Here is a 144,179-nt window from a genome sequence, read left to right as displayed (position 1 = left end):
AATCAATATGGTTGCATATCATATAATAGGCTTATGACAAAGAATTGGATAAAAAAAAATGACTAGTGGCATTACAAATGAAATCGAATTATCAAATGATGAATGTGAGGATTCTAGGCAAACGCAATACAAACAATAAAACAAAGAAAAATAGATGACGATCTGCTATGTGGTTTTAATCCACCATGTAGGAAGCATATTTTATCGAATTTTTTTTTTTTATTACATTTTCACCCAAAACAAGGCACATTGCCACTTTGATATAGGGGGCTACTATCAGGGACCTAAGTTGCAGGAGTACTATGTAGGGAGTTTAGTAGCAAGATGTCTGTTCACATTACACTTGAACTTCTGCATGTCAGTACACTTGGGGAAGCAAGAAACCGGAAGAGAATTCCAAAGTCCTGCATTTCTGGGGAAGAAACTATTAGAGTAGAAGGCTTTCTTAGATCTAGGGATCTCGACTGTGTAGGGGTGGGACTTTGCTGCTTGTCGGGTTTGTTGGGGGTATTTTCGTCTAGGGAACTTCTAAAAAATAAAAGCCAAGTACGTCCAAGGATGGAATACTGTTGCCATATCTGGGCAGGAGCTGCTAAAAACAGCCTATCCTGCCTTGACAGAGTACAAAATAGACTTCGTGGCTTAGTGGGGGATGCCCTTTTCTCTACTCTGCAACCTCTCTCCCACAGAAGAGACGTTGCGAGCCTATCCTTGTTTTATCGTTATTTCCATTGCAGGTGCTCGTCTGAACTCCAATCTCTGGTCCCCCCTCGCCAATCTTTCACGAAAAACACCCGTCTAGCTGAATCCACTGTGAAAAATTTCCCCCACTCTTTATCTGTGCCTAAATCAAAACGCGGATTCCATGAACAAAGCTTCTTTCTTAGAACTGCACGCCTGTGGAACTCTGTTCCGTCTGCCTGCTTCCCACCGGACTACAACTTGGATGTCTTCAAGTCCAACATTAACAAATTCCTAATGAACCGCCCCCTTAAGTAAACACTTCATCAAATCTCCGCACTAACGTAATGTACTTGCAATAATCCTTATCCCTGAGTGGCTTCCGGGCCTTGATAAGTGGTGATCACTGTGTAAAAAAAAAAAAAAAAAAGCATACATCATTAAAATACTTGTAAAACAGGCAGAGGGATGCAACATTACGTCGGTGGGACAGAGGCTGAAGTTTAGATGACAGTTCGGGACCTATTAGGTTGGCTACTCTCTTTTGAACCCTGTCCAGGAGCAAGAGTCTAGTAGCAGATGCACCAGCCCAAATGTGACCGCAGTACTCCATACATGGGCGAATGGTAACTTTGTAGAGGTACAGGATACTTTCAGGCGTAAGTAACTTTCTAGCACGATAGAGAGAGACCACCTTCTTTGCAGCAGCCTTAGCAATAATCTCGATGTATCTATTCCAACTAATGTTTCCTGTGAACGTTAAGCCAAGGAGCTTGAACGAAGTGCTCTCAGGTAAAGTATCGCTAGCCATAGCTATTGGTGGTTGGTAAGGTTTCATGTAATTATTAAAAGAAACGAGCTTTGTCTTGGCAGCGTTGGACGTTACCATCCATTTATGACCCCATTCCATTACAGACTGAAGGTCTTCCTCTAGGGTCTCCACCATTACCTTATGTGCTCATTAGTTTTTCCCACGTGCCTGCTATAGAGCGTGGTGTCGTCAGCAAATATACCCATCTCAGAGACAATTTTATCAGGCAAGTCATTTATGAATATCAGAAATAACAAAGGTCCAAGAATCAATCCTTGAGGTATACCTGCATTTATATAAAAAATTTTTGGACGTACACCCATCGAGGACAACCTGGATTCTTCTCTCATTTAAGAAGAATCTAATTATGCTAAGCATTCGTCCAGTAATATCATAGGATTTACTTTTCATCAGAAGACCATTGTGCCATACCCTGTCAAAAGCCTTAGATATATCAAGGGCTACTGCCCCGCCCTCTCCTGCCTTATCCAGTGCTTGATAAAAACGTTCAGAGATTACAGTTAAAATATCTGCAGTAGAACGGACTTGCCTAAATCCATATTGATGGTCTGACAGAAGTTTAGCTTGATTAATTAAGGTGGTGGACTAGAGCTTGTTTGATTAAGGACTCAAATATTTTGGCGAAAAGAGGGAAGAGGCTAATTGGACGATAATTTACGAGTTTTTGTAAACTGGTACCACAGAAGCAGTTTTCCAGCAGCCAGGAAAACAAGATTCGTTAAGGCATTTGTTAAAGAGTTTAGAGAGAACAGGAGCGACCTCAGCAGAGCATTTTTTTAATAGCACAGCCGGGATGAGGTCAGGTCCACATGCTTTTGAGGTGTCTAGGTTTTTTATAATATCATGTACTTGGGAAGGCGTGATCTTCAGATCATCTAGCGTAGTTTCTGTCTGCAGAGGAAAATTAAGGAGAGAATGGCTTGCTGGGTCCAAGGTAGAGTTTGAGACAAACTGATGGGCAAGCATGTTAGCTTTCTCAGTTGCTGTGCAAACAACCTCATGATTGTTTGATAGTGGGGATATTGTCGATTGCCCATTATTTACTACATATTCCAAGACATTTCATAGTATCATTGATACAGACTTTCTTAGAGATAGTAAATTAGGTAATCTCTTTAATAAAAATACTATTAAACTATCTTTCTCCACTAACAAAGTCTATATGCACCTATAATATGATATAATAGGATTTTATAAGTTTTATTGACTCGAAGCCTTTATGGCAACTGTTAATATGTGTTTTTTAGGAATATTTGAGAATAGATCGAGGGGGTTATATTTCAGAATTGAGAGGAATATATATATATATATATATATATATATAATTATTACTATAATTATTTTTATTAGCTACAGACACTAGTGGTCCATCCTTTTAAGAATCATCAGTGCAGGGAGTCATGATTACCGCTGATTAGGAGATTTGAACCCAGCTACAAAACCATCTCTGACTCCATTAGCAAGGAACAAATTGCTCAACTAACATTAACCACGGCAACAATATGGTTGAATTTAACATGTATATAAAGTGTTCGAGACAGCCAGGAGTAATCATGTGATTTAACAATTTATATAGGGCAAAACTCGAGTCTTGGACTTCCGGTTCTTTCACTGTCATGGCTCTTGTGGGCTGCGACGTTGTTTGGCTGTGGAATTTATTATATACAATCTCTCACATTCTGAAAATCCTATCATAAGTTGCTCGCTTGGTTAGCATTGCTAGATGTCATCATCCTTTCGAGTTAAAACTCCTACTTGTGAGACATTGACTTGGGGTTATTAGCTGGTTGGATGACGTCCCTTGTTGAGACAAAGTAGGTTCATTTCACAGTTGGATTTCGGCGCGGTTTACTTGATTTGTGTTGGTTATGGAAATTCTTGCGTGCAGGGCGTTTACTCAGTTGGTAGAGTGCTTGCCTTGCATGCAAGAGGCTCGGGTTTCGAATCCTGAGTTCGGATGTGTCTAACTGATGAGCCCAAATAGGGCGAAACTCAAGTCTTGGATTTCCGGTTCTTTGACTGTCATGGCTCTTGTGGGCTGCGACGTTGTTTGGCTGTGGAATTTATTATATATATATATATATATATATATATATATATATATATATATATATTTATTTATTTATTTTATTACATTTTCACCCCAAACAAGGCACAGTGCCACTTTAATGTAGGGGGCTACTATCAGGGGTATAAGTTGCAGGGATACTAGGGAGTTGAGCAGCAAAATGTCTGTTCACATTACACTTGAACTTCTGCATGTCAGTACAGTTGGGGAAGCAGAAACCCGGAGGGTTAATCCTAAGTCTAGTAGCTCTAGGGAAGAAACTATTAGAGTAGAAGGTTTTTCTACATCTAGGGATTTCTACTGTGTAGGGGTGGGACTTTGCTGCTTGTCAGGTTTGTCGAGGGTATTTTGTCGATGAAGCACAAGAGCTTGTAGTTCATCAGAGCATTCAACATTAAAATACTTGTAGAACAGGCAGCCAAAATGTGACAACCATAATCCATACATGGGCGAATTGTATGGTGGCCTTGTAGAGGTATCGGATACTTTCAGGCATAAGTAACTTGCTAGCATGGTAGAGAGAACCCACCTTTTTTGCAGCAACCTTGGATTTCCAACTCACGTTTCCTGTGAACGTTAAGCTGAGGAGTTTAAACGAAGTATTTCTATCTTTAGCACTTGGTCGTTGAGAAGGTTTCTTGTAATTATTAAAGGAAACGAGCTTAGTCTTGGCAGCATTGAACATTACCATCCATTGTTGACCTTATTCCGCTACAGACTGGAGGTCTTCTTCTAGAGTTTCAATTATTGCCTTGGATATGTGTTCATTCGTTTTCCCCTCATGCTTCTTATAGAGCATGGTGTCGAGGGCAAATATACCCATGTTGGGGACAGGATGGTCTGCTGTGTGATAGATGACCCTATCTCCATATGTGTAATGGTGGATGTATTTAATGGTAGAGGAATTGAAACGTATTGGATACGCATAGCATAATCTCTGTGCTCCATTTGCCCAGTCGGAATCAGTTATGCCGGTATGGTTATATGAAGAATGTTTTAAATTGCAAGAAGATTTACAAGTCAAGGAAACTTGGAGGTAAATGATTAGATGGGGGTGAAATTTGGCAGTATTTGGACTACTGGAACATGAGAAGCAGAGAACAAGCTTGCATGACATGAGAAAATGTCTCAAGCATTGATTAAGAGAAAAGTGACGTTAAATAATAAGAATAATAATTAGAAGAAGAAGAAGAAGAAGAAGAAGAAGAAGAAGAAGAAGAAGAAGAAGAAGAAGCAGTAATTTTTCTTGGAGAAAACAACAGAGAAATTAAGAATAAAATATGCGTAATATTGTTGACATCTGAAGATTACAAAAAAAAAAAACTTACCTTTTTGTAGAGGACAATCTAGGATTGTAGCAATAAGTGTAGAAATGTGGAGTAATGGATCGCATCCTATAAGAAAAAATTAAATCCAGTTATGTTTATATTTATTTACTAGATAAAAATTGGTGAAGTTTCTTAGGTTAGTAGATGTAGAACACATAAATTAGCAGGTTCACTTCATAGAGGAAGGCCAAGAAGAAAAGCAGGAAGAAGTGATAAGGATGGAATTGAAAGAAAGAAGGATAACTCAAAACCTAGCCAGAGATAGATTAGTTTGAAAGTCAATTTCTAAAAGCTGTCCAATGCATGCCAGTATAGAAAATGAACATTAAATCAACAATGACATCAGCAATGATGATGATGATTATGACATCGACAATGATGATGATGATGAAAGATGATGGGTTATAATGATGATGATGACGACGATGATGATGATGATTTTGAGTAAACTTCGAATTTTATTTCTGCATTAGACTGTTGAATTTTATATGCTCAGAAATATCCTATTCTGAAATAAATGCAAAGAATGTTTTACTGCTGAAGCGCATATAAATATTAAAACCTTTCTAAAAGAGTTTTAAAAAATCATAGCATGCTCCATCTAGAGAGATTTGCTATGTGATTGAGAACAGAATCTCGAGAAAGTTATTCCTCTGCGTCAACATGTGTGAATTAGCAGCTTGTTGGGATCTGGTTCGAACATGTGACTACAGTTCACATATATTTAAGGAGGGCGAAATTGGTCGGAGTCAGTCGAAGCTGCAAATTGAAATACAAACACTTAGTGGTTCACTGGTCAACTCGTTTGCAAGTTGTTGCTACTCGACATGGACTTCTATTATTGTACCTAACAGAATAAATCTATAGGGTGGGAAATCCTTTACGATTAAGACATTTTTTTCCACGTTAAAAAACGACCCTGGTGTCTAAATCTGTCCCGTGGAGAGGCATTGTGAATAGGTACTATGTTTAATGTAACAAAGTTTTAATATCAAAAAAGTAACTGGAAAAAGTTATTTCTGATTTAATTACAAAATGCCCTGGAAAATGTCACTTCTGATTAATTATAAAATGCCCTGGAAAATGTCCGTTCTGATTTTTGCTTGTTTGTTTACTTGCCTCCCCACAAGAGCGGAATTGGACAAGAGGTCGGTTATAAATTTAGGGGGAAACCAGCTCCCCAAAAGGGGCACTCTGGTCAATAACAAAAATAAAAATTGTATCAGTAATGAAGGATTTTCCTCCATTAACCAAGACCAAAAAAGAGGGGATTTAAGTCACTGGAATGCTGAAACTGATACTACACTCAGAAATTCATGTTGAAGCAATGGTTGCCTAATCCCTAACCGTGTTAATATTTTTATGCATTACTTTCGAAAAGCTGCTAAAACAGTTTATGATTTAAACATTACTTTATTTCAAGTATATTTTAAGCAGTGGGTTACGGAATATGAAGTCAGTCCCGGAAATTACTCAAACCGTTTATGATTTAAACATTACTTTATTTCATGTATATTTTTAACTGTGGGGTGGGGGATATTAAATCAGTCCTGAAAATGGGTGAAACCGTTTACGCAATACACATTACTTTATTTAATGTATATTTTTAACATTGGGGGTGGGAAATATGAAGTCGGTTCCGGAAATGGCTGCAACCATTTATGTTTTGGACATTACTTTATTTAATGTATATTTTTAACAGTAGGATGGGAGATAAGAAGTCGGTCCCGGAAATGGCTGAAAAAGTTTACGATTTATACATTACTTTATTTCATGTATAGCTTCAACAGTGGGTTGGGGATTATAAGTCAGTTTCAGAAATGGCTGAAACAGTTTACTATTTAGACATTTCATTATTTCATGTATATTTTTAGCAGTTGGTTTGGGATATAAAGTCGGTCCCGGAAATGGCTGAAACAGTTTACTATTTAGACATTACATTATTTTATGTATATTTTTAGCAGTGGGTTTGGGATATAAAGGCAGTCCCAGAAATGGCTGAAACAGTTTGCGATTAAAACAAGGTTCAAAAGAGAGTCGCAAATCTGATAGGCCCTGAACTGACATCTAAGCTTCAGCCTGTACCATCGACGAAACGTTGCATCCCTCTGCCTGTTCTACAAGTATTTTAATGGTGAATGCTCTGACAGCACTTGCACCCCCACGAAGTGAACACCCTCGTCAAACCCGACAGGCTACTAAATCCCACCCCCACACTGTAGAGATCCCTAGATGTAAAAGATCTTTCTACTCCAGTAGTTTCTTCCCCAGAACCGCTAGACTTTGGAATTCCATTCCAGGTCCCTGCTTCCCAACTGTACTGATGTGCAGAAGTTCAAGTGCAATGTGAACCGACATCAGTCCCGGGATTGAATGAGATGTGCAAATATATACTACCAGAAAGCGTCGGCCAGTATTGAATGAGCTAGGTGGATATTTTGCTACTAGTATACCCAGCGTCGCCCGGGATCAAATGAGATAGGGGAACAATATATATTAGCAGAATATGCGGCGTCGCTCAGGATTGGATAAAATAGGTGAAACATATATACTATGAGAATACCCAGAATTAATTGATTTGTTTGTAATGAAATAATCAGCCCAGGTAATATATCAAAGTTATTATTTAAGTAAGGGGAAGCGACATAGTGGGTTAAAGTTTGGAAAATTATTGTCAAAATTAGTAACATATCCAAGAATTATGAAAAATGATGAAATGTGAGTTACTTGATTGGTGTGTTTGTAATGATATAATTAGCCCAGACAATATATCAAATATATTATATAAGTAGGAGGGAGAGGCATAATGTAGGTTTTTAATTATAAAAATTATTGTCGAAATTAGTAACATATCCAGGATTATGAACAGCGATTAAATGTGAGTTAATCAGCTGTGTGTTTATAATAAAATAGTCAGTCCAGGAAATATATCAAAGTAATTATGTTAGTAAGAGAGGGCGATAAGGATGGTTTAAATTATGAAAAATAATTGTTGAAATTAGTAACAGATCCAAGAATTATGAAAAATGTAATATGTTATTTAATGCATTAGTGTGTTGGCAATGAAATAATCAGACCAGACAATATATCAAAGTTATTATTTTAGTAAGTGGGGCGATGATGTGGGTTAAAATGATGAAAAATGATTGTCGACATTATTAACATATCCAAGAATTATGAAAAATGACAAAATGTGAGTCAATTGATTGGTGTGTTTGAAATGAAATAATCATCCCAGATAATATATCAAACATATTATTTTAGTAGTGGGGGGGGGGGTTGATAATGTGGGTTAAAATATTAAAAATAATTGTCGAAATGAGTAACATATCCAAGAATGAAGAAAAATGATGAAGTGTGAGTTAATTGATAGTTGTGTTTTTTATGAAATAATCAGCCCAGACAATATATCAAAGTAATTTTTTAGTAAGAGAGGGCGACGAGGGTGGTTTTAATTATAAAAAATTATTGTCGAAATTAGTAACATATCCAAGAATTACGAAAAATGATGAAATGTGATTTAATTGATTGGTGTGTTTATAATAAAATAATCAGCCTAGACAGTATATCAAAGTTATTATATAAATAAAAGGGAAGGAGATAAGGAGGGCTTAAATTATGAAAAATTATTGTCGAAATTAGTAACATATCCAAGAATTATGAAAAAATGATGAAATATTAGATAATTGATTGGTGGGTTTGTAAGGAAATAATCAGCCTAGACAATATATTAAAATTATTATTTAGTATAGAGGGAAGGGCGAAAATGTGGGTTAAAATTATAAAAAATGATTGTCGAAAGTAACATATCCAAGAATTATGAAAAATGATTAAATGTGATTTCATGCATTAGTGTGTTTGTAATAAAACAATAAGCCCAGACAATATTTCAAAGTTATTATTTTATTAAGGAGGGGGCGATAATGTGGGTATAAATTATGAAAAGTGATTGTCAAAATTAGTAACATACCCAAGAATTATGAAAAATGATGAAATGACGGTTAATTGATTTGTGTTTGTAATGAAATGATCAGTCCAGCAAATGTATCAAAGTTATTATTTTAGTAAGATTGGGCGACGACGTTGGTTTAAATTATAAAAAAAATTTTGTCAAAATTAGTAACATATCCAAGAATTACGAAAAATGATGAAATGTGAGTTGATCGATGTGTGTATTTGTAATGAAATAATCAGCCTAGACAATATATCAAAGTTATTATTTTAGCAAGGTGTGCGATATGGTGAGTTTAAATGATGAAAAATTATTGTCAAAATTAGTACCATATCCAAGAATTATTAAAAATGATGATCTGTGAGTTAATTGATAGTTGTGTTTTTTTTTTTTTATAAAATAATCAGCCAATACAATATATCAAATTTAATATTTTAGTAAAGGGAGGGGCGATAATGTGGGTTGAAGTTATGAAAAATTATTGTCGAACATAGTAACATATTCAATAATTATGACAAATGATAAAATGTGAGTTAATTTACCGGTGAGTTTGTAATGAAATAAACAGCCCAGGAAATATATCAAAGTTATTATTTTAGTAAGGGGCGATACAGTTTTAATAAAAAAGTATAATAATATGATTGTGCCTTCATTCATGCTGAACAGAACGCTCACAGCATGCCCAGCAACAATATATTACATATGAAAAATGCTGCTGTGGAATTTCCACAGGTCCCGCTAGTTATCATAATTATTATTAGCAGCAGCAGCACCACCACTTGTCATGTAAACCCTTACGCTTGAAATAAAATATCAACAAGTTTCATCAAAAATTCTTCGGAACGTTCTCCTTTAAAAAACAGAATACAAAAAAGAAAAAAAAATTCCAATAAAATATTTTGAATAAATACGTGAAAACTTGAAACATGAAAAAATTCATAAACTCATGAGCTTCATTCGTCCACACAAAAACATGGATGCAAGTCCAGAATTCAAACTAATTAAAAACACAAATAAAGAAAAATCTTTGTTATACATACCTGTCATGGAACGAAAATGTCATATTCCAAAAATCATGTAAATTGATCAAGTACTTTTTTATTATATAGAAAGTTCCTTTTTTTTTCGACTTTTAACGATTCCAAGTATACTGTTGACATTAAAAGGTTGATTTTAAAATCTCGGTAGTTCGAATCGAGTTGTCTTCTCGTATTAAATATAGCAGATCAAAATACATTGTCTCGCTTCCTCATAAAATTTGATTTTCTTAGTTAAAAAGAAACGAATAAATAAGTAATAATAATAATAATAATAATAATAACTACTCGAATAATTTATGTGATTTTGGGAATATGATGCTTTCGTTCCGTGAAAGGTATGTACACCATAAAGATTTTTTTCTGTATTTTTTTTCAGTACTTGTACAGCTTAATGAAGACATTCAAAAATGAAAATATCGAAAAAAAGGTTATATTGTACGTATCTGTTTTGGAAGTAAGATCTCCGAAAAAAATTTCCCTTAATTTGATCTAGTATTTTTTTTTTTTTTAATTTTTTTTTTTTTTATTTTTTTTTTTACAGCAGAAAAACACATTTTTATGAGAGCGCGTTGAAGTCAGCCATCTTTGAATTTTTTTAACACGCTGCTACGGGGAGATAACTGAATTTAAAGCGCCGACACTTCCTTCTCCCCATCTTTAATATTACCTTTTCTTCCTAAAAATCGAACCTTTTGCTCAGTATCATAACAAATTGTTTTTTCGCTGTAAAAAAAAAAGAAAAAAAAAAGAAAAAGTACTTGAAATTAAGTGAAATGTTTTTCTGAGAACTTCGTTCCATAATGGATACGTACAATATAACCTTTTTATTTTTTTTCGATATTTTCATTTTTTTAATGTCTTGATTAAACTGTACAAGTACCTTTTTTCAATTAGGTTGAATTCTAAACAAGAACCAAAACGTGTACTTACCATCAGCAGCGGTAGCGCTGACAAAGTTAATCCTTGATATCGCAAACCCGATGATAAGGAACCAAATCTTAAAAGACAAAACCCCGGCAGGGAAAGTTTTCATTGTTCTAAGGCGATTTAATTCAATCGAGAATCGCAAAAAAGTCCGTCACTCTGTTTGAATAAAAAAGAAGAAAAGAACAACAACAAAAAGAGAGAAAGAAACATTTTAAGATTAGATAATTTATTTGTGTCGTCTTAATGCTGTTTATTTCGCCTCCAAATATCTGTTATCGAATAAAAAATCGTTTTCTTGGTTTCTTTTTTTTTTTTTTTTTTTTTAACTGACTTCTAATCAGTAATTGACCTATAAATTTCTTAACTTTTTATTTTGAAATAATAATAAAAAAAAAAACCAAACACTTCCTTATCAAAACAGTTCGAGAACATTTTTTGTCCTGATTTCTATTATGAGGAATTCAGCGCTGTTTTACAATTTGTCATTGTGCTGAGGGCGACAATTCTCTTTTACTAAAAGATGCGTTCATTTTTTCATAATTTAGGACGCTCAAACAACTATACTTTTTATTTAATCAAAACATTAAAAAAAACTGCAAAGAATTTTTTAATGTAACAAACTTGATAACATTAATAATACAAAATGTAGTCTTTACGCGGCTATTAAGAGCATCGTGTCTGTTTTCATGATTTACGACGCTAAAACCAACGATATTTTCATTAGACGAAAACATTTAAAAAACAGAAGCTGCGGCAACTTTTGTCTACATCTTTTACGACTACTTTTTTTTTATTATTAAAAAGTAAATGCTATGGAAAGTTTTTTTAAGCATTAATCTTGTGAGATTTTCTCTCACAAGCTTTTTGCCCCTGGCAGACTGGAAGAAAACGAAACAGAAATTACCTTAAGACTTCAACGTAAATTTTATTAAATTAAAAAAGGTTCATGTTGCAAAAGATGCGTCATCTTCAGCTGTCTGCCACTATGGGCGGGTAACGTTCCCGAAGGGAATAATAGTTCGTCTTTGATAAAGGCTGGGTAAAATTCCCACTGACGAAGTAGTGCACAGGTTGGAGTTCAGGTGTCTTCCAGGATGGATACTGCTGGCCGGGCATCCACAAGGAGTCCTTTGAGTCAGCCCAATGGCGAATAAGGCAGGTCAAACCGTAGACCTTAATTTCATCTTGACAGATATCAAATTTTAGCACAAGCATGCAAATATAATTCGCCATACTTAAAGGCGTTGATAGTTGCAATGATAATGTTCTGCTCCACGTTTAGGCATTAAAACGTCTCAAAGCAACAAAGTAATTTTTGCTGCCTCAATTCGAGTGAGAAATCCAGTCCGTCCAACTCTGTGTCTATTTGGATTCTGGCTGAAAAAAAGAATATTGGCGCCAAGAACATCCTTGGCAGTTAGTTATAACAGGCAATTTGATTGGTTAAAATAATTCTGTGGGCGGAGAAACCGTCCAATAAAAAGCTTGCTTATTTCTGCAGAATTTCTTACAGTCTTTAACATCGCGAAAATGTGATGATAGGAAATTATAATTTTTTCTCAAACAAAACTTTTTAATAAAACAAGGATGAAAATATAAAAAAAAGGTTACGGCTTTTTTTTTTTTTTTTTTTTTTTGACTGAACAAAGCTTATAATATTAATAACTCCTTTTAGCATAAATAATAAATCGCAGTTTTGTTTAAGAAAAATTACAATTTCTCTACAACTATCATCGCATTTTCATTTTTTTTTTTTTGTAATGTGTGCAGTCACTCACGCTCGTGCACAAATAAACGAACCTTTATTCATTTCAATTTTCCCCGCGCATTTTGCACACCCACAAAAGATAGGTTTTGTCAGCAACTGCACAATTTCAAATACGCCCACACACTTTTCTCACAACAACAAAAGTAAAATGAGCATATTTTGGCGGACGTAGTTGAAGACAGCATCACGTGATACAAGTAACCAATGAGAAAATTAAAAAGATTGTCTTTTTAACGATTTTCTAAAAGCCAAAATATAAGCAGGAGCAACCGCGTTCTGGAGCCAAACATGCATAAAACGCATCAAACAGTCTTCTATGGAGAGAGTTCAGCTTTTTCCTTTCTTCTCGCTTCGACGACACAACGAGAACATGCCTCTCGTGTTCACAACATCGTCGCTGCCAACACCATGCTACACATGCCACGCGGACACTCCAAAATCACTTATGCACACACGCATTCATTCCACGCATTTTATAAATAACAACAAATCACTTTCTTCACGAATTACTTTCCTCATGGGACTTTTTAAGTAAGGCAAACTTCGCCAGATAAACACAAACTTTAAAATAATCTCATTATTTTCACACAGGAAACTTCAAAACTCATTAATTCCACGAAGGACTTTCACCTAACATTTTAATCATAATGACTTCGAAAAAACTTTCACCGATTGGACCTTTGTTTAGTCACCTTATTGTTTTTGTTAAAAAATAAATGTAGTGCATTTAAATCAGAAGAAGGTGTCATTTTGTTTCATTCCTTTTTTTTATTATTTTGTTTGGGGCAAAGAAATTTAATTTTACTTAAACTTCTTTTCCTCTACAAATGTTAAAAACTAGATGTTGGTGTTATTAATATTATACGCTTTGTTACGTTTTAATAACCGACATAAGTCCATCTCAAATAAACAGAAGTATATAAAAGCTAGAAATAATTGTAAGAGAGTGATAGAGACAGCTAAGACAGATTACTCTGAAACCACCAGAAAACGCATCGAAGCACAGAAATTAGGAACCCGGGATTTTTGGAAAATCTACAACAGCATAGTAAATAATGGACAGTCAACTATTCCCCCACTATCAAACAATCATGAGGTTGCTTGCACGGCAACGGACAAGGCTAATCTGTTTGCCAGTCGGTTTGCCTCAAACTCCACACTGGACCCGGTACACCACTCACTCCCTGATTTTTCTTTGCGAACAGATGTCACACTAGACGATTTGAAAATCACTCCTTCTCAGGTACATGCTATTATAAAAAACCTATACACATCAAAAGCATGTGGACCAGATCTCATCCCGGCTGTGCTATTAAAAAAATGCTCTGCCGAGGTTGCTCCAGTTCTCTCCAAACTTTACAATAAATGCCTCAACGAATCTTGCTTTCCCGACTGCTGGAAAACCGCTTCTGTGGTACTAGTCTTCAAGACTTCTGGTGAAAGAACTGACCCACTAAATTAGCCTCCTCCCGCTTTTCGGCAAAATATTTGAGTCCTTAGTTAATCAAGTCCTAGTCCAGCACCTAACAGCTGCTAAACTCCTGACTGACAAACAATATGGATTCAGGCAAGCCCGTTCAACAGCAGTTTCTGAACATATATACCGTTCATTGGACAAAACAGGGGAGGGGAGAGCGGTAGCCCTTGATATATCTAACGCTTTTGACAGGGTATGGCACGATGGTCTTCTAAGGAAAATTAGATCATGTGGAATCACTGGAAGAATTTATAATGTAATTAAATCCTTCTTAAGTAAGAGAAAAATCCAAGTTGTCCTCGACGGTCGTACATCTAAACAATATGACATAAATGCGGGAGTACATCAGAGGTCTATCCTTGAACCTCTATTATTCCTGATATTCATAAATTACCTCCCTGATAAAATTGTATCGGAGATGGGTATATTTGCCCATGACACCACTCTCTATAACAGATATAAGGGGAAAGCAAATGAAGACATATCCAAGGAAATGGCAGAAACACTAGAGGATGACCTCCAATTTGTAGTGGAATGGGGACAAAAATGGATGGTCACATTCAATGCTGCTAAGACTAAGCTTGTTTCCTTCAATAACTACAAGAAACCTTCTCTACCACCAATAGCAATGGCCAAGAACACATTGCCTGAAAGTACTTCTTTTAAACTCCTCGGCCTAACGTTTACAGGGAATATGAACTGGAATAGATACATTGAGAGCATTGCCAAGGCTGCTGCACGGAAGGTTGGCTCCCTCTACCGTGCTAGAAAAGTACTTATGCCTGAAAGTATCCTGTACCTCTATAAGGCAACCATTCGCCCATGTATGGAGTATTGTTGTCATATCTGGACTGGTGCATCTGCTGCTTGTCTCTCGCTCCTGGACAGGGTTCAAAAGAGAGTCGCCAATCTGATAGGTCCTGAACTGTCATCTAGACTTCAGCCTCTGTCCCATCGACGAGATGTTGCATCCCTCTGCCTGTTCTACAAATACTTTAATGGTGAATGCTCTGACGAACTGCAAACACTTGTACCTCCTCGACGTAACTACCCCCGACAAACCCGACAAGCTAGTAAGTTTCATCCCTTTACAGTAGAGATCCCTAGGTGCAAGAAAGCCTTTTACTCCAATAGTTTCTTCCCCAGAACTGCAGGTCTTTGGAACTCCCTTCTGGGATTCTGCTTTCTCAACTGTACTGATATGCAGAAGTTCAAGTGTAATGTGAACAAACATCTTTCTACTCATCTCCCTTCATAATGTCCCTGCTAATTAAGTCCCTGATAGTAGCCCCCTGCTTCAAAGTGGCACTGTGCCTTGCTTGGGGTGAAAATTGAATAAAAAAGAAATAAATAAAAAAAGTCGCCGTAGCTTTAAAAGTTACATCTTTATTTTATTAGTTTCATTCTTTATATATATTTCTTTTTAGGTTAAAAACTAATTTTTTTCAAACCATAAAATTTACTTTTTAATTAAAAAATGTCGAAAAAAGTTGTATTATTATTTATATATATTTCTTTTTAGGTTAAAGACTAATTTTTTTCAAACCATAAAATTTACTTTTTAATTAAAAAATGTCGAAAAAAGTTGTATTATTATTTATATATATTTCTTTTTAGGTTAAAGACTAATTTTTTTCAAACCATAAAATTTACTTTTTAATTAAAAAATGTCGAAAAAAGTTGTATTAACGTTATCAGCTTTGTTGCATTAAAAATAATTCATTTCTTTTTTTTTTAATGTTTTCATTTAATAAAAAGTATCGTTCGTTTGAGCGTCCTAAATTATGAAATAAACAAATGAACGAATCTCTTAGTAAAAGAAAGTTGTCGCCCTCAGCACAATGACAAATTGTAAAGCAGCGCCCTAATTTTAGTGCCCCCCCCCCATCGGATAAATGTGAATTTTGAAGCTTCCTTAGGAGGTTTGAGTTCTGTTCGACGAACATGGGGAAAGCGGACAAGCTGCTGTTATTAATATCAAAATTAATGGGCAAGGCGTTCGATCTTGTTTCCAACTTAGACATAACTCTTGATAACTACGACCAGGCATTGGCATTTTTAAAAGAGAGATTCCTAAATCCTTCTTTAATTAAAAATCGAATTTTCGAGGAAATTATTCCTCAGCCAGAACGTATTACACTATTAAAGGACCTCCTGGCCTTCCTCAAACGTGTCAAACTGAACTAATGCTAAATGGATGTTATTTGGTACAGACTTCCTTTTGAATAATTCAACATCTGGGGCTATGATAGCCCATATCTTGTTCGCGAAATTTCCAAACAGTGTACGAAGAGAAATAATGAACAGTACAGATGAATGTTTCCCTTCTCTTTCTTCTATAATGTCACATAGTTTCGACATTTTGAAATTTTTTATGCCGACGCCATTAGACGCGACAACGCGGGAAAATAGCACGCCTAAAATGTCAGCTTCTTCTTCAGAATCAAGGTCCAATATGGCAGCTGGTTCCTACTCCAAACTCATTAACATAAAGAAGGGTCAGAACATTAGATAATAATGGCGAAACTAATAAAATTTGTTAAGGACTGTTCCAAATATCAGAGCTTTGACAATAAATTTCAAAGGACCATGGAACTTAAGTGATACGTCCTAAGGTGGCCTATTTTACGGACAATCAAAGATAAAGTATTCCGTGAAAGGAATAAATTAATATACACTGTGGTTTGAATACTGAAAGAGAAGTTTATTTACGTATTTACATAAAGACAAATTAAGTGCGTTAACATTCAAGGGGAAGTCTCTGTTCAAAAGGTTTGGTGAATCCGGTGACTCGATTCCTTATATAGAATGTTCCGCGTTGGTTACCTATCTCCAAAAAACACCTCCCCCCCCCCAAGCCAATTTCTCCTTGGAGAATTTTGCTTAATACCGTTTGTTTTTAGGTCTGGGGCTCAGTCGGTTAACTTTTCTTTTCACCCTTGTACTTTTTCTCCTCAACTCCATTTGAGGGGTGGAGCTGGTGGTGAAACTGGTACTCTCTGACCTGGAGTAGAAGATACTACTCTCGGAGTAGGTCGTGCTATGGGCAGAGAAATGTTAAAAGAGTCATACAATACCTCTAAGGGCAGTTCATTATCTTCTGCCTGTTTGTAGTCATCAGGTCTTAGCTGATTCATATGTCTGCGACAGTCAAATTTACTACTTCTTACCGAATATAAAATGTGTCCAATTGTTTTCATAATCATCTCCTCCTCCCAAAAGCTTTTCCCAGTCTTATAATTCAAGAAGAATATTTTGTCACCAGGTTTGTAGAACCTTGTCAAATGATTTTCTCTCGTTGCTGTTGTCTTGGTTGCATTTGGTAAAATCCTGTCAAATAAGAATCTGATTTTCCATGTGAACGTTAGTTTAGCTGCTGATAAACCGGCATTCGTGTTTGGGTTAGGAGTGATCCTGTATACAGATGTTTTTAGATCATTTTTTAGGTCCTGATATTTTGTTATCTTTTCCCGTTCTGCTCTATTAAGGCCAAAGTCGTTTGAAACTGTGACGTCGATAATGAGTGCAGTCCTTTCGGGCTTGTTCCATATTATTATATCTGGCTTGATGGCCTTGTCTTTTATGTATCTGCCTGCCTGTATGTCTTTGTCGTAGAACACTGTCACTTTTCCATTTGATGTTATTGGTGGTGGTTCATGTTCCCAGATGTTCGACGACCTATCTAGTTGCATCTCCTCCTTTGTTGTGGCGAGCAGTGTAATGACCATCGGCTAGAAGGATCTTGCATCCAGACATTAGGTGGCATCAGTGTCCATGCCTCGGTGTTTCCTTAAAGCTTTTTTGAACGTGTCAACAAATCTCTCTGCGAGTCCGTTTGACCTTTGATGGTATATTGCAGATGTTAAATGTTCAATGGATAGGCCTTGCGGAATTCTTCAAACTCTTTGCTGGTAAATTGGGTGTCGTTGTCACTGACAATAGTTTTAGGTACTTCAAAACGACTGAAGAGACGTCTTAATGCATCTATAGTACTAATCGATGTCAGATGTTTACATTTAAACACTTCCGGCCATTTTGTAAAGCTGTCAACAACCACTAAGAAATAATAATGGACCTGCATAGTCAATGTGTAACCGCATCCATGGTGCATCCGTCTTTGGCCAGGGTTGTATCTGTACAGGCGGTGCCTTTGCTGCTAGCTGACACCCTCGATACTCTCTTACTATTTTTTCAATGTCCCGGCTCATATTAGGCCAATATGTATATCTGTGCATCAAGGTCTTCATTCTGGACATGCCTGGATGACCTCTATGGAATTCTTTTCGCATTCTTTTCTGCAGTATGGTCAGTATGATGACTCTGTGAGCAAATCGAAAATGGCGAAATCTTTCAGTCTTTCTTTGACATGTCATTTAGTTGCACCTGGTTTTTCGTTCTAACAATGAATTCATCTGTTTCTGCTGCCTTGTTGATGTTGCCCAGAGTCACTGGTAACTCTCGAATCGTGTTGCACAGTCCGGAGAGTTCTTTTTCCTCTCTCAATGCAGCTATCACTGAGACTTCTAAAGGTTCTGCACACTTTCAAATCAATCTGGATAGTCCATCTGCATGTCCGATATTTTTGGATGAAATGTACTCCATTTTAAAATTATAATTCAACAGAATTATGCTTCATCGTTGAAGTTTGGTTTGAATACTGAAAGAAAAGTTTATTTATGTATTTACATAGAAACAAATAAAGCGTGTTAACGTTCAGGGAGAAGTCTTTGTTCAAAAGGTTCAGTGAATCCAGTGACTCGGTTCCTTATGTAGAATGTTCCGGGTTGGTTATCTATCACCACATAACATTAAGTTGTGTACCAAGTGTCTTGGTGGGCACTCTGAAATTAATTAATTAAAATCTCAATGAGGGTAAAGGGCCACACTGTCTACTTCTGCTGCCTGTTAGATACGGGCAGTCATAGGTCATTCTTTTCACAGGCAGTTTTAAACCAATTAAGTCCTGGGGGAAAATTAAATCCAGGGACGATTGAGATGCCAGTAAACACTCTTATGGAGGTCTAATTCTTTGAAACTTCAGGAACTTGAACTCCCTTAAATTTGGTTTTCAAAGACCCTTTCTATTTTCTGCTTTATTTGCTAACGACCTGAAACTGAATTTCCTCGTGGACAGGTTTGACGAAATCATGTCAAAATTGACTAATGAGGATTTTTGTCTTTGTCCAGGATACATGGAATTGAATGGAATAATGGGTTGTGACCGTGATTCCTTACTTCCAGTTTATAGCAATGTCCATGACAGTTTATAGCAATGTCCATGACAGTTTATAGCAATGTCTATGACAGTTTATAGCAATGTCCGTGACAGTTTAAAGCAATGTCTATGACAGTTTATAGCAATGTCCGTGACAGTTTATAGCAATGTCCGTGACAGTTTATAGCAATGTCCGTGACAGTTTATAGCAATGTCCATGACAGTTTATAGCAATGTCCATGACAGTTTATAGCAATGTCCATGACAGTTTATAGCAATGTCCGTGAGAGTTTATAGCAATGTCCATGACAGTTTATAGCAATGTCCGTGACAGTTTATAGCAATGTCCGTGACAGTTTATAGCAATGTCCATGACAGTTTATAGCAATGTCCGTGACAGTTTATAGCAATGTCCATGACAGTTTATAGCAATGTCCGTGACAGTTTATAGCAATGTCCGTGACAGTTTATAGCAATGTCCATGACAGTTTATAGCAATGTCCATGACAGTTTATAGCAATGTCCATGACAGTTTATAGCAATGTCCGTGACAGTTTATAGCAATGTTTATGACAGGTTATTAAGTGATAGGTATAAGCTATAGACGATAATGTCAAAACTAAAGTTGGGATTCTATTTCAGATCTCGAGTGTATACGACCCATTGTCCTTACTTCTTCCTGTTACTATTCAGGGGAAGATTCTTGTCAGTCAATTATGGAAAAACAATTTATCATGGGATCAGCAGATTCCTGAACATTTTCTTACCTTGTGGCAAATGCATGCCAAAGAATTAAATAATTCATGGGACTTTGAGTTCCCTAGATGTGTGTTACTGGAGGACTCTTCCGTTCAAATCATTTGTTTCTGTGATGCATCTAAGCATGCCTACAGATCTTCATTATATGCAAAACAAGGGACTCAATGTTCCTTGATGTTCGCAAAAGCTAAAGTGGAAATCACTCCCTACCTTGGAATTGATGGCTATATATCTGGCTCTTAAAGTTATTCCTCAGATATTGGAGGTTCTAAAGCCTATCAATATTTATGCCCTTTTCCTTGTGTCAGATACACAAGTATCCCTGTTGTGGGTTTTAAACAGGAAGGATTCAAAAAAATATTTTTGTGGAAAATTGTATATCGAATAAATTCAAATTTCGTGCTGTTTTAATTCTAATTTCCTGAGCTACTGATGTTCATCTATTCATGTGTTTCTTGCTAAAATGGTCGCCTTCACAATTTAAAAAAAAAAAAAGAGGGGGATAATAATTAATGATTGTCTCAGTTTGGGGGGAATTCTCGTACACGCATGTGCAATAGTTATATTTTCATTAATTGACAATTAAAAATCCAATTACTAATTCTAATTGACGGTCTTGTTAATTTAAAAATGAAAATAATAATTTCTTGCTAATTTGTGGGAGAAAAAATTTGTTTTTTTCTCGTTAACAGTATTTCTCATCCCTTCATTCCCTTTTCCTCCTACGTGAAGTTGCAAAGAAGCATTATGGCGACGCCATTAAACTCAAAGAAGGCAGGAACGTTGCCTGCCAAAACCTCATCTCTTTCAAAACCTAAAACCAATATGGCGATCGGTTCTAACCTCAAATCTATTGATAATAAAAAGGGCTCAGGCCTCTTTAAAAATTTCACTGGTAATAGTGAGAATAATATTGTTCAGATAACGCATCTCATCAAATCTTGAAATGAGCATTTGCTGTCAATTGATTTAAGAAAAAGTTACTTCCTTTCTTATTGTTAAACAAACTAGATTTATTGTATATAAATTCATTTAACGGCAGACACAGATATTCAAATTCAATAATGAGAATTAACTGTATTAAAGTTAAGTCCCTCGGAACAGCCATTGTTACCTGTCACTTATTGACAGTTTTAAATTATCTCATATTCTAATAAGAAAAAAAGTAATGCATAATCATTAATTTTTTTCCTTGGCAGTGTGTGAAAAATTCTACAATTATAAGAAAGCCCCTCATTGGCTGATTTGGCCACCTACTGTCTTTGTTTAGACCAATCAGACTGGTCAAGATTTTAACTGGCAAGCGATGAGCTTGGCAGGCATTTGACTGCCTTTTCTTTTTTCTAACAGTCGTAGAAGAAAGATGGAACTCAACTCACTCTGGATATGATGCTTTAAGGTGCCTCTACCCTTCGCCTCCCTCCTTGAGAATTTAGTTTAAAGCTTAAATGTTTAGCTAAGTTATTATTATATATGTCTCCCAGAGACATTTTAAGGTCAGAATTATCGACCTGAGTTTTTTCTTTTTTTTTATTTTTTTTATTACATTTTCACCCCAAAAAAGGCGCATTGCCACTTTGTTGTAAGGGGCTACAATCAGGGACATAGGCATCAGGGGTACTGTGTAGGGAGTTGGGCAGCAAGATGTCGGTTCATGTTGCACTTGAACTTCTGCATGTCAGTACAGTTGAGGAAGCAGGGACCCGGAAGGGAATTCCAAAGTCTAGCTGTTCCGGGGAAGAAACTACTGGAGTAGAAGGCTCTCTTACATCTAGGGATCTCTACTGTGAAGGGGTGGGATTTAGCTGCCTGTCGGGTTTGTCGGGGGTATTTACGTTGAGGGGGCACCAGTGCTTGCAGTTCATCAGAGCATTCACCGTTAAAGTACTTGTAGAACAGGCAGAGGGATGCTACATTTCGTCGATGGGACAGAGGTTAAAGTTTAGATGACAGTTCAGGACCTATCAGATTGGTGACTCTCTTTTGAACCTTGTCAAGGAGCGAGAGACTAGTAGCAGATGCACTAGCCCAAATATGACAACAATACTCCATACATGGGCGAATGGTAGCCTTATAGAGGTACAGGATATTTTCGAGCATTAGTATCTTTCTAGCACGGTAGAGAGAACCTACCTTCTTCGCAGCGGTCCTGGTGATACTCTCAATGTAATTGTTCCAACTCATGTTTCCTGTGAGCGTTACGCTGAGGAGTTTAAAAGATATACTTTCAGATAAAGAGTCATTGGCCATTGCTATTGGTGGTAGAGAATGTTTCTTTTAATTATTGAAGGAAACAAGTTTAGTCTTGGCAGCATTGAATGTGACCATCCATTTATGTCCCCATTCCACTACAGATCGGAGGTTATGCTCTAGTGTTTCTGCCATTTCCTTAGATATGTGTTCATTTGTTTTCCTGTCGTGTCTGTTATAGAGCGTGGTGTCGTCAACATATATACCCATCTCACAGGCAATTTTGTCAGGGAGGTCATTTATGAATATTAGGAATAACAGCGGTCCAAAGATAGACCCCTGAGGCACTCCCACATTTATATCATATTGTTTAAATGTACAACCGTCGAGGACAACCTGGATTTTTCTCTAATCTAAGAAGGATTTAATTATGTTATGTATTCTTCCAGTGATACTGTATGATCTGATTTTCATGAGAAGACTTTCATGCCATACCCTGTCTAAAGCCTTAGATATATCTAGAGCTACCACTCTACCCTCCCCCACTTTGTCCAGTGAATGGTATATACGTTCTGAGATTACAGTTAGAATGTCTTTTTTTTTTTTTACACAGAGATCACCACTTATCAAGGCCCGGAAGCCACTCAGGGATAAGGGTTATTGCAAGTACATTACGTTAGTGAGGAGATTTGATGAAGTGTTTACTTAAGGGGGCGGTTCATTAGGAATTTGTTAACATTAGACTTGAAGACATCCAAGTTGTAGTCCGGAGGGAAGCAGGCAGACGGAACAGAGTTCCACAGGAGTGCAGTTCTAAGAAAGAAGCTTTGTTCATAAAATCCGCGTTTTGATTTAGGCACAGATATAGAGTGGGGGAAATTTTTCACAGTGGATTCAGCTAGACGGGTGTTTTTCGTGAAAGATTGGCAAGGGGGGGGACCAGGGATTGGAGTTCAGACGAGCACCTGCCATGAAAATAACGATAAAACAAGGATAGGCTCGCAATGTCTCTTCTGTGGGAGAGGGGTTGCAGGGTAGAGAAAAGGGCATCCCCCACTAAACCACGAAGTCTATTTTGTACTCTGTCAAGGCATGATAGGCTGTTTTTGGCAGCTCCTGCCCAGATATGGCAACAGTATTCCATCCTTGGCCGTACTTGGCTTTTATATAGATAGAGAATTGCATCAGTAGTGAGATATCTTCTGGAGCGGTAGAAGGATCCCACCATCTTTCCAGCGACCTTGGCAACAGACTTGATGTACGTGTTCCATTTCAGATCAGGAGTAACGGTCAAACCCAGAAGCTTGTCAAAACACGGGGCCTCAACCAGGCGAGAGCCATCCATCACAATTGATGCCAGATGGGGATCAGAGCGTTGATGATGTAAGGATAGGAGTTTGGTTTTGGATGCATTAAAGGTAACTAGCCACATCTTCCCCCACTGAACCACGCGCTCGAGATCAGAGGAGAGAGAATCCGAGAGAACTTCGTCATTTACAGCCTTTGATGTGTTGCCGTAGATGGTCGTGTCATCAGCATAGATGTCAACGAATGATTTAAGTATGTGTTTAGGGAGGTCATTGATGTAGATCAGGAAGAGAGTTGGGCCGAGGATTGACCCCTGAGGGACTCCAGCATTTATATTGCAGGCCTCCGATTTTTGACCATCTACCACTACTCTTATGAGCCTATCGGAGAGAAATGATTTAATGATTGAGAAAACATTTCCAGTTATACCGTAGCTGGAAATCTTGTGAAGTAGACCCTTATGCCATACTTTGTCGAAGGCCTTTGATATGTCAAGAGCAATTGCCCTAACGGGCTTGCCTAAATCCATATTGTTGGTCAGTCAGAAGTTTAGGATCTGTAAGATGGTGGACTAGAGCTTGGTTAATTATGGTCTCAAATATTTTGGTGAAAAGCAGGAGGAGGCTAATGGAGCGATAATTTTCGCCAGAATTCTTGAAAATTGGTACTACAGAAGCAGTTTTCCAGCAGGCAGGAAAGCAAGATTCATTAAGGCATTTGTTGTAAAGTTTAGAGAGAACTGGAGCTACTTCGGCAGAGCACTTTTTTAATACCACAGCGGGGATGAGATCAGGTCCACATGCTTTTGCAGTGTCAAGAGTTCTTATAAAAGCATGCGTCTGAGAAGGGGTGATTTTCAGATCGTCTAGTGTGGGATCTGTCCGCAAAGCAAAGTCAGAGAGTGGGTGGTTGGCAGGGTCTAGTGTGGAGTTGGAGGCAAACCGACTGGCAAGCATGTTAGCCTTCTCAGTTGCAACCTCATGATTGTTGGTTAGTAGGGGATTGTTTTGCCCATTATTTACTACACTGTGGTAGATTTTCCAGAAGTCGCGGGTTCCTAATTTCTGTACTTCGATGCGTTTTTTGGTGGTTTCAGTAAATTCTCTCTTAGCTGTCGCTATTTCTTTCTTACAGTTACTTCTAGCTTCTATATACTTCTACCTGTTTGAACTGGACTTATGTCGGTTAAATCTGCGGTACGTATGCTGCCTTTGTGCAATCGCAGCTGCACAAGTAGAAGTAAACCATTGGGGAGAGTGGGGCTTGCTATAAAATTTGCGTGTGGGAACATGTGCTTCAATTGCCATTTTGAACCATTCAGTTGCCTCATTTGCGCAATGTTAACCAGGAAGTGAAAAGATATTTTGCCATGAAGTGTCCCTGATGAGATCCCTGGTGGCTTCCCAGTCAGCCTTTTTATAATATCTCGTTGTTTTGAGCAGTGGCTCTTCGGTTTTGACTCTAAAGTTTAGGACTATTTCAACCATTACCACTGCATGATCAGCGTTCCCAAGTGGCCTGTGGGCATTAATTACACAGTCATCGGGAACTGTGGTCAGAAACAGATCTAGAAGTGATGCGTGTTGTTCTTGCTGGTCTGGGAAACGGTTTGAAAACGTAAGCATCTGTGATAGGGAATGAGATATACAGAAGTTATGTGTTGTGATACCAGCTGCGTCTGTGTAGGTAGAAAATCCAAGCCAGTTGTTGTGGTGGACATTGAAGTCACCAAATACATGCACTTGTGCGCTAGTGTCGAGGGAAAGTGCTGTATCTATGCTGTCAGAGACTTTGTTTATTAGGGTACAGTCCTGGGTCGAGGGAGAGCGGTAGAGAAAATAAAAGTAGCTAATGTTATGTTGCATGTTAAGTCTAAAGCACATAAAGGCTTGATCGTCCGATTCTAGTTTTGTTTTTCTAGTCAAGAAGAGGGTGTTAAAAAAAAAAAAAAAAAAAAATCCAATTAAGGAATAATATATATATAAGAGGAGGGTGTTTCGAATATAGACTATATATTAGCTAATATTGTGTTGCATGTTTAGTCTAAAGCACATAAAGGCTTGATCATCTGTTTCTAGGTTTGTTTCTCTAGTCAAGGGAAGGGTATTACGAATGTAAACTCCAAGTCCGTGCATATGTCTGTCAGAGTCCTTACGCAGAGTGGCAGATATCCAGGCATGTTAAAGTAGTTAGAGGGGATGGAGGAGTGTAGGTTAGTCTCACTTAGTGCTAAGATATCCGGGGTGTTTGTTATGAGAAATGCTTCAACATCATTTAAATTAGTTCTAAGCCCACGGATGTTCATAAATGCAAGCCTCAAGGGAGAAGGCAGGTTGGTTTTGTTTGAGTTTAGGCCTGGTTTTAGCGTAATTTTTTTATTGTACTGCCATCATTTTTTTTTAAGAGTTTCAGTTTAGGTAAGGGGTGCTGAACAAGTGGTTATGCAGAATACCAGACATGCAACACAAGCAAATCCATCAGTTGTCCATCCATCTAGTACGATTGTGGCCTTGGGATAGCCCACTGGGGATGAGTGCAGGGTCCCTTTCCATGCGCGACATGTCACTACAAAGAACCCAATATTATACAACTGTTGATGGAGCAGCCACTCTAAGCACTACCAAAGAGTTAGGGCACGTGTACTACCAGTCGGGAACAGCAGCCAGGAACTGTCTATCCGGTACCCTCAACTCATCAGACGATGGTCAACCCAATCTGCTTGCACTGACATTATGGCATTCAAGCACTCCCAAGTGCCCAGTTTAAGAGATGGGATGTGTCGGGAGTGGGGAAAACGGCGTTTATTGCCCTAGTCAGGAAACAAGATCGACCACTGAGTGTTTCTGTTGACTCCCTGTGATTCGACCTCTATGCCTGGCTAATAGGCAAAGAAGTGGTATGGAAGCCGGGTGATATACAGTGCCTATCTTCACCTTAAGCAGTTTAGGTTTGTAGACCGGTAATTTGTTTGAATCACCAGCTCTAGGAAGGTTGTCCTCCAAGACTGGAGAGGCCTTCCTCCCCTTAGGTTTAGCTTCAGAGTTTTCCTTCACCTAGACGGATGACCTGGAAAGATCTATGGGTCCATCAGAACCAAGGGGGTTTTCCCCACGCCTGGGTCCTAATCCAGGTATTTCTACGACCCCCGCTTTGGTAGTTAATGTTACTGAGTTAATTTATAAAGGTTATATATCTACTGAAAAATTATAGTCCTCAAAGTGATTATGGGACATTGCTATTTCATTTCATTGTTACTGGAGGAGGAGGTGAGTAAGAGTTCATGCAGTTGAAGCAACTAAATTTGCTGGAAAGAGTTAACGTGGTTTAATGGTCTTTCCTTTAGCTTTATATAAAAAATTCTTCCTTTATTATTTAATGTTGGCTTAGGAATAGGATAAGGCGTTACAGAATGGCATAATATTACGAATTACTAGAAAGAAATTGTACAAGCTCTGGATATTTTAGATGGCAGGAGGGTTAAGTTGTATATTCAATAGATACAAGTAACGCCAATTTTTATATGAAGTACATTATAGTACAGGTATAATTGGGAGTAAATTATATGCTATGTCGTATACAGTATGTATAGTACAGTAAATAGATATATGGACATATTTCCAGTAGATGTGAATATATGGAAGTTGTAGGTTTTGAGTATGTTTCCATTTCTAAAGAAGATATCTTCAGCTTTTGTTTAAAAAAAAAATCATGAAGTTGTATTTTGCATTATAGAGTATCGGTTCAGTTTTTGTATTTAACATTGCAAAGCTAAGAAAGAGACAGCTATTGCTATGTAATACAAGCAGCTGTAAATCTAAGTACAGACTGTATTTAGTAAGTATCTACCTGGATAAGAATAAACTAATGCATGCCTTAGAGGTAGAAATGTATAGATGTTTAGTGATCATTACTTCCAATCGGTCAGCATGAGGAGGTTAAGGGCTGAAAGCTAAGGACCCCCATCCAAGTCGGGTGTATTGTATAAGTGTTAGTGGCAGCTTGGGGCGTAGAGCAGATTGTTAGTTTTCAGGAGAGGATTAAACTTACAGAATACAGAAGAATTAATTATTAGAATTTTGAGTGCCAAGTAAAGTTTAGTTAGAGAAGAAAAAAACAAAAACTTTTTTTTTAAATTTAACATGCAAATCAGGCATAGGCAGTCGTCTTGGAGGCAAAGTACATATTGGGTATACATAGGAATCCAGCAGAGGTGCTTGTACAGTAATGAGAAAAACTATTAGTATATAGCGCGTCGGGATTAATTAAATGCAGTCAGTTTGGTGAAGCTCAAAGCATTGTGTATCTATTCAGTAATAGTCCTAGTGACGTAGCTAATGTCACTGTGCATTTTAGTTTCAAATATAATTGGAAGTAAGACTAACTATATTCGATGGTTTGATTAGCTAGCAAGGAAGCAACATTTTCAATACAATTATAGTAGTAGTAGATATTAAGTATATTACTTAAATAAAATCCTAACTTCATCTCGAGTAAGAGAGAATAATTCCCGTTTTTTTATCGCTAGTTTACTTGAATATAGCATGAGTGAGCAGTGTTTTGCCTGGGTGAATAGTCGTCGGGAAGGGGACGAATTTTATGTTAGAAAGTTTGCAAGACAAGAAAAATAAAGACAAATAAATAAACATAAATAAAACAAGAAAAACAGTTTTAAACAAGGCAACATGAAATACATTTGTTAGATGAATTTTAAAATTAGTACTTAACGTCCGTTTTTGGCACAGTGGTTCGGCGTCAGTTTTTGTTTGGCCGAATAGGAATATGGCCATGTCTTGTTGGAGAGGAAGGGAATTTCTATTTCCGGATGTTTTGTGCACGTGTGCCTCCTTCAAATGACCATTCCTTATGAATGTGATGTTGACTCTAGTTGAGAATTGAATCTTTCATCAGACAACATTATACCAACCCTTTCTAGTGGCTGTAATTAATCCAATCTTCAAATAGTGCTGAATCCATATTCCGGTTCCTGCTGAAGGTAAAGAACTTTTTGAGGTGTTACCAGTTCTATTCAGAGGCAAAATAGGCATTTCCTTTTTTGCAACGAAGAACGAATTAAATTTGTGCCGAATTTTAGAAGTACGCGTTGTTGTTGTTGTTGTTGTTGTTGTTGTTGTTAATTTTTTGCCAATGTCTTGGAACAAAAAAATGGTAATATCTCACAATAACTTTATCTGTACTATTATATTAGAGGAACTTCGTCTTTGTGTCTTTGTGTCGGTATGTCTGTGAATTCGTTCCCTATAGACTCGAAAACGACTTGGGTGATTTTTATGAAATTTCACATGAAGGTACTTTATATGTGCCTGACAGTGTTCTTAGATAGGTTTTGTGTCTGAATGTCTTTGATAATTATCGACAATCGATAACCGAAATAATCCAATGAAAGAAGGAACGGGCGATTTTGATCAAAGTTAACACCTTACACAACCTAACATCCCAAGTGGATTTGAGAAGTTTTTTTACCACACAAGCACGAAAGGCCCAACATATAAAATCAATAGCAGATTCTTTGATATAAAAAGGTTGCATTCGAAATGAATGTTTCTGTTTAAAGCAATATGTTCTTTGGTACAATAAGGGTTCGTTTGAAATGTTTCTATTTAGAACACAGTTGAAGCATGATATTCGAGTTTTGCATTTTAAACTTTAATACATACTATTATATATAAAAATAATTTTATAAAATCAATAGTAGGTTCTCTACAGTGCAATGCAAACTACAATATATTGTGGACTTAATCACTGCGAGAGGTATATGAAGCTTGTTCAGATGCACCATGAGGGGTCCCAAATTAGAGCAGGCAATCAATCAATTTGATTGAAAAATGGGTGATTTCATCGATTTCGATGAGGAAAAAATATGGGAGTGTAAACATTCGTTGATCATCATTCAATCCCGGGCAACGTCGGATCACCCTGCTAGTAATGAATATTTTCTCTATGTAACAAAATGCTTTAATGTTGAACGAGTCGACATGGCTATTCTCCACCCTATAATAAAAACCAATGCACAATCAAGCATATTAACTTATTCAAGCCATTACTTGTTGTTTATGTCATGACGACCCATAGGAAATAGACGGTGTTAGTCAATTTGGTGCCCCCCCCCCCAATTACGTTCCACGATTTCTTGTTTGTTTAGTTCATTTTCGCATGAATTTTTGATAAAAAATATTGCTTTAAATGTAATAAATAAGAATATAATTATGTTTATTTCCGTGAAATTTTTATATGTTGCATTTATTATTTAATATTTCTGTGAAAATGTGTTGGTGAATATACATATTTTTAAAATATGTAAAAAAAAAAAACATTCATTTGATAGAAAAAATATATGCGAAAAGATTCATAAAAATAAATAAATATTTTTATTTGAAAATAAAAATCAGTTTACGGATATCCTTATTTATTATATTTAAAAACGATATCATCATGAAACCAACAATAAATCGTAAAACGTAATTTGGCAGGGTCACCAAATTGACTAACCCTAACACCGTCTATCTTCTATGACGTATGGTGACGTAAACAACTGGCAATGTTAATATTTGCGATCGCCAAACAATATGTTTTTTTGTTTTTTGTTTTTTTACATAGGCATCACCACATTATCAAGGCCCAGAGGCCACTCAAGGATAAGGGTTAAAGAGTATACAGTAGAAATTGGACAATATAGTAATCATTAGTAATGAAAATTTGGTAAATTTGATAACTTATATGGAACGGCTCATCAAGAACTTATTTACTTTAGACTTGAACACAACCATATTGTAGTCAGCCGGAAAGCAGGAAAACGGAAGACAATTCCACAGGCGTGCAGTTCTAAGAAAGAAGCTTTGATCATGGAATCTACGTTTAGGTTTAGGCACAGATAAAGAGTGGGGGAAATTATTGATAGTGTTTACAGCTAGATGAGTGTTTCTTGTGAAAGTTTGGCGAGGGGGGACCATAGATTGAAGCTCAGTCGAACACTTTCCATGAAAATAACGATACATCAGAGACAAACTCGCAACATCTCTTCTGTGAGATAGAGGTTGCAAGGAGGAGAAAAGGACATCTCCTACGAGGCTACGAAGTCTATTTTGAACTCTATCAAGGCAAGACAATCCTTTCTAGCAGCTCCTGCCCAGATGTGGCAACAGTATTCCATCCTTGGACGTACCTGGCTCTTATATAGATAGAGAATAGCATCAGCAGTGAGATATTTACCGGATCGATAGAAAGATCCCACCATTTTTCCAGCGGCCTTGGCAACAGATTTGATGTACGTGTTCCATTTAAGATCAGGAGTAATGGTCAAGCCCAGAAGCTTGTCAAAACTTGAGGCCTCCTGAAGACAAGAGCCATTCATTTCAATTGATGCCAAATGTGGATTAGAATGTTGATGATGTAAAGAGAGAAGCTTGGTTTTAGATGCATTAAAAGTAACCAGCCACTCCTTTCCCCATTGTACTACGTGCTCAAGATCAGAGGAGAGAGAATTGGAGAGAACTTGGTCGTTTACTGTCTTAGATGTGCTACCATAAATGGTAGTGTCGTCAGCATAAATGTCTACAAATGATGTAAGGATGTGATTTGGAAGATCATTAATGTCGATCAGGAAAAGAGTTGGGCCCAGGATGAACCCCTGAGGGACACCGGCATTAATACTGTGAGCTTCTGATTTTTGCCCCTCAACTACTACTCTTATGAACCTATCAGAAAGAAATGATTTAATAATTGAGAAGACTTTTCCAGCTATACCATAGCTAGCGATCTTATGAAGTAAACCTTTATGCCATACCCTATCAAAGGCTTTAGATATGTCAAGAGCAATTGCCCTAGAAAGATTGCCACCGTCGAGAGATTTGCTAAAACAATATGTATTTATTAGTATTTAAATATATATATATATATCCATCCAGTCATATAAAAGTTAGTGAGTAAACAAGTGCCACACGAAACCACTTCAAATGTTAGGGGGAAGGGAGAAAGCAAAAAATCAGCTTGATACAGCCCACCCCCACAAGTTTTATTGTTTTGGGAAAGACATCATTTACTCTATTTTCATAATGAGACATTTTCTACCTTTTTTTCGTCATTATTTCTATACTGATTAATATTTTTTCTTTCATTTTGAAAATTTTTTCCAGTCGAGACGTTTTCTCTCTTTATTTTTCTTTCCTTTTTTAACTTTACTGATTAAGACGTTCTTTTATATGAATATGAATGCTAATGTGAACACTAGTGAAGCAGACTTTTTCCACAGTATGGGTACATTCTCATATATATATATATATATATATATTTATCAGAATTTTTTGTGGGGTACAAAATGTATATATTGCGATTACACTGCATGCCTGAATTATATGCCAATCGATTTTTTTGTTCTAACCCCAATAGATTTTAATAAAAATTAGTGAAACTTGGCACGTTATATGACAACGCTAGCACATGCGCATATCTAAATTTCTAAGCTAATCTGTGCAATCATAAACAAACGACAGCTAATTTTGTTGATTTGCAGCGTGTTTAAGCGTGCCAAACTTATATGCAGATTATTACCAAAGTTTCAAATATGGTGAAGTGTTGATGAAAAATTATTTTAGAAAATAGTTAATTTGAGAACAACAATAATACGAAGGAAACATCTTTAATATGGTTAATTGCCATTTTTATTAACAAGAGAAAAAAGCTTTTGGTCCATTGAAGATGTCAAATTTTCGATTTCATCTGATGAAATTTCTTTGGCAGCAGTCAGAACAGCATTCCAGGACTCATTCTTGGAGGTGTACTGTCTTCCTCTGGAGTAAATGTCCCTTTTCAAGATGCTCCATAGATTTTCGATGGGATTTAAATATGGAGAACAGGTTGGTCATTGCATTATTTTCCCATGTCTGTCAAAAGCACTCTCCACCAAATATTCAGTGGTTATCTTTGTAGCATGAATATCATCTTTTTTCGGAATGATAAATTTTTCTTCTTGTAGCAGAGTTCAACGTGTTCCTTGAAGAAATCAATATAGAATTTGGCAGTCATTTTCACCCTATCTACAATTCTGAATGATCATACCAGCTCATTACTAATGATTGCAGTTTAAAACATCACACCACCACCTTCTTGTTGACGCCTGATCCAGTGGGGACGGGGACCCTCATTATGTTACCATCCTCTCCTCCACTCATCAGGTACATCAAGGGTTGCTCAACACAAAAACAAAACAGTTTCGAAATTTACCTTCATGTGACCTCTTGCCTACTCCATCCACTTTTTTATGGATATCCTTTAATGGGGGAGAGGAACCTCTGGTTTTCCACATTTTTCAACCGTCCTCAGTATACATCGAGTTGATTTGGGCATAACAGAAACGCCAGTGTTTTCAAAAACGTTTTTGCTAGTTTCAATAGAGTTATGTCGGACTTATCCCTTGATCCTACTCATAGCTCGATGTGACACACAGGTGCATTCTTATGAATTAAAAAAAATTTTTTAATTACATTTTCACCCCAAACAAGGCACATTGCCACTTAGATGTAGGAAGCTACTATCAGCGACCTAAGTTGTAGGGGTACTATGTAAGGAGTTTAGCAGCAAGGTGTCTGTTCACATTGCACTTGAACTTCTGCATGTCATTACAGTTTGGGAAGCAGGAAACCGGAAGAGAATTTCAAAGTCTTGCAGTTCTGGAGAAGAAGCTATTAGAATAAAAGGCTTTCTTACAGCTATGGATCTCAACTGTGTAGAGGTGAGACTTTGCTGCTTGTCAGGTTTGTCGGGAGTATTTTCAAAGGGTTACAAGCGCTTTTAGTTCGTCAGAGGATCCATCATTAAAATACTTGTAAAACAGGCAGAGGGATGCAACATTTCGTCAGTGGGACAGGGGCTGAAGTTTAGATGACAGTTCAGGACCTATTAGGTTGGCGACTCTCTTTTGGACCCTGTCCAGGTGTGAGAGACTAGTAGCAGATGCACCAGCCCAAATGTGACAACAGTACTCCATACATGGGCGAATAGTGGCTTTGTAGAGCTACAGGATACTTTTAGGCGTAAGTAACTTTCTAGCATGATAGGGAGAGCCTTAGCAATGATCTCGATTTATCTATTCCAACTCATGTTTCTTGTGAACATTAATCCAAGGAGCTTGGACGAAGTACTCTCAGGTAAAGTATCTCTAGCCATAGCTATTGGTGGTTGGTAAGGTTTCATGTAATTATTAAAGGAAACGAGCTTTGTCTTGGCAACGTTGAACGTTACCATCCATTTTTATCCCCATTCCATTATCAGAATGTCCGTTACAAAGGTTAGAGTTAGTAAGAAATTTTTTTAATTGTATGATGATCACGATCCAATTCTTTGGCTGTTTCTAAGGTAGATTTCTTATTAGGAATCTTTTGGACAATTTCAGATTTCAAAGCTTAACTCAAAGCACCTTTACGTCCCATCTTGCATATAAAGTTGGCTGAAACAGGCTGCAAGCCATCAAAATGGCTGCCGTTTGTTAACTATTGAGCAGATTTACTTGGCATTTTAAATCTGTGCATATGTAAGTGTTGCCACTTAACATGCTAAGTTTCACTAATTTTTATTAATAAATATCAGAGTTAGAATAAAATATATAATAATAATTCTGGCATGCAGTGTAGCCCATTGACTTAGAATGAGTGATATATGCTATATGTACTTGTTGAACTGTAGTTAAATTTGGGCTCATTTTTTGCAGTAAATACCAATCTCTGTTAATGTTTAATTGTGATTTGAATGGAAATTATAATAGTTAGTTCGTTGTACAGCAAGAATCTATACAAAATTCAGCTCAGTAATTTCTAAAAAAACGTCTAATCTACATCAATTCTTTACTATGCACCCAACGGATACCATAATACTGAGTTCGTTACACCTTATAACAAAGCACGCTGCAAGTCACCAAAATGGCTGCCGTTTCTTTACTTAGAAATATATGTCTGTGCATGTGTTAGTGTTGCCATATAATGTTCCAAGTTTCACTAATTCTTATTAAAAATTATCGACGTTAGAACAAAAGAAATCGATTTGCATATAATCCTGCCATGCAATGTATGAAGGGAAGACATGTTTTGATATCAATGATTAAAAGTATGAAAAAAAATGGGAGATTAGCTGACCGCTTTCGCCCTCACTCTTCTAGAGCCGGATCAATGGATTTTTTTAAAGCAAGAGAAACCCATGAGGGGAAATATATGTTTAAAATAAAGTGGTGTTATAGTATATCACTGGGGAGAGAAAACAAAAGCAAAAAACACAGGGAGACACAATATCTAAAATAAAGCTGCATGTGATCTATGTACAATGATAGAATCACATTCAAACCTAAGAGACATTCCTTCTGTTTACAAAGAGCAGGTCTCTTCAAACGAACGTGAATAATCTCCAAAATCTTCAGATCAAAGTTCGAATGAGCATGACTCAAAATGGTAAATGAGTCAATGTTGACGTTAGTAGCAAATGTTTTTAAGCAAATGATTATCTTATTGAAGACCTGGATGTGTTACTAAACTTTTGTTCAAAAGCAAAACTGGATGAAGAAGTGTAAAAGATCACGAATACATTATCGAATAATGGATATCCTCTCGATGTGATTAGGTCAGTCATTAAATGAATTTTTCCAATACAGTGGTTGTCCAATTTATATTCGTTTACCGCGTTTAGGGTCAGCAAGTGAGAAATTCGCCCAAACGAATAAGCTCAACAGTAGAAATGCTATTTTGCTTCCAACGTACATATTCTCTATGAAACCGTTAATGGCATCCTTAGGAAAAGACGTTCTACTCCTCCACCATAACAATAATGTAATTTATAAATTTAAATGTAGTTGCAGTGCCGACTATGTAGATTGAACGACATTAAGATTGGATTACAGAATCAGGAATGATACCTACCTACCAATGGACGTTCTTAGTAACCCATCCGGGTCTTTAATAGTTGATCGCTTAAAAACCTGTTAAGCATTGTTAAATAATTATTCTTTTTTTGTGATAGGTGCTCTGCAGAAAATTTTATGTACCGCCATGTAAAAATAAAACTTGGGAACCACTGCACTAGATATTAGGCTACAAAAAGAATATACGAACAACCATCATCATCATCATCATTATCATCATCGTCGTCGTTGTTATCATCATCATTATAATCATCGTCATCACGACAATTATTTTTATTTCATAAATGTTATGGTGTGATAAAGATTTATCCTGTTTCTTCCCTATGGCCTCTTCTAGATAAAAGAGCTTATGATGAAGTTTCAAAGCAGTAACATATTATTCTTTTTCGCCCAAAACAAGACATATTGCTACTTGGAATGTAAGGGGCTATTATTTGGGATCATGTTTAACAGGGCACTGTGGGGAGTTGAGTAGCGAGATGTCTGTTCATATTACATTTAAACTTCTGTAGATTAGTACAATGCTATAAGGAAAACAGAAAAGGGGACTGGAGTAGAAAAATATATTAAAAAGCACATACAAAAGTGTCTAGGCAATAAACAAGTTCTAAATCTATACTTTGCATTAATGTCTTGTCTTCCGGTATTTATTGTCTATAGATCAGTTCATTCATATTTATTGTCTGTAGATCACTTCATTCATAGGTAATTCCACCACAACACCTCCCAAGTTGATTACTCCGAAAGGTGTATCAAACCATTGGCGACATCATTGAAGAAGGATGGACGGTATGGGGTGTAGGTTTAATCTTTGGCAAAAAGTAGAAACTGGAACACGATCCACACGGCAGCAGCACAGAATGCTGTGAAGACAATCGTTGTCAAAGATTTCCAGTTTGTGCAAATTTGTCTAACTCATGAGCCACATGCAATAGGGAAGGATCACCTGGTAGATGCATCCCTTCATGTCTGAATGTATTTCCCGTCAAGACCACAAAGATCAGTTGAGGTGGAAGGATGCAGACTGTGCTACTCCTATCTACCGTCCAATCTCATCTGCTGCTTGTATTAAAGCCAAGATAGACAAAAGAATCCACATTATCAAGGTGAATTCCGTCCAGATGAGAACAGTCCGAATAATCCATCATTTTGTTTTATTCATTATTGGCCCTTCAAAACCATAGGTACTCATTTACTCACTGACTCATTTACTCATTAATGCATTAACACACTAACTCATTAACTCATTAACACATTAACTCATTAACTCATTAACGCATTAACTCATTAACTCATTACTTCTAACCATAAAACACACTGGTTCTCGTTAGATCACCAAAGTTAAGCAACGTTGAGCCTGGAATTCCAGGTATTGTATGTCGGAGAACATAAACACCTCCCTGCAAGAGTTTCAAAAACCTAACGTCGTCATCTATCCTAACAGGATAGATAACATGCGATTGGGGACCGCTTGTGAATTTCATGATCCCATGGAACTTCCTCCTTTGGAGGAAGCTGGTTAAATTATATAGGGTTAATGCCGTTTCTATTTTTTTAACCATAAAATGATAAACATTGTTAGGCTTTTTTTTGAACATAAAAAAAAACTTTAAAAATGATTAATGAATTTTACAAAAATCAATTCAACAGCAAAAGTCAACTAAAATAGAAATTTGTAAAATTTTATTTTTTTTGCAGACTGTCATCCTCATCTATTTTTATAGTTGTTGTTTTATGACGTTTCGGCCAACTATTCCTCTGGCTTTCGTCAGGTGATTAACAGCAACAGGATAGAAATATGGAATCTCATAACTGTATCCTCAGTAATTACTGCCTTCCATAGTTGTTGTTTCTCCATGTTTTGGCCAAATAATCCTCTGACCAGCTTTGGGTAGGATTGAAACTACTATTTTCAGATAATACTCACCTGGAACTGTAGAAATTCAACATCCCTATCTACTGTGCTACGTGTCCCGTCATTGAATATCCAGTCCGCAAATAAATAAAATACAATACACAAATGATTCATTTCATAGAATTCCAATAATTAAATGATATATATCAAAAAATCATTGTAAAATGTGATAGATGTGGAGAGCTTTCTACTCTGGTCACGAATAGGCTCCTATATGGTTGTCTATTTTAAAAAACTGATTACATATAATGATAGAAGATGTATCGAGACACAGGAATGGGTATGTTGATCCTGCAGAATAGTGGTTCATTAAAATTGTGGGGTCTGCGTTCGCGCCTGGTCCACAAAGTATGGAAATAAAAAATTTTGAAATTAAAAAAAACGTTTACAAGTGTTTTTGATATAGATGTACATAAGAATACTTTGATAAGTATGTTTTAACTTAAATAGGGATGGTATAATAAAATTGTGGGGTCTGCGTTCGTGCATGCCTCCATAAAATGGAAATAGGCACAAACTTTAATAAAGACTTTTCATATCTATCTATATACTTTGATAATTATGTTTCAGTTTGAAGAAATATGGTATAATAAAATTATGGGGTGTTCGTTCGCGCCTGACCTCCATAGAATGGAAATTTGTCACAAAGTTTAACAAGGTTTTTTAATATAGATCCACAGAATATTGTGATAAGTGTTTCAGTGTGAACAGGTATGGTATAATAAATTATGGGTTTTATCTATTTTATTTTTACTTTCATCATATTTTGCGTTGGTTTTGATACCCCCAAATTCGAAGCTATTTCTTTACAACCCTTTCTTTTCATAACCTATTATACTTTCATAAATCAGAGTCCATTTTCTGTAGGTTGTTTTTGAACCCAGTCAATGACGGGTACTTTTGCTAATATATATATATATACATATAATGAGTAAATGGTAAAAAAACTGAAAAAAGTGTTCAATACTACTGTAGAGCAAAATATGTTTTTATTACCGTTTTTTTTTTGTCTGCTTAGTTACTTATGTTTTCACTACCAAAATCCAATTAACGATCCAATAGTTTCTTCAGCATTGGCAGAGTCTGCCAAGTTTGAAGAAACTATTGGATCGTTAATTGGATTCTGCTAGTGGAAACATATGTAACTAAGTAGACCAAAAAACGGTAATAAACACACACACACACACACACACGCACACACACACATATATGAACACAAGTAGAAGCATAAAAGAATATTATACGATATCAAATAGAACAAAACTACTTAAGTAGCTAAGAACAATCATATGTGCCCTTCGCCACCCCCTAAAAATAAGCATTAATTGTGGCTACAGAAAATAGTCATGAAGAACCAGAAAGGATGGAAAGATCAAGCATGAAAGAGCACCATTCAGATCTCCACTGAACGGCATGGAGAAAGCTGGAAGAAGTTAATTGCCACTCAATTTTCAGAGAAAATCAACGACTGCTATTAGCGAATATGTTTTGTTTTAGAGAGAACCAAAGTTTTAAAAAGAAATCTCTATGAATAAAACAGTAGCTGTATGTTGATGTGTGTGTCTGTATGACTCTGTGAAAATATTCAACCAATAAACTGAAATTGACACGAAATAGTTATCATGCACTAAACATGCTTTATAACAAGTAAAATTTTGTTTGGATGGATGAATAACGCGTACAGAAATATATCGGCAAGTTGAAGTGCAAAATGTTCATTTCAATTTGATGACATATTTTTATTAGTTTTATGCATGAGCAAATTCAATCCTAGCTTGATGTGGTTTAATTTTAAATCTTTCTTATCTATTTGTAGATAGCTCAAACGGTAGAGAATGCAGCTGGAGTGCTAAATGTTTTGGTTTCGATTCAAGCTGATGGCACACAAGTCATTTTTTTTTAACTTTTGAAATCAATATTATATATATATATATATATATATATATATATATATATATATATATTTTGTGTACAGAAAGTTGTTAGTTGAGACAGGTCATTGGTACCGTCGGTTTCAAGCCCGATAATAAGGCCCGTTTAAGGTATCCTTATCAAGCTCTCTTCAGCCAATATTCGTCTATCTTATAACCGGAAGTGTGAAGTATATATACCTCGCGAATCCACGTTCAAATCTCGTTTTGTTTAATCCCCCCCCTTTTTTTTTTTTTTTTTTTTAATCTATCTATATCTATATATATATATATATATATATATATATATATATATATATATATTCAAGCAGACATTATTGAATACAACGGATATGCTTTGCTTTATGATTCTTTTTGTTATTTTTTCGATTTTCCGTATAATTTTTTAAATATCAAAATCGAAAATATTGATGAAAGTTCTCTTGTTATCACGAGCGCTTTCGATTCAACTGAGAATCATCTTCAGGTGTTGATGAGGTGAAAGTGGGTAGGAGCGAAAATGGAAATTAAAAAAGTGAAAAATAAAATATACAATAAATTGTATCGATTGATGGAAGGTTAAAAATATATAAAAAGTCAATTAAAAGTCGGCTAAAATCTAAGTCGAGTATTAAAATCAACGAGTACATGACGCGCTACGCCAGATATTTCATAGAGAATTTGCTTTGTTGTAATAAATACGAAATCTGCATGAATTAAAATATATTTAAGTGTATTTTATGACCTGGCAAGGCCGGGCCCCCACCCCCACCATGCTAATTTTGAAATAAACTGCAAAAAGTTTCATAAATAGATTCTCTCACTCAAAAAAAATATATATAATGGCACCAGTCTATAATAATACCACAGAAAATGATCATAGATAACAGAGGAACTGACGAGGGAGAGCACTAACCAAACCTCCACTGGAAAGGCGCAGAGAGTATTGGGACTTTGAGAATGCTTTTTGCTACTCAAATTCTGGAGAAGACACATGGTCGGTGCAAGCGAGAAATCAATGGTAAACGGCTGTTGCGATATTGTAAAATGATTTGATATGGTTATCAAGAAGAAGTGGAGAGTGTTGGAAATCTGGGGGAGACTTGTCGTCACTCAGACTCCAGGGAACACCATGTGTTTATTGTCAGTAAGCAATCATTGATGATAAATAGTGTGAAAATTCCTAGTAATTATTCATACTATTTTGAATTCTTCGGACTACTGTTCTCATTTTGTTACGTTCACATTTCAGTCGATGGAATTTCCCAGGTACTGTTCTCGGCTTTGGTCTTTGGGTTTATTTTTGCAACGTTTTGGCCACAAGGACTCGTGGCTTAATGGATAAAGTACTAAGTAAAATTCGGTTCAAGGTGAGATTCTTGTCGAGGTTGAAGGTTTGATCCTCAGTGCAAGCAATGCTGGGAATACAATTGTGAATTATTTAAGACTTCTGCTTTCTCGTGGCTGGTGCTGCAAGGTGCATGCTACCCTTATGGATTGGATGGGGTTTTGCGTGGATTCCCAAGTTTGAAATAGTGCATCTTGGAAGCTCAGACGTTGCATCAGTCAAAGTATTGTGAAAATAAGATGAGAATAGTAGTCCGAAAAATACAAATAACACGAATAACCAATCCTCATCTCAAAAATCCCTAGTGATTAACCAATAATAATAATAATAACTAGTGGGACCTGTGGAAATTCCACAGCGGTATCTTTCATATGTGTTATATTGCTGCTGGGCATTCTGTGGACGTTCACTACAAATGGACACCTCGCAATATTATTGTAGCCCTTTTGTTAAACCTGTAAAAGTATTTATCTAAGTAATTTGGTTAATGTAATGTCAGAATATATCTGGTTGTTACGATTTATCTCCAATATCATTATAGAAGTTTGTGACATATTTCTATTGTATGGAGGCCTGGCGTGCATGAAAACTCTACGATATCATTATACTATCTTTAAACAGAACATATACTACCCTTGGATCCTAGCCAGAAGTCCAAGAAGATATATTCTAGTTTCATGTACGTCTCAAAAGCGACATCATTTTTTTTTTTTTTTTTTTTACATTGCATCCTCGATGATCGGGAGATCCTATTTATTAAATAATAATAATAATAATAATAATAATAATAATAATAATAATAATAATAATACTTACTCCATATGCGAATATTTTCATCATCGGAAAGCATTGGTAATGACTAAAGTTCACAAAACAGATGAAAATAAATAAATTTGCGACAAAAATGAAAAAGACAAAATTCTGTCTTCATTTTCTTTTGTGTCGATTGATGAAAGACAACTGGTCTTGGTTTTTGTATTGCTCTTTTCGTGCGATGAGAAAGTTAATCCGCTTTCCATCTGGTCCAAATTCTTTCAAAATCTTGAAGGAAGACTCAACAGAAAACCGCGGTAAATCTCGAATATTTATCCCATGAAGTTTGTATCATTTAGCCAGAGAGAGAGAAATGGGTGAAAGAAAGGAAAAGAGAGAGAGAGAGAGAGAGAGAGAGAGAGAGAGAGGGGTGATGTCAAGTATCATGTTACAATTACCGTGGGTCAGTTTTCCGTGCTTTACTTCCTGGCTAACAACACAAGTAATAACAATACACTTTTCCATCCAAAAATTTTTCATATTTGAAAAGGGAAAGGAACTTAGAGAGAGGAGGGGAGGTGAGAATTGGGGAAGAGAAGAAGAGATGCTGTGTTTATCAAGAGGGGGCAAGGTTAGGAGTAGGGTTAGGGTTAGGTGGTGGAATCAAGCAAACCGACGTTATATGACAAGTGATTGAGGAAAAGGAAGAGGTTACCAAGGAAGCGCATGGAAAACAAACGGACCACGCAGAAAAGCAATAAACTAAAAAGTATAAAAAAGCAACTGACAACATCAAGTGGAACCGGTTATTTGATGACGATATTTCCACCCCCACCCCCCCCCATTATTATTTTTTCTTTTTTTCTTTTTCTTTCTGGTCTGTCTGTTTGTCGTACCGAAAATCAATGCTTATCCATAATTTGATAGTAAGTAAGCAGAGTGGTCAAGTGGTCAATGCCGTGCAGCCCTTTTAACGATGATTATAGGCGTTTGTTGCCTTTTAGGTCCAGATGTGATAATCCTTATCAGGTATTTTCTCCTTCAAACATTAGCTAGAACATATTCATACATTAAAGAGGAGACAATGATCATTTAATCTAAACATATATTTTATTTAAAAAAAGAGGGGTTGACTTCTCTTTACTTCTCTTTCCCCCATAAAATAATTATCTTCTTGCTTACCCCTACAATTCTAAAAAAAAAAAAAAAGAAAAAAAAAAAAAAAGGCCCATCTGATTGATCTTGGCGATTCTTCTTAACCAATCAACAGACATCCTATTTGTCGGGCTGATTATAAAACGTCCTTATTTCTTCTCTTTCTGAATACAAAGCCGTCCATTTTAACAAGTAAGGAAACCTTTATTCCTTAATTTGAATGTGACTACCTAAATCTCAACATTCTGAGGACCGTAAAAGAACTTTATAGTTGAACTTCTAAAGCCGCAAATATAATCACTTTTGCCAGGACTTTTCTTTATTATTGTTTAATTTAATAATTCAATACATATATTATCCTTATCTAAGTCGTGTGTGTCTTCTGTAGTTCTTTCGGCATTTTTCAATTTTGGCAAGTGAGAATTGAAGCACTACATTGCCAAAACATTTCAAACCTGTTCTGATATTACACGTCAGAGTTTGTCCTCAGTCACTGAAGGGAAAATCTACCTAAACTGAAGCAATTCTTATTTTTCTCCCAACACAAAGTGCCTTTTTTGGTGAACTGGATATTCTCCACATTAAAAACCGAAATTGTTTTTAACTTTTTTTTTTTACATTTTCACCCCAAACAAGGGCACATTACCACTTTGATGTAGGGGGCTACTATTAGGGACACAGGCTACAGGGGTACTAGGTGGGGAGTTAAGCAGCAAGATGTGGGGAAGCAAATAAATAAGAACATATATTTGTTATTGCCTTTGCGATGGATCTTTTTTTTTTTTTACTCTTTTTTCCCTCCTTGTTTGGCTAGGAGCAAAGTGTATTATCTGTTCTACAATTTTTTACCCTCGATCAATGAAAGAGGAATCTGGTTAACTGGCATAAACTGTATGGCTTTAGGAAATTAACTTCCAAACTAACCTATCTCTGGTTAGGTCTTTATTTGTCCTTTTTCCCCTCAGATCCATTTTTATCGCGTCATTCCAAGTTTTCTTTCCCCTTCCTCTGCAACATACACATGCTATCTTAACTGTTCTACACCTACTAACCTTTAAAACTCTTATTCATTATCTTTCAATGTGACCATACCATCGAAGTCTACTCTTCTATACATATCTCCCTAAACTTACACAATTTTTATTTTTGTCCCAATACAAAGTTCCTCTTTTTGATGAGCTGGATATTCCACACATTAGCAACATAAAAAGAACGCTGTACTCATTGGGAGACAAGTAAATGGGAACATACATTCACTATCAACTCATCTATTTTCCTTAACTCTGAGTTGTTTTAGTGGAACAGTATCATATTAGGTTGTTCAGAATATGGTTGTGTCTGACGATCATCCCCACACCTTATCAAGCAGAATCTTACATTACATTTTTTTCTTCACTTTTAAAATTTAACTTCAACTCTTTCTACTTCAAATTATCCTAACCCTAAGGTAATCGTCAAAGCTGCTGTGAGGAAGGTGGGCTCTCTCTATAGTGCTAAAAGGTTACTCATACCTGAAAGTATCCTGTACCGCTACAAAGCCACTATTCACCAATGCATGGAGTATTGTTGTCACATCTGGATTGGTGCATCTGCAACTAGTCTCTCGCTCCTAGATAGGGTTAAAAAAAGAGTCACCAATCTAATAGGTCCCGCACTGTCAACCAAACTCCAAACTGTCCCATTGTCGAAATGTGGCATCTCTATGCCTGCTTTACAAAAATGGTAAGTGCTCGGACGAACTCAAAGCACTAGTACCTCCTCAACGTAAATACTCCCGACAAACCAAACAAGCAGCAAAATCCCATCTTTACACTGTAAAGATCCCTAGACACTGAAAAGCCTTCTTCCCTTCAACTGCTAAACTTTGGAATTCCATCCCAAGCCACTGCTTCTCAGACTGTACTGACATGCAGAAGTTTAAGTGTAATGTGAACAAACATCTTGCTGCCCAACTCCCTACACAGTATATCGGCAAATTTAGTCCCTATTAGTAGCACCTTACAACTTAGTGACACTATACTTTGTTTGGGGTGAATAAACAGTAAAAAAAAAGTAGATGGGACAAGTGAAACTCTGACTAAACAGCAAGTCATAACATCTTGCATTTGGAAATCATCATCATCAACAACACCACCACCATTTTACATGATGGCTTTAAAAAATTGACTTTCAAACTAATCTATTTCTCTGGTTAGGTCATTATCCCTCTTTGCCTCTGTAGAATGTTTTTGACTTGTGATGGGGGTATGAGACAAATGGATTCGCTAATCTGTGCTAAACAACCAATGATAACATCCCAAAATTATTATAAAAATTGTCGAATTTTGGATTCAATCAGTTCCCCGTTTACTAGGTCACGGACCGCATTTGATTCTTGGTCGCCATCTTGGTTACTGATCTGAACTACACCGCCATCTTTGTTCAACACAATGTCTCAAAACTTAACAGCCTCGGATCCATTTTTATCGCTTCATTCCAAGTTTTCCTTGACCTTCCTCTGCAGCATGAACCTGCTACCTCAACCCCTAAAACTTGATCCATTCTTTCAATGTGACCATACCATCGAAGTCTACTCTTCTATACACATCTTCCTCTACTGTCCAGATTTTGAAATATATTAGTTGATTTAACATAAAAAGTTACTTTGTTAGATATTCAAAGTCAGACTAATAGCAATCTGTCTGATATATCAATATTTGAGTTAGAGTAGCCTATTTTTTCGGGTTTTCTTGCCGGACTACTGTTTTTATATTGAATGTCATTTTTACAACGTTTCAGTTGGTGTAACTTCCAACCTTCTTGTCGAACTCAGGAATCTTTCTGTCAAAGTTGGGAATCTTTTTTTTTTTTTTACATAGAAGTCACCACTTATCAAGACCTAGAGGTTACTCGAGGATAAGGGTTATTGAGTGTACAGTAATCATTTGGATAATATCGTAGTAATCATTAGTAATGGAAACTTGGTAAATTGGATTACTTAAGGGGGTGGTTTATCAAGAATTTGTTTATGTTGGACTTGAAAACAACCAAGTTATAGTCAGCTGGGAAGCAGGCAAAAGGAAGAGAGTTCCACAGGCGTGCAGTTTTTAGAAAGAAGCTTTGTTCATGGAATCTACGTTTTGATTTAGGCACAGATAAAGAGTGGGGAAAATTATTGACAGTGGTTTCAGCTAGACGGGTGTTTTTTGTGAAAGATTGGCAAGGAGGGACCAGAGATTGGAGCTCAGACAAACACTTGCGATGGAAATAACGGTAAAACAAAGACAGGCTCGCAACGTCTCTTCTGTGGGAGAGAGGTTGCAGAGAAGAGAAAAGGGCATCCTCCACTAAGCTACAAAATCGATTTTGTACTCTGTCAAGACAGGATAAGCTGCTTCTAGCAGTTCCTGCCCAGATATGGCAATAGTACTCCATCCTTGGACGTACTCGGCTTTTATATAGATAGAGAATTGCATCAGCAGTGATATCTGCACAGAATTATGAACGAGACTCTTTATTTTATGTTCATATCATTTGGATTCTTCAGGCTACTGTTCTCATCTTAAATGTTATTTTCAAAATGTTTCAGTTGATGTAATTTCCAATTTTCTTTAGATGTATCTTGTCAAACTCAGGAATCTGCCCAGAATTTCGAATGAAACCCTTTATTTAATCCATGGAGGTAGCTTGCTCCTGTTCTATCAGCCATGACTGAGTGGAAGTCCTATGTAATTAGAACAGTAGTCCGAAAAATCCAAATGATATGAATAAAATCAGAAACATAATATATTTAATGTAATTAAATATTTATTCTGATTAAGAAGAATGGATACATTTTTCTTTATTTATCGAAACAGATTAAAATGAAGTTTAGGTGTATATATATATATGTATATCTATATCGTAATTATATTATACAAAACCAAACATATTTGTGTATGTGTGTACTTCCATATTAATTATTAATCAATTAGCATCAAACATTAAAACATGTATTTCAAAAATTCATGTTTCAAAAACATTTATTATTCTTCATATTCATAAATGACCCCCCCCCCTGATAAAATTGTCTCCGAGATGGGTATATTTGCTAATGATGTCACATTCTATAACAGACTCGAGATAAAAACAAATGAACACACATCTAAGGAAATGGTTGAAACCTTGGAGGAAGACCTACAGTCTGTAGTGGAATACGGACAGAAGCAGATGGTGACATTAAATGCCATCAAGACTAAGCTTCTTTTCTTTAATAATTACAACCACTGATAGCCATGGTTACTGATAATATCTAAACGCTTTTCATTAAAACTCCTCAGCTTAACATTCATAGGTAATATGAATTGGAACAATTACATCAAAGATATTGCCAAATCTGCTACAAAGAAGGTGGGCTCTCTTTACCATGCTAGAAAATTACTCACACCTGAGAGTATCCTGTATCTCTACAAAGCCACCATTCGCTCATGCATGGAGTGTTGTTGTTACATCTGACCTGGTGCATCTGCCACTAGTTTCTCACTATGCAGGGTTTAAAAAAAGAGTCGCTGACCTAATGGTTCCTGCACTATCAGCCAAACTCTAACCTCTGTCCCATCGCCACAATGCTGCATCCCTGTGGCTGTTTTACAAGTACTTTAATAGAATGTGTCTCAACAAACTCCAAGCACTTGTACCTAACCCAACAAGCAACAAAATCTCACCTCATACACTTTAGAGATCCCTAAATGCCCAAAAGTCTTTTACTCAAATAGTTTCTTACCTTGAACTGTTAGACTTTGGAATTTTCTCCAAACAAAAAGCATTGAAGAATTAGAAAAAAATCGTCTTATTTCGTTTTCTTTGGAGAGGAGTTAGATAAAAACCTGCTTTTCAAATCATCGATACGTTCTTTTGTTTTAAATAGCTAAATTCGCAATGTTTTTTTTGCTTACAAAATTTTGCTTTTGGTTTCACTTCTGGCTGATGACAACCGCTCCGCCACCCCCATTGTTACAAGTTTTCCTTTTTTGCCCCCCCCCCCCCGTCACAATTTTTTTTTCGATCGGACAATACTCCCTTCGCTCCTGTTGTCACAATTTCTTTATGACCGGGCAACGCCAGGCGCCCCCTGAGGGTTTATATATAAAAATGATCTTGTCTATCTGTCTGTGTGCAGAATGGTCTCTATCAAACTACTCTGTCAATTTTTAGTTTACAGACTTGAAATTTGATGTGTAGGGGATTTGGACCTGAAGAACAAATTCGATTTGATCTTTAGCTAGTAAAAATAGCTACCAAGGGGTCAAAACTGAAAAAAATTAGAAATTGGCAGGCATAAGTCGACTAAACATGTTGCTTCTAAATGATTGGATTTAGGTTATATGCCAACAGATTAGGCTGGAGAGCAATATGTTTTGATTTTGATTTAAGTTAATGGTACATGAGTCATAATTTTTTTACTTTTGAAATCACTTCTATATATTGAGTACAATATAATAGTCAATACAATACAATAATAAATACGAAATCTGCATAAATTAAAATATCATATTTAAGCGTATTTTACGACCGGGTAATGCCAAATGGCCTGGTAATATTGAATAAAGTATGGAAGATCGAAAGTCAAGCATATTTTAAATTTATGTATTCATATTTTTTTTAAATAGTGTTGGTATTCGAGAGGATGTTCCTAGCAAACGCCATTAAAAAGTGTCAATACTTAGGATGAGTCATTTCTACTAAATTGGTTGTTTTTATCTCAAATAATCTGTAAGAATTTAGCAAACGTCCATGCATACTCAGAAATTGTAACATTGTAACTCATCATTGTCTTCATCATCATCATCGTCGTCATCATTATCACCTTCATCATCATTGTCTTCATCATCATCATCGTCGTCATTATTATCATCATTATCATCGTCATCACAGTCGTCATTGTTGTCGTAATCATCATCGTTGTTGTCATTATTATCATCATTATCGTCATTACCATTGGTCCAACGTCCGTTTTACATGCTGTTATGAAGAAGTTTGAAAGTTACACCAGCCAAACGTTGTGAAAATAACACTCAACATGGGACCAATTCAAATGATACGTAGTACATTGATCTTCCGTTTTTTTTTTTTTTCATCTGTGTGCTTCTATATGTCTCACTTCGAATAGCTATCTCTACCGAAGTGTCAATTATTTCTCTTTCATTTTTTATCACTTGACCTCAATGGTTCTATATGTACTGACCCTGGAAGTCTCATCCATTTCTTCAATGGGGTCATATCATAGAAAACTCTTATTCTCTGTTATTCAATATATAAACACTGACAACAAGTGCAGGTTCTGCCACACAGAAGTAGAGAGTGTGAGTCACCTGATATCCAACTGTAAGATTCTACTAGGGTACCACTACTATATGATGTAAAACAATGGAGTGTGTAAACATCTCCACTCGACGATCTGTGAAATGTTGAATATCGAATGCAGCTGCAAGTCCTCGGAACATATACCAGAAAGAACAGTTGGAAATAAACCATAAACCCTCCACTATGACTATGAGAATGGAACACAAAGCCATAAAACCTGACATATTGATATAGGATAAGAAGAAAGAAGCAACCTTTGTAGAAGTTAGTGTCCCCCAATGATGCTGGTCAAACATAGCTGAGAGAGAAAAGATAACGAAATACCGTCTTATATACAACATGAAAAGAAACTGGAATCTTGGGAAGATTTCTATCATTCTAGTAATCATAGGAGCAACTTGACTCATGAAAAAGAATTTCAAAAACTATCTTGCAAACATACCAGGTGAACTAAGTGCAAGAGAGATTTAAACAATTACACTTAAAGGTACTGTCACATTAACACCATATCATTCTCATATCATTCTTATATCATTTCTCTCCATGCAACGCATGTCCATAACCCTTATTGGCCAGGTTTCACTTCCATACCTCATTAAACTGTGTACACATACTTGATAGTTTTTGTGTCAATATATTTATCAAGCTTTCCAAAATAGATTACAAAATGACGCTTAGGCAACCAAGGAATACAAATTAATCCAGTTGCCCGGATAAACATAAACCACTTGTAATATAGGAACTTAAGTGCCGCCAGCACTAAAACACTCAGGCAATGGCCTTGTGGGGTTGAGTATTGTTTTAGATGGCAACTTTTTATCAGTCTAATACTAGGGGTTTCCAAAAGTAATGCCTCCTATTTTTTATTCTGCCGAAATGGATCAAAAGGGGTTGCAAATTGCATTGTTATGATAACTGAATGTATGCATTAATGACCTGACAGCTTCATCACTCTGTTGAAGATATTGACGGTGTGAGAAGAAGGCGACTCTTGTCAAGGATGTATGTTAGAAGCAGAGATGTGTCATAGAATTTCTAGCAAAAGTGCATTGAAAATGGTGGTGACTATGTAGAAAAATAAATTATGGAGCACCAAAGATCACTCGTTTTAATGGTACCACTTCCGTCTTCGTAGCTCTTCAACTTTTTGAGTTTAACTCTGGTTTCATAAAATTACATATCTGTATGTATAGGATACACTCCTAAACTAAGTAACCGATCACTATGAATTTTGGAATCCTGTTGCTAGGCGTAAGGGATTCAAATGCTGGCTATATTTTATTTAATTCAGTTTTACGCAAAAGGGGTAAAATAGCGATAGAAGCAATCCATGAAAATTCAGATCTGATTTTTGTGGAATCTGAAAAATAGGTATTAGACATCAATTAATAAATATTCCCCAACTTCTAGTTTCTTTAAAATATTTCAATGGGTTTTATTAGAGAGAGGGTAATATTGGTACGATCTTTCATGTGAAACTTTCAAATATTTCAGATTTAATTTGATTCATAGTCTTTAGACATCAATTAAGCAAGTGCAATACCAGAGCCACACTTTAATAATATATCGCCTCACCAGCAACAGACACTCATTTTTATGCTCATCCAATTAAAAGGTTCAGTTTATTTACTAGACAAGCAGACAATTGTTTCAACCTTTTACCGATATTTTTATATATACAGAATGGAACAATAAAATTGCTGCCCTAGAAAAAACGACACGATTCCATTTCCATTTGATGAAAACCGATTTTCTCTTTTTTATTGCAGACCATCTACTAGTTGGCCAGTTGTGCACAAATCCCAAGAGCGATGGGAGCTTTCTATCATGTCTGAAAGTGACACAATGTTCAACATGTGAGATCGGAGATACGCTGCTGTACAACTCATGCTCTCTACCGATCCAAGTTATGACAACAGGACCATTGCCAGCACCCTCAAAATGTAAATCCGGACACTTGAGAGCACAGCTCAGCACATCAGACGACCCTTTCCAGCCATGGTTATGGTCTTTGATGTGGTTTCAAGTGAGAGCCACATCATGCCACCTTACATTTTCAAAGTTAACTTGAAAGTCAACACCAAAATGTACTTGAATGTGCATCACCACCACCACCACCACCACCATTATCAGTTTAACATCTTCCAGCATGCTGACATGTGTTCGACAGATTTTAGAAAATAACTTACAAACTAACCTATTTCTGGCCAGGTCTTTATTTATCCCTTTTTCTCTAAAATCCATCATCATTTCTTTCCATGTTTTCCTTGACTTTCCCCTGCCAACTGACTCTGCTATCTCAACTGTTCTACATCTACTGACCCATTCTTTTGACATTCTTTTTAACACCTGTTTTACATGTTGGAATGTGTTGAACGAAAAAGTGGTTGGAGAAATTGAATAGATAATAAAGAAGGAGGTTGAGAGGAGAGCACAGGGGAAAGGTAGCAAGAGTAGAGACAGGGAGTAGATAGAAAAGGGAAAGAGAGAATAAAAATGGGCGAGAAAGATGAAGATGAAGAAAAATAAAAGATGAAAACTTGTTTATAAACTTCTGTTATCATAAGACGTATTGACGCATTGTTTCCAAACACTTGACAATAAAACTCGGCATTGGTCCACCCTCAACATCTGCCAATACAAGTCAGCACATGATATCATATTCGCATAGTTTTTCAATAAGAATGATTATTATTCATAAGCTGCATCCATTCAATCTGTACGTTTAGCAACGAAACTGGTTACCCTTCTATTATTTCAATATTTCCTTGTATTTGATTTTATTATGCATGCATAAAATTTATAATTATTGCCGCCCCTTTAAAATAAAATTCTTAGAGTTGAGCACTATCTGAGAAATTGAAAAAAAAAAGTCAGTCATCTGACCTTGTGTGCGAGATTGTGACTTCCTGTTAATTGATCACTCTAAGATCGTCTCTATTAAACGTTTTAAGATTCATTAATGTTAAAATTTCCCTCGATTCCATAGTGGTGAACGGTGGCCCTGGGGTATGTTCCTTGCTAATGGACCTACAGGTGGCTTTGGGGCAGGGTTCGAATACTTTGATCAGTGTTGATCATCATCTCCTGTACTGATGCGTAAGCATGAAACTCTAGTATTAAAATATTTAGTTATAATATCCATAATATAAAGCTGAACGTCTGTGTGTGTGTCTAGTCACGAATAGGCTCCTATATGGTTGACTATTATAGAAAACTGATCACATATAATGATAGATGCATCGAGACACAGGAATGGGTATGTTTGATCTGGAATTATGATGATTCATTAAAATTGTGGGGTCTGCATACACTCCTGGTCCACAAAGTATGGAAATAAAAAATTTAAAAATTAAAAAAAAAACGTTTACAAGTGTTTTTGATATAGATGTACATAATACTTTGATAAGTATGTTTTAACTTAAATAGGGATGGTATAATAAAATTGTGGGGTCTGCATTTGCGCCTGGCCTCCATAGAATGGAAATAAGCACAAACTTTAATAAAGACTTTTCATATCTCTCTGTGTAAGTATACTTTGATAATTATGTTTCAGTTTGAAGAAATATGCTATAATAAAATTATGAGGTGTTCGTTCATGCATGACCTCCATAGAATGGAAATATGTCACAAAGTTTAACAAGGTTTTTTAATATAGATCCACAGAATATTGTGATAAGTGTTTCAGTGTGAACAGGTATGGTATAATAAATTATGGGTTTTATCTATTTTATTTTTACTTTCATTATATTTTGCTTTGGCTTTGATACCCCCAAATTCGAAGCTATCTTTTACAACCCTTCCTTTTCATAACCTATCACACTTTCATAAACCAGTGTCCATTTTCTGTAGGCTGTTTTTAAACCCAGTCAACGACGGGCACTTTTGCTAGTATATATATATATATATATATATATATATATATATATATATATATATGATGATTGCTATTTCTTGACAGAAGCTTGCCATCTCTTCCTTAAGTGTTACTGAATCCAGCTTTAGTTCTATATGTAAGTTCACAAATGTGCTATAAAAGTTTTCTTCTTGTAAAGGTGATTGTATGATAATATTGTGAATCCTCGAATGCCGTGTCAGTCCACTTTTAGATTTGCAGATTAGACCACACCTATGACAACTTAGCTTGCCAGGTGAACTGTAGAAGCCTACTCATAAAACTGTCGTTCCCATCTTTTTTTCTTTTTTTTTAATTTACTTCCTTTGAAGATTGTAATGCTGAGTATGGGGCAGCCAAACCAGCTGCCAACATTGCCCTGCTTTTTATTGAAACCAACCAAGAGCTCTTATTAGTATCCTTGCTGTTCCCTTAAGTGTAATTGTCTGGATCTCTTTTGCACTTCGTTCACCACGAATATTAGTTAGGTAAGACTTCAGGTTCTTCTTCATAAGCCCTGTGGCACCTATAATAACCGGTATGATTGATATCTCCTTAAGATTCCAGTTTCTTTTCATATCATGAGACCTTGATATTTGGTCCGTGTCTCTCTTTCAGCTCTGTTCAGACTGCCATCATTAGGGACACTCACTTCAATCAATGTTGCTACTCTCTCTGACTTATTCCATATAACTATGTCAGGTTTCACAGCAGAATTTTCAAGGTAGGTGGCTGTAGGGATTACATGGTCGCAATGTATGGTACATAAGTCATTTCCAACTGTTCTTTCAGGTTGATGTTCCCAGGATTTGCTGCTACACAGGATGTTTAATTTTTTACAGATGGTCCAGTGAAGGTACTTACATACTCCATCATACCTCGCTGTATAGTAGCCATCCTCTAAAAGAACCTTGCAATTTGATATCAGATGATTCACACTTTCCAATTCTGTATGGCAGAACCTGCATTTGTTCTCATTACTGATACCTGCCATCTTCTTGAATGCATTGGTCATCAATCCCTGGTCTTGAGCAGCCATTATAACCCTTTCCTGATTGTGGTGGAGGGATCCCTTTTTGAGCCAGTCCAAGGAACCTTGTTTGTCTATGTATTTCTGAGAGAGTTCCCTAAAAAATACTTTGTATACTGATGTTGCTCCCATTTTTTAAGGTTCATCCTTTGGAAGGTCTCGGTATATTTCTGCCGGCTCTTTCTTGCTATTTCTGTGGCTTGTTTGGTGTTTCATCAGCCCTTACCAAAATGATTGGCCAACTGGGTGACTGATGTCATTCTGCTAGCTCTTGTCTCTTGATGTTCATATACTATTGAAAGGGTGTGGTTCTGAGAGCTTCTTAGATACTGAACGTTACTCACAATAGTTGCCCTATGTTGATGACTGATCTCAGAGTCTCAGATCTCCTTCTTCCCTGGGCAAGTACAGTCTTGGTAGACACTGATTTGTATATATTATTTTATGAAGCATTAGTAGCTTCCATGTCTTTACATCTAGCCGGTTGATGCATTTTGCGGCCAGTCAATGATACCAAAGCTGTATGTTATTACTGGCATAGCAAACTGGTTGATGGCAGTAATTTTATTTTTATTGGTGAGCTGTGTTTTGCATATTTTCCTCACCCGGCATACATATTCTTTACTAATCTTCTCTCTCATCTTGGCATGCTGTATGTTCTCGTTTTCCTCAATGCCAAGGTACTTATAAGGCTCGTGCTCTACTAGACCCCATATACCAATGTCTTCATTAAGCTGAATATTTTCTGTGTGGGTCTTCTTCCCAGCTCTGAGTGTAAACTTGGCACATTTATTCCGGCCAAACTTCATTCCGATGTCATTGGAGAATGTGTTTACTACCTGCAGAAGCTGGTGAAGATCCGTATCAGAGCTGACATACAGTTTAAGGTCATCCATGAAGAGCAGATGGTTTACTCTCTTGCTTGGATCTCGATGGCGTCCCTAACTCAAATTATAAGTGCTCGGGTTGTTATTCGAGATCTTGCTGAGTGGGTCTATTGCCATACAGAAGAGTAAGGGAGATAAGCTGTCACTTTGGAATATTCCCCTCTTGATTTTACTTCAGGGATGATGGTCTTTCCTCCATTGTGGTTTAATGATATTGTGGTTTTCCACATCTGAAGGTGAGCCGCCAGTGCTTGTCTAATTATCAGGTGGATCTTGTAACTATGAGTGTGGCATGCTGTCAAATGCCTTCTGATAATCGATTCATGCCATACTCAGGTTTCTTTGCCTCTTCCTACAGTCTTCCAAGATGGTCTTGTTGATCAATAGCTGGTCTTTAGTACCGAGGCATTTTCTTCTGCACCCTGTCTGCTCTTTTTCAAGGTAGGTCCCAGAAGATATGTGTACATATATATCGTCGGCTACCAAACCAGTGAAAAGCTTTGATTGGTGGTCATATATATCGTCGGCTACCAAATCAGTGAAAAGCTTTGATTGGTGGTCATATATATCGTCAGCTACCAGACCAGTGAAAAGCTTTGATTGTGTGATTTCATATGATTAACAAAATCAGCTTTTGACAAAAATTATCTGCCACATATAGTGCACTTCAGTTCCTGTTGCAATTTCTCTGTCATTATATTATTGTCTTGCTTTCTTAAAACGCTTTTAAGACAGCAAGCTCTACACGCCGCTTTTCAAAAATCTTACAACTTTCTCTGATGGTTTTTTCTTCACAGTGATCGATCTTTCGCTTGGGCTTCCCAGTTATGTAGATTGATCTCCCGTATTTTCAGAGAATCCTTATATCTTTACCTTTATATAAATATACTGATTACTGTTTTTTTTAAATAATAAATAAAAAATACGTCCAAATAAAAAATGGGCGACTTTCTAAGAAAAACACCAGATCTCCGAGGCAGAGATGTTAACCTTAATATCGTTTAAAAAACCAACAACAAAACTACATAAACAGATAAACGATAACAACTAAACAGTAAATTGTCTATGGCATCATAGTGTAATGGGTTACGGTGCTGGGCTGAAATACATAAGGTCCGGGGGTTCGAATCCTAACAACAGTCAAGCTACGCTGAAGAGGAGTAGGGCTCCGAAACACGCGTGTCCGTAGATTACGGTTTTTAAAAAAATAATAAATATATATATATATATATATATATATATATATATATATATATATTTATATATATATATATGTGTTCATTTAATTCCTTCTCTAAAGTAGTAACTTTTCATATTAAATATCGGCATGGTTCTTAGCTCTACACAAAGATGCTCCAAAATTGCCTCTACTAAGGACAGGGACTGCGCTATATATTTTTTATCCAGGAATATTAAATATTTGTGTTCAGAGGGTCGATCATTTGGCTTTTATTTGGAATTGATATTTTTGTACCATTTATAATTTTATTTTCAGAAATGCAAACCTTCGTCTTAAAAGTGACAACAGGATTATCACCGAAGAAATTGATGGTCAATAAAAATTCGGATTCAACAAGTTTCGCAGATTAATACCACATAAAATCAATCTTGAAAATTATTTTTTTAATCTTCTCAATAATCGTTTCTTCTTTCTTTTTTTTTTATTTAAATCTTTTCGGTATTTTTATTGCCGAAAGATTAACAAGTTAAGAAAACAAACTTTTAAATCCACAAAAAATGATTTAATAACAAAGATTGTTTTTTGTTCACAGTCTTCCTCTGACACTAAAGAGTTACATTATGTTCTGAGTTGTCAGAAAACAAGAACGAACGTTTGTGGAGTGAATTTACTTGTGGCCAGTCAATTCGTGTCCTTTAAATTCTGCATGTTTAACATTATTGCAAACAACTGTGCTGACCAACGGAAGGTTATTAAAAACAACTGTGACAGAACAACTTAAAATGATATGAGAATGATACTATTGATGTAAAATATGAGTCATAAAGACAGGCTTAGATCTGATGACCTCAGAGGATGATTAAACCTGGACAGTTAATGGAAATGTGTGCAGAGCAGGAGACTTTGTTGGTATAGTCACATTGAAAGAATGAATGAGAGTTTTTGGGTTAGTAGATGTTGAACATGTGTGATAGCAGAATCAGTTAACAAGTGAAGACCATGGAAAACATGAAGAAATGTAACGTGTTTATTACGCTCGAACTGTGTTCGTCAGTACAAACATTTCTCAGACCTTTCCGCCGTCTAGTACAATCCAAAAGCAACAACCAAACAAAAACAAATAAATCTGACTCTACTTTTCATCAGCAAAAGGCATTTATTACTGTTACTTTGCAAACAATGCCTACTTCTTGTTTTTTTTAACTGGTTATTTCGCCTGCCATGAAATTAACAAAACCCTGCGGTCTCAACACCAGCTTAAAAGTCTCTTGCCACCACTGTGTTTTTCTTTTTCTCTTTTTGATCACAAACCGGTCATACCCGGCCATTTCCATCTTTCATTTTACACATCTATTATTTTCGACGCACACTTTGCTTCTCCAAATGCTGTCCTTTTTTCTTTTTTGTTCTGATGCAAGCTTACACACACACTTGCTAATTTGCATATGTGCTCAAACGGCTGCTGCTGCTAATACATTCGCTAGCCATCTATCTGTCAGCTGCTGCTGCTATTTTCACATGCTCTCAGACATGCTCTGTTACAGAAAGAGGGATAAATAAAGACTTAGGCAGAAATAAATAAGCTTGGAAGTTAATTTCTAAAAGCTGACCAATACATGCCAATATATAAAACGATGATGATGATGATCGACCAAAGATGTTAATAGTGGTGGTGGTGATAACAATGATGATGAAGATTATGGTGAACCAAAGATGATGATGATGACCCAAAGATAATGATGATGATGAACTAAAGATGTTTTGTACTCATATAACCCTCTTCTTTTCTTGTTGTTCTCCACCGACACCACTTATGTAAAATACATATATTACACACTTATATTTTCATTTTTACTGCTAAACTATAAGTGCAACACACTTTAATGCAGCAACTATCATCATCAACAAAACATTTATAAGCAATAAAAAGTATTCGAGACAGGATCTGTATAGCCTAACAGTAAAACACCTGGCTACAGTTGCTGTGGTTCAAGTTTCGAATCCTGCCATATTCAGCCAGTCAGTAAGAGTGAAAATACGTTTGTAGATCACTATTTTATACATGCATACATGCATACATGTACGTATATATGTCGCTAAAAATAAGGGGAAACAAAATGTATGTAAAGAAGGTAGTTTTCTCTCGGGCACTCTTAGTTTTAATGCAACTATTATCACCTATAACTACAAACATACACAAATAAATATATATAAGAAAATGATATAAAAATATATGCTAATAGATTTATTCATTTATTCAATAAGAGTGATACATCAATCAGGGATATATATATATATATATATATATATATTTTATTATTTTTTAAAACAGTAATCTACGGACACGCTATGATGCCATAGACAATTTACTGTTTAGTTTTTATCGTTTATCTGTTTATGCAGTTTTTGTTAAATGATATTAAGGTTAATGTCTCCGCCTCGCAGATCCGGTGTTTTTCTTAGAAAGTCTCCCATTTTTTATTTGGACATATTTTTTATTTATTTATTTATTATTTTTAAAAACAGTAATCTACGGACACGCGTGTTTCGGAGTCCTACTCCTCTTCAGCGTAGCTTGACTGTTGTTAGGATTCGAACACCGGACCTTATATATTTCAGTCCAGTATATATATATATATATATATATATATATATATATATATATATATATATATTAGACATTAAGAGTAGATTATAGATAGATATATAAATACCTGTTCACATACAGAATTAGATAGAATCGAGAAGTTGCTCGATTCTATCTAATTCTGGGTTCTAGCTTTATCGTGAAAGGTGTATGTGAATATATATATATATATATATATATATATATATATATATATATATATATTAAAAATCCCTATTTATCTTCCTTTGATAAAAAATTAGTTTAAAGTTGCGCCCCCTTGAAAGGCTGGTATTTTCGAATTTTTATCCAATATTTTCAAATTTAAATTGATCTGTTATTCACATATTTTTTCTGATCAACATTAAACATGAATCGTTTTATATTTTGTGATTTTTTTGTAGAAATGCATCCTATTATTTGTTCCATTATACAACTTAAAATAAACATTACCTTGAAACATGTGTAAAAAAACTTCAATACGTTTATGCATACTCATTATTTAGAATATGATTTGAAAATAATATCTATTGTAAAAATGCATATACACATGCCCATATATAGTAAGTTTGAAAATATATATGGCAATTAAGCTAAAGAGCATTTTCTGCAGTTCATCCTCATGAGGATTCGTCAGGCTATTGCATGGAACCGATGGATGATACTTCATGCTTTTATGTATTCCTGTGGTATGAGGTTTGCTAGTTAGTCAATTAGATTTACTGTTATTCACACACTCATTTATCGTAGCCAATGGGTGCATGGTTATCAGGCAAAGCTTCACTTGACTTGTAATTCACCTCTTTCTTTGTTCTTTTTGGCAGGAATCGGTTTCTCTTTTCTTTGTGTCTGGAAGTGACCTAGTTTCAAAGTTTTCCACCTATAATTTTATTCTATAATAGTTTATGTTTTTGCTTATTCATATATTATTATTATTATTATTATTATTATTATTATTTTTGTTTTTATTTATATTTTTCTAAGGTAAAATTTATTTTGTGTATACATAAGTTTGCTATTTCACTCCTGCAGTTTAATAAATTTTGGAGTCCTTTAAAATTTTAAATAACTAATTTTTCATTCAAATATAGTCTGCATGGGTCATCTAAGTGTCTAGTTTGTGATATTATTTTCAACCCGACTATAAGTGAGCGTTCACTTTCCTTGAGCTCCCAGTAGTGGTTTGCTAATCCTGTTTTTATTCAGGTTTTTGTTTTTTGTTTGTTTTTGAAGGTCATTATTGGAGGTTTTATTTCTAATAGGATTTTATGATCATATTTTTTGTCCTTTGTATTATTTTTCTGTTGTTTTTATCATTTTTTCTTTACTGTTCCCATTTAATATTTTATTATTATGTTTTAATTATCATCTCTAAATTCTCACAGCAGCCGTAGGACAGTTTTAGTTTTCTTTTTATTAAAGATTTTGTGTAAGAGGTTAGTAATGGGGAAATATTTTTGGATGAGATTTAGGAATTTGGAGCCGAGTTTGGTTTTTACGATTTGGTTATGAGGTGGTGTGTACCAAATTATATTTCTTTTCCATTTTTATTTAGTCTTAAACTATTGGTATTCTGTTGTTTGTATTCGATTTCAATATTATTGTATGCACTATTTTTTAGAGCTGTGTTGTAGATGTTGCTTCATTTCTTAAATACATTTTCATCACTAGAATTTTTGCTAAGCCTACTCTTGATGGAGTTAGGAATCTGGATAGTTAATATATTGGATTAGCATTATCTTTTAAATATGGGTCGTAAAATATATGGCTTTTGTTTAAGTTTAGAATGATGTCTAAGTTAGTTATTTTTATGCTAGCTGCTACTTCTACTTTTAGACTTAACTTTTTCATTTCCATGCATATTATTTTTCTGAAGTTTTCCACCTATATAGGCTGATATCAGTATTATCGAATATATTAGGTTGATGCAAAAGTTTTTGCGCATGTGCAGCACATGTGTGTCCCTTTGTGTAACTTGCTTAATGTTTGTTCATTTTAACTGTTTTGGTTGTGAAATGTAATAATGGTTTCAATTTTTCTCAAACTCAGACAACGACGTGCGTGTATTTCTGAAAAAATATCACAAATGCATAATGATTCATCAATATTTCTGATAAGAAAATGTTTGAGATAAAAACGTCACTAGGCAATGAAGTGGCTCACACTGACCCGGAAGTTGATAAGAAAGAACAAATCAAAATAAATGAGATCAAAACTTAACGACTGTAGTTTCATGTCATAAAACCTTCTTTTTTTTTTTTTACAAAGGAGTCATCTCTTATCAAGGCTCGGAGGTCACTCAAGGATAAGGGTTAGCATGTACGGTAGTCAATCGGACAATATCGTAGTAATTGTTAGTAGTGGAAATTTGGTAAATTGGATTACTTAAGGAGATAGCTTGTGAAGAACTTGTTTACATTGGACTTGAAGATGACCAAATTGTAGTCAGCTAGAAAGCAGGTAAACGGAAGAGAGTTCCACAGGCGTGCAGTTTTAAGAAAGCAGCTTTGTTCATGGAATCTATGTTTAATTTTAGACACAGATAAAGAGTGGGGGAAATTATTGATAGTGGTTTCAACTAGACGAGTGTTTTTTGTGAAAGTTTGACAGGGGGAGGGAACCAAAAATTGGAGCTTAGATGAGCAGTTGCCATGAAAATAACGAAAATAACGATAGAGCAGAGACATTATTTGGATTCATCGGACTAACACGAATAACCAACCCTCATCTCAAAAATTCAGAAACGTCAAAGGAGCTTGCAACATCTCTTCTGTGAGAAAGAGGTTGCAGGGAAGAGAAAAGAGCATCCCCCACTAGGCTACGAAGTCTATTTTGAACTATGTCTAGGCAGTATAAGTCCTTTCTAGCAACTCCTGCCCAGATGTGGCAACAGTACTCCATCCTTAAACATACCTTGCTTTTATATAGGTAGAGAATTGCATCAGCAGTGAAGTATCAATTGGATCGGTAGAAAGATCCCACCATTTTTTCATTTTATTTTTAAAACTTATTTTAACCCTCAACCAGTTAAGGTTGCATTCCTGGATCTTTTGTTCTATTGTTCTACTAACCCATTCCAAATTCCGAATCTATAGCATATTTATTTCTAATGTTCTATTATCTAACATTTTTAACTTTTAATAATAATAATTGATTTTCCTATATCGACTATTAGCAAGGCCACCCGATATTGCCCCGGCATAATCTAATAGAGTTTACAACCAGTAAAAGAAGTGTCAATGAGTTTTGCAACAGTTCACGACAATTAGGGACATTTTATGGACAGTCTTGGGTTTGTAATAGTTGTTTACAGTTTGCAGTTGGACACAATCGAACACAGACCATGGCTTGGACCAGATCGAGAGAGCCTTAGCAAATTGAAATGAGCTAACATCAAATTTGAAATTCTGTGTAGATTCCTGAGTTTGGCAGAAAGATATCCCGAGTTCAATATGATAAATCTGAAGAAGGTTAGAGGTTACAGGCAAAATAGTCTGAATATTCCAAATTATCAATCCTCATTTAAAAAAATTCAGAAATCAAAAAATCTTGTCATGTGCTTTGAAATACTTGATCATTGGTCACTTTTCTATTTAACCATAGCATTTTTCCCCTTCTTTTTTTCATAATTTTTAGATAAAGTGAAAAACAAAATTTTTTTTTTATCAATCAAAGTTTAAGATTTTTTTTAGGCGTTCACTTGATAAGATATCTATTTTTATGCCACTCATTGGTGACATGATTTTTTTTATGTTTTTAGTAAGTGCAACTGCGATCAGGAGTTAAATCCTCAGAAAGTGCTCTAAAATTCTACACTAACTTTCTAATTATTTATCAGAAATTAATTTGCTTTTTTCATATAACTTAGCAGACCTGACATTGCCCAGGATCGAATGATGATCAACAAATGTTTCATGCTACCATATTTTTATTGTAATTGAAATCAGTGAAATCTATTGGGGAGGAAAATTATTCACCCCCCCCCCCGTAGTTACTTAGTCCAGATTGCACTATAGATAATCTACTGTTGATTTTATAAAATATATTTATATTGCAGTGAAACTGAAGAACAAAATAAAAAAATAGAATGAACAAAAGAAAAAAAACTTACCTAAGGATTTGGAACTGGCCGGAAGTCAAGGCTAGAAACATGAACATGCTCAGATATTACAATTTATAGTCTCTGTCACAAGTTCTATATGCAAATTTACCAGCTTAGTCAGGTGTAAATATTGATTGGTTTTAGCAGTTAGGCGGTTTGGTTTCTTTTCTTACTTTTTAAGTGTAAAGTGGAAAAAGAGTGATCACCACTTATTTTATAAAATTATTATATATATAACAGCTTGAATTAAGGTTTAAAATGCAAAAGTCAAGTATCATGGTTCAATTGTGCTCTAAGCAGAAACATTCATTTTGAACACGCCCCTGTCATATTAAAAAAACCTACAGTTGATTTTATGTCTGGCCTTACTGCTTGTGCGGTGATAATGGATTGAATTTAAGTTTAAAATGAAAAGTCAAGTATCATGGTTCAGTTGTTCTTTAAACAGAAACATTTCGAATGCATGCCTGTCATATCAAAGAACCTACTGTTGATTTTATGTTGGGCTTTTCGGCTTGTAGGGTAAGTAAACTTCTCAAATGCACTTGTGATGTTGTGTAAGGTATTAACTTTGGTCAAAATCGCTTGTTCCTTCATCAGATTATTTCGATTATTGATACTCATTGAAGACATTCCGATACAAAACCTATCTAAGAACACTGTCAGGCACATAAAGTACCTTCATATGAAATTTCATAAAAATCGTCCCAGCCGTTTTCGAGTTCATAGGGAACGAACTCACATAAAGTTCTTTTTATATAATAGTAGAGATGATTAGATGCTCGACTGAGCTTCAATCTAATTCCTTCCTGTAAAAAATTCACAGCAAGAACTCGTCTTATTACCACCACTGCTTTTCTTTCTCCATCTGTATAGCTAAAATCAAACAAAACTTCCACTTTTTTGTAGTTTTTATTTCAAAACGTTTCCATTGTGACAAAAATTTTGGATCATTGGGTTGTCTTGTTTGTTGGGTCAGGAAGCAGTCAGTGTGTCTGGGTTAGGGTTTTGGCATGAGTTGAGGAGATTTCACATGACACTTCAGTTTTATTTGGGCAGTGGCGGAGGAGGGGACCACTCTAAAAACAAGTTAAGTAGATAAGTGTTTCAAGTGGCCATTAATTATTGAATTGCCCTTGAAATCCCTTTGGAGGGAGGGTTATCTTGATAACCGATTTCTTTATTGTGTCTTATACAGTTGGCCTTTGGGAAAACTATCCCAGGAGTGATGGTAAAAGGTAGAGACCTAACAGGAGTCGGGGTGAAGGCACTGAGACCCTCCCACTTGAGTGATGGTAAAAGGTACAGATTGAGAGAGAGAGAGATAGAGAGGAAGAAAGACAAATCCCCAAATAGAAGGGGGACATAAATTAGAAGTTACAAAGATAATAAAAAAAATTTGGGGGGGGGGCAGTTTGAGGAGTTTGTTGGGGAGTTCATTGAGGAGCTCATTGGAAAGTTGAATATTTGAGATCCTGAACTTCAGGCATGTGTTTTGCGTTTGGTGGTCTGGGTGAAAAAGTTAATTCCAACCATTATAATCCTGCACCCAGAAGTCAGTCTGATTCCGCAAGTTTAGAAAAGCCCCAAGTTCATGTTTTTCTATGAGACTATACATGTAACAGGTTTGAATAACTTTTGAATAATTATTGGTTACTAAAAAGACTGCCTTTGTGATTTTTTTGTTAGTTGTCTGCGGTTGTGAAATGAATTCTTCTCCAGACCGATATTCAAGCTGCAGCCAAGGAGAGCAACACATTTGTAAGCGGACCTCATCCTCAATGTCCAACAACAGGCGACCAGCCAAAGCACCCTTTGAAGACTTGAAAGATTCAGATGCAAAGTTATTGAATTTATTTGAAGATTTATCATTTTATTTTTAAAAACGTAGCCCCGAGTTGTCAGGAGTAGGGATTACCTTAAGGTGCATCTCAACTCTGCTCTCAGCGACATGCGATGCAGCCCATAGGGTTATACTATCTGTGAAACACAATACCATAAGACTGCTTCCCTGCTGATTATAACATATCTTCATGTCAACTATCAACAAATATTTGTCTAGCCATCTTCATTTCACCCACCATTTTCAATCCTCTCATAATGTTCTTCATCATTAATATTAAAATTATTCCCATTCAAGGCAACTTGAAAATGTCCTTCTCTTGGAAACATGCAGTCATTTCTATCAGGTTACATGGTACAAAACCAATTCTTCACCTTATATCTAACTAGCAGGGCCTCCCGGCGTTGCTCAGGACCATATAAAATACTGAGAAAAATGAAGTTGATTTTGAACATATCTGTTATTCTTAGGATAAAGGAATTTTTTATGCCTATGTAGAACTTGCTCCCATACTTACGAAACTGTTTAAACGTTGCCTTAAGGAGAAGTGCTTTCCAACACCCTGGAAAACCTCATCAGTATGCCCTGTATTTAAGAATTCAGGGGATAAGTCATCTCCCTCTCAGTACAGACCAATAAGTCTCCTGTGTGTCATGAGTAAGTTGCTGGAATCCATATTAAATAGAGAAATAGTCAACCACCTCAGCAGAAATAACCTTCTTAGTGATACGCAATATGGTTTCCGTTCTGCAAGATCTACCGCAGATGTGCTAACAGTTATATCTCATAGGATTAGTGAATCTCTTGACAAAGGCTTCCTTTCCAGGGCAATTGCTCTTGACATATCAAAGGCCTTCGACAAGGTATGGCATAAAGGCCTACTTCACAAGATCGCCAGCTACGGTATAACTGGAAATATTCTCTCTATCATTAAACCATTTCTCTCTGATAGGCTCATAAGAGTAGTGGTTGATGGACAAAAATCAGAGGCCTGCAGTATTAATGCTGGAGTCCCTTCAAGGGTCCATCCTGAGCCCAACTCTCTTCCTGATCTACATCAATGATCTCCCTAAACACATAATTAAATCATTCATTGACATCTATGCTGATGAAACGACCATCTACAGCAGCACATCAAAGGCTGTAAATGACAAAGTTCACTCTGATTCTCTCTCCTCTGATCTCGAGCGCGTGGTTCAGTGGTTACCTTTAATGCATCTAAAACCAAACTCCTATCTTTACATCATCAACGCTCTGATCCCCATCTTGCATCAATTGTGATGAATGGCTCTTGTCTAGGAGAAACCCCATGTTTTTACAAGCTTCTGGGCTTGACCTTCACTCCCGATCTGAAATGGAACACGTACATCAAGTCTGTTGCCAAGGTCGCTGGAAAGATGGTGGGATCCTTCTACCACTCCAGAAGATATCTCACTACTGATGCAATTCTCTATCTATATAAAAGCCAAGTACGTCCAAGGATGGAATACTGCTGCCATATCTGGGCAGGAGCTGCTAAAAACAGTCTATCCTGCCTTGACAGAGTACAAAATAGACTTCGTGGCTTAGTGGGGGATGCCCTTTTCTCTTCTCTGCAACCTTTCTCACAGAAGAGACGTTGCAAGCCTATCTTTGTTTTATCATTATTTCCATGGCAGGTGCTTGTCTGAACTCCAATCTCTGGTCACCCCTCGCCAATCTTTTACAAAAAACACCCGTCTAGCTGAATCCACTGTCAAAAACTTTCCCCACTCTTTATCTATGCCTAAATCAAAACGTAGATTCCATGAACAACGCTTCTTTCTTAGAACTGGACGCCTGTGGAGCTCTGTTCCATCTGCTTGCTTCCCTCCTGACTACAACTTGGATGTCTTCAAGTCCAACGTAAACAAATTCCTGATGAACCGCCCCCTTAAGTAGACACTCTAAATATCCACACTAACGTACTGTACTTACAATAACCCTTATCCCTGAGTGGCTTCCGGGCCTTGATAAGTGGTGACCACCTTGTAAAAAAAAAATTTGGTATCTTGAGCAAAATAATATTTTACCTACCCTAGGACGGGGATTATACAACATATGTATGAAATGATAATACCTTTCCTAGGACAAAAAATTTGCAGCACATATATAGAAAAAAAAAATCCTTTCCTAGGACGAGTAATGTACAACACATATTTAAAATGATTTACATAATTTTCTGTTGTGCTAACTTTTCTGTATACCATAGGTAAGAGTCTGCCTGCTTTTACATCAGTGCTATAGTGAAGAAGCACCTTATTTCTTATATAGATGTCATACTTCTCGAATATATTACATGATATTTGGTTTCGATAATTTATGTACGTCACAGATAAGATTTTCTTTTTTATATGAGTACTATACTGTACAAGTACCTTATTTCTAATTTAAAAATGAAAGAACTTGATATTTTTAAGTTATTTTCTGTTGTGTTAAAATTTCTGTACGTCAGGGATATGATTTTGTTTGTTTTTCCATCTGGATAATATAGTGAAGAAACCCCTTATTTCTCATTTAAAAGTCATACTACCTGGATATATGACATGATTTTCGGTTTTAATAACTTATCTACATCACAGATAGGATTTTCTTTGTTTTTTCATGAGTACATTATTGCACAAGTAACTTATTTCTTGGGTAGGATACTGTACAAGTACCTTATTTCTAATATAAAGATGAAACTGAATCTGGCTATTCTATTGCTCCTAGAAAACATTCACAGAAAGAACTCGTCTTACTATGAACTCGTATCATAGATGAAAATCCACTGATAAGGATCAGTCAAAGAAAGATTAAATCAAAGACGCAAAGTTAAAAGAATATATATTATTCCAATCTACATGATGATAGAAAATAAAAAAATCTTTCAAGAGAGAATTCACAAAAGTTAGTAAACCTCCAGAATAGTTAACACATGAGAATTGGCAAACCAAAGAAAAGATATAATTTAGTACTTATCCAGCACCTGACCCAATTTTGTGTCAGCATCTTCAGGTAGATTACAGTAAGCAATCAGAAGATGGTGATGCGATTAACCAATCAGTTGTCAGCAGACAAGTATCAATGAAATCGTGAAAGTCATTGCAACAAGAATTTTTTTTTTAATCTATATATATAAAAGTGAAAATGTGTGTATGTATGTATGTTCGCTTTTTCTGTATGTCTGCGAAAGGATTTTTTTCGGCGGTTTCTTGAGGCCGTCACTCATTTTTAAAACTTTTTATATCACGTCGAAATCATAATATCTACGAGTTATGAACAGGCGTCACCTGTCTATTTAATTTGCCCAACTTTGAAACGTTAAATATTCAACATTTTGGGATCGCCACATATTGCTTTCATTTTTCAGTATAAAAAAGCGAAACTCGATTCAAATCCTTGGCCCAGTGGTCTCTAGAAAGCGATGTAACGTTTGGTCAATGTTGGCTTACCGTCGTCATATCAGACGGGTGCTTTTATTTTGAGACAAGACACTCCTCTAATAAATGGAGGAGCTGTTTTTCCCCAAAGTTAGGTAAAAACAAACAAACTGGGTTATTGACCTCATTAAAAACTGTCCCGCAGAAAATGTTAACTGCTGAATAGCTATTGCTCACGTCGTCGTAACGCTCACACAAAATATTAACTCTACGACTTCCGTGCAGTCACCTGTCAATTCTCTTCTTACTTAAATTCAAACAGCTTTCAGTAACTCATTCTGGCTGGCCGAGTTTTTTTTTCACATTTTATTTTCCAACTTCGCCTCAGGGCTTCGGGTTCGGTCCTACCAACTTACCAAAACTTTTTCTTGTAAAAAATACTTTTCAAGAAAGTGAAAAAAAAATTTGTTTTCTTTCACATTTGTTTCCATGTTTTTGTTGTTACAAAAAAGATTTGAAAACTTGTCTTTAAAAATAACTTTCCTGAAAAAGAAATGTTTTTTTTTGTTTTTCATATAATTAAATTTACAGTAACTATTTTCTTGTTTGTATAATTTTCTTTTCAATGGTAATCTATGAGTCAGCCTTTTCCAACTGCCAATGTAACTATACCAAAAAATGTCAACACAAATTTGGATCAGGTTTTGAATAAGCACTTATAATTTATATAAAATACATAAAAATGAAATCCTCTATTGAACGCACCTAGTTATAATGTTGGAAACAATTTTCAAGTTTTTTGTTTAATGGTAAAAAATCTTAAAAATCATTTTCACACGAGAAAAGTAAATGGGGTCAATAGAGAATTTTATTCTAATGCATTATATATAAATTGTATTGTTTTGTTTTGTGAACGCAATCTTTTTTAATCAAAAATGTATATCGCACTTGACGTAAAAGTTTATTTTTTAATCTTTACACCTTAAAAATGATTATTATTGATTAAAAATGACAGCAGTTTTATTTAATATTTTCAACTTTAAAAACCCACGCCCATTCGCATGGCATCTTATTAAATGGAATGTCTGGCAAGTCTATTTTCAATCCAATCACGGACATTTGAGTAATATGAAAAGTACCAGAGTAACCCAACAAACTAACTCTGGTGTTAGACGTCGACTGAACAGATCCAAGGCACAGCATGTGGTTGGTTGGCCATTGTAGAGTAATCGCATACAATGTTGTTTGGTTGTTGGAAATTTTGCTAGTATACCTGCAACAAACAAAATATAAAATTTGCATCAAAATTAGCAAAACCGAAAACTATCTATAACTATCCCAATTAAAGGAAATTGGATATTGATGCAACAAAAAAAATGATATTGAACTTTCATTCAAAAGTGCGTGCTAAATCCTGTAATGGAAGTTCTTGGTATTCGGCAGGTAAAAAGATTCAACACATATTGTAATAAATCCAAGGAAACTGGTAACAATCCAATATATACATATTTCCACGGTTTTTCTTTAGTTTGATCGGATATCCAGCAAATCTTTGATTATATCAATCCGGTAAAAATGTTTTTCATATATCAGTTTCAAAATTCAGTTCAAGTTTTGAGGAGATGTATAAACATTGAAAACTCATGGGTTAAGGAAATATATTTTACTATACTGTATTCTTTGTCTTGCATACAATAAAATCTCTATATTTGAAATTGAACTTTTTCAAATCACAAATTTTAAATTCCTAAATTATGATTTATTTGCTCTATCTAGTACATTCAGCGATTTTATTTAGCTGGGATCGTCTTATATAAAATATTACATCCAATGATATTTTGTAAGACCGATAATCACTGGATTTGCACACCAGTAGATTTATTGTATTTCATTATTCTGAATATTGAAAAAGTGTATTCTGCTCATTCTGCTTCATTATCATTGGCAGAAGATGTAGAAAATGTAGAATCCAATTCTTAGTGTTTTCCATTTCATTCTTTTGAAATTTAAATGTGAATCTTAGATCTAGGAAAGTAGACACACACAAGTTTTTATCATTTAGATAGGATGAAAATATTGTTTTCATTGATTCACTGAATTGTTCAACAGTGATAAGACGGAATCCACTAATGTCAGAAATATCAGAATTAGATACTATGTAGAATTAGGTACTATGTAGGGATTTGGGCAGCAAGATGTCGGTTCACGTTACACTTGAACTTCTGCATGTCAGTACAGTTGGGGAAGCAGGGGTCTGGAATGGAATTCCAGAATCTAGCGGTTCTGGGGAAGAAACTATTGGAGTAAAACGATCTTTATTAATTTTGGGATTTAGTTGCCTGTCGGGTTTGTCGAGGGTGTCTAAGTCGTGGGGGCACAAGCGTCTGCAGTTTGCCGAAGCATTCACCATTAAAATACTTGTAGAACAAGCAGAGGGATGCAACATTCCGTCGATGGCACAGAGGTTAAAGCTTAGATGCCAGTTCAGGACCTATAAGATTGGCAACTCTCTTTTGAACCTTGTCTAGGAGCGAGAGACTAGTAGCAGATGCACCAGCCCAAATGTGACAGCAATACTCCATACATGGGCGAATGGTGGCCTTATAGAGGTACAGGATACTTTCACTTTGATTTTCTTGACTCTCAGCAAACCTTGAAACAGTGTATTCTGCTGATTCTGCTTCATTATCATCAGTAGAAAGTAAAATCCAATTTTTAATGGTGTTTTCCATGTCATCTTTTAATTTAAATTTAAATCTTGAATCTAGGAAAGTAGACACACACAAGTTTTTATCATTTAGATAGGATGAAAATATTGTTTTCATTGATTCACTGAATTATTCAACAGTGGTAAGACGGAATCCACTAATGTCAAAAATATCAGAATTATATTGGATAGTTTTTGACAGAAATAAACTCAAAGCTAAAATTGTAGGCGTTATCATTAATATGGTTGATGTTCTGTGACTTGCTTCTTTGGTGATTTCTTCAAATGGATTTAGTTTTTTTGAACAAGTCCCCAATGGTAAGTTGTTAAGATAGGAATTTTTCTAGCGTCGCAAGTTCATGTATGAAAAAAAAAAAAAAAAATGACGCATTTCTTATTAAAAAATTCCGGTTTGTGCAAATCATTCTGTTTCACATATATGCCATGAAAAAGTCTATTCTTATTAATGTTTACCAGATAAAAAATATTCTGTTATTCTGAAAAACAGCTAAGTTCGTTTGCTTATTTTAAAACTGGTAAACATTAATCAGAAAGGACTTTTTATGGACATTGAACATAAAGCAGAACGGTGCGCACAAATGAGAAATAAATCATTTGTAAACAATCACAGCATTAACTTAAAGCCAATAAAAAAATAAAATAAGGAATAACGATAGTACTTATGCAAAGAACTTTTTGGAAACCCATTTCTTAACATGTGGAGGAGAGGGTGTTTCCTAACAATTTAATAAACAATTTAATAAACAATTTAATAAACAATTCAATAACCAATTCATTAAACAATTCAATAAACGATTTAATAAACAATTGATTTGTGTCACAAGTATTGAAGAAGGACACCTGAAGTTTTGTTTCTATATGTGTTTGACTGTGGAAGGGGTTGAGGAAACCACCTCAAATGGACGAATGTGATCAGTGCCAAGCAAAGAATTCAACAGAATCACAAAAAAATACCAATTGTATAAAGAACTCTATTGCCATGATTAACAAACTGAAAAATACTACATAAAATTATTACATTTTCTTGAAGGTACTATTTTTTTTTTTTTTTTTTTTTTTTTTTTTACATTTTCACCCCAAAACAAGGCATATTGCCACTTTGTTGTAGGGGGCTACTATCAGGGGCATGGGCATCAGGGGTACTGTGTAGGGAGTTGAGCAGCAAGATGTCAGTTCACGTTGCACTTGAACTTCTGCATGTCAGTACAGTTGGGGAAGCAGGGACCCGGCAGGGAATTCCAAAGTTTAGCTGTCCTGGGGAAGAAACTATTGGAGTAGAAGGCTCTATTACATCTAGGGATCTCTACTGTGAAGGGGTGGGATTTAGCTGCTTGTCGGGTTTGTCGGGGGTATTTACGTCGAGGGGGCACAAGTGCATCAGTTCGTCAGAGCATTCACCGTTAAAGTACTTGTAGAACAGGCAGAAGGATGCAACATTTCGTCGATGGGACAGGGGCTGAAGTTCAGATGACAGTTCAGGACCTATCAGATTGGTGACCCTCTTTTGAACCTTGTCTAGGAGCGAGAGACTAGTGGTAGATGCACCAGCCCACATATGACAACAATACTCCATACATGGGCGAATGGTAGCCTTATAGAGGTACAGGATACTTTCAGACGTTAGTAGCTTTCTAGCACGGTAGAGAGAACCTACCTTCTTCGCAGCGGTCCTGGCAATACTCTCGATGTAATTGTTTCCTGAGAGCGTTAGGCCGAGGAGTTTAAAGGATGTACTTTCAGATAAAGAGTCATTGGTCATTGCTATTGGTGGTAGAGAAGGTTTCTTGTAATTATTGAAGGAGACGAGTTTTGTCTTGGCAGTATTGAATGTGACCATCCATTTTTATCCCCATTCCACTACAGATTGGAGGTCATCCTCTAGTGCTTCTGCCATTTCTTTAGATATGTGTTCATTTGTTTTCCTGTTGTGTCTGTTATAGAGTGTGGTATCGTCAGCATATATACCCATCTCACAGGCAATTTTGTCAGGGAGGTCATTTATGAATATTAGGAATAACAGAGGTCCCAGGATAGACCCCTGAGGCACTCCCGCATTTATATCGTATTGTTTAGATGTACGATCGTCGAAGACAACCTGAACTTTTCTCTTATCTAAGAAGGATTATGTCATGTATTCTTCCAGTGATACCACATGATCTAATTTTCCTGAGAAGATCTTCATGCCATACCCTGTCAAAAGCCTTAGATATATCTAGAGGTACCGCTCTACCCTTCTCCGCTTTGTCCAGTGACTGGTATATACGTTCAGAGATTACAGTTAAAATGTCTGCTGTGGAACGGGCTTGTCTAAATCCATATTGTTGGTCAGTCAGAAGTTTAGCATCTGTAAGGTGATGGACTAGAGCTTGGTTAATGTCTCAAATATTTTAGTGAAAAGTGAGAGGAGGTTAATGGGGCGATAATTTAATGGGTCAGTTCTTTCACCAGAATTCTTGAAAACTGGTACTACAGAAGCAGTTTTCAAGCAGGCAGGAAAGCAAGATTCATTAAGGCATTTGTTGTAAAGTTTGGAGAGAACTGCAGCTACTTCGGCGGAGCACTTTTTTAATAGCACAGCCGGGATGAGATCAGGTCCACATGCTTTTGCAGTGTCAAGATTTCTTATGATAGCATGCACCTGAGAAGGGGTGATTTTCAGATCGTCTAGTGTGGTGTCTGTCCACAAAGGAAAGTCAGGGAGGGGGTGGTTGGCAGGGTCCAGTGTGGAGTTGGAGGCAAACCGACTGGAAAGCATGTTAGCCTTCTCAGTTGCAGAGCAAGCAACCTCATGATTGTTGGATAGTGGGGGGATTGTTGATTGCCCATTATTTACTACACTGTTATAGATTTTCCAGAAGTCGCGGGTCCCTAATTTCTATGCTTCGATGCGTGTTTTGGTGGTTTCAGTAAATTCTCTCTTAGCTGTCACTATTTCTTTCTTACAGTTACTTCTGGCTTCTATATACTTCTGCCTGTTTGAACTGGACTTATGTCGGTTAAATCTGCAGTACGCATGCTGCCTTTGCATGATGGCGGCTGCACAAGTAGAAGTAAACCATTGGGGAGAGTGGGGCTGGCTATAAAATTTCCGTATGGGAACATGTGCTTCAATTGCTGTTTTGAACCATTCAGTGGTCTCATTTGCACATTGTTCAGCAGGAAGTGAAAATATATTTTGCCATGGGGCGATCCTGATCAGATCACTGATGGCTTCCCAGTCAGCCATTTTATAATATCTCGTTGTTTTGAACAGTGACTCTTCAGTTTTGGGTCTAGAGTTTAGGGCTATTTCAACTATTACCACTGCATGATCGGCGTTCCCAAGTGGGCTGTGGACATTAGTTACACAGTCATTTAAGAAATACATAGTGTAAAGAGCTGACATTATGTATTGATTAGGTATGCAAAATTCCAGAGCTTTTAATAGCTTTTTGTGATATATCATTTTGGAATTAGTATATGTTTATGACATTGGATACTGAAATTGACAGTGAAAAGTAAATGTAGAATCCAATTCTAAATATGTTTTCTATGCCAATCTTTTAAAATTTATATTTGAATCATGGGTTTAGGAAAGTAGACATTTTTTATCATTTAGATAGGATGAAAATTTTGTTTCCATTGATAACCTGAATTGTTCAACAATGGTAAAATGGAAATATCATAATTTGATCGGACAGCTTTTGACAGAAATAACCCCAGAGCTAAATTTGTATTATCATTAATATAGTTGATATTCTGTAACTTGCTTCTTTGGTGATTTCTTCAAATGGACTCAGTAACTGGATATTTTTTCAAACAAGTCCTCATTGATATTTTATCAACAGCACACATTACAAGACCTTTTCATTGTTCTTGATTTATTTTCAGGATATAATACCACATAATATGTTGAATTCCACCATGTGATCACATCTTAATGAGTTTGTTTTTCCAAATTAAGCTGATCCTGTATTTCAGTTAATTTGCTAATTGCTAATAGAAAGCGTTTAAAGTGAGAAACTGTATTTCTGTTAAATGATGTAATGGTTGTCTTCACAGCCTGAGTTACAATGTATGATAGTTATTCTAAATCACATTCTCTGACATTAGCAACCATATTTGTACTGAATCCTGCAAGACTAAGAAAATTTTATTGAAGATTTTATACTCATCCAAAACATTATGCAATTCTTCACTTATTATTGCACCTGTGTGTGCACCAGAAAATGGAACCACTCTAAGCACAACTCTGCACTGTTCAAAGTCATTTGAAAAGCCAATGACCTGTCAAACTCAGAAAAGGAGCATTATCTGTTGTAGCTATCTAAATGTCTGTAGTTCATGAAATGTTGCTAATTTCAGCAAAAAACAGTTGTTTTGTAAATATATATAAAATTATTTTGCAGTGCAGTACGTTTTTGATGGAATACTGTAATTTGAACAAAGTTTTGCAACAAACCTATTAAATCCAATGTCAGATATTACAGTATATGGTTAAATATCAACAGCAATCATTTTTCTTATCAGATAATAAATGTCTTGTGACCTGTGATTATAGATTTTCACTGGCAAGCAAAAGAGTGAGTTAAGTCCTTACCAATATAATTAATATTAGTATCATTTATGACAACAAAATTTGCTAATAAATCAGCATTAGAAATCTATTAATCGACCGATTTTATAATCGGTAAATCCGTAATATATATATATATATATATATATATATATATATATATATGCCTATTATAGATCTTCAAAATATGTAATATTTGATTTAAAGAGGCTAACAAGAATAAAAACTGATTATTGCAAAGACAGGAGATGCCTATTTACCTTAATCTTGAAAAAAAAAAAAAAAAAACAAGGCCGTAGGCAGAAGGAAAACAATAAGCAGGAAGAGAGTTTTACAACCTTGTAATTCTTGGAAAGAAGCTGCTGGAAAAGCTAATTAATAAAAAGCACTAACATCAGAAGGATTCCAGCACAGTCAAACATACAATGAAGGCTACAACAAATCATGTGAAGAAGATGTTGATTGAGGAAAGCAAAGCAACACAACAAAAAAGAATGCAAGTTAGTTATTATATATGACTAGTCTAGGTGTCCGGCGTTGCCGGCTTTTTGGAGGTGTGTGTTGAGCAAAAAAAAAGTGGCAGTAGGCAGGCAGGCTTGAACCTGTACCGCGAAGGAGGAAAAGAATGTGGGGAAAAAAAAAGTGACGTCTTTGCCGTTGCGTCCATCGCCAAACCGAAAGTGGTGAAGGTATTAATTAAGGCTAGTCAATCGAAAAGAGGGGATGACTTTTGAAAATATTTGCAAAAAATATGACCCCTCCTTGTAAAAAAATACCCAGTTGAGGGTGAAGGAATTAATGTTTTTAGCCAATTCTTCGATATTTGTTGTCCGAAGGGTTGAGCTTCAAAATGATCCCGTAAAAATCCATCGCCTCTGCCGAAAGTTTTAAGTAGACATATAAACATACATACATACATTTAAACAGACAGGTGAGATTTATATTAGATTAAATATTTGAAAAGAATCTGACAATATGCGTAAAAACAAGAAAACCAAATTTTAAGATAGTTTCCAGGTTTCTTCTTCATTCAACAAGACTAGCAAACACATGGTACAACTGATGTCGTGAATATAAATACATCCTCAAAAGAATATGATTGGTTAACAGGAGATTACCAGCTACAACCATGAACACCTATTCAGTAAGACAACTTGCTAGATTATTTCTCAAATGAGTTGGCCAGTTGACCACTCAGCTATTTTGAATAAATATATCTTTTCTATGAGACATATTATGCAGGATTAAATTTTCTCTGTAGAAATCTTTGTTTTTGCCATTCTCGGCTTTTCTTTCAAAGTCCTTATCAAATGAAGATGAAACGTTGAAATTATTTTGAAATTTCTCATGTTTTTCATTTTCCACCTGACAAGATTTGAACAAAATAAAGTGCAAAACTATTTTGATACGAACCAAACATCTTTTGTGTAGGAATCGTTTTGATGCGTCCAGGGTTTGGTGGAATAAATGGCTTCTCCGTTGACCTTTAGCCACTTGCCCATCTGTCGTAAACGTTCTTCAAATAGGGGATCAATCCGACCATCATGTGTTGGGCCAATATTCATTAACAGGTTGCCCCCACAGCTGAAAAGGAAACATTAAAAAAAACCTAGAATATTACACAATGCAATTAATCAATTAAAATAAATAGAATTATCAGTGATTATTCACATCTTTAAAGGAAGATTATCTTCGACATTTCACATTGTGAGACCTGGTAACTTTGCGTGTTTGTAAGCAACATGTGTTACAACAAGATCATGAGGCCTGGTAATAAGGGTTAGCATGTTTGCAATCAATATGTCTTACTACAAAATTAAGTTTCCATGTTGAAACTGATATGATTTCTATCTCATATTGAACATTCTCATTTCACAGGTAAAAATCACATATATACACTGGCATTCAGTATTTACTGAGGCTTTTTTCCAACTTGAATCTCAATACGTTTTTGCTATTTACATAATCTGAATATATTTTGCATGAAATTTAGATTATGTAATTTTTCAAAAAGTTTGGGTTTATATTTGGCAACCTCGTGACTCTTACTTCCTTATTTTGTCTTTTAATCCTCACAGTCCATGAGCGATGTTTCTGACAAAGGGGGAAGAATTGCTGTTTATTGAAGAAGAATCTGTCCATCTAGCACTTATTGTTGGCTAGTTTTTGAGCTCCTTACGTCGAGTGGTTTAATACCTTGTCTGGAGTGATTTCCACTTAAAAAAGAAGCTATCAATTAAAATTGATATAAATAATGTTTAAAAATAAAAATAAAAAATGTTTTTAAAAGTAAAATATAAAAAATATTTTTAAAAGCAAAATATAAAAAATATTTAAAATAAAATATAAAATAATATCTTTAAAAATAAAATATAAAATGATATTTTTAAAATTAAACACAAAAACAAAAAAAAGATGTTTTTAAATCCATTCAATACTCCAATTTCAAGATGAAAATGTTGTTTCAAACATATGTGACAGCTACTAACATTTTAAAAAATAAAATATAAAATGATAAAGCTACTTTAAACGATTATTTCAAACATATGCTATAGTAGTAATTGTCTGTATTCCATACAGTATTCCATATCTCTACAAAGCCACCATTTATCCATGTATTGTTGCCACGTCTAGGCTGGTACATCTACCACTAATCTCTTCTCTTAGACATTCCACATAAAAAAGAGATTTTAATTTTTTTTTTTTTCTTTTTCTTTAATTTTCTTTCTTTGAAGATTGTAATGCTGGGTATGGGGCAGCCAAACCAGCTGCCAACATTGCCTTGCTTTTTATTGAAACCAACCGAGAGCTCTTTTTAGTATCCTCGTTGTTCCCTTAAGTGCAATTGTCTGGATCTCTTTTGCACTTGATTCACCAGGAATATTAGTTAGGTAGGACTTTAGGTTCTTCTTCATAAGCCCTGTGGCCCCTATAATAACTGGTATGATTGATATCTCTCTAAGATTCCAGTTTCTTTTCATATCATACATGAGACCTTGGTATTTAGTCTAGGTCTGGCAGTGTCTAACAAGGCCAACCTATTCCTGTGTTTGTTTTACAAGTACTTTCACAGAATGTGCAGTAACAACCTTATTGCACTTGTACCCTCTCTACATCAATATCCTAGACCAGCAGCAAAATCCCACCCCTTCACCGCATAGGTCTCTAAATGATGAAAAACTTTCTACTCTAACCGTGTTTTTCTTCAAACCACTTGCCTTTGAAATTATCAGCTTCCTGTTTCAACGACTGTATTAACATGCAGAAAAATTTAAATGTAATGTGAACAAATATTTTGCTGCATAATTCCTCACTTATGATACCCCTTTAAATTTGGCCCACACTTTATATTTATTCTATTTCATATTTAAGCATGTCACTGTGAAACACCAAAGCAAAATGCTATTTCATGCTTATAAGAAACATTTCCAACTGTTACGCTGTGTAATACGAATATGTTCCATAACAACGTACATGTTTAATAGTAAGGTTTTATATTTTATCTGTATATTCGTGTACGTGTAATTGCGTGTATGTATATACGTTGTATCATTTAGTTGATCATCTAGTGTGGATATTTTAACATTTATGCAACAGTTCTAACAGGAAACGATTGATGTGATCGTATCGAAATAGTTGTAAACAAACAGTTCTTTTTAACAGGTGTAAATTACACAACATATACCTGAATTATTTATGAACATTTATTTTCATGATTTCAGCTGACATCTTCAAAGATTACAATGTTTTTACATCTTGGCTGCCTGAGGAAACACCACTCCCTGCGTCATGGAGAGTCCAACTCCCTTTGAATTGTCCGTTCTCTCTAATGTCCAGCTAACGACTGATTAGAATCTACATCTCATTACGTGTCTCAGACCAACAGCTGATGTAACCTCGATCTAGTCTAGTTCATGCAAACCAAAATTTATGTTTACATCTATTTTCACATTTCTTTGTAGCGATATTATAGCGATATTATTATTTGCTGTCAATTAACTACCCCCGACAAACCCGACAAGCTACTAAGTCTCATCCCTTTACAGTAGAGATCCCTAGGTGCAAGAAAGCCTTTTACTCCAATAGTTTCTTCCCCAGAACTGCGGGTCTTTGGAACTCCCTTCCGGGATTCTGCTTTCCCAACTGCAACGGTATGCAGAAGTTCAAGTGTAATGTCAACAAACATCTTTCTACTCATCTCCCTTCATAATGACCCCGCTAATTAAGTCCCTGATAGTAGCCCCCTGCTTCAAAGTGGCACTGTGCCTTGTTTGGGGTGAAAATTGAATAAAAAAAAAAAATAAAAAAATAAAAAATATCATTTTTTTCCCAATCTAATTGTTTATTTTTCTAATCACAATAATCGATCCAGCGACTCGCCGTTGCTCGAATCAATTAATAATGATGTTTTGACCCTTGGCCCTGCTTGCCACAGTTAACACAGATACAATGCTATGATCACAGACAAAGGGTCACATTACACTCCTTTCACCCTTATTTTCAAAAATGTACGGCATACATTTTCCTATATGCCCTATTCTGTTTTTTTTTCATTAGTGCAATCTCTAGATTTCTTCCTCACCGACTAATGAAAAAGGTCAAGCTCCATCCATAAAAAATAAAATTCCCACCCCCACTTTTTTTTCAGCCATTTACTAACTCTCCTAATTTTATTCAGACCGAAATAACCCCCCCACCCTGATCTTCATGGCATATCTCATTCTAAATACCATTCTTACACCCCACCAGGGTAAGAAAAATCAATTTCTATTTCTTAAAAAAAATTCCAACTCAGTCCTTTGTAATCGACTGATCTTATGCCCCTTCCTTGGTGTAGGTTACTCCTTCTACAACTGAAGACACCCTTGTCTATTTGTGCCATAATCCATAAAGGCCTCTTTTGTCTGTCCACATCAACAATATCTCGTTGACTAAATTACTGACTCTTTATTTCCTTGGGTGTTAATATTTTTAGCCTTACACGCGTCCTTGAATATTTTTTAATTCCCCAATAGGGTATTCTTTACTTACTTAGCTATTACGTATTGGTGATATATCTTTCACCTTCTACTTATCCTGAGTGATTTGCAACATAATGGCGACACCTGTCATTGCCCCTTCTGCCCTTTATACCATGTCAGGGAGCATTTCATTTGTTCCCTGAAGTTGATTATCAACTAGATCTGCCTACGCGGAACAGAATATTTTCCGTTCTGCTATGTCGGAAAAACTTTTTACCAATGTCAGTAACCGTGACTGCCTTCAAGACATAGCTTTGTGGAAAACATTGAATTTCCACACATGAAGCACTCAAATTTGCTCCACGTTGATTCTGGTTACGGCACCAAATCAACGTTTATGTTGTGTTGTTTTGTGTGTGTGTGTGGGGGGGGGTCATATTGGGACATGTATAATGGGACTCATAATGCACGAATAACGATGGTAATGACAATAGTGAAGGGGACTTCATATATAACAGTTCTTATAACACAGAATAATAATGACATTTATATATATTGCATCATGACGATGACTGTGACGATTCTTGAGGACTTCATATTAATACGGACTGGGAGATATGATGCAACAGTTCTTAACACATATAGAGGGGAGGAGATATGATGAAGAAGGCGCATTACTTGTAAGGGGGTTACACAAAAGTTTGTTTATAGATGAATATACAAAACACATTTACCTTTTCGGTTGTAAAGACGACACGAGACAACACAGTTACAAAATATAGATGATTTCTTTATTCCTCAACCAGCCGATCAGTGATGTCAGGAATTCAAGCCTTTTCGACTACATGGTCTATTCTTCTCCCTTCGCCTCTAAGGAGCTCCCAGTCTCCAATTGACTATCACTGTGTGTGATCTGCTCTGATTATCTGATCCTCTCTAACTCCGATTCATATATTGAGAAATCTTCTTTGTTTATGACATCAGAAGTGTGGTTCCCAACGTGACTAACTTTCACGTGGATTCACATATGTCTGTCCAAACACACTTTTGGCAACAAAGAATTCCCAATTCTAATTGTTTAATATCTAACCTATTTTTAAACAATATTTTTTTTTACTCGCATTGTCCATTCTTTTAATTGACATATTTAATATCCAGTTATTTTAAAAGAATGGACAATTGCTTTTTTCCGACATAAATAATATTTAACTATTTCTAAAATAATTAACAATGGACTGCATTCCTAGGATTTCAATTATCCACTTGCCTACAGGGTTCGATTCTAGACTTTTCCTTATATTATTTTCACTTATCTAGTCTGACTTCTTACTTACATGAGAAAGGGACAGCCCTTCTCATGTAACACAAGCATTAATTGCTATAAGCCCAACATTCAATATCATATGTGTGTGTATGTGTAACCTTGTCTACCAAAGGAATGGTCCTTATTAAACTCCTCTGTCAATTTTTGGTCTACAGACATAAAACTTGATATATAAGGAATTTGGACTTGTGGTACATATATGATTTGGTTTTTAGCTGATAAAAATAGCTGCTAAGGAGTCAAATTTAAAAAAAAATTGGAATTTGGCAGTCATAAGCCAATTTAAAGTGCTCTTCTATGTATGCACAAATGTACATTTATATCATTTACAACATTATGGTTTTAGTTTTTATATGTGTAAAGACAGTACAGATGTTAGCGAATGAGTCTGGAGAGCTAAACGTTTTTGTTCATGACACCTTTTGAAATCTCACTACTATGTACTAGGTTGAATGATGGCATTACAAATATGCATGCATTACGTAATAGCTATTGGTTCATGTTTTAATTTTTAGCCTTGCAGCAAACATGTCTTCATAGCTAAGACATTAAACGTCAAAGGAAAAAGTAAATCGTAAACTAAACGTTTTGGTTTCAATTCTTGGTGGTGGCGAATGCGTCATTGTCTTTTTTGAATTTTTTAAATCATTACTATAGTAATTGGACCCAATATAATATAATAATAAATACAAAATATGCATTAATCAAAATACCATATTTAAGCATATTTTTCGACTCGCAATGCCAGGCGGCCTGCTAGTATATCTATAAAAGTGAAAATGTGTGTGTGTATTTGTGTGAGGACACTTCTCAACCTATATACTCAACAAATTTTTGATCTACAGACTTGAAATTTGGTATATAGGGTATTCACATATGTGAAAAACTTTTTAATTGATTTTCATCCAGAAAAAAGGGCTGGTAAAAGATCAAAATTGAAACATTGGTACATGAAGGTCATCAGATTTTTATGTTTGTCAACTATTTCACAGGGTTTGGAAATACTTTTTAAAGATCGTGTCAAGCTAGTCTAATGGTTATCGTACTTGACTCACTGTCTTTAGGTTTGGGTTTTGATCTCAGTTTAGGTATTTGTTTTTTACTTCCAAAAAGTGAACCGTTTTGAAAAAAATAATACTCGCATGCACATGTCTCAGTTTCTGTTTTGTTTTGCTTTTTTTTACTTCACTGCTTTCAAAGGAATTTAATGTTACATTTAATATTGGATATATCTTCTAGTAATTTATAATAGCCAATGCCACCATAATAATAAATATGAAATCGGCATAAATTAAATTATCATATTTAAGCGTATTTTACAAGTGGCTTGCTAATATCTCTAAAAAGCCACCATTTGCATATGCATGGAATACTGGTGCTACATCTGGGCTAGTGCCTCAACCACTAGTTTATCTCACTTGGATATGATGCAAAAAAGAAACTCTAACCTAACAGGTCCTGCACTGTCAACCAAACTTCATCCCCTGTCTCATCACCGTAATATTGCATTCTTTTGCTTGTTTTACAAGTATTTCCACAGAATGCACTCCGATGAATTTACTGGACTTGTACCCCCGAAACATAAATACATTAGACCAGCAACAAAATCCCACCCCTTCACTGTATAAGTCCCTAGATGATAAACAGTGAAAATATTCAATGTAAGCGTCTGTTTGTTAACATGAGAGGGAGGAAATTGAATTTACCTAACAGTTTCAGCCAACAAGCCAACAAGACTTTTGATACTGTAGTAATCACTGTACTTGGCTTCACGCCTGTAACCCCACGATAATTTGTCGATCGTCATCGCATTTTCCCATTTGTGTTTCACCAATTTACCTGGACAAAAACAAAACAAAATTCAAAATAAAAACATATTTGACTTTCAAACTGCGGCACATAGTATCTAAATAAGGATGTGTTTTTCTTATTAAAAAAGGAAAAGAACAAAATCCAATGTAACCTGATAGTGATTTGTAGTTCACTAATCAGTTAAGAACAGACTAGTAAATCTTGCCATTTTTATAGGCTAGCATTTTTTTTTAATGGAAATGGCACCAGACAAAACATGAAGCCATCTTATAGTGGTTTTGTTTAATGGCATATCAATCATTTTGGGGTTATTTGATGCCAAATCCAATAATTTTGGAAAATAATTTTATGATTCAAGTTCTTTATATATTTGAATATCTATTCATGGTGTTTGGTTTGGTTGTTTTGTTTTATGGCATATCAACCCTCTTGGGGTTATTTAATGCTGAATCCAGCACCAGTTATTATTTCATCTTCTGCACAGACAACAAATTTAACATTTTTGACTAATTGCAAAACAAGAGTAGTAATTGAACCTCAAGGGGGTCAATTCTTTGACTTTTATTTTTCCTGATATTCATAAATTCTGATAAAATTTTATCCAAGATGGGTATATTTATATTAGCTGATGACACCACACTCTATAGTAAATATGAGGGTAAAACAATGTACACATATGCAAGGAAATGGCAAGAACCTTAGAAAATGACCTTCAGTATATAATGGAATGGGGCCATAAGTGGATGATAACATTTACTGCTACTAAGATTAAGCTTCTTTCCTATTCGTAATATTTGAATTCTTCATATTACTGTTCTTATTTTGAGTATTATTTTCACAATTTCGAATGGAACCCTTTATTTAATCCATGGAATGTTAAATTTGTTTTAGAAAGGCAGTGTATGAATAAGCGCTAGAAAGATTATTGCGTTTCTTTTTTTGTTTGGTCAATTAGACGAAAACGTACCTGGATTATAACGATCTTGGCAGGTGTAAAAATCTCCATGGTGACACATGATTCCAGAGCCCCACCTGTCATTAACCACAACTGTATCTTTGACTGGGCTAAAATAGAGGTTTGGAAAAAATAAAATTATTTAAATAGAAATTGAAATAAATTTTATTTCGTTTTGGTGATTAAAATGGGTTTGAAAAGAAAGCTTAAATGTTACAATATTTTTTATCTATATATTAATGTATTGATCAAATTATGCTGATTTCTTATGTCACATTCCATAAAGCAGATAAATTGGTCAAGTAATGCTGACTGCTTATTTGTCATACTTCAAAAATCACGTAAACTGAACAAGTAATGCTGAGTGTTTCTTTGTCAGATCCTAAAAATCACATACATTGTTATACAATACCTGTTGAAAGTATGTTAAATTGTTTCATATATGGGTTGTTTTTTTTTGTTCTTTTTACAAGGTAGTCACCACTTATCAAGGCCTGGAAGCCACTCGGGGATAAGGGTTATTGCGTGTACAGTAATCAATGGGATAGTATCATAGTAATCGTTAGTATTGGAGATTTGATAAAGTGTCTTACTTAAGGGGGCGGTTCATCAGGAATGTGTTTATGTTGGAATTGAAGACATCCAGGTTGTAGTCAGGTGGGAAACATGTATTTACATTATCTGTCCGAGGGTAGGTACAATTATTTTAAATATGTCTTGTACATTACTCGTCCTAGGGAAAGTTAAATTATTTCATATATGTGCTGTAAATTACCTGTCCTAGGGAAAGTTAAATTATTTCATATATGTGCTGTAAATTACCTGTCCTAGGGAAAGTACAATTATTTCATACATTTTTTTGTGTAATATCCGTCCTAGAGGAGGTAAAATATTCTATTGCTCACGATAGCAAACGATATATAGACATCAAAAATTCTTCTATCATAAAATAATAGGTATGTTCAAAAGAAACTTCATTTTTCTCACTGTTTTATATGGTCCCGCGCAACACCAGGTAGCCCTGCTAGTCTATATATATATATATATAAAAGGCAAATGCGCCGCGCACATTTTTGTATGTCTTGAAAAGGCTTTTTTCTATCAATTGTCCCGGAGGGGGGGGGTACTATTGCTTAGAAGTGTTTATATATCCCTAGATCATAATATGTACGATTTGTGAACGCGCGTTGCGTCTAGATTTATTTACGTCGATTTTTACAAAATTCTTGCTATTTCAGCCTGTCTTGTGTTCGTTCAGCTTTTTTGTATAAAACCAAAACTAATTCAAAGCTAAGGCACTGTTCCGGGCAATCGCACCGGAAAACATCCAGAAGCAATCAGCTTTGATCTATGTGGGGCCAAACTCCTTATATCAGACAATTCCTATTCAATTTGGACAATCCCCTTTTTATGGGGAGCTAGTTTTCCCCTCCCCAACATCTTGGGGAAACAACCAGCCAAAGTTGGGTAAACAAACCCAAAAGCTGCCCCGCAGTAAAAGTTAATTCTGCTACTTCTATTTGACCTCATTAATGAAGTCAAAAAGAAGGAGCGGAATTAACTTTTATTGCGGGCACGTGTCAATTCTGTTTTTAATACTTTTAAATAAATTCAAACGTGTTTCAGCTACTTTTTATTGCTGGCCGAGCGGGTAACGTGTCAGGTTTTTTGCTAACTTTATCTAAAGGTTGTGAGTTCAATCGTGGTGTGAGATGTCTTTTTTTCTTTTTTTTTTCGATTTTTAAAGGTTTAATATTGAAACAGGGTTATTCAAGCTATTTTTCACATTCTGTTTTTGTTTTTTCCATCACATTCGCATTTTCTTTTTTTGTTTTTCCGATTTTAAGAAATTTTAACATCGTTCATTTGCCTCACGTTATTTTTTTTATTTTTTTCGATTTTTTTAAAGTTTAAAATTTTTTTTATAATATTTAAACAGGGTGATTACTTCGCTTCGTGGGGAATCGTATGTTCATGACAAGATGGCTTCTACGCATACGTAAATTGACGTCGGAACTTGAATTAGTTTAAATATTTAAAAAAATGATTCAATTCTGTCGACGTCCTCTTAACTCAGTTGATTAAAGCGTGGCCTCAATATCTAAAGGTTGTAAGTTCAAATCGTGATGTGAGATGTCTTTCTTTTTTTCGATTTTAAAAGTTTTAATATTGAAACACAGTTATTTATGCCATTTTTCATATTCCCTGTTTTTTTTTTTTGCTTTTATTTTTCAGATTTTATTAAGAAGTTGTTGGGGGTTTTTTTTCTCCATCACATTCGCGTTTTCTTTTTTTGTTTTTGCGATTCGTTTGTCTTTTTTTGTTTTTGTTTTACGATTTTTTAAAGAAGTTTTAACATTGTTTTTTTTTATAATTTTTAAACAGGGTCATTACTTTGTTTATTCTTTTGTTTTGATTTACCCACTGCCCCGCCTGAGCACACACACCTCTAAACACCCGGGCAACGCCGGGTACCGCTGCTAGTCTATAATATAAATCTCACCTGTCTGTTTAAATGTACGTATGTATGTATATCTCGCAAAAACTTTCGACAGAGGCGACGGATTTTCAGGAGATCAGTATCGTTTTGAAGCCGGACGACAAATATCGAAAAAATGTCCAAAAACATTAATTCCTTCATGTTCAACTGGGCATTTTTCTACAGGGAGGGTCGCTTTTTTCGCTGAGAGTTTTTGCAAGTCATTCAACCCCTGCGCCCACGACGCCGTGATGTCACAACAACGGTAGGAACATCAGTAGTTTTTTTTTTTTTTTCACCTTTTTTTCCTCTGGCGCGTTATAGTTTCGAGCCTGCTTACTACTCCTATATATTTTTTTTCGTTCAACGCACACCTCCAAACACTTGGGCAACACCAGGCACTTAGGCTAGTCTATATAAAAGCGACAATGTGTGTATGTATGTTTGTATGTATGTATGTGTGTTTGTGTGTCCGCTAAAAACTTTCGACAGACAGAACAAGTCTATTATATAAATCTCAAACATCAGTTTGTTTGTGTTTGTATGTCTGCTAAAATCTTTCATTAGCTGCATCGGACCGGGTCAAAATCAGTACCATCTGGAAGAGTGATGCCTCGGACGCATAATATGTGAAAAGTAGAAAAAAATATTAATTCTGTGGTAGTCAACAGGACCATTTCTTGCGAGGGAAGGGTCACTTTTCGTGTTGCAATTTTCAAACATACATACATACATACATTTTCGCTTTTATATTTATAAAAGCGTTTATTTATGTAAAGTATTCGTCCAGTAATACCATAGAATCTGATTTTCGTGACAAGACCATCGTGCCATACCCTGTCAAACTGACGGGCAAGCATGTTAGCTTTCTCGGTTGCTGTGCAAACAACTTCATGATTGTTGGATGGTGGGGGAATTGTTGATCGCCCATTATTTACTACACTATTGTAGATTTTCCAGAAATCACAAGTTCCTAATTTCTGCACTTCAATGTGTTTTCTGGCGGTTTCGGTATATTTTCTCTTAGCTGTCGCTACTTCTTTCTTACAATTACTTCTAACTTCTATAAACTTTTGTCTGTTTGTACTGGACTTATGCCAGATAAATCTGCGGTATGCATATTGCCTCTGAGCAAGTAGAAGTAAACCATTGGGGAGATTGCTATAGAACTTGTGTGGCAACGTGTTTTAATTGCTGTTTTGAACCATTCAGTGGTCTCATTTGTGCACTATTCCGCAGGAAAAGAAAGATATTTCCCTACGGAGCATCTCTGATGTGATGTCTAATATTCTTATAATGTGAAATTTAAATATTTTGATTGATTTAAAAAATTTTTATATAATTTATTTGTATATATTACTGTGACATATATTTGGTGAGTTTCTAGCAGTATTTTGTATAATTTTTTAGTTTTAACTCATTTTTCCAAATTTCACGAATTTAAGGATCAGCTCGCCACCATTACTCCTGTTCATATCTATCGACAAACACTGTATGATTTTCGAACCGATTAAACAGTAGAGGAGTAACTTATCTTGCATTTGATAACATTTATTTGTTATACTTTTTCAACTTTGATCACTTTTTAGTACCTCTGTGGATTGTAATGCAAACCTAATTTTTTTAATTATTTTGCCAAATTACTCAACCTGATTAATAAATGCAATTTTTGGGTTGTCATCATTATAACTTTTTATGTTTCATATTTTTTTTGTTAAGTCTTCGTACCTCTTGCCACATTCTGGTTGTAATTAAATACTTATAGATGTACGAAACAAAATGAAAAATGAACAAAATGAATAGATATCAAGTTTTGCTTTGTTTTGTTTCTGTAAAAAAAAAAAAAATCAAAATAAATTAATAGATAGGTAACCTTTAAGTCATTATTGTGAAATGGCAGGCAAAAATTGGTTCGGAAGCAGTAAATAATTCCCCTATGAGCAAGGAAATTATTTACAATACGGCAAATGCCTACCTTCCTATCTCTGGCTGTCCAACTGCCGCTTTAAATTAGGGAAAAAAAAAATTTCAGTTAACTAGTATGGAAAGCACAGCTGGCTACGCCCTTACATCCGATAATATTGATGAGATTTTGTTTGAATTTTTCTTGGACCAATGAAAAGAAACTCTAAGAAACTGAAAGTAGAACAGCAGCAGCAAGGAGTTGACGTGACTAAGACACAAACTGACAACCTGGGTGTGCCAAGTTCGAATCGAGTTCGTTCCACAGAAATACTTTCACTTAGGGATGTTGGCAACCTTCACATGGTACCTCACGTAAATACAGAATGTATTTCTAGAAAGAATTCTAACTGGAAAAATATCAAGGAAACAAATGCCAACAATAACCATCTGATTCATTCAAAATGAATGCTCAATAAGAGCAACAGCAGCAATAACATCAGTCATTTATACGACCATGCATGCATAGCACGCTACACACATATGCACACATAATCGTCTTTGAGCATAATCTTTTGCAGGGCATTAATAGTTATAATATACCAACACCCACATAATTACTACCCCGCCCCCGACACACACACATACACACAATCTTAGTCTCTAACCTAGAATGTGGATCACTTACCTGGGGGAGATGGAAAGGAATACCTTACCTCAACAATATCTTTCAACCAGGTGATATCCGCACCTAACCAAAACCCTTGCAAATGGGTTCCTAACTAATAAAAAGCAGGTCAAGAATGCAAGAATACAAAACCATTGTTCAATTACCTCTCATTGTAAAGCCAAGCTAAGAATTCTGTAGAATTCCAGTAAGTATCAGGTGCCTCCCAGTCACCATCGGACCAAATAACTTGTGGTTCATAAGAATTTACGAGGTCATACAGTTCTGGCATTGCTTTACTCTGCAAGGAAAAAGAAAAAGATTTCAAATGAAGAAAAATGTTCTGAATTCTACTTCAGAGTAATGGTGCAATGATTAACTGGAATCAGAAAAATCAGAACTCTTCAGGTTATCGGGAAAATTTGTGTCTATTTTCCAATGCCAAAAACAAATCTTTTTTTTGGGGGGGGGGGGTTAAAACTTAATTTTTCATTGCTGATAGGAATGATAAATATTTATTGATTTTAAACTACCAGTAAAACTAAAAACTAAAGATCCCTCCACGTCCCAGTCTGTTTTTGTGTTTACAAAAATATATGGCCATATTACATCTTTACGACACTCCAAAAATTAACAAAAACAACTCTAGAGCTAAGTACTTAGAAATTGTAAAAGAATCGGAATCAATAATTGTATTGGAATCATGAATTTAAATCGGAATCAGAAAAAATATTGGAATTGTCCCATCCCTTGTTCAGAGTGAACAATTTCATGTGTCCCTTGATCAAACTATGTTTCGTTAAGCAAACACTATCAAATTTAAATATGAGCTCAGCTTCTGAAAGATGGTTTTATAATCCAAACCTCAGCTGACGTACAAAAGTATTGACAGAATCACAACATAATATACTCAAGTCTTTGTACAGAAATGACTGTCCATTAAAAGTGCATAAAAACTCCAAATGTTCAATTCTTGTTCAGAATTCACCCTATATTACAAAATGAAAATAAAGAAAACCTTCTATGCTGAATGTACTCGTGACAAAACGAAAATATCATATTCCAAAATTCATGTAAACTGATCAAGTAGGTTTTTTTTAAATAAGAAAATAAAATTTTATGAGTACCTAAGGAGTAAATTAAAAAAACAAAAAAACCAAGGGAGGTAACTCAGCAATAATTCATATGTACTAGATTTATGTTGTAATGCCTATGAATTCCCATTAATCGTTTAAAACTTTTTTTTTATTGACATCTATAGATAACAAGTGTAAAGATCAGACCTCCCTCAGTTAAGGTGTGACACGAGGAAGACCGTGGTATCTTCCCAGTTACAGGTCATATCTTGGTCAAATGGGACCAATACAACATAAGAGGTGATCAGCCATACCAACATAACATAAAACGTTATATGACAGCAGGTCACTAATTACACACAAAGGTAGTTCTAGGTGGTCTGGTTCAAACACCCACAAAAGACTAACAGTGTAGTCTCAGCCACCTCTACGATGAACATGTTGATGTGACACTGTGGGCTGGATACTGAATGTGGTAGTTTGACAACTCTCTTTCTCATTGGCTGTTCGATGAAAAGAGATCACTCCAATATGGTTTTCCGTGTCTGAAATTAACTCACAAGTAATAACAATGAATAACTGATGTGGACTCTGGGCTTAGTTTTCGTCATAAAGATTAATTATTACAAGAAGAAAAAAATCTAATTATATACAGTTTATCAATGTGAAAAATGAAATAAAAATATCAATTATTTTTTCTTCTTTCTGGCAGTACTTGACAGTCACTCAATGATCAGTCAGTGAACGAGTGTTATCATGTGGGGTGAGGTGGTGGACAGTACAAACAGACTCCTCAAAAACTCCAAAAAACTAATTTTTCTGCTCTGCAACCCCTTATAAATCGAGGAGGTGGCATAAGTTGGAACAGACCTGGTTTTCTCATCCAGTCAATCCTTGTCCCACACATCATAATCTGGCTCGTCCTCATTGGATAATTAGCCACCTCCCCCATACACACCAACTAGGTAACTTTCTGTTGGTAACAAAATTTCCCATCAACAATTTCTCACAGAACGGTTGCAATACTGTTTAATGTTCTCGAATTTGTTTATACTTTTAGTAAGGAAATGTATTTCATATTAGGGACCAAGCCGGGTCACCCGGCAATTCCCCAAGATTCCCACTTAAATAAAAGTTTAAAATTCAGCTCTCATTAATAAATTCAGCTCTAATTAATTGGGGCAATTTTCGACCATAGCTCTAATTCAGCTCTCCTTAGCTGCCTGAAGCATACAAGTTACTCTGATAGGGACCAGATTTGTAGGGGACAACCAAAGTGAGGAGTTGAGCAGGCAGACGTTTATGCACATTAAATTTAAATATATAGGTATGCTTGAAGAAACAGGAAAAAGGGAATTCTAAAAGCAAGCAGAACAAGGAAAAAAGTTTGGTCTAAATGTAACAGTCATTAATATCTATGGACCCAACACATTGTAGGCTCTATTGCAAGGAGCATAAGAAGAAAGAAATTCAAGTCACTGTTTCAGGTTTTAACAAAAGACCTTTATTCCTCATTCTTCGGTCACACATGACTTCTCGTCTCAGCTATGACGTCACCCATGTGTATCTAATGTGATCGTTAATTTGCGCACACATACTTCTTTTTATAATCTTTTTTTTTCTTGCAGTGATGTCACCTCGCACACAGCTCGGTCATTTGCATACAGTTACCATACGTGCATTTAAGCTCTATTATACAAAGGGTTGATATTAGTAATGCTGCGTGCCTTCAAATCAGTCCATACACACTCAAGCCATGTCGTCCTCGCTCACCCACACTTCCTCATAGCTGAGGTATAAAAGCATTATGAAGTCAATGTAAGAAATGACACGCTGAATCATTTGAGACGTTGAGTGTGCAGAGCAGCTAAAATAGAGGACCAGTATAGTAAATACGGCACACTGATACACTGGTTCTCGCCAGATCACCAAAGTTAAGCAACAATGAGCCGGGCCAGTACCAAATGGGTGATTATTTCTAAGTGCTAGGCACTGTATGTACCGCACTAGGTCATAGAAATTTCCAGGTTGGTATCTGGGGGTGCATTTTTTTTTTTTTTAAATTTTTTTTTTTATTACATTTTCACCCCAAACAAGGCACATTGCCACTTTGGTGTAGGGGGCTACTATCAGGGGCATCAACTACTGGGGTACTATGTAGGGATTTGGGCAGCAAGATGTCGGTTCATGTTACACTTGAACTTCTGCACGTCAGTACTGTTGGGGAAGCAGGGACCTGGAATGGAATTCCAAAGTCTAGCGGTTCTGGGGAAGAAACTATTGGAGTAGAAAGATCTTTTACATCTAGGAATCTCTACAGTGTGGGGGTGGGATTTAGCAGCCTGTCGGGTTTGTCGAGGGTGCTCACATCGTGGGCGCACAAATGATTGCAGTTCATCAGAGCATTCACAATTAAAATACTTGTAGAACAGGCAAAGAGATACAACATTTCGTCGATGGGACAGAGGCTGAAGCTTAGATGCCAGTTCAGGGCCTATCAGGTTTGCGACTCTCTTTTGAACCTTGTCAAGGAGCTAGAGACTAGTAGCAGATGCACCAGCCCAAATGTGACAGCAATACTCCATACATGGGCGAATGGTGGCCTTATAGAGGTACAGGATACTTTCGGGTGTTAGTAGTTGTCTAGCACGGTAGAGAGAGCCCACCTTTCTTGCAGCAGCCCTGGCAATGCCTTCAATGTAATTGTTCCAACTCATGTTTCCTGTGAACATTAGGCCAAGGAGTTTGAAAGATGTACTCTCAGATGGGAGTGGGGGTACTCCCAAATCAAGATGGAAAGCAACAGGAAACTACCGGCTTTACTTGACTTTCTGAGATTACCATGGCTCTACAACATGGAGAACTGTGGTTGCAGACACTGTCAAATTAGCAGGGCCGCTGCATGCATGCATAGTAAAGGGATGAGATTTTACTACAAGTAGAAGTTTATTTTTTACTAGGCCACTCAAGGATAAAGATTAATGAGTGTCGTGTAGACTGTGGACAACATTGCAATGATTGATACTGATGGACCTTGGGTTTGATTATTTAAGGGGATGACTCAACAAGAACTTATTTACATGAGATTTGAAAACGACCCTGTTATAGTCAGCTGGAAAAGCAGTTCCACTCTATTGCGTACCACAGGCAAACAGTTCTAGGAAAGAAACTTTGATCATGAAATTTTTGTTTTCTTTTAGGCACTAATCTATAATACAAATCTCACTTGTTTAAATGTATGTATGTATGTTTGTATGTCTGCCTAAAACTTTCGACAGAGGTGACGGATTTTCATGAGATCGGTATCATTTTGAAGCTCAACCTTTCGGACGACAAATATTGAAAAATTGGCTAAAAACATTAATTCCTTCACCCTCAATTGGGCACTTTTCTACAAGACGGGGTCACTTTTTTTACCGATATTTTCGAAAGTCATCCCCTCTTTTCGATTGACTAGCCTTAATTTAAACATTTGTCACTTCCGGTTTGGCAATGGGTGCAACAGCAAAGATGTCACTTTTTTTTTTCACATTCTTTTCCTCCTTCGTGGTACGAGTTTGAGTCTGCCTGCCTACTATTACTTCTTTTTTTGGTTTTTTTTTTTCAAACACACACCTACAAACACCCGGGCAACGCCGGGCACCCCCACTAGTAGAGAGTAAAGGAAATTATTAACAGTTATTGTAGCCAGACGAATATTTGTTGCAAATGTTTTACGGGTTAGTTGGTGAGGTTTTTTTTCAATGAAGGGATACAAATGAAGTTAATTGGAGCACATTCTCTGTAAATACTTGTTAAACAAGCATAGAGATACAACACTGTGGTGATGCAACAGGGGTTTGGTCTCCGCAGACAGTGCAGCCTTGTACAAAAATTAGATTCCATCAAAAGTTTTGAGTGATTTTGTAACTTTCCCTCTAGTGATCTCCCCTTACTTTTGATTCCCTTCTTCATTTGTCTTTTTTTATTTTTTTTTTTTTTTATTAATGCATTTTCCTTTGATTTTTTTAATTCAAACAGTTTTACTCATAAGAAATCTTTTCATGACCTCTTTGCGTAAAATTATTTGCGGCTGAAATAATAAAGTGAAAATAATGGTTTTAGAATTTGTTGTTCTTGTCCAAAATTCACCCATATATTCAAAAACAAAAATAAAGAAAACTCTGTACGATGTACATAACCATGAAATATGAAAATATCACGTCCCAAAAAAATCATGTAAATTCATCAAGTATTTATATTTTTATAAAGAAGATCATTTTCATATGATTATAATAGAGCGCATATAAATACATATGAAAATAGCAGCAGCAGCCGAAGGATGGATGGCAAGGCGATTGTAATAGCAGCAGGAGTAGCGTTTGAACGCATATACAAATTGGTAAGCATGCTCGGGCTGCAATGTTACATGAGTAATGTGAATTCATAGGCATTACAACATAAATCTTGCAAGTTTTTAATTATTGTCGAGTTACCTCCTTCATTTTTTGAGATTGTTTTCAAAATGGCAGATCAATACTCATAAAATTTGATTTTCTTATAAAAGAGAAGACTACTTGGTAAATTCTCATAATTTTTGAAATATGATGTGTATTATATATGTATATGTACATCATATAAAAATTTTAATATGGAGGAGGAGGATTCTGGAGAAGAACTGAATTTGTTTATGCTTACCTTAACAAATTTCTGTGTTTTAAATTTATTTTTTTTATCTTGAAGGTATAGAGGATGGAACCATTCAAATAGGGAATGATACAGGCCAAAACGAAGAGATGTGTTCTTTTTAATGGCGTTTGCAAGTTCACCTGCAAGAAAACATGAACAAAAAAAAAATTATTAAAGAACCAGAAAAATCATGCACAAAATAATTACAATTCGTTAATGAATTTTAAATAGAAACCTAAATAAATTTTCTCATTTAGAAATAATTTTCAATACAATGTGAAGATTTTTTTACCATATAATCATCATTTATGAAAGCCTGGAGGTCACTCAAGGATAAGGGTTAATAGGTTTCAGGCGGGACAACACTGTGATGATCAGTGATGGTGGAAATTGGATGGTGATTTGCTTTAGATTACTCATGATTGTCGTAAATGTCTATTTTTTCAAATTACTTCATAAATATCTCCATTATTGTGGAATAAAACCTAAATTAACCAATTAGGTCTCACTGTCCTATAAATAAGACACCAAATAATTTATTTTTAAAATCTATAAGATTATATATAATAGTACTTCTTACTGCATAATTACTATGAAGCACAGCCTACTAATATGTATGGTTGAATATATCAGATGAGAGGTCACTTTTCTAAGGTTATTAGGTGCTTATACAGTATCAGAACAAAATTTTGTAGTTGATAAATGGAGTTTTCAGATTAAAAAAAAACAATGATTTCTACTGATTTTTTTGTCAATTCTAATAAATTACGGTGCTGGTCTCATGTAGGGTGCTCAGATTTTAGCCGCATTTTCACATTGCGAAAGACTAGCTCTGCTAGAAACCTGTGGCCGGTGTTATACAAAAATAATCCCCTTTTACGGGCAGACAAATTTCTGTTTGTGTTGAATTATAATTAAAAACTAAATAATTACTTTTTACAATTTATGCAAGTTTTTATTCACATTATTTGAAACCTGAAATTCATTTTTTTTTTCTGAAAAAGGAAAAAAAAACATATCTTTGTTCACTCGTAAAATTAAAAACAAGTTTTTTTCTTAAGTTGCAACTTATCAAGGATAAAACGCACTTAAGGATAAGGTTTTTTTGTCATACGTCGATGTCGGAATACACTTAGATGAGTTCATGTGGCGTCAACAATATGGGCGAATGGAGACCGATGCCTTTGAAAATATTTTCAAATAAATTGGCAAGTTTTACAAACATTACTTGATATATTTAAAAAGAAAAAACTAAAACCAAAACCATGTACATTGAGTCTAATAAAAGAAGCTTCTTATGTTTTTATATAAGTCTTTGAATTACCAAAAATGTTGATTTGTATTTTTTTTTCAGGCACAAATTTTACACATGTGACATGCAGTAACATTAATTATTTGTTATTGAAAAAATTCTTTGAACTGCTTTATTAACAAAATTCTTTATTTTGTTGCATCATTTACTTGAACTCCTCATTAACTCTTATCCTTGAGTGAGTTTTATCCTTGATAACTAGACTCATTAGGAAAAAAACTGAAACTCATCCCTCATTAAAGTGTGTTTTATCTTTAATAAGTTGCAAATTATTAGAAGAAAAAAAAGTAATTTTATTTTCACGAGTAAACAACGTTTTAGTTGTTTTTGTTTTGTTTTAGGAAAAAAAAAACCCTTATCCTCGGGTGTGTTTTTTCCTTGAAAAGTTATTACTTAAGAAAAAAAAACTTATTCAGAAAAGACTCACGTTTTTAATTTTGCAAGTGAATAGAGTGCGTCTTTCTGTATAAGTTTTTAATTTTTTCCTTTACAGAAAAAAAAAAAAAAAAAAAACGAAGTGAATTTCAAGTTTTCAAAAAATATGAATAAAAACTTGTTGAAACTGTAAAAAGTAATCATTAAATTAGGGGGATATTTTTGAACAGGAGAATATTATTGTGCGACACTGGCCACAGGTTTCTAACAGAGGTAGTCTTTTGCGATACGAAAATGTGGCTAAAATCTGAGTACCTTACACAAGACCAGCATCTAAATAACAATGTTAGCTTCCAAATTAGGCAGTCGAAATTACCTGAATATTACGAATTATTAAAAAATACAACTTTAATCATGTTAGCAGGTAAAAAATTGCGACCATCTTGTTTTTATAAAATAAATTGAAATGGAAAATTACCTCCCTTTTGGACTCTCCTGTGTCTTACATAAGCAAATATGATCGTTTTCTTCAAATTCTATTTTTTATTTTCTTTAATAAATAATTTTCTACCTTACCGATTTTCGTAATTTTTAGATATAATCATCTTAAAAATATGAGGAATATGTAGATACCATTGTTTTCATGTGAAATACACTATTACGATTTCTGAAATTTCGTTTTGAGAGTGTAGAATCGCCGATTATTTTTTCTATTACAAAAACTGATGTAAGCTGGGGCCACATAGAACATTGAAAATTTGAAAAGGAAGTAACTCCAAAGTCGTTTTATTAACTCTTGAAATAATGAGTAATAAACGTCTATTTAAATATTTGATAGATTGAATGACACAACAGCATTAACCTATTAAGTCCCACTGTCCAATGAATAGGACACCAAATAAGTTCTTTTTAAAGTCTATTAGATAATATATAATAGTACTCCTTACTGCATAATTACTCTCAAAACTGGTATAAAATCATCTTTATTCATCAACTTCTCTCTGAGAGTTGTTAATGGTTGAGACATTATGTTGAACAAAGATGGCGGTGGTGAAGCAATGCAGTCCTGATACTGAGTGTAAAGTAATTACCAGTAACAAACATGGCGGCGAAGAATCAAATGCAGTTTGTGATGTAGACAACGGCGAACTAGTTGAATCCAAAATTCGACAATTTTTATAGTAACTTTGGAAGCTTTTCATTAGTGGGTTATTATAACTTAAGGATATAAAAACGATCATCAAAATCATTAGTATCATACCCCCATTAAGAGTCAAAAACATTTAACACACACCCTTTTTTGACATAATGGAAAAATCCTTTCAGATTCGATTTGGTTTGACTTGGGAAAAGGAAAAAAAAAAAAAATGAAATAAATAAAAATAAATAAATAAAATAAAACTTTTTTTGTTTTGGGGAATTTGTCTTTAATCTCATTGGTCGAAAAAAAATTATTAATATATTACTATAATGTATGTAAAAAGTAGCCATTTTTTTTTTTGTAAATCACATTAAATTTTTTATTTTTGATACATATAAAAATAAACACTTTTCAAATATATATATATATATACACATACAAATCCTATTCAAATATATATATATATATATATATATATATATATATATATATATATATATATATATATGTACACACACAACTTGCACAAATATACATTTGTTTTTTTTAATTGATAAATTTGGTTAATAAGATAGAAATGGCCGCAGTTTAACGTCGTGCCTGAGACAATTTATAATTTTTTTTTATTTTTTATTTTTTTTTTTGTGATTTCGACTGTTCATGCTTCTCTTTTTGGGTTTCTAAAAAGAGATTCATAATCAGATTCCAAAAGGTTCGGCTATAAAATGTTTTAATTTTATCCTTTTTATAGGTTTAGTGAAAATGTCGGCTATATTATTCTCAGACGTCACATAAGAGCAATAGATTTTTTACTTCCCTTATGAAATGATCTGATATTGATCTGATATCCATATGCTTCGACCTTTGATGAATCATAGAATTATTTGGTAATAAGATACTATTCTGGTTGTCACAATGAATTAGTATAGGTTTTTTACTTAGATCTGGTTTTAAAATAGATTTTAGAAGGGTGTTCAGAAAAATTGCCTCCTGCGTGGAATGGGTGAGGGTCACAAATTCTGCTTCACAAGTAGAAAGGGCAACAATTTGTTTTTTAGTTTTCCAAGAGATCATAGGTCCAGTCTTTGACAGTCTAAAACAATACCCCGTTATACTTTTTCTATCCTCAGTTACCCCAATCTGAATCTGAAAATCCTTCTAAATTTACAGGATATGTAGACTTTTTGAATATTAAAGATTGTTCCTTGGTTCCTTTTAGATAACGAATGATTTGTTTTGCATGATTAAGGTTCTTAATTGTCTGTCTCAATAAGTTCTGAAATAGCTTTGTTACAGTGTAACATATATCAGGCCTAGTTGTGGTCATCAAATAGATGAGGGTTCCAATCATTTCTTTGTATAATCGATTGTCTATTAATTTTGTTTAGGTCTCTATATTTTTATTTATATCCATCTTAATGGGAGTTGTAGACAGTTTGCAATCTTGTATTCCGAACTTGAGCAGAATTTTTTCAATGTACCATGATTGGTTCATAGAGTTAGTTTCATTTTCACAGGTAAATTTTATACTGAGGAACCCTGACAATTGTCCCAGATCGGCCATTTTAAATTTTTTATTTAATTTATTTTGAACATCTTTTAAAGTGTTGTTACAGTTTGAGGTGAGCAATATATCGTCAACCCAAAAAACCAAAATCAACAATTTATTACCTACATTTTTGGTATACATGCACGCATCTACAGAACGTTGTTTGAATTCTTGCTTTATTACATAATTATGGAACGTTAAATTCCAATTGTGAGCACTTTATCTTAGTCCATATAACAATTTATTCAGTTTCCACATGAAATTTTTATTTTTCATTTTAACCCCTCTGGAGGGTAAATATAGGTTTCACAGTTAATCGGAGCATTTAAATAAGCATTTTTTACATTCATTTGATGGATTTTTAAATTGTATTGAGCAGCAAATTGTAATAAAATTCTAATTGTCGTTAAATTTGTCATTGGTGAAAATGTTGCAAAATATTCCACTCCAAAAATTTGTGAAAAACCTTTTGCAACAACTCTTGCTTTAAAAGTTTCACTGCCAGAAGCTGTGATATTTTCGGAAAAAAAAACCAGCGTGAAGAAATTATATTCTTATCTTTTGGGTTTGCCACTATTTCATATGTGTCATTTTTCAGATAAAGCTTTCAATTCGGATATCGTAGCTTTTTTCCATTCTTGGTGATTTTCTGAATTAATCGCCTCATTATAACTTTCTGATGCGCTTTTCAACGAGTAACGGTAATCCACTGCATACTCTTGTATCTTTTCAATTTTTAAGAAGTCTGGCCTTTTTCACCCCTTATCGAGTATCGACATGTCTGTTTAATATTTTTGTCAGTAGTTCTACTGCAATTGTTGTCATTATTAATATTTTCATTGTGATCAATTGAGATGCTAGGTAATATTTCCTCACATTTTTAATCCACTGGATCGCCATTTTTTAAATTTAATGTATCATTGAATTTTACACATCTAACCCTTTTTATGGCATTTTGGGCTGGAAAGTAGATTAAATATGCTGGACTGTTTTTATCGTAACCTACGAAAATACCTTTTTTGCTTTTATTATTTAGTTTACTGGTGGTTTCTATAAATGCAAAACAATCTGAACCAAATATATGCATTCGGTTCATTTTGGGTTTTACACCGCAAAAAACTTCATATTCTAAACACAACAGAATGCTAAAGAATCCCAGAGTTTGCAAGCAACCATCATTACAATGGGCACACACACACACACACATTTCAACTGCACAAAAATTAATACATTCCCATAAATGTTGAAATTTGTGCAAAGCAGCAATGAACACACACAAATATGAATCTATAACAACTTAATACAAAGGTCAAATTTTAATTTTGGTGTTTTAAAGATTTGATGACCTCAGAAAAAGATTAAATCTAAACCGTATATGGAAATGTGTGCAGAACAGGAAATCACGTTGAAAGAATAACTTCTTGGGTTAGTAGATGTAGAACAGTTGAAGTAGCAGAGTCAATTGGCAGGTTAAAATCAAAGAAAACATGGGAAGAAGTGATAGGAATGGATTTAAGAGAAAGGGATAAATAAAGACCTGCCTAGAGATAAGTTAGTTTGGAAGTCAATTTCTAAAAGTGGGTGAACTCATGTCAACATGTAAAGCAGGCATTAAATCAAATACGCTGTTGGTGATGGTCATTTCATGTTATCTTTCACCAGGCTGAATGATTGATCCCAGCACTCCCCCCACTTGATGAGTTCAGCTTTCAGTGATCTATAATAACGGACATCAAAAGAGAAAGGATTGTCTAAGACAGTAAATCGATTACCTAAACTTGAGGAATTGGTAAATAGTAAAAAACAAAATTTAGACGTACAATGAAATCCGCCTTTAGAAAGAGAGATTCTATAAGGTTTCATTCAAAATGATTGGTATTTGTACATCATAATTGGATATCAATAACATACATTTTAAGAAAAAACGCAAAAAAAGAAAAAGAAAAAAAAAAAATCGCTATTATGTACTGACATGTCGAAACTAATACAGGAGTCGTACAGATTTTCAATGTCCCTTTTCAAGGCCTTCTCAACAATAAATTCAAGGTTTCAAAACAAAATTTGGAGTGTTTTATAATCCAGTTCTAGAAGTGTAAGCCATGTTTCCAATGGTTCGTTGTTCTAAACAAGTCTTGAGAGGTGACAGGTTTGCAGTAGACAGAACAGTTTCCGATGGTTCGTTGTTCTAAATGTAACGTAATCCCCCATTGAGGAGCGTTAGAACTACGCTGAGGTAGCTTTGTATTCCCGGGTGACGCCAGATAACCCAAGGATTTAAGATAGAGAAGATAAATATATATATTTTATTTCATGTCAAAATAGATATTGTTTGAAACCAGAGAAATATATTTTTACTGCTAAAAGTTGATGACAGGAAATTTCACTTATAACATTGTCTGGCCTTAAATGAACTCAAGGTCGGATGTCAGAATTGACATCTGACCTTGGATATTGTGAGAATGAGTAATTCAGATTTCAGGTATGGGAATCGTACCCACGCAAAACCCTAAAGCTTTCGATTTTGTGGCGAAATCTTATTGGCTGGGAGGATTTCCACCCCATCCACATGCCTTACTATATATACGACTGTCGTGCGAAAATTAGAGAGTTAGAGTAGAGTTGGGAGTTGAAGTAGATTGCTTGTTGAATCCGACAAGAGACGTGACCCCTCCACCTTCCTCATCCAATCGTCTGTCGCTGTCTGTGAAGAGATTTGAGACTGTGAAAAGAACTTGCAGAAACTGAGTGATAATTGTAAAAACTTGTACATAATTTTGCGAAATTAAGCTTCTGTAGATAGACTACATAAGTTTGTTTTTCTTCCTACCTGCTGCTTCGATATTCACTTTCAGCATACCAGATTTCATGTAACAACCTCAGAGGAGACTAGATGATACGAGCCAAGATTTCTAGAGAAATAAGAGTCCTAACCACCTTCTGGCTTGAGGGGTTACATAAATAAGTCTTAAGATGTGACTGGTTTGCAGTAGACAGAACAGTTTCAGATGGTTCGTTGTTACACACAAGTCCTGAGAGGTGACTGGTTTGCAGTAGACAGTTCCACAGAGCAAAATATTCTTACAGTGTCGAGACAGAAAAAACATGCAAAATTGCTACAGAAAAGGTTTAATATTTATGGAGCAATTCTGTTTTCTGATTGGTTGGTAGCAGAACGTGAATTAATTCGATTCGTCAGTTCCTAGCAGCATCGTTTATAAATAGAATCTTCTGACTGTGTGGGATCATACCCCATTATATGTCCAAAATATTGCAACACCAAAAACAGAAAAAGAAAAAAAAAATGCTATTATGTACTGACATGTCGAAACTAATACAAGGGCCGTACAGATTTTCAACACTAAATTCAAGGTTTCAAAACAAAATTTGTAGTGTTTTATAATCCAGTGATTCAAAAACATTGCTAAAAAATCAAATATGCAACAAATAAATGTTACCATTGAAAGTTACCTTGCAATTTACCATCATTTTTTTGGTGTTTTTAAGTAGTTTTAAATGCTTTTGATTTCAGCTCAAATATTAACTTTCTTTACGGCTTTTAAATTTTCAACCAAGATTTCCACTGTCTTGTCCATTTTTTCCATCCGTCCAGCCTCATCTTAGAGTATCACAAATTTTTTTTTCTTTTTTTTTTAAGGGGGGGGGGTCATCATAGGAGAATCCTGTCTGCTGAAGAAAAGATTTTTTTATGGGAAGGGGGTCATTTTAATTTATAGCGGCTGCATTGCCCCTCCCGCCCCAATTATAAATAAAAACAAAAAGAGTGAGATTTTTTCGATTTTATTTTTAATATTTTGGCACAAATTTTTACTGGACATAACAAATACAATTTTCAAGGCCTTCCAAGACATTTTCCTTATTTTCAAAATGATAATAGAAATAAGGCCTTTTAAAGGCAAAAGTCAAAATTTAAATCTAAAAACTGCAAAAAAACTGAAAAAAAAAAAAAAAAAAAAAAAAGAAACAAAAGAAAACGATCAAGTAGAAAAATAATTACACACAAAAAATAAAATTTATCAAACAATATAGTTTTATAGGTTTCTTCTATTGCAGCCATAAAAAACTGACTTATCTCCCCTGTTTTCTAATAACTGCCATGCCATGATTTCAAATTAGAAAATGGCAGATCAATAATAACGATGTCTTTTTTTTGTAAAAAATAGTTCTAGCAAATCGTCTACTTGATCAATTTTTTTTATAATTTTTGAATTTTTTACTAATTTCAATATGACATGTCACTATATAATAGTGTTTTTACTTAAAATACATTTTTTATATTCAATTGTAATGCATAAGCACTAAGTGATCAATGTTGTTACTTTCAAAGAGTAATTAAGTTTATTTCTGAAAATTCGTTCTACCACAGATTTGCTTACTTATTTAGCATGTATATTTATCGTAGAAGTCAGAAAGAGCATGACGATATTGAATTTAGTAGCCAGTGTCCAGCTGTTTGATCAGTTGAGCTCAAACTAAATGGATCAAGAGCCAGATAGATGTTATATAAGCATCCTGCGATGTTCTATTATGCTTAGATTGGCAAGTCCACTCTCTGGGTTCAGATTGGTTGCTTGTCTACAAGTGGATATTCTAGTATATATATATATTGCTTTATTCAAGCAAGATTTCTTTTTTCTATCAACTGAATGCAAGCTGCAGCCCTTACGCCCATAAGAATTATTTTGATTCTATAGATGACAACTTTTATAAATTTACAAAGACAATCCCAAAAATTAACCTTATAACTCTTGTACAGTTGTCTCCCTTTTTTTTCTTTTTTTACTTAGAAGTCACCACTTATCAAGGCCTGAAGATCACTCGAGGATAAAGGTTAATGAATGTAAGGTGGTAATGGATCTCCTTGCGTAGTGGAACCTTATTTGCACAAGCACGACTAAAAATTGCAAAAACCAGTTTTATACACACACATAACCTCAACAAAAAAACCTTAAAACTTTTCTTGAAAAAAAAGAAAAAATCATTAAAAACTTAAACTTCTCCAAAGAATAAAATGTTTTCCTTAAAATTCTCTTGAAAAAAAAAATAAATAAATAAAAAAATGCTTGAAACTTTTTTTTTAAAAAAATATTTACTCATGAAACTTACAGTAATTTATTGTTTTGTTTATTTTATTGTTTTTCTCTTATCTCTCTGATAAATGCTATGTTTCCTAACGTTTTTTTAGATTTGATTGGCGCTCGGTATATTCTGGCAGTTTATGTCAGGTGTCGATCAAGCATAAACGGACATTTACGGAAATTCAGTTCTTAATATGCAATGGATTATAGTGAAATGATGACTTATTAAGAATTCACTTACCAACAAGATCTCGGTGGGGACCAACATCCATAGAATTCCAGTTCCAAGACACTTTGGATGGCCAATTTGTATAACCTTCATGATGTTTGCTCGTTAGTACAATGTACCTAAAAGACAAAAACAAACCAATTACAGATTCAAATAAAACAATGGTCAATGGTAATGACAACCTTTCTGAAGCAGAAAATAGTTCTTGTTCAGAAATGTCCCTATATTAAAAAACAAAAATAAAGAAAAAATCTGTATGATGTATGTACCGTGAAGAAATAAAAATATTATATTCCGAAAATAATGCAAATTGATCAAGTAGCTTTATTTTTAAATAATAAAATCAATTTTTATGAGTAACTGAAAAGTGTCTGTCTTTTCTACTATTTTGAAGGTGATATAAAAATAACTTAATTCAAACTTGCAAGATTTATATTGTAATGCCAACAAATTCCCATTAATTTCTTTAAAATGATTTTTTTATAAGAATAAAACTAGTTGAGCAATTTACATGATTTTTGGAATATGATATTTTCTTTTAATTACAGGTACATTATACAGATTTTTCTTTTTTTTTTCTATTTCTTTAATATAGGTTGAATTCTGGACAAGAACCTAGAAAACTTTGAACTCGGTCAGAGAATTCTCATTTAAATTTTGAAAAAATTTGAATGGATGTCACCAACACAACTTTGATCAATTCAAAGAATTATGAAATTATCAGCCATGGATTAAAAGAAAATATTGGTTCATGAACGTAGATGGTTTGTGACTCAAAGTGATACATGATAATTGTTTAACTGGCTTACCTACGACATGTTTATAATACTGAAACATCTTTGTTTAACATTTTGTTTTCATTTCTGTATCGTTTTTCATCAAAAGCTTCCTTATATTTTTTTCGTTCACATTTTTAGGGTGTTATCTCTTTGTAAAGGTGACTATTTAGTTTCAACTAAGAGTATAATAAAACGTGTTGTGTCATAGATTGGATCACGCCGAAGACTGCTGGACAGCATCAATGACAGAAAATTGTGATTTTTGGGGCATGTGGCCAGAACAGACGGCCTAACAAAAAATCTGCTCTTTGGTACAACCCTTAGCAAAAGAGGAGATGGAAGACCAAAAACAAGAATGTCAAACAACATAAAGGACATCGCGGACATTAGCATACTGAGTTGTTTAGAATAGTGCAAAACTGGAGTCAACGGCAACAATTTGTGAAGAGTACTATGGCTAGTCAGTAATGACCATACCATCAAAGAGAGAGAGAGGTCCTTGAGCAACGTTGAGCCTGGTCAGCACTAAAATGTGATTATTTGGGAATTCCAAGTGCTGTATGTGCTTTCTGCTTATCTTGGCATTGTTTCCAGTTGTCTTGGAGTTTTTCTTGCCACTGAACTCAAGCAGTGCAAATTCAGGAGAGGTGTGTTTAGGGATTGGTCAACTCTTGCTTCACAATTACACGTGCAGCTACCCCTACAGAGAATATCCATTGAGACTGAATGGAGGCAATGATGGATGATGAATGGGGTTAGGTGATTCAAGTTACCTAAAAAATATCTATATGTCTGTTTTTAATAAAATTTGGATTATTCAAACTAATGTTCTCAACTTATTCTCACAACATTTCAGTCAATCTCATCTCGAACCTTCCTCAGGTACATCTTGCCAAACTTGAGAATCTTTTTGTGGAACTCTAAAATCTGTATGAAATTTCGAACGGAATCCTTTATTTGATCCATTGAGGTCGAATGCTCTTATTCCGTCAACCTAGAAGAGTGTCACTCAGAACTGAATTTTACTTAGTATTTCTAATCAACACTCTTCTAAGAATACAAATGCGAATTACTTAAGACTTTTACCTGTCATGGCTGACGGAACGATGGATTAAATAAAGAGTTCTGTTCAAAATTCTGTGGAAAAGAATTCAACAAAATAATCTCAAAGGTCGGTGGTTACATCAGACAAAATATTGTGTGAATCACACTTAATAGAAGTCCGAATAATCAAAATTATCATCTGAAAAATTAAGAAACATAATAAAATTAATACTTTATATTAACATTCATTTATTAACTAGAGGGTGGAATGATAAAATTGTCGCCCTAGAAAAGACAAAACGATTCCATTTCCATTTGATTAAAACCAGTTTTCTTTTTTGTTGCAGACCATCTACTAGTTGTCAAGTTGTGTACAAATCCAAAGAGTGATAGGAGTCTTCTATAATGTCTGAAAGTGACACAATGTTCAACAAGTGAGATCAGAGATGTGCCACTGTACAACTCATGCTCTCTACCAATCCAAGTTATGACAACAGGACCATTGCCAGCACCTTCAAAATGCATTGCTGAATTGCCACGAATAACAGGGACATGCCCAGGGTGATAAAAACCAAGTTTCCGACCATGGTTATGGTCATTAGTGTGGTTTCAAATGAGGACCCCATCATGCCACCTCACATCTTTGAAGTCGGCTTGAAAATCAACACTAAAGTGTACTTGGATTTGCTGAAGAGTGTGGAGATCCCTTGGGGTAATCAGGTGGCCGCTGGCAGTCCCTGGGTGTGGCAGCAGGACTCGGCACAGGCCCACAAGTCCAAAGAGACCCAGGCTTGGCTTTAGAAGGAGTGCTATGACTTTATACCCTTCTGTCATTGCTCTCCTCCGACCTGAACCCGCTGAACAACTTCATTTGGTCATATGTCGAGAACATCACCAACATGACCTCCTACAACACCAAAGCCAGCCTGATTGTCGCCATCCACTACGTATATACTAAACTCCCGCCGGTGCTTGTGGAAAAGGCATGCTCCCAGTTCTGGATCCATATCAAGGCGGTGATTGAGGCTGTCAGCTCTACTACATAATCAACTTACCTGAATTGAATTTTTCAATAAAAGTTTTAAAATAAAGCTGTAGTGTTGTTTTCTTTATTATTCCAATAATAATAAATACTGAAAAAATCATTTACATTTGATAATTCTGATTTTGGTGAATTTTTTTCAAGTGAGTGGTATTCATTGTTTTTTAGTTGAAGAACAAATTATTTTCACTATAAGATTAAAATCAAGTTTTCAAAATGAGAAGAGAGCTGAATCAGTAGCTCTTGCACATACAAAGTGCTCAATATCCTTTTAGACAGTGTTTTATAACAATACATAATGAAGTGCTGAGCTTAGCCACTTGTATTATTTATACAAGATCAGTCTGAAAAGTAACAAGATTCGGTGTGCTGTGTGAGCTATGGCAAAAGAGATAAACAGATGAGTTTATCATCTAACATGATTTTACACTGACCGTATATAACTTATAACCTAAGTTTTTTTTTTGGGGGGGGGGGGAGGGGGTTGCGCATAATTTTATTTACACTTTTTCTGTTTCAGGTTATTCATCTATTAATAACTTTTATCAAGATCTAATATTTTTATATATTTTTTTAATACAGTGTTAAAATACAAAATATTTTCACTATGATTGCCCGTCCATATGTTGCTTAAGCAGATCCCCGGGAGTGAGGTCAAACAATGAATTTGGCCATGTGGTCAAGTGATGGCAAGCAAAAAAGTTGGTCACAAGTCGATGCAGGGCCCACAAGGTGTTTAAACTGAAATTGAAAATGCAAGTTTATGAAGCCAACACAATGCAGATTTTTTTTAAAAAAAAACAAGTTTTTACATTTATTTATTTAAAATCAACATTTTTTTGGCAAGCTTACACGTGACCACATTTTAACATTGAATAACACCACATGGTTTTGTTATTTGAGTGACAACATGCCACAGAAAAAGAGAAAAAAGAAAAAACACAAACCGTTTCTATTCTGATAAAGGCACTATGCTCACGAGAAAATTTTGATTGTAAACAAATATTTGCTTATCTTTTAAAAATCTGCCTTAGTCCACATTACATTTTAGTCTATATAAAACTGTAGAGAACCTACTGTTGATTTAAAAAAAATTATTTTTATATATAATGGTTTGAATTAAAGTTTAAAATGCAAAAGTTAAGTATCATGGTTCAATTGTGCTGTAAACAGAAGCATTCATTTCAAATGCACCTCTGTCTTATCAAGGAACCTAATGTTGATTTTACATGCTGAATGCTTCAGCTTGTGCGGTGATATAACTTAAATGCACTTGTGATATTAGGCTGTATAAGGGTGTTAACTTTCGTCAAAATCAGACTGTTCCTTCTTTAATCTGATTTTTTCGATTATCAATTTCAATACTTATCAGTGACATTCTGATAAAAAAAACCTTTCTAAGAACACTCCCAGACACAAATTACATTTGTGTGAAATTTAAAAAAAAAATAATCGGCCCAGCTTTTTCAGAATCCATAGGCAACAAACTAACACTAAACTCAGAATTTTACTTTTTATTTCTTACCTTACCGACTACTTCATAAAACAAAACAAGACGAAGAAGCAACAACGACGCAAATGAATAAAAACAGTATCACTTGATTGGAACAATTCACCAGATTTGACTCCGTACAACTTTTTCTCTTCCCCAAAAACAAGGGTCTTGGTGTGGAGATGGGGTGAATATAAGGTCTGTCACAAAAGAATGAGAAAATGCACAAGACTCAATGAGGATTATTTTAAAGAGGAATGAGTATATGTGTGTGCAGTAATCCCCCCAAAAAAAAACTGATTTGAAATGGAACACGTACATCAAATCTGTTGCCAAGGCCGCTGGAAAAATGGTGGGATCCTTCTATTGATCCAGTAGATATCTCACTGCTGATGCAATTCTCTATCTATATAAGAGCCAGGTACATCCAAGGATGGAGTACTGTTGCCATATCTGGGCAGGAGCTACTAGAAAGGACTTGTCCTGCCTTAAGTTCAAAATAGACTTTGTAGCCTTGTAGATGTCCTTTCTCTCTTCCCTGCAACCTCTATCTCACAGAAGAGATGTTGCGAGTTTGTCTCTGCTTTATCATTATTTTCATGGCAACTGCTCGACTGAGCTCCAATCTACAGTCCCCCCTCACCAAACTTTCACAAGAAACACTCGTCTAGCTGAAAGCACTATCAATAATTCCCCTACTCTTTATCTGTGCCTAAACCGAAACGTAGATTCCATGAACAAAGTTTCTTTCCTAGAAGTGCACGCCTGTGGAACTATCTTCCGTTTTCCTGCTTTCCAGCTGACTATAATCTGATTGTCTTCAAGTCCAACGTGAATAAGTTCTTGATGAGCTGTTCCTCTTAAGTTAACAAATTTACCGAATTTCCATAACTAACGATTACTATATTGTCCAAGTGACACTCTTAACCCTTATCCTCAAGTGGTCTCTGAGCCTTGATAAGTGGTGATGCCTATGTAAAAAAAAAAAAAACCCGCTATCATCATCATGTGGTTTGGGAAATTGAGTATGTATGCAGAATACACACACCATGCTATTTTTTATATTTTCAAACTAAATTAAGTTTTATGGTATCTTTTGTTTGTTGGTTGTTGAAAGTACAAAATACTTTTAACAAAAATAAAGTCCTCCGATTTCCCAAATTAAGAACTAGCTTCTAAATAATAACACTATTATTTCAGCACGGTCTGTATTCTACAAAAGTACTGGAAATTGACATGTTTATAAAATGAAATATGGAAGATGAATTGAAAGTTTGCAGAAAATTTTCAGAGTTAAAAAAATACAACACTCCTGAGCAACGCCGAGTAAGTATAGTAGTATAAAGAAACAAACATAGATGAATATCTCAAATTCAAAGTCTAATTTTATTATAACAATGGTTGTAATGATCACTGATCTGTTTTTTAATCTATTCAAGGTAAAAGTACAGTTGTTTTGGGGGAGGAAGGAAAGGAGGAAGAATGATTACAAATTTCTGTCAAAATGTGACATTTTTTGTTTAGATCTTCACCATTATTTTTTTAATCCATTTAATTTAAAGCAATGATATTCTGTATCGGCATGGCTAACGTAGGCTACATACACTGCTCAAAAAATTTAGGGGAACACTTCGAAAACACATCAGATCTAAACAGGGAAAAATGATCTTGATTATCTTTCCTGATAATAAGTAGGTGATGAATTAGTCACAAACAAATAATTTAATAAAAATGAACCCTATAGAGGGAAGAAATCAAAGACACTCAAAAAATAAAAGTGAAAAAATGATGCAGCATACTGATCCATTTTGTCAAATGTTATTGTAGAAATTCAAAATGATTCTTAGTAGTTTGTGCTTATAAACATGCCTGGCAACGTTTGAGCATGCTCCTAATGAGATGACCTAGGGGATCTTCTCACAGATCTAGACCAGGGTATTACTGAGCTCCTGGGCAGTCTGAGGAGTAACCTGGTGGTACGAGATGGACCTAAACAAAGTCTCAGAAGTGTTCTATTGGATTTAGGTCAGGTAAATGTGGGGGCCAGTCAATGGTATCAATTCCTTTATTCTCCAGGAACTGTTTGCATAGTCTAGCCACATGAAGTTGAACATTGTCGTGAACCAGGGGAAACCCAGGTCCCACTGCACCAGTATAGGTTCTGACAATTGGTTCAAGGATTTCATCTAGATACCTAATAGCACAGGGAGGTCATTTTGTAGGGCTTTGGCAGTGCTCATTCTGTTTCTTTTTGCACAAATGCACAGGTACTGATCCTGCTGCAGGTTTAAGGATCTTTTATGACCCTGTTCAGTTATCCTGGAGTAACTGTCCCCTAGAATCTCCTCCATGCTCTTGAGACTGTGATGAGAGACATAATAAACCTTCTCGCATCGGCACAAATTAATGTGCCATCTTGAAACAGTTGATGATTTTACAAAAACAAAAATAGAACAAAAAAACAAAGACAGGAGATGTCTGGCCTTAATCTTGCAAGACAATAGGTAGGAGGAAAACAGTCAGCAAAAAGAGTTTCAAAAGCCTACAGCTGTTAGAAATAAGCTTCTGGAATATGAAACTGTTTTACAGTGTGATATCAAAACAACAAATTGATGGAGACGATTAGATCAACGAGTCAAACGAGCTGAAACAGGGAATAGATCAAACAATTCCAATAAACACATGCCAAAATAGTATTCATAAAAAAGACTGAGATTAGCAACAGCATGTCTGTAAGAGAAACGTTGCAGAGAAGAAAGGGTAGAACCAATAAAATTACAGATACCTTATCAAGAACCCTCCACAGTAGATTTGTAGAGATAAAGAATAGCCTCAGGTGTTAGAAAGTGTTTGGAGCATTAGAGGAAACCAACTTCACGAAAAGCAGAAGGGACATCTAATATATGTACTTCAAGAAAGAAAGACAAGAAATTTCAGGATCAATTTCTCCTCAAGAGCAGAGTTATCCGTGAGAATCTCAGGAAGAAAAAGAAAAGGGGTATGTTTGAAAGACAAGTGATTCATGTTTCAAATTACTAATTTTTATTCAAACTTGGATAGACCGATTAGAAATCAGTTAAGTATATAAACAGTAAGTTTGTTTGCGATGAACATGATGTCATCTTCCCAGACATTACCTCCTCCTTCAGATTCAGTAAAGGGGTGACTTCCTAATCTTCCTTAAAAAGGAAGACTAGTTTATCTTTCTAAATTTTTAAGATGAGGATTGGCTATTCATATTATTTGTATTCATCGGACTACTGTTCTCATCTTGAGTGTGATTTTCACAACGTTTCGGTTGATGTAACCTCGGACCTTCTTCAGGTGTATCTTGTTGCACTCGAGAATGTTTCTGTCGGGCTTAGGAATTTGGACAGAATTTCAAATGGAACCTTTTATTTGCTTCACAGGGGTAACATGCTCTTGTTACGTTATCCATGACTGGATAGAGGTCCTAAGCAATTTGCAATTGTATTTTTCAGTCGCCCACACTGAGAATTGAACCTTCAACCTTCAGGAGCATATCACTTTTACAATTTTTTTTTCTAAGTACTCTAATCACTGCACCACAGCAAGGACCGATGGTGCAGTGGTTAGAACACTTGGAAAAATAAATTGTGAAAATGACACTCAAGATGAGAACAGCAGTCCGATGTGTCCAAATAATATGAAAACTAGTTCATCACTAATCACCCGAGATGCCACAGACATCCTGGCTGGGGAATGCCAACAGGTTTTATCACTGCTTTTTTTTGTATTCATCTAGAGTTCCTCTTTGTGGGGAGCTGAATTTTTCATATGAAATCGATCTTGTGCCATTCTTGTGAGATGTCAAGTACATACACAAATTGAATCAGAATAATGTGACACACAACCAATAGTGAAGTTCACGCAGTAAAAGGACAAACCTATCAGTCAATCAAAATACTCTTTGGTATTTTTATTTTAAACTTGTGTGTGTGTGTGTGTGTGTGTGTTATTGCTACTTTTAGCTTTCTTTTCATGTTATTGTCACATGGAACGTAAGGGCTACTATTTGAGATTATGCCTAACAGGGGACTGTAAGGAATTGAACAGTGTGATGTCTGTTCACATGAGGTTTAAACTTCTGCAGGTTAGTACATTCAGGAAAGCAGAAAGAGAATTCCAAAGTCTACGAGCCCATTAAAATAGAAAGCACCTAGAGACCTTAACAGTGAAGAGGTGAGATTTTGTTGCTTGTTGGGTTAGTCAGGATTATGTACACTGAGAAGGCACAAGCACTATGAGTTTATCAGAGCACATTCCATTAAAGTACTTGTAAAACAGACAGGGATGCAACATTGAGGTGATGGGACAGAAGTTGGTGTTTGGCCATAGTGTGGTAGTTATTAAATTTGAGATTCTTGTTTAGACTGTGTATAATAGGGAGATAATAATGGTGGATGCGGCAATAATATTTCGTGCATGGGTGAATTGTGGCTTTGTAAACATATAGGAGGGGGAGTAATTTTCTAGTACAGTAGAGAGAGCTCACCTTCTTTGCAGCAACCTTGGCAATGTCCACAACATATTTGTTCCAATTTTTGTGGGGTTTTTTTCATCTAAAATCAAAAGAAACAGATACCCTACACTTTGTAGTCAGTATGACTGGTATCTTTCCATTTCTCGCACTATTTTTCTCTGTAACCTAGTATACATTTTTAAACCTAAATAACGAAGCTCCCCAGAGATAGACTTTAATACTACTTGGTGCACTGTCTATTTAATATTTCACAAATTCCACATTCGTTGACTAAAGGAATAGAAAGGTTAGAAATTCCTCTTTGCATCCTATCCAAGAGGGAGAGGCCAATGGTTGCAGCACCACTGCAGATGTGAAAACATTCAATGCACAAACAAATGGTGGCTTTAGAGATTCAACGTCTCTGTCCACAGAATTCGGCAGACCTGAACAAGAATCATCCCCCCACCCCCAAGAACGGCTTTTGGAATAAACACACTCAACCTCCTCATGTTAAGAATGGCTTTTGAAATAACCGTCCCCCCCTAACCTCCCCCATGTTAAGAACAACTTTCGGTTTTTTTTGCAATTTTTTCAGAGAATTATTATTGATTGGACACTAATATATGGTGGGGAGAGGGGAGAGGTGATATGCATTCAGCTCTGCCAAGAATTCCAAGATACCAAGAGAGAAATGGATAATAAGACCTTTTACCATTGAACTGTCAGAAATCAAAGATGCCAGACCAGTAAAAGATTAACTGATTGATCTTTAATCTTCTGCTACTTTTAGAGAAGAATTTGTTCATTTTTGGATAAAACTCACAAATTTATTCCCACAACTTAGTGTGCCTTCCAAGTGTTTGTTCTTTTTGTCACTACGTGCTTATGTGAATCAGGATTCTCAAGTTTAGTAACAATAATAAAGACAAAAGCCAGAAACTGCCTGAAAGCTGTTGATGATATGAGACTGGCATTGTCAGAAACAGCTCGTCGCATAAACAAACGGACTCAATGGCAATGTGCACTAGAGAACCAACTAAAGACTTACCTTTAAAAAGTCGATTTTTTTAGGAATATTCAGGTCTATATTCTGCATTGCTTTCACTGGTCAACATGTTTTTGTGTGCGCATTCAAATTTTGTGCCCTTAGATTGATAAATGAAAAATTCTTTATGTAAAAGAGGTGTATGTGTTGAATGGTTCCAATATGGGGGATCGATTTATTGTATTAGAAACTGTGAACACACATAAGTATACCAAAGAGTTTTCCTGTTAATTTAAAAATTGTAAACGTCGGGTGATGAAACTTAACCTAAAAATAATCAGAAAAGAGCAAATTTCAAGCGAAATTTAAAAAAAAAAAAAAAAAGGCCAAACTGCTTAAAAAAAGGCTAAATTCGCGAAATTTGGCTTAAAAATGTCAAGTAGTTCTAAAATGGGTGATCGATTTACTAGAACGTTGCATTAGAAACTGAGCACTAGGTATCTCCACGGTCCATTGACCTTCAACATCTTTTTTGTTTAGGCCGCCTATACAGTTTGGTGGTCGGCCGTGATTGGTTAATTTTGAATGAGTCAAGTGAATTGCTTGGCACACTTTTTGTATCATGCTTTTATTTTTCAGTCCAAGCAGGAACTCGACAAGAGATGGACTCCAATTCAGCAGCTACCACACGTGAAGGGAGCTATGTCAATTTCTTCATGTTGTATCACCAAACTGCTGGTGAAAAAAGGATCACATCTCTACAAGCAGAGACACTTTTATATTGCTGAAATTATTCTAATTACAGGATGACATTCATGAACATTTCTTCATGTTTTATTTACCAAATATTGGATCTTATCTCGATTCAACTAGAGTCCCAAGTGACTTGCATTATGCCTAATTATAAGTGCCAACATTCCCGCCAAGTCCACCATGATTATACATGGATCCTTTTGAGGAACAAAGAACTAACACTCCGACAATAGGAGTTCATACTACCGGCTCCATGCATATGGAGGCAAAACTGGCCACCATTTTGCAAAAAGACAATACTAGAACCAATAAACTTTCATTGTTGTTACATTTGAATAAATTTTGAGTTTGAAAGATATGGCTTTTGTATTTGTGGATTCTTTTGCCTCTGCAGAGAGTAAATTGGGATGTGAGAATTAAATTTCTTACAAAACGTCACCATTGTACACATTAATAGTGACGTCATAATTTCATGTCAATTTCTATGGATGGGAATTCGCGTTATAATTGTTAATGAAAATAACGTTTTTTGCTATGCATAAAAAAACAATACAAGATTTACCGTTTGTAAAACAAATACATTTTTATTAACGAACTACACAAACGTGAGTTAATAAATTAATTTTAACGTCTTGTGTTGACAATTATGTATCTAAAGATAATGCTGCTAACAGGCCTCCATACTTTTTTGAAAAAAGGCGCAAAACAAAGATCACCCTCTATCAATTTGAATAAGAGTACTCATGCACTTATTGATCCGTGCTGAAATAATAACGTTATTATTTAAAAAGCCATTCTTAAGATGGGGAAGGGAGGGTGTTTTGTACTTATTCTGTACTTTAACCTTACAATTGAATAAAAAAACATATCATAAAACTTTAATTAAACTTGGAAATACGATTTAAAAAATAGTGCGGATCAGTAAGTGCATTAGCACCTGAATAATAAAATCAAAACAAATTTTTTTTAGGCTAATTTTGGATTTTTTTTTTTTTTTTTACATGGAGGTCACCACTTATCAAGGCCCGGAAGCCACTCAGGGATAAGGGTTATTGCAAGTACATTACGTTAGTGTGGAGATTTGATGAAGTGTTTACTTAAGGGGGTGGTTCATCAGGAATTTGTTAACGTTGGACTTGAAGACATCCAAGTTGTAGTCAGGTGTGAAGCAGGCAGACGGAACAGAGTTCCACAGGCGTGGAGTTCTAAGAAAGAAGCTTTGTTCATGGAATCTACGTTTTGATTTAGGCACAGATAAAGAGTGGGGGAAATTTTTCACAGTGGATTCAGCTAGACGGGTATTTTTATTGTCACAGTACAGTAGTCTTATAAACCTGTTATTAAAAAATCTGTTTAAACTTCATGTCGCATAATATTTGAATTTAATATCTTTTAAAACTTTTTAAAAATAATTATTTTTTAGAATTCTATTTTTTTTTTTTTTGTTGTTGTTGTTGCAGTATATATATAAACTACTTTTAATTATTTGATCTTTTCAGCTTTAAAAAATGTTGGAATTTTATCGACCTACATTTCTTTAGTTTCCGGACCATGAAATATGGGGGGGGGGGTAGAAACACGGCTATATCTCGGTGGCCGTGGTAGAACACCTAAAAAAATGAATTTTAAAGCATTAGTGCGTCTAAGGCTTCAAAAACGTCACTATATAGGAACGTTGTTTTTAAAGCGTCGATAATGTAAACACGATTTTTGTCTCGCATTTCATTATTTTTGTATGCTGTAAAAATTTAAAATATAAATATATATTAGCAGCTTATTTGAAGCTGCTTCTTTTAAATGGTAATAAAAAGTTAGGATGATAATATTAAATTACAGTTACATCGTGTTAGTGTTACAAGAGGGAGGTTAAAACTGTGGCGCACGTTGGAGGCACCTGAGCACCTTTACAAATATTTAAATATTGCCCTTTTTTTAGTAATAGTGCAGTAGTGCACACTTATTGATCCGTGCTGAAATAATAACGTTATTATTTAAAAAGCCATTCTTAACATGAGGGGGGGGTGTTTTGTAACTATTCTATACTTTAACCTTACAATCGAATACAAAAAACATATAAAACTTTAATTAAACTTGGAAATAAAATTTTAAAAAATAGCGCGGATCAGTAAGTGCACGAGCACCCTTTTTTATAATCTGGTAGATTAGTGTCCATTCGATAGTAATCCGCTGAAAAAATTGAAAAAAAGACGAAAAAAAAAATAGGGGGGGGGGCTTGTACATGTGAACAAATCTCTGTCCCCTCTCCGCTATTAGTACCGATTTATGTATTTACCTTTTGCATTGCAAAGTATTTAGGATTCAGAGCTGAGGGGGCAACTACTTTTCTTTTTTTTTTTAAGTCGGTTAACAATAAAAACTTTTGGTACTTGTACAATTTAGTCAAGACATTAAAAAAATCAAATTATCGAAAAAAAAGGTTATATTGTACGTATGTTATGGACTGAAGATCTCTGAAGAAAATTTCATTTAATTTGATCAAGTATTTTCTTTTTTTTTTTACAGCGGAAAAACATGTTTTTATGAGAGCGCGTTGAAGACAGACATTTTGGATTTTGTTTAAATTTTTTGTTTGAATTTTATAAACGCCACGGGAGATAACTCCAGTTAAAACGCAGACACTCCCTCCCCATCTTTAATTCTTTTCTTCCTAAAAATCGAACCTTTTGCTCGGTATCATAACAAATTGTTTTGTTTTTTTTTTTTTTGTTTTTTTCGCTGTAAAAAAAAAAAACAAAAAAAAACGATTTGATGAAATTAAGTAATTTTTTTTTCGGAGAACTTCGTTCCATAACGAATACGTGCAATATAACCTTTTTTTCGATATTTTCATTTTTTAATGTCTGGACTACCAGTACCAAACTTTTGAACAAATAAAAATAAAGAAAAAAGACAGAAACGGTAAAATAAACAATAAAAATAAAACAAATAACCTAAGTTTTTTTTTTTTTTTTTTTTTTTACCTGGCCCCAGAAGCCTGAAATATGTCAGCCCAGTGTTCAGGGTCGTAGAATTCGGTTGTAAACATTGGGCCAAATTCTGGGTACGTGAAACCCGGATCGAAATTTTGGGCCATAAATTTGACACAGTCCGAATCGTTTTTGCCACGCCAGTCCCACCAAAACCATTCGGATCGAAAACTCGGCACCGAAAACACACCCCAGTGGATAAAAATGCCGATTTTGGCTTCATCATACCACTTTGGAATTGCTCGAGTGTCTAAAGAATTCCAGTTTGGCTGAAAGTGACCCAAAGAAACTGTAATTACAGAAATTAGGAAATAAAAGGAGAAGTAAACCGCCATTGTTATTTTTCACTAACTAACACGTGACTTACGGTGTAGAGTGTAGACCGTATCACCTGATAGTAACCATTTCTATAAGGGCACTTTCTATAGGGGCAAAACTTCATAAATTATTGTTTCGCATATTTACTACCCGTATTATGTTACCATTGTATTTAATTTGCTACATTTTAAATATACGGTCCTTTAGCATAAATCAATCGAATAAATACTATACGCATAAGGGTATCAATTTCCGTATGTTTATAGAATCACACCTGTCTTAAAACTGGTTAGAGTTAGGATTAGTACGTCCAAAGATGGAGTACTGCTGCCATATTTGGGCAGGAGCTGCTAAAAACAGCCTATCCTGCCTTGCAGAGTACAAAATAGACTTTGTAGCCTAGTGTGAGATGCCCTTTTCTCTTCTCTGCAACCTCTCTCCCACAGAAGGGACGTTGCAAGCCTGTCGTTGTTTTATCACTACTTCCATGGCAAGTGCTCGTCTGAACTCCAATCTCTGGTCCCCCCCTCGCCAATCTTTCACGAAAAACACCTGTCTAGCTGAAACAACTGTCAGTAATTTTCCCTACACTTTATCTGTGCCTAAATCAAAACGTAGATTTGTTGCGGACCAGGGTATAATACCCTAGCTCGCCACAAGAAAATAATGAAATGAATGGAATTGAAGGAAACAAAAACTCAATTGATGGATAAGATAAATGTGTCGTTTATTTACTGTTGAAAGAATGAATGTTTTAGTTATAACATGTGTTCATGTCCGCGCGTGTGTAACCAATGTTCGTTGTAGGACTGGTGGTGTAGCAAGAATAGGAAATATGTGTTCATCTCAAGTTCGGGTCACTATCGTTTGTTCGCGCGTGGGAAGAGAAATGAGTGTTGTAGTGAAAATGAGAATGATAGTCCAGCGTGTAGACAAAGAAGAGGATATGAGAGTTGACATCAGTTAGTAGTCAGCTACGCGAAGGTGTTCTCAGGGACCAGTAGTAGATAGAGAGAGAAAGAGTGGGAATGTGTACATACAGTCTGTTAGCTCGTGCCCCATACATAGTAGTAAGTGGGTGTGACGCGCGCGAGCATGCGCCTCCCAAAAGGGAGCGGCTGGTTATCCCAACCTCTCTGGTCGAGAGTTGGTCCTAAAAAGGGTTAGAAACAGCTTGTCTCTTTGTTTTATACTCGTTTCCGGTGGTCATTTGCGCATGTGTATTTTTCCCTAGAAAGCGGAAGTGACGTCGTCCATGTGTGCGTTCGTGTGCGCGTTAGCGTGTGTGTCTATACACGTGAATGTGGGTGTATGTACGCGAACGTGAATATGTGTACATGTGTAAACGTGGGCGCGTATGTTTGTGTGCGCGTATGTATATGACATAGCTTGAAATGTGAATGTGTGTATTTGTGTGAGACATGAAAAAGGCTCGTACAATACTCCCCTTCCTAGGAAAAAAAAAATACATGCAGTGTATATATATTTTTTTTTTGTGAGTAATGTTTTCAGCAGTTGATTTTTTGTCCTGTTTTTTTTTTTTGCTGTTGATGTGGTTGTTTGAAAAACGTCAAAAAGAATGGAATGTCAAAAAACGGAGTGTGTTTGTAAAAAAAAAGTATTTACTTACACGTGGAAAATGCGTTTACTCTTTTCTAGGCTGACATTTGTTTGTTTGGTTTTTGTTGTGTGCTGACATGTGCAAAGAGTTGCTTGGACAGAGAAGTGAATTGTTAGTTTGGAAGGAAAATTTTTGTTTCGTGTTGACGGTGTCGTGTGTGTGCCCAGTTGACGGTATCTTCGCATGTGAGTCCGCGGTAATGTGTGCATCGTTTGGACTGGTGCTAGTCGCGCATTCGTTCTTGTTGAATGATGAGTTTGGTTGCCGGCTGTCAACGAAACTTCCAAGTTTTGAGTTTATCAGCGTGCGTGGTGCATCTCAACTCGTATTGTTGATTCAACTTCTTCCTATGTGTTGATAGAGATGTCCTGTTTCTTTGTTGTTGCGTCTGCTGTGCGGGAGGGAATTGCATAGGCCTATGTCATTTGCTCCTCGTGTTTGTTGCAGGGTAATGTCAGGAAACGTGAAAATGTTTGTCGAGCTCGAATTTGTTTTTAAAATTCGGTAAGAAGTGTACAGCTCCGTGTTCGTTTTCTAACGAGTCTGACGAGGGTTTCGTCATTGTTGTTCGTTGAGATACTTGTCGGTAGTAGGTCACTTTTTTTTCTTTGTTGAAAAGTTCGTTTTTTTTTTTATCAAATAAAATGCGCATCTCGCTCAAAACAATTAATTTCAAAAAAGGTAGGGTCGCCATGCTTGTTCGTTTTCGCGTCAGTCGGACGCCAGTTTGTTGTGGACTTGTGGCATAGGATGAAATGCGTGCTCCTCTCGCGTTGCGAGGGAAAATGAATTGTCTCAAGGAAGAAACGAACAAAGTGTTAAACTGAATTAAACGAACAGGAATTTGTTTCGTGAAAGAAACAAGTGAAAGAAAAGGGTACCACATGTGGTTAGTTTTGCGTGCGTCTCTCGCTGTTCACTGGTGAGAAGAAAAGTGTATTTTTTGCCATGCGTCTCTCGTTGTTAGCTGGTTTATTGTTGTAGAGAGAGAGAGTCTGTGTGTGTATGAGTGCTTCGTTCAACTTCATCCATTTCATTTAAATAAAGGGGTCACCATATTTGTAGATAGAATGGACCGTATCGAAATAAAGACTCCGGTGTTGGTGGATATAAGTGAGTTTGGTGTTGAAAGAATGAATGTTTTAGTTATAACATGTGTTCATGTCCGCGCGTGTGTAACCAATGTTCGTTGCAGGACTGGTGTTGTAGCAAGAATAGGAAATATGTATTCATCTCAAGTTTGGGTCACTATCGTTTGTTCGCGCGTGGGAAGAGAAATGAGTGTTGTAGTGAAAATTAGAATGATAGTCCAGCGTGTAGACAAAGAAGAGGATATGAGAGTTGACATCAGTTAGTAGTCAGCTACGCGAAGGTGTTCTCAGGGACCAGTAGTAGATAGAGAGAGAAAGAGTGGGAATGTGTACATACAGTCTGTTAGCTCGTGCCCCATACATAGTAGTAAGTGGGCGTGACGCGCGCGAGCGTGCGCCTCCCAAAAGGGAGGCGGCTGGTTATCCCAACCTCTCTGGTCGAGAGTTGGTCCTAAAAAGGGTTAGAAACAGCTTGTCTCTTTGTTTTATACTCATTTCCGGTGGTCATTTGCGCATGTGTATTTTTCCCTAGAAAGCGGAAGTGTGTGTTTGTGTGCGCGTTAGCGTGTGTGTCTATACATGTGAATGTGGGTGTATGTATGCGAACATGAATATGTGTACATGTGTGGACGTGGGCGTGTATGTTTGTGTGCACGTATGTATATGACATAGCTTGAAATGTGAATGTGTGTATTTGTGTGAGACTTGAAGAAGGCTCGTACAGATTCCATGAACAAAGCTTCTTTCTTAGAAGTGCACGCCTGTGGAACTCTCTTCCGTTTATCTGTTTCCCACCTGACTACAACTTGGATGTCTTCAAGTCCAACATAAACAAGTTCCTGATAAACCGCCCCCTTAAGTAAGACACTTTATCAGATCTCCATTACTAACAATTACTACGATATTGTCCCATTGGTTACTGTACACGCAATAACCCTTATCCCTGAGTGGCCTCCGGGCCTTGATAAAGGGGTGACTTCTATGTAAAAAAAAACAAAAGTTATTAGTTCTCTCCCACCGCAAGAACTGTAACACCAGGGGCGGAAAGTTGGACTGAGAAGTCAGCAACCTGCAAAAAATGCCTGGGCTTCCCCGTCGGAATTCCTCAGTAAGGGCGTCTCGCACGATTAGCAATAAAATAACCTATTCTCAAAGAGAGAAGGCAAAGCCAGGGAGGGTAAATTTTCTAGAACTGCACTGAACCACCATTACATCGCAATAAATATGGACTAAGTCATTACAGGAATAGTCTAATTTCTGTTGATTTTGGGGGCTGATGATAAAAATCCCTAAAGAGATGCAAGATAATAATTCAGGGGGGGGGGGATTTGCATAATTCTCCCAAACAATAAATGAAAAAGAAATACACTACGAAATAATGTAAGGAGTTTGAAAGATGTAATCTCAGATAAAGAGTCGTTGGCCATTGCTATAGGTGGTAGAGAGGGTTTCTTGTAATTATTGAATGAAACTAGTTTAGTCTTGGCGGCATTGAACGTGACCAACCATTTTTGTCCCCATTCCACTACAGATTGGAGGTCTTCCTCTAGTGTTTCTGCCATTTCTTTAGAAATATGTTCATTCATCTTCCTGTCGTGCCTGCCATAGAGTGTGGTGTCATCAGCATATATACCCATCTCAGAGGCAATTTTGTCGGGGAGGTCATTTATGAATATCAGGAACAACAGAGGTCCAAGGATAGAACCCTGGGCACTCCCGCATTTATATCATATTGTTTAGATGTACGACCGTCGAGGACAACCTGGATTTTTCTCTTATCTAAGAAGGATTTAATTATGTTAAGTATTCTACCAGTGATACCATATGATCTAATCTTCCTGAGGAGACCCTCATGTCATACCCTGTCAAAAGCCTTAGATATATCTAGAGCTGGTGAATATATGTGTAAGGCAGAGCTGATTCCAGTAGATTAGTATCTTGAGGTGATTTCTCTTACCGAAATCTTCGTTTGATTGTCTGTTAGTGTGTGATTAGCTGGCTATGATAAAATGCCACAAAAATTTGGTCGCATGCTGAGATTAATATTCAGAGATTTTTCTCCATAAGTTGGTATTTTGACACCATTAGCTGCTTGTAGGTGATAAGACTGTGGCATAGTCTCCTGAATTTGTGTTGGTCGGATCACACTTATTTCAGCTCCAATGTCTATTAAAATATTATATCCATGAATGTTGTCATGGATATAAAATAGACAACCTTTTGTCAAAAATCCAGCAACAGTCGTTGTCTTTACCAGATTCGTGTTGTTGGGTGTATACAGTGTCTCAATACCAAACCTTTCGTGATAATAAAAATATTTGTTTTATCATTGTCACTTTGGCATCTACTAAAACTTTGTTTTCTATAGCTAGTACTGACGGTCTACTTGTAGTCAGTCTTGTAGTTGTTTTGACAGTTTTTCTGCAGTAGACTTGAGTTAGTTCAGTTCCTCGTCTCTTTTTGGGGCTGGTTGCAGTTTTTAATGTGTGTGTGTGTGTGTGTGTGTGTGTGTGTGTGTGTGTGTGTGTGTGTGTGTGTGTGTGACTTAAAAAAATAAAACAAGAAATAAAATAAGAAAGGCATGAAAAAAGTTTAGAGAAAAGTAAGGTATTGCCGATATGCTGCTTTTTTTCTCTCTTTTTTTTTTTTTTTTGCAATGTACTAAATTTGTACTAAATTCTTGCTTTCATTTAAGGGTTAAGCATTGCTATTAAATGGCCATTAAAAACATGGTTGAATAGATTAAATCTAACCATGTATTCAGAAAAAGTTCTGAAGTTTAGGACGGCGATTCCCAACCTCTTTTTTTTTTTAAAGTTCCTTTCCATATTAATTTTTGATTTTTTCTTGGTTACATATGAAATTTCCCTTGCAAATTAAAGAATAAAGTTATGACTTTCTTTGGATAAAATTTTGGTCAAAGTTTGCAAAACTTATCCTTGAACACAATATAAATTTTAGGAAATTTCTTGAAGTGTTCAGACCAAAAAAGGTAACCACTGTTCTAGAGACATTTCATGAGAGGATAATGCAGCAGAAACAAATAGAACTCTTTTCTTGTTCGTCAGTGCCTCCCCTGACTGTGCGATATGGCACATACTGACCAATCAGAGGCATAGCACAGGGATCTTCCTTACCCCCTTAAGGAACTATAACTGCTTCCGTCCCGGACGAGAAAAAACTCTACCCTTTTCCAGCGAGACGTTAAAGAGAGCGGACTTGTTTCCTCACACTCTCTCTCTGCCTACACCAGTATCTTCAATTCCCACTTGGGATTAACTACCGGGCAAAGGCAGATGAGTTCTACCCTAGCTATATCTAAATGGCATCATTCCCTTGCTTCAATAAACCTTTTCCTTGCAAGTTTTACAAAGTCGTTTGTTCGTTTATTCAGTAGCTTGTGTTGAAATATTTATTTTATTAGGGAATGCCCGAAAAGCATTAACTCAACTCCCTAAAATACAAAAACCCAAGGTGCTGGAGTGATCGAATAGGGGTTAGATCTATTAGAGTTGCCCTGATATGCCATCCTGTTACTGGCATGTATCGACAAAAGGAGGTGGTCGTAGAAAATGTTTTTCATTGGCAGATATTTGTTTTCCTTTTTTCTGTTTTAGTGAGAGAACTAGCGGGGGTGCCTGGTGTTGGCTGGGTGTTTGTAGTTGTGTGTGTTGGGCTGAGATAGATCAAAAACAAAAACCCTGGTGTTTGGAGGTGTAAAAGAAAAAAAAATTTGGTAGGAAGGTAGGCTCGAACCTGAAGCATTGATGCGAAGGTGGAAAAGAAAGGGGAAAAAAACGTGACATCTGACCTGCTTGGCCACAAGAGGTGAGGGAGTGAAAACTGTTTTAATTTAAGACTTATAAAGTTGACAGGTGCACGAATTAAATGATAATGAGGTCAAACATATTTGGCAGTTAAGTTTTGCTGCAAGGCAGTTTTTTCTTTCTCCAACTTTGGCTGTTTGTTTACCCAAGATAAAAACTGAGGGTGTCCATTTGAAAAGCAATTGTCTGATATGACAGTTTTTGACGCATTGATCAAAACCGATTTGCTTTGTGGATATCCCTGCCACGAATGCCAGGGAATTAATAGTGTGGATTCAGTTTTGCTGAAAAGCGAAACGAAGACACGGCGATCGAAAAAAATCTCAAAAATAGTACATAAAAGTCAGGCAAATTAAAGATAGACGTGACCTCTGTTTGTAGCTTGTAGATATTATAATTTAGACAGTATATAAAAAGTTTTAAGGAGTGACCCGACCGAGCACCGCCCCCAAATCCTTTGCCAGACATACACAAAAAAGTGCACACACACGTTTTGCCTTTTATCTATATATATAAAAGCGAAAATGTGTGTATGTATGTATGTTTGTATGTTTGTATGTGTGTTTGTGTGTCCGCTAAAAACTTTCGACAGACACGGCGAAAATTTACAAACTCGGTATCATATCGAAGCTCCATCCTTTGCTCGAAAAATATCGAAAAATTGGCCAAAAATGTTCATTTTTTCACCTCGAAATCGACAGGGGGAGCAACAAAAACGGTCCTCTCACGACGACGACCGGTTCTACACATGCGTCAGATGACGTCATGACCTGATTTATTTTAAATAGTTGAAAAACTGAGTAAATTTCATGTATGTCGTGTTAGCTTAGTTGGTTAGCGCATTGGTTCATTATCTAAACGTTTTGGGTTCGAATCGTGGTGTGAGATGTCTATTTTTTTTTTTTTTTGATTTTTTAAATTTAAATATTGAACCAGTGTTATTTAAGCCATTTTTCATGTAACGTTCGTTTTTCTGTTTTTTTTTACTTCGCTTATCCACCCCCGACCACACACCCAAAAATACCCGGATACCCACCGATTTTTTAAATTTTAATATCGAAACAGGCTTATTTAAGCCATTTCTTTTTTTTTTTTTCGATTTTTACATTTAATATCGTTCGTTTGCCTTACGTTAGTTTTTTTGTGTTTTTTTTTCGATGTTTTGATTACCCCCCCGCTTAAGTTTTAACGTTGTTTTCTTTTTTTACTTCGCTTATAACAAACAAACCTGGTCATTGACTTCATTTGCTGAATAGCTATTGCTCTATGACTTCTGTGCACGCACCCGTCAATTTGGTTCTTACTTAAATAAATTCAAATATCTTTCAGTAACTCATTTTGGCTGGCCGATTTTATTTTCAAACTTCGCCTCAGGGCTTCGGGTTCGATCCTACCAACTTTTACCCCCCCCCCCGGTTTCTTTTTTATTTAACACTACACACACCTCCAAACACCCGGGCAACGCCAGGTACCCCCGCTAGTATATATATATAGAAGCCAGTCCGCAACTTGCCTCAACATGGAGAGATGTGCATAGAATTGTTAATTCTTTTCAAATGTGAGAAATACAACTACACTTTTATTCCTAACCAATGTGTTTATCAACTTGGTCGTCTATAATATAAATCTCACTTGTCTGTTCGTATGTATGTATGTATGTATGTATATATGTATGTATGTCTGTCTGCCTAAAACTTTCAACACAGGCGACGGATTTTCACGAGATTGGTATCGTTTTGAAGCTCGACCCTTCAGACTTCTACAGCGAAACCATGGCATTAAACATTCGGCAACCTGATCAAAACCGAGACGAGGAATTAGTCTGCCGTTGAAAAGCTTTCGAAGCAGCTAGCCAACGTACTTCAAACATGTCAACATTATCACAGAAACTACAATGACATGCGGCGAAGTTACAGGCGAAGAAATTCAAGCAGGAACCGATCCACGTCACTACATAGACAAGATGTGTGTTTCTACCACAGGAGATTCGGCGTCGATGCGATGAAATACACTACACCCTGCGCGTTCAAAAAACCAGCACAGGAAAACGAACCTTCCAGACAGTAACGATGATGACTGTGGCTGGAGCACAAAAAGAAGGTCGTGTGTTTTATATCCGTGACAAAATTAACGGATATAACTTTTTAATAGACACCGGAGTGGAAATCAGCGTCATACCGACACCGCATGGCCACCCAATAGGGACCCAATTTTTCAGCCTACAAGCCGCCAATGGTACAAAAATACCCACTTTTGGCGAAAAAACTTTAAATTTAAACCTTGGAATGCGAAGAAATTTTTAATGGAATTTCACCATAGCCAGCGTGACCACTCCAATTTTGGGGGCAGACTTTTTAGCCCATTTCAACCTGTCTGTCGACATGACTCATCACACATTGACAGACAACGAAACGAAGATTTCAGTGAGAGGAATTACCTCGAAATTTTTAACCACCGGAATCAGCACTGCCCTACCCGAAGATTTATATGTCCGCCGGTTACTCCAAAAATTTCCTCAACTTTCCCAGCCGTATAAAAACACGGACCCCATTAAACATAGCACTAAGAACCATATTAAGACAACACGACCGCCTGTCTATTCAACTCCCAAACGCTTGAAACCGGATAAATACAAATTGCCAACTCCGAATTTCAAAACCTACTCCACATGGGAATAATACGGCCCTCAAAAAGTGCTTGGTCATCACCACTTTACATGGTACAGAAAGCTGACAACACCACATGGCAACCGTGCGGAGATTTTAGATGCTTAAACGCGAAAACTGTTCCAGATAGATATCCTATTCCCCATATCCATGACTTCGTCAATGGACTCCAAAGCGCCACAATTTTCCCCAAACTGGACCTCATTAAGGCATATTTTCAAATTCCAGTCGCGGAAGAGGACATTCATAAAATCGCACTGACCACACCATTTGGCCTTTATGAGATTTTATGGATGCCTTTCGGGCTGAGAAATGCCTGTCAAACTTTCCAGCGTTTGATTGACGAAGTTTTCAGAGGTCTGCCGTTCATATTCGCATATGTGGACGACGTTTTAATCACCAGCAGAAACCTCGAAGAACACCAGCTACACCTGGAACAAACTTTTGAAAGACTGTCACATTTCGGTCTTAAACTAAACACCGATAAATGTGTTTTTGGCCACCAGGAAGTTCAATTTCTCAGTCATTTAATTGACAAGAATGGAATCTCCCCTTTGCCTGAAAAAGTAAGTGCTATTTCGAATTTCCCTCTACCGATATCTGTCAAACAAGTACGCCGTTTTGTAGGCATAATTAACTATTTCCGACGCTTTTTGCCTAACTGTTCCATGTTACTCGCACTTTTAACAGACTTGTTAAAAAACTGAACCAAAAACCAACAGTTCGTTTTGGAATGACCTGCACTACAGGCCTTTGAACAATCGAAAACTGCTTTGGCAAACTTCACCAAACTTACGTATATCCAAGATAGCGATACAACGGAACTTACACTTACGACGGACGCATCGGAAATAGCAGTAGGAGCTGTCATTCTACAAATTTCTGACAACAAAATGACCCCTATTTCATTCTTCTCTGCCAAGTTAAACAAAGCACAGACTAAATATAGTACTTTCTCGAGAGAGCTACTTGCAATTTATCTTGCAATTAAGCACTTTAAACATCTCCTCGAGGGCAGAAAATTTTCCATTTATATGGATCATAAACCTCTAACATTTACTCTACACACACATGTCGACAAATATGGTCCACGAGAAATTCGACATCTGGACTTTATAGCCCAATATTCTACCGATATACGGTACATAAAAGGACAAGAAAACGTTATAGCTGACGCTTTATCTCACGCAACAATTGCTTCTTTAAATTCTACTCCACTAAATATGGAATTAATAGCACAAGAGCAATTAACCGATACCACGCTCCCAGCTATAATGGACAAAACTTCACTGAAGCTGAAAGAAATACCGATACCATTCAGAACAAAAAATTTCTATTGCGGTGTTTCACAAAATCACCCTCGCCCTTATATTTCACCCAGCCTCAGACGACAAGTTTTCCAGCACTTCCACAATTTGTCCCACCCAGGAAAACGTGCCACCGTGAAATTAATAGCGGAACGTTTTGTTTGGTCAAATATGAATATGGACATCCGTAGTTGGACCAAAACTTGCATTCCTTGCCAAAAAAACAAAGTTCACAGGCACACAAAAACACCTTCAGGAACTTTCAGTGTACCAGACGCTAGGTTTACTCATGTTCATATCGACTTGGTTGGACCCTTGCCCACTTCAAAAGGTCATACCCACATCCTTACTATAGTCGATAGATTCAGCAGATGGCCGACAGCAATACCAGTGAAAGACATATCAGCCGCAACAATAGCCAGAGCGATTTTACAAGATTGGATAGCGATTTTCGGAGTGCCCTCCGTAATCACAACAGACAGGTGCTCACAGTTCCAATCAACTCTTTTCGCTGAATTCAACCATTTGTTGGGAACAAAGCACATTAAGACTACTGCCTACCATCCTTGCGCAAACGGTATGGTGGAATGATTGCATAGACAATTAAAAGCATCTTTGGCTATGAACGAAAACAAATCGGACTGGTCAGACAATTTGCCACTCATTCTCTTAGCAATTCGCAACACTGTGAAGGAAGATTTGCAGATCACACCTGCAGAATTAGTTTTCAGATCAACGCTGATTTTACCAGGACAATTCTGTGAAAACAATACAGACATTTCCCCAACGACAACTTTTGTGACGGACTTAAAACACAAAATGTCACAATTAAAATTTACTCCAACCAAAAACCTAGACACAAACATTTTCATTCCAAGCGATATTTACACCTGTAAATACGTTTTTATCAGGAACGACGCAGTAAAAAAACCACTATGTCCAAATTATTCCGGACCTTATTTAGTTCTCGACAGAGATAAAAAGTATTTTATTATTTTAAAAAGAGAAAAAAAGACACTATAGCAATAGACAGACTTAAACCTGCATTCATAGACGAACAATTACACGTTTCTCCTAGTCCAATACAAGAACATACACACTCAAAAACGAACAAAGAAATTACAAAAAACAACACACCACAAACAACAACAAAAACTGGTCGAAAAGTTCATTGGCCAAAACATTTCAAACAATACATAACTTATTAAAAAAAAAAAAAGAAAAGAAAAGAAAAAAAATATACATAAAAAAACAAAAACGAAATACGTTTCTCTTGTATATATATATTTTTTTCTCCCCAGGAGGGGGAGTCTTGTTCGAACATGTTTTCCTCACATATACACACCCACATGTACGCACGCACATATGCACACACACACGCATGCATATACACATCCTCATACACACACACACACATGTACGCGCACATATGTGCACAAGTACGCACACATGTGAAACGTCACTTCCCCTGAAAGCAATTCCAGACATGCGCAGTCAGAACACTCACTCCGATATAAAAGTCCACAACACTATTCAACTTCCTCTCTTGCTTCCCTTTTTGCCTGGTTTCGTCAACCAGGCAAGTTCGGTGTCCATAGCTCTTGGTTTGGAGACTTTTCCACGTGGACGACTGCTATCATGAACGCACGGTTTTGCTGAGGCAAACACTCCTTTTCTATTCTCCTTTCTACGTGCGGGAGGCCATTTCTCGTCCTCGACTCCATCCCTTTCTTTTCCCCGCATGTAGTCGTCAACGCCTGAATGAACACGTGTTACACCTAAACCATTTTTATTTTCAACAGAAAATAAACGACATGTTTATTCCAATTGAGTTATTGTTTCCTTCATTCCATTCGTTTCATTATTTTATTTTGTAACGGGATTAGGATTGATATATCTTAGTCCTCTACAATCTAAAATTTCAAGTCTTTAGACCCCAAATTCTCAGAGGAGTTTGGTAGAGTTCTCAAAGCTCAAATCGTTGAACTTAACAGCCAAATTTCTGGCCGAAAACCGATCACATAAATTTCCCCAAATCTCAATACTCTGTATATCAAATTTCAAGTCTGACAGAGTTATTGCGTAGGGAATTGTACACAGACACATTCACACACATATATATATATATATATATATATATATATATATATATATATATATATATATATATAGATAGATAGATAGATAGATAGATAGATACAGAGTAAAACGTAAAAAAATATTATTGGATGTTTTTTAAACACATTTAAAGCATTTTTCTTTCCGTGCTTTATATTTTTTGAGAATATTTCCTGAATAAAAAGTATTTTAGAACTCAACATTGTATAAATGACAAGGATGAAATATAAAGCTTGGTAGATAAAAAGAACATAAGACATATTTAAAAGTAAAAATATTCAGATAAAGTAACTGCAGACGCATTTGAGTTGAAAGAAACAAATAAAGATTCAGATTTGATGATGGATGAGAAAATATATATTTTCTTTATTATTATTTCATATATATATATATATATATATATATATATATAGCCGCACTGATGACACGTACTGTATGTGGGAGAATATATGTATATATATATGTATATATATATATATATATATATATATATATATATATATATATATAGAGAGAGAGAGAGAGAGAGAGAGAGAGAGAGAGAGAGAGAGGACTATCCACTTATCTTGTGCTTCCTTTTTAAAATTAAATATGTTTTTAACTCTTTTTCAAGATGTTTTTTAACATGTTTTATTAATCATTTGTTCATATATATATATATATATATATATATATATATATATATATATATATATATAATCGTCCACATACAGTACTGTTTCGCTGTTTCACAGCTCCTCAGATAGCCGCACTGATGACACGTACTGTATGTGGGAGAATATATATATATATATATATATATATATATATATATATATATATATATATATATATATATATATATATATATGTTTCATTTTTTTATTTAAAACGGTAATAAAAAAAATAAAACACAGATTTGCTCTGCAATAGTATTGAGTACTCTATTCAGGTTTTTACTAATTACCAGTTTTACTAAATATATATATATATATATATATATATATATATATATACACACTTATAAAATAATATATTATATATATGCATACTAACACACACACACACACACACATACATACATAGATACATACATATATATATATATATGTATATATATATACTAGCTGAATTACTTGCACTTTGCTGCAGATATATTTTATATTTAAATAATAGTAATTACCTTTTCAAAAGAATGTGTAACGTTTTGTAAAACTTACAAAAAATCGCCTTGAAAATAAAATCTATTAAAACAATATTAAATTATATTCGTAACCATAAATATTAAACGATTCTATCACTACAAAACATTAATAAAATTGTGCTGATTTTTAAAATAGATTTGCTTTAAGGTAACATGTAAAATGATAGATTATAAATTACATTTAATATTTATTATAATAAATTATAAATTACATTATTTATATGAGTCATTGCGTAGGGAAATGTACACAGACACACAGACACGTTCACTTTTATAGATATACTAGCATGGGTACCTGGCGTTGCCCGGGTATTTGGAGGTGTATGTTGAGCAAAAAAAAAAAAGAAAAAAGCGGTCAATTTTTTTAACTTCGACCCCTATTATAATCCCTTAACATTAATTTGTTTTGGGCTCAAATCAAATTATTAAGTTAGATCCATGTCCAAGGAACCAATATCTAAAATTTCAAGTGTTTAGACCCAAAATTCTCGGAGGAGTTTGGTAGAGTTCTCAAAGGTAAAATCGTTGAACTTTGACCCCTTAATCGCCAAATTTCTGGCCGAAAACCGATCACAAATTTTCCCAAATCTCACGTATACATAAATATATATGGAAACAATTTTTTGTTTACTGTAAAGATTTTACGCAAATATTATGCAAGTATAAATCATGTAGAATATCTGCATAAATATAATTACACGTAATAGTTAACTCTAGATGATCATCCCATAAGAAAACCGAAAAATCTAAGAGGGAATTAATTAAAATGAATGATTAAAAGGATATGCAAATTAGCTAAATCTTTTGCTAGTGAACGGATTTCCACAACCCATATATAAGAAAACTGTATTTTCTTTTTAAATAAATAGAAAAGAGGTATTTTAATATGAATATTAATACACACAAAAGAAAAACGAATTTATAGGAGTATAGATATATATGTGTTATATATATATATATATATTACATATATATATATATATGTTCAAAAGTACCCGTCGTTGACTGGGTTCAAAAACAGTCTACAGAAAATGGACTCTGATTTATGAAAGTATGATAGGTTATGAAAAGGAAGGGTTGTAAAGAGATAGCTTCGAATTTGGGGGTATCAAAACCAAAGCAAAATATGATGAAAGCAAAAATAAAATAGATAACCCCCATAATTTATTATACCATATCTATTCACACTGAAACACTTATCACAATATTCTGTGGATCTATATTAAAAAACCTTGTTAAACTTTGGGACATATTTCCATTCTATGGAGGTCAGGCGCAGACACACACACACAGACGTTCAGCTTTATATTATAGATATATGTTATATATATATATATATATATATATATATATATATATATATGTTATATATATATATATATATATATATATATATATATATATATATATATATATGTATGGAACAGAAGGCGATTGTATATACAAAGTGTTCAATATCTATTCAGACAGGACTTATAAAAATAAATAATTAATTGATATAAATAAAATTAAATACGTATAATATTTATATCTACAAAAAAATAGTGTGTTTATAGAGTTGGATAAGATTTGTATTTTTATCATAATAATAATAGCCAAGCGACACTGACCACATGTAAGTTAAAATGGAATAACTCTACGTAAAACATAACTAAAAAATAGGTGGAACAGATGGAGACTGCCAGAACACAGTTATAACGAAGAAGAAAAAAAATGTGACAGAAAATGCTAATAAAGGGTCAAAGGGAAGGAAAAACACCAATTTGACTTCCAGCGGACGGGCATGGAAAGCAGGAGGTTTATTGTCATTCAAATTCCAGAGAAAACCATCAGCTGTTATCAATAAGAATTCAATGATAAACGGCTATTGCGATAACACAAACTTGTTTGTATTGATGACAAAAAGAAGTAGAAATTACTGGAAATTTGGAGAGATTTGTTGTCACTTAGACTTCAGGAAACACCACCTGTTTTTGCTAGTAAGCAATCACTGGTTAAGACTCATGTTAAAACTCCTAATGAATCGAAAATAATAAAAATAGGATATGGAGTCCCTATTTACTTGCCTCTCCACGAGAGCAGAATTAGGCATAAAGTTGATTTTTAATGCAGGGTAAATTCAATTCACAAAAATGGGCACTCTGGATTTTTAGAAAAAATTTAAATTGCCTCAGTCTAAAAGGATTTTTTCTTTACTGACTGAAAACAGAAAAGATCATCATGATATCATATGAATCTAAAGATTCTATTGTTAGCATTGGTTTCCCCGATATTTTTCTAGTCAGAATTCTTTCTAGAAAAACATCAGATACTTATAGAAGGAACCACGTGAAGGTTGCCAACATCCTAAGTGAAAGTGATCTTTGTGTAAGAAATTGATTTCGAACTTAGAACACCCATGCTGTTAGTCTGATTGTCTGTTAATTATTGTTAGTTAGTGTGTTAGTCTTGACCACCATCACTTTCCAACAGAAAAGATGTAGTTGTAGAACAGATACTACACTTTTCTCTGAGCAAAAATGTCAAGGAATCTTATGACTTCAACTCAAGAGGAAACTTTATTTCTGCCACAACTTCTGGAGGAAAAAAGAAGACATGGAGACAAAACTTATATAAAAGAATCAAAAACAGAACTCACTTGGCGCCTGCGGCTTCAAACAGATCCACCCACTGATCAGGATAGAAAAACTCTGCTGTAAACAAGGGAGCAAATTCGGCATAGGAAAATCCTTGACGAAAATTTTTCTCCATAAACTTCACATAGTTTGCTTTCTTTTTACCCTTCCAGTGCCACCAAAACCATTCTGACTGAAAACTCGGCACTGAAAAGACTCCCCAGTGAATAAAAATACCAATCTTGGCGGCGTCGTACCATTTTGGTAAGGGTCGAGAATCCAGGGATTTCCAAGCAGCATCATAGTGTTTCAGCTTATTGTGTCTCCGCTTCTTCGCTGACAACACAGGCAGTGACAGCAAGAAAAGCAAAAGAATTCCAACTGTCCATATTGACATGTTGCCTCAACGCTTGTAAAAGTTCTTCTGTTCTCGATCTCAACTGATTCCCAGTACACCCAACTTCACCTGCTAATTATCTTTAACGATAAAATAAAAGTACTAATTAACCTCGGTTTCTTAGCAAGCCTTCTTATAAAAGCAAGTATAGATTGGAAGCTATTAAAGTGCAAGACACCTTAGCTTGCTAAATATCTATTATTAGCAGTGTTCACCCGGAGTTACTTATTACAACTAATTTCAAATATAGTCAGGTTTACAATTTTTGCCTTGAAAATAAAATTGAAAATAGCATTTGCAATATGAAGTCAAGAATTATGTTTCTGAATTTTTTAGATGTAAATTAATAATTTGCATTATTTGGATTATTTCGACTATTGTTCTTATCTTGAGTTTTATTTTCACGAGGTTTTGGCTGATGTAACTTCCAACCTTCTTCAGGTGTATCTTTTCAAACTTTACAAAATCTTTCTGTCCAACTCGGGAATCTGCATGAAAAATCGTACGGAACCCTTTATTTAATCCACAGGATAGCATGTTTTTTTTCCGTCAGCCATGACCGGTGGGAAGCCTTAAGTAATTCACAATTGTATTTTTAGTATCCCCACACTGAGGATTGAACCTTTGGAAGAGTTTCACTTGTGGCATAACGCATAAAGTACCAGGTAAAATTCTCGATTTTGACAAAAACATTCCTAAATTTGACAAGATATAACTGAAGAAGGTCAGATGTTACATTGGTTGAAACGTTGTGAAAATAACACTCAAAATGAAGTGAAATAATAAAAAGACGGCTGTAAAAGAAAATGGTTTTAATGAATCAAATTTTTATCATTTGAATTTTTCAAATAATCAATTCTTTTTAATTCTTTTATTTTATTATTTTAAGGGATAATAAAATAATCACTTAAACGTTTAAGCCGTTTTTTAAATACACTCCCCTCATAATGACCCCGCTAATTAATTCCCTAATAGTAGCCCCCTGCTTCAAAGTGGCACTGTGCCTTGTTTGGGGTGAAAATTGAATAAAAAAAAAAAATAAAAAATAAAATAATAAAATAATAAAAAAAAAACATCTTTCACTGAAATATTCTTTGTTTGATTTTATTTTGTTTTCTGAAATCAACAAAATCTATATTTTTCAAATTAATTTCATTACTTTATTTTTTAATATATTTCAATTATTTTATGGACTTGACCGATAATTGTCTCTATTGAACCCTGATGGGATCAAAAAAAATTTCAACAGTATTTTTAGATTCTGTGAAAAATGTAACTTCAATTGAAACTTATTGGAATGTTCAAGTAACATTCAAAGTTCTTTAACACATAAACAAACTGCCGGAAGCAGATGATGACCATTGAAGATGTCCAGAGGGTAGGGCTATAGGAAAGACCTCATCTGTCAAAAGTACAAATTATGAGAGCTACCAAGGCAGCAATAAAAAGTTAATGTTGCTCTCCAGAGACTTGTGCCATACAACAGATCTCTTATAAACATGAACCAAGTCTCTTATCATGAATTACGAAAAAACAATGGGAGTCTGGAGCACAAAAAAAATAAAAATCTTTGCAGAAAAGAATTATCTCAGATGAAACAATTCATAGTTACCTCTTCGGTGACTAGAACGGCTAAAGAACATTATCTGCTCAGTGTAAAATATGGGACAAAAGTATGGAAGATGAAAAACATAATGTCAAAAGAATTTAAAAAAAAAGAATAGGGTGAAAATAGAAAATAAATAGTTTAAGCAAAATGCACGACTATTCAACTGAAGTTTAATAATGGTAGAAAATCTGCTAGAAAAGCAAGAGCTGAGGGCGCTGGCAATGATCCTGTTGTTATAACTTGGGTTGCTAGGGAGCATGAGTTGTACAGCAGCGTATCTTTGATCTCGCTTGTTGAACATTATGTCACTTTCAGACATGACAGAAGGCTCCTATCACTCTTGGAATTTGTACACAACTAGCCAACTAGTAGATGGTCTGCAAAAAAAACCAAAAAAAACAGTTTTCATCGAACAGAAATGGAATCATGTCGTCTTTGTTAGGAAGACAATTATATCGTTCCACACTGTAAAACAAAAGTTGAATGAGTTCTAGAATTACAAAAAGCCTGGCATAGACAACCTACCTAATTTCTGTCTTAAGCAACAAACAGCACTTCATAGTTATTATAGAAGCTGCTTCACCAGACTATTGAGAGATGAAGAGACCACACCAGCATGGAGATTAAAAGGCAATATAACCCTCATACCCAAAATGAGTCAAACACAATGCCCTAGTAAGTACGGACCCATTTGCTTCTCACTACAACCTACAAGCTATTTATTGGTCTGATGTCAGACGGTATCTATTGACACCTCTCCTCTGGAGCATACCTGGAAAAAGATTAATAAAACTATCATTAATGACTGTAGGGAGAGGAAAAAAAACAAACCTAAGCATGGTTTGGATTGATTACCAAAAGACATATGATAATGTGCCTAACATGTGGCTTCTGCGATGCCTTGATTTATATAAGATCCATCCAGTAATCAAAGAAACCATGGTTGTACATTGTGCTGTTTCTTATTTTATTTTTCTAAGACACACACACATTAAAATTTATAAATTCATTTGTGTAGAAATTACAGCATTCACCCACACCAAACCTCTTGGGTCAAAAAGCAGGATGCTTGAGGAATGGCCGACATAGCTTAACCAATCAGGGCTCGATTTAAAAATCTTATTTTGCAAGTTTCTGAGGGCCGCTAAAGAAATATAAAAGGCACAGAGAACTTCTCTTGTCAGAGAGAGGGAAAACCAACAGCCACACCTGCCGAGTGAAATTCAGTAGCTGAAATGACAGCTTTTCTTGCACGTCAAAGAACATTGCTTGACTCTCACTTTCTCTTACTTCGCCACAACACAGTCGGACTTTTTCTCTCCCGCTCTCAACTCTTCACCTTCTTCCTCCCTTCCTTTTTTCATACAGACTGCCACTTTGGTGCACACTAAAAAGTAATTTCTTTTCTTTTAACGAAAATAAACAAAAGTTTATTTTACATTATTTGGTAGTGTATTTCTTTTTATTTATTTGTTTCAGGGGATTTATGCAAGTCCGCAACAACATATGAAAAAAATGTAGGAAACAACTATGGTATCAAGTCACACTTACGGAACTGTAACAATTCCTGACGTCAAGATCAGAAGATGAATCTTTCAAGGGGATAGCCTATTTCCTTTACTCTTCTGATAAATCCATAAAGCAAGCTATTCAATAAAAGCCGAAATGCCTACAATCTGAGCCAGGGTTTTTGCATACGAGAAAATGATTCAATTCAGCATGCCAAGGTGAGAGAAAGAATTGCAGTGAATATATATGCTGTGTAATAAAAATCTGTAAAACTTAAAAAGAAAAACAAGGTTACTGCTATTAACCAGCCATACCTGTAATAACATACAGTTTTGGCATTGTTGACTGACCACAAACGGACATAAACAGACTGGACATTAACATGCAGATGTTGACACTGTACAGAATAGCATAAAGAAACCAGTGTCTGTCTAGACTGCATTTGTCCAGAGGAGCAGGAGGTATGTGTTTCTCATCAGCATCGTGCTACTATTGTGAACAATATCTGATGAGCTCCCAAAATCCAAATTCAAAATAGTTTATCAACACCAAGAAACAAAAAGCAGCAGAACATCACAAAACTAGCCAAACATTTTGTACAAGACTGTCTTACAAATGAGACGGAATCAGAAAACAAGTCTGCTACTGAGATGGTCCAAAAGAGTAAACAAAAATACACTGCTAAAAAAAAAAAAAAAAATGGAAAAATGAGCCAATCAACAGCATACCAAGTATTTTCTGAATAAATTCATTCAGAACTAGATAAGGAAGACTCTATAGACTGGCTAAAAAGAAAATCGCTCCACTACGATCAGGAAAGGATTATAATGGTTGCCCAAGATCAACGTTTGATGACGAATGCATTTAAGAAAATGAGTGGCTTCAGCAATGACAACAAGTGCTAGTTCTGCCACACAGAGGTAAAGAGTGTGAGCCACCTGACATCCAACTGTAAGGTTCTGCTGGAAAACAGTTACCATATGATGTGACATAGTGGAGTGTATAAATATCGCTACTGGATGGTTTGTAAAAACTTGAATATTGAATGCAGCAGCAAGTTCTCGAAATATTTACCAGAAAGAACAGTTGGAAAAAAGTCGTATGTCATCCACTATGACTATGCAATCCCTACAGCTACATACGTAAAAAACAGAGCTATTAAACCTGACATAGTGATATGGGACAAGAAAGAGAAAGAAGCAACCTTAGTAGAAGTTAGTGTTCCCCCCAGTGATGCTGGGTTGAACAGAGGTGGGAGGAAAAAGATGATGAAATGCCAAGGTCTTACGTACAATATGAAAAGAAACTGGAATCTTAGGAAGATCTCTATACTTCCAGTAATTATAGGAGCAGCCGGATTCATGAAAAAGAATTTTAAAAATTACTTTGCTTCACAAGGAAAGAGAGAACAAAAATTGTTTAAAAATTGTTATCACATGTGGCAGCACGGTCCTGAACAATTTTGTCCACTCGACCTGACACAATCCTGAAAACGACTCTGTCAATTCGAACCCAAACATTCAACACAACATGATCCCAAACAACACCGTTGATTTGAACCCGAACACCTGCGACGATTTGATATGATCGCAAACAATGTTCTTGTTTACAATGTCTTCTCACGAGACAGAGTTAGACACCAGAGTCATTTTTTTAATGTGGAGAAAAAGAACAAAAATAAAAATTGTCTCAGTCGTAAAGGATTTCTCCTCCACTGACAGAGAACAAGAAATTGAAGTGCAGCATCTGAAGAACCGATACTACACTTTGAGGTATTTAATTGCTCCCCCACTGAGCAAATTAGGCACAAGGCCAATTTTTAAAGTGAGGAGTGAAGGGGAAATGGAGACCAGCTTCCCGGGGAGTAGGAGAGCTGGATAGTGACAATTGGTATGAAGGGTTGCCCCTTTATTGACCAAGGTCTTATATGTGGGGTCGCCCACACATATGGTCTTTGCTTGCAGTATCTGCCGGACAGAAACTACACTTTGATCCCGGCCCGAAGGCCAAGAAGTATTTATTTGCTTCCCCACTGAGCAAATTAGGCACAAGGCCGTTTTTTAATGTGGAGAAGAGAGGGAGGGGGGAGGGAAAAGGGGACCAGCTCCTGATGGGTGGGAAATGAGAGCTGGATAGTGACAATTGATATGAAGGGTTGCCCTTACATTGACCACGGTCTGATATGTGGGGTTACTCCCACATATGGTCTTCGTTTGCAGTATCTGCTGGAACAGATACTACACTTTGAGATATTAAATCTTTTATTCATGTTAAAAATACAGTCAAAATCAACGATGAATAAAAAACTCAGGCACATGGCCAACTCAAAAGGGGGGATTGTGGGGGTCGTTGGTCATCCTTGTCACTCCAGAACTAAACAAAATCAAAAGTTTCTCCCAGCTAGTATCTTCTTTCACCATAATACCGCATTCACCCTTTCATATTGGGGGACGTCCTACTTAACTCCCAGTTTTTAAAACATTTTTTATTGACGTGTAAAAACAAAAAAGATAACAATAAAATGGTACAATAATTCATTTGTGTCGAGGGCGGGGGAAGAAAAAACAAAAGGTGATTAGTAGGACCCTCCCAACCCCGTCTAGTTGATAGACTGGCCGTTCCACTAGGTTTGTAAAAGGAACCTGGCTTCTGCGGGTCAGTGTCTAGGTGGGGATGCCTTCTAGATGGGGGTGAAGTGAGAAAAGAAAATTTTGTGGGTAAGGGATGGGGGTTAGTTTGTATTTCTTTCTCTCCAAGATGGGTAAAATTTAGAGGAAGGGGTTAAAAAAAAATTGCAGGTTAGAGGGGATGGGGATCTTGGAGGCTTCCTAATTGGGGAGGGATGGAACACACACTCAGCTAGCTGAGAGGCTACTTGTTTAATTTTACTTTACAGAACTGCGCGTTCCACACCTAGGCGGGGAACACGTATTCAAATTTGGCTCCTCTTCATACACACAGACTTGCCACATGTATCCATCTTCTGTCAAATGCAGCACGATGCAGCCTTCTTCTATCACATCTGATCTTCATCCGTAGTTGGTGTTTAAAGAAAGCGATCAGATCTTGATCAGAAAAAGACAACACCCCCCGGCAACCTTGCAGACGCGACGTCCAAATCATCATTCTCGCCACGGCCAGGATCGTAACGTAAACCATTTGTCTTTCCCGGCCCCACGGCGGCCTCATGTTGTCCACAACATTGGATACGGTAATTGGGCGAGGATGCTCAGGATCGATGCGAGACGTCACTTTGCTGACATACGACCAGTACAAGTGAAGTTCGCGGCAATCAAAGAAAGTGTGATCCGTAGTTTCTACGGCCGTTGTCCCAATACGGGGACAACCAGGCGACTCCAAAAACCCGAAACTACATTGTATGTTGTTGCGTGGAAGTGCATTTCGGGCCAATCGCCAGGTCAGAGAGAACTCCGAATTGTTCAGATGACACGAACCTGGTGCCCAGCTCCACATGGAGCGGATCTCACTCTGCTGCCAACCCAAACGCGCGCATAGCGGGTCGTCGGCGGCCCCCTTCACTAGATCCCTGTGGAGTTCCCTACAGGTAGCAGTCACAAGGTCACTGGACCTTGGTAGTCATTTTAGCGTGGCTCGGCACTCTTTCATGTAGGTAGATTCTCCCCACGGACTGCGACAGCTCTCGATGGAAGGGTCGAGAATGAGGTCGGGGAAGGCGGCAGTAACCACGGGGTGCCACGGTTGGTCATCTTGCATATAGTGGCTCAGGAAGGCCAGCCTCTCAGCATCTCAATGACACTTCAAGTCCGGCATTCCCAAGCCTCCCTCACACGGACGTTGAATACAGACCTGTCTGCTCACCCAGTGTCTTCCTCTGTCCCAAAGGAGCGAGGACAAGAGTTCGACAAGAGCTTTTAGGTGTTGTGCAGGCAGGGGAAGTATGGCCAGTCGGTAAAGGATGAGAGGAAAGATGTAAGTGGCGCACGCCTCAGCTCTACCCTTTAAGGAAAGTTTCCTAGGAAGCCACGAATTGACTGCAGCCTCCAACTTTGACCGTACCTCCGACCAATTCTTGTCAAGCTGGAGACCCGGTCCGAACCACACGCCGAGGATCCGGACCGGGCCATCGGTCCAGCTGAAGGGCGCCGGGAGGTTTGCGTTGCAACTCCAGGCGTCCAACCGCAGTCCTACCGACTTGCTGCGGTTTATCTTGGTCCCCGTGATTCTTTCGTACTGTGCAAGTGCCTCCGACACGACCTCAATGTCTCTGAAGCCCGACACGAAGACCGTGACATCATCGGCGAATACGGATACCTTGTCAGCTGAGCCGCCAGGCAAAGCCATTCCGTGCAGGGCCGAATTTGCCTCCCCATGTCTCAGCTTGCGGAGCAGAGGCTTCAAACCAGGACATAAAGCAGGGGCGACAGCGGACAACCCTGACGAACCGACCGAGAGATAACAAAAGGTTTTGAGCGCTTTCCGTTGACTTGCACGACAGCCATGGGCTGTCGATACATTACAGAGATCCACTTGCAAAAGTCCGGTTTAAAACCGGCGGCCTCTAAGACAGATGCCAGGAAACGATGGTCAACCCTATCGAAAGCTTTGGACTGATCTAAGTTGATCAGCGCGGCTTCTGTGTCGTCATCTATTCCCCTCTCTAGGATCGTGCGGATCAGGTGCAAGTGGTTCTGAATCGATCTCTCCTTCACAGCGTAGTTCTGTTCCGGTTCAATCAACTCGTCGATAACAACCTGCAGCCGATTCGACAGGACCTTGGCTAAAATCTTCAACTCTGTGTTTAGCAGAGTTATGGGCCTGTAGTCATCTAACTCTTCCCCTCCATGCCTGTCACCTTTCTTCAGCAATGTGATCACTCCCTTGGTTACCTGCCCTGGGATGGATCCCTGAGCAAACCAATGGTTGAACATATCCATCAGAAGAGGCAGAAACATGGGCGACAGCCTCAAGTACAGTTCGTATGGCAGAAGACCATCAAGTCCTGGTGATCTGTCACAGCTGACCTGCTTCCGCGCAGTAAAAACCTCCCGCTCCGTCACCTGGCCCTTGCAACTAGTTGCTCTAGTCGCCTCGAGGCGGGGAGAGTCGGCCAAATAGTCGCTAAACTCAAGGACCGGAAGATCGGGCTGCTGCGTAAAATGCTCCTCGAAATGTTCTCGAAACTCCTCACAGATCTCCCGAGTCGATTCCAGGGTGCGTCCATCCGGATGTCTGACTTTCGCAATGTATTTGTCCGAGCCACGCCTAGAAACCTCACGGTGCACGTCTGCATCAGAATTGACTGCTTCATTGCCTATCTTTCTAAGCCTAGCTCTAACTACTTGGCCTTTGTAACACTCGCTAGTCTCGCGTAGAAGGTCCTGCTTAGCTAGTTCCTGACTAACCCTATCACCCTCCCCCGTAGCCTGGGCTAGTTTCTGCTCTAGCTGTTTCTTCGTCTTGGCCTTATCTAGTGCGAGGCGCTGGGCATACTTGACGGCGAAGCTTCTGATCTTGGCTTTGAGACCTAATCACCACTTACTCCCGGTAACCGCCCTCACTAGTGCCTTTTTAATCAATTCTCTTAACTGATCTCGGAAGTCTTGTATCTCCAGAAGGGAGGTGTTTAACTTCCAGTACCCCCCTAACTTAGGCCTATTTCCTAGCTTCAGCTGGGCCATAACTAATTTATGGTCTGTCTGGCCTAGCCAAGTGAACATGGGACAGGATAGGAA

General features: G+C 35.8%; 2 protein-coding genes across 3 annotated transcripts in view; both read right to left on the bottom strand.

Annotated features, from left to right (window-relative positions):
- The window catches only part of LOC145286323 (protocadherin Fat 4-like), a 342,844-nt gene extending 331,328 nt beyond the window's left edge, over nucleotides 1-11,516 (bottom strand). The window contains exons 1-2 of the mRNA XM_080135245.1: nucleotides 10,832-11,516; nucleotides 4,910-4,975 (exon numbers count right to left, since the gene is read on the bottom strand). Of these exons, the coding sequence (XP_079991371.1) occupies nucleotides 4,910-4,975; nucleotides 10,832-10,934 (169 nt within the window). The 5' untranslated portion in view covers nucleotides 10,935-11,516. The remainder of the gene's footprint in view (nucleotides 1-4,909; nucleotides 4,976-10,831) is intronic.
- A 57,233-nt stretch (nucleotides 11,517-68,749) lies between these two features.
- On the bottom strand, nucleotides 68,750-135,503 carry LOC145286321 (alpha-L-fucosidase-like). Of its 2 annotated transcripts, none has more exons than XM_080135243.1 (8): nucleotides 134,974-135,503; nucleotides 104,649-104,755; nucleotides 94,944-95,074; nucleotides 89,358-89,491; nucleotides 84,155-84,252; nucleotides 83,082-83,214; nucleotides 76,504-76,674; nucleotides 68,750-69,080 (listed from the first exon to the last, which is right to left on the bottom strand). In XM_080135243.1, the coding sequence occupies exons 1-8, from the start codon at nucleotides 135,345-135,347 to the stop codon at nucleotides 68,828-68,830; spliced, it is 1,401 nt and encodes a 466-aa protein (XP_079991369.1). In that variant the 5' UTR covers nucleotides 135,348-135,503; the 3' UTR covers nucleotides 68,750-68,827. The 2 variants fall into 2 exon arrangements, with proteins under 2 accessions (XP_079991369.1, XP_079991370.1); XM_080135244.1 differs by lacking the exon at nucleotides 134,974-135,503 and adding an exon at nucleotides 118,199-118,578.
- Between the last annotated feature and the right edge of the window lie 8,676 nt (nucleotides 135,504-144,179).

The sequence above is a fragment of the Euprymna scolopes genome, chromosome 10, assembly GCF_053919585.1.
Source record: "Euprymna scolopes isolate OS-2025 chromosome 10, ASM5391958v1, whole genome shotgun sequence".
NCBI classification, from domain to species: domain Eukaryota; kingdom Metazoa; phylum Mollusca; class Cephalopoda; order Sepiida; family Sepiolidae; genus Euprymna; species Euprymna scolopes.
This window is presented reverse-complemented; position numbering and strand designations above follow the sequence as displayed.

Bases quoted from the DNA above. Each gene is read 5' to 3' on its own strand.
- LOC145286321 (XM_080135243.1), bottom strand. From the start codon at position 135,347: ATGTCAATATGGACAGTTGGAATTCTTTTGCTTTTCTTGCTGTCACTG. The intron at 104,756-134,973 runs GTGAGTTCTGTT...TTTGTCTTTTAG, and splicing joins TTTGAAGCCGCAGGCGCCAA to GTACATTGTACTAACGAGCA. The intron at 95,075-104,648 runs GTAAGTGAATTC...GTTTTCTTGCAG, and splicing joins TCCCCACCGAGATCTTGTTG to GTGAACTTGCAAACGCCATT.